We start from the raw sequence: 144179 nt of genomic DNA on the forward strand, positions 1-144179 counted from the left end.
TCATACTTGGTGCTATTATTAAGTTTCCCACATCTATAGTATTTTTACTCATATATTTACTCATATATTTTATAAGTAAAAGGCAATGCTTCATCTGTCCTATATTTTACTAATATTTTTCCCTGACTTACCATTCCCTTTTTAATTATGTTTATAGCCAAATATTTAAATCTTTTCATTCTTTGTTTCTTTTTTAAACAAATCCTTCACATTTCAAATTATTTTCATCTATATTACTTCATTTTATCTTTATGATAACTACAATCCCTACAAAAGGGACACTGTTATTACTCTTCTATAGCTTATTACAGTGACATCAAAAGGTTAATTTTTCAAAGTTTCACAGTTCATTAGTGGCATTGTTTAAACTAGAGTCTTAGGTTCTCTTATAAACAGATTTTACAGATCTGGCATGCAGGGAGCACACAGTCTAATAGGAAAAGCATAAATAAATGAAATTAATAAAGCTTCAGCGGTGGCCTTGGGGAAGTACAGCACTTAATACGTGAGGTGTGGTCAGGTCAGTACTAGGGGGACTCTAAGAGTATGCCTAGTAGTAGATGTAGTCCCTAGGTCACATGTTAATTTAGTTCCTGATTGAGGCAGAACTTATAAAAGTGCATTTCAAGACTTCCTTTCTGATTCATGTAATTTTCCCTACTAATTGAAGACTAAGAGATTACATCTTGTCTTATGACAACTACCAGATGGAGTAAGCTGACATTCTAAGTATAAATTCATATATTTCTTAAGTGGAAAATAAAAAGCTGCACTCAAAATAACTCAAATATAAAAGATATTATCATCATGGACAAACTTTTAAAAAGCTGGCATGTATCAAAATGTAATATACCAATAATGGTACCCATGCAACTCCCAGTAAAGATGACTGGTAAAATGTATGACTATATATTAAGAAATGCAGCTACTAATTACTTTCAGATTAAACCTTTAAGGAAATGACACATATTTTCCAACCCAGAAAATATTACTATTTATCAAAATACAGGAAATAGCAGAGTATTGTGTATCTAATTTCAGTAAACAGGGGTATATTTCCTTAAGCTAAACACAAATGCTGATCAATGGCCTCATTTAACTCTATTCCCAGAATGCCAGCCCAAGGCAAACCTGCCTTCTCTCACAACAAAACCTCAACGGTGACTCAAGAGCTAAACATTGACAGTAAATAAGACAGAGTTCACAATGATTTAATACAATATTCTCAGTCTTCTGAGGGAAATAGAACTAGCCTTATAAAATATCACAAATCATAATTTTTCAGAAGCATCTTCCTTGGATTTTTATTGGTCGCCCAAATTGCAGTTAAGTCCTCTAGAAAGAAAAGGCTCTCCATCTGAGACCCACTGGACCTGTTCATATATCAACAGAATTTAAACAACATGTAATTGAGTTGGTTTCAGAGATTTTAGTTTTGTTTAGGTAGAGAGAAAAGGTGTTTCTTTCAGCTTTTCATAAAAAATAAAATTTGGAGACACAAAATTTTATTTAACACATTGTATTTATTCAACTTGGTCCAAAGAAGAGAAGAATACAGGTAGGAAAGGAGAGGGGTAAAATGGGAGAACTGAAGATAAAAAGGTGCCTGTTCTCAATAATGCATTAAAAAAACTGTTTAACCTGAAAAGATTGATGAAGCTGAGAATGGAGCAAAAATGGGGGGCAAGGAAGGTGCTGGAAGAGAGAATATTTGCATGGATGTACCTCTCACAGGGAGGTACACATGGTAATTAGGTTGGAAGAGGATAAAGCAAAAGTCTAAAAAGTATAATTAAACAGAAGATCTGTGAATACATAGGAAAGAAATTAAGTGTTAACTATAAATAATATGGATGAGTTCACTAGATTCATGTCATATTAGCAGATCTAATTTCCTTCCATAACAGGCTTATTAAATAATTAGATCAAAGAAATATTTCCATTGTTCTGGGATATATCTGACCAACTCTTCCTACTACTTTTAAGAATTGAAAAAAAAAATGTAAGTTGGATATTGACCAAGGTAGATGGGTGGATATCTAGTTGAATAACCATATCCAAAGCATATTGCCTAACAGACTAATGTTAACTCATTAATTCATTCTCCAATTATAAACTCATTGAGCAACTACTATGTTAAGCTTTAAAGATACAAAGAAGACCAAGATGTGGTCTCACAATCTATGACAGGAGAAACAGTTCTATCACAAATAACTGCGATAAACTGTTCAGTAACTATGAGAGTAATCAACATTAGAGGAAAATCTTTAATGAGAAGACAGTTTTCTTTACAAGCCTTATCTTACTCAACATTTTTACCAATAATATATCTAATGCTAGAAAGAACGAGTTTATCACTTTAGCGGGTATCATAAAACTTAATGGGCATAGCTTTCATTGGTAGATAAAAATAAGAAGTTGAGCCCTGGCCAAGTGGCTCAGTTGATTGGAGCATCATCCCATACATTAAAAGGTTGCAGGTTCGATCCCCAGATCCCCAGTTGGGGTGCGAATGGGAGGTAACCAATCTCCCCAGTTGGGATGGGTATGGTGGCAACCAATCAATGTGTCTTTCTCTCTCTCATTCTCTCTCCCTCTCCACCTCCCTCCCTTTTCTCCTCTCTCTAAAATCAATAAACATATCCTTAGGTGAGGATTAAAAAAAAAGAAGTCAGATTGTAGTGGCTGGAATTATGGGCTAAAGCCAAGATGAATTAAATATAAACAAATTCAGTGATCTATTATACATTCAGGTTAAAAAATACAACCCCATAAATACAGGACCTGGAAGACCTAGCTTGACAGCATCTAATGTGAAAAAAACCCCACAAAGTTGACATGGCTTAGCTATAAAATGTAATAAATGAAAACACTTGTGTAATTTGAGATTATATTATCAAACAATATATCGAAGCCAAGAAATGTTATGATACTACATTCTGTGCTGGCAAAAATGATTCTTCAGTGTGACAAATTAGGAAAGATTCGGCAGGAGGCAACCAGGAGGGGTTTTTATATGAAACCCATCCATTTACATTTTTTAAAATGTAAAGAAATGGAACTCTATAGTCTACAGGAAAAACAGATGTAATGAGACATGTAACTGTTTTCCTTTAACAATGAATAGAATTGTTTTATGAAGTCCCAGAGGGAAAAATGGGAATAACTAACTTTTCTGTTGGGATTTATTCTTTGGAGAGGACTGTTTTATACATTATAATTTGGTTCTCATTATGGACCTGCAAGTCTGGCAATGCAGGCACAATCCATTACCACCATTTTACAGGTGGGGAAGAGGGTTCAGAAAGGCTGGGGCTTGCCTAAAGGGAAAACACTGGGACCCAAATTCCAGTTTTCTAACCCCAGACCTGTGCTTTTCACATAATACCATACCATCCTTCCACCTAGAAGCACCTTTCATCTGAGTCTAAGGAAAGGAAAGCCTTTCTAACCATAAGAGCCACAGATGAATGAAAGAGACTGCCTCACAAATTAATGATCTCCCTTTCCCAGAAAAAGGCAAACAAGGGCTGGAGGACTTTGTGACAAGGACATCTTGGAGGTGACTGCTACTCATAGAGGAGGCGATTCCCCAAATCCACTCCAATAAATGCTCACCATGGGGAAAAGAAGGAAGGAAGGAAGGAAGGAAGGAAGGGAAGAGGGAGGGAAGGATGGAGGAAGGGAGAGAGGAAGGAAGGGACGGAAGGAGGGAGGTTTTGAGAGGTCCAAGTCATCCATGGAATCCATTCATTTAGCAAAGGTTCACTGACCGTTCACTGTGTGATACTAGATCCTAATATGGTGATAAGCATACCAGACTTAAAAATAGAAACTTTGTTATTTAGTACTAGTTCACTCAGTTATCATCTGTGTGCCTTTTTGAGTATAAATTTTCCCTGCCAACAGAAGATTATAAAATCCACCTCAACAATTGAAAGGATTGGATGAAATAATATTTCTAAAGTACTAAGCATATCATAGGAGCTCAATAAATATTAGTTCCTTTATGCTCTTTAAGTATGACAGGTGCCTGAAGTTCTTTGGAGATGGTTTGTATGAACTGAAGATGACAATCAGACAGGACCTGAATATAGAGAAAGAGGGCAAGCAGAACATCTCTTGGTGTTCACATGATTTAGCTGGTCTGAGGGTGACAATTCTGCCTTAACTGTGTAAGAACAGGATAGTGTTTTAATTCATAAGCCTAAAGTACTACATGTCCTGAAACTTTATTTGAACTTGAATTCTCAATCTCAAATTTATCTTTTTTCATTGATGTTTGAACATTATTGAGCAAATTGTACTAGTTTCTTATTCTCAGACAGAATTGGAGAAAAAGACATATTTCTCTGTTAGATGCTTTTATGATAAAATGAACACAGGGAGCTTGCTTTATAATAATTTATGTATCCAAAACATTATCCATCTAACATGCTTATAATCAGAGAAAAAAAAATCATGCAACAAAAAATAAGGAGTTTTCCACTTAGTAGATTTATCAGTTACACATTTCTGTTTTCAAAATCAGGCTTCTTGGCCCTACCTAGAGTGGTTTTGAATGTAATGTTTTTCATAATTTTGCCAACTTCATGTTCTGGCCAGAAATAAGAATGCATCAGGAGACAATGGCTCAGCTGGTTATGAAAGATTGTGGGTTTCTACATAAGCTTACCCAGCTATGGAAACCAAGTGTGTAAACAAAATCTTGTTCAGCCCTGCTGAGAAGTTCTTCCAGAAAGAAGACTGGGTAAAGTCTTGTTTTGTTTTTTTCCTGCTTTGTTTTAATATATAAATTAAATATGTGCCCAGTTCTCATGTTAAAACATTAACAAAAACTGAATTCTTATTAAATACAGCCTGGTTTACCTACTTTCATCTGCTACTATGTATCCACAAGGGCAAAAGATACCAAAGAAATGTAAGTAAATCAATGCTTAGATGTTTTCCCATGTTAAGAATATATATTTAATACACATGATACTTCATATATATTAAATAGCAATATCAAATATATTTCATGTTTATAACAACAAACATGTACTATGTACCTAGAGCATTATGTAACATGGACGCTCATTTTTGCTTGAGAAACTTATAGTCTGGTGGAGGTGGGGGTGTCAGATATAGACAAACTTGTAGTTAACAGTAAAATGTAACACAGGTTTCACTAACACTTAGAGACTACAGGACTGTCAGCTGGTTATGGCAAGATAAAATTGTGTGCCTGTGTACACAAACACAGAGGTTTCCAGCTTTCAGAAAAAGCTGTCTTATTGAACCAAGCGATATCCTACCCAAGTAGCTTTAAAAATCACATAATGCAATGTTTAACAAGAAATGAAAAAGTAGGAATTAATTCACTTTCTAACATAGTAAGAACCAAAATAATAATTCTCAACTCTCAAATGTCTAGGACTTACCTGGGAACATGCTTCTTCAATCACAGGCTCCATAATCTTAAAACTCCTTGAGCAAAAAAATGTAAATTCCTTTAAAAATCTCTATGAAATGATTGTTTTTAAAAATCAAAATAATTAACCATGATCATTATCACATTGCCTTTCATTTTATTCACATGAGAACACTAACTGCAAAAGGAATGAATTAGAGTCATTTCTAAGGCAAACTTTCTGACAAAGAGAATATAATTTGGATGGTAGAATAAATTATATATTAGAAAAGAGAACCTTTTTTTCTGGTATAATTAGGCTATCATTACATGGTATCAAAACAACCATTTGAATTAAGTAAGGGGAGCATTACTTATTTCATTAAGCATTTTCTAAGGAGAACATAGTACGTGTGTAAGCCTATGGCAGACACTTGGTGACAGTGGGAGAGGTGATGGGGTGATTGCCTGAGTCAGGTCTAAGACATTGAGGAAACCAAAACATCGCCTCAGAGAAAATACAAGAACACATAAAATACACACAAAGGAGACAATGAATGTATGGTATAGACAGTAAGCATTGGGTTAGTTTGAAACTTAATGTGCTCTGGAATGATCTGGGAAAAGAGCAAGAGTTGGAGCATGGAGAGTAGACACAATTTGGGATATTAGAGGTAAGAGGAAAACAGTATTAGCAAAAGCACAGCACACTATTTTGTCTCCCAGGCTGCCAACCTGTGGTCAGCTTCAACTGAGCTGTTATTCTGGGGTCACCAAACCACAACAATGAAAACCAGTCAAGAAAGGATCATAGGGCAAAGAGAATAAGACATAGAAAAATAAAGGGGCAAATAAATTTCCATCTAGAATCTAGAAGGATCATTTCTACTGTTAGGGAGACAAAACATTTCCCCACTGAATACCCATGGGTTTATTTAAAGTAATAATCAGAAGAAAGTAGCAAACATTTACTGAGCACATACCACATATCAGACACTATCTTGTTCCAAGCACTACATGTATTGGTTCCTTTAATCCTCTAAGAACACTGTGATGTAGGAACTCTTTCCACCTATCATCAGGGTTCCTCACAGCCCACGACCCTCTAAAACTAGGAATTTTAAATCAAAGATTAATTTTATTCAGTCATTTTCAATAGATCCTGTTCTTCTGCATCAAAAAAGTTTGCTTGAAGAAAACAACCCCGAACGGGTGGTGGAGGCTGCGTGAAGAGTGGCAGGGCTGACTGAGCTGCCCGGTGCAGCTGTGTCCTAGAGGTGTGGGGATGTGAAACCCGGTGACTGTGCAGGTGGCAGCCAGGCCGAGAGGTGGCAGCAGGAACACTGGGATGGTTTCTAGCCCCGGATACGGGCACAGTGAAAGCCTTCCATGCCGTCATTCTTTAGGTGTTCCAGAGCGTCTCTGAAGCTAAGTTGGATGTTTCGAGCCGAGGGAGACACAGGGTATGATGATGATGACTTAGCTGAATTTCAGGATGTCACAGAAGATGCTGTTACTGAAGCTCCTCAGCAGCATGGAAGATTATGAAGACAAGACCACTAGGGAGTTGGGAGTGTAAGATGAAAACCAAGAAGGAGATTTTAAAGATAGAAGTACCCAGGAGGGAGATAGTGAGCCACACAATGATAAAGAATTTTAAGGTTATGAAGACAAATAGTTCTTCCAGATAAAGACCAAGGAACAATTGTTGATATTCCTGCACATTTTCAGAACAGCCGGGAGAGTTCTATTATCTAGAAATTTTGATGGTGACTGCTCTGCTTCCCTATATCATTGGAAAGAATAAAAATGGTTGCTTTGCTTGGGCCTGGTTTAACACTCAGAGCTTTTGGAGAGCAGCTTTACCTTGGCAGAAGCCACAAGCACAGGAGAGTTGGACCAGGGGAAGGAGCATATCTATAGCCTGGGGTATTCTGGTCAAGTGCACTGTGAGGGGATGCTTATCCAGCTCAGGTTCCTAGAGAAACAGAACTTACTGAGTCTCCTGGCCCAGATGTGAGGTCTGTGAGTGATCAAGTGCAAGTAAAAGTAACCGTAAATGATGAGGACATGGACACCTATGTGTTTGCTGCTGGTACTTGGAAAGCCATGGTGAGACTACAGAAAGAGATGCAGGAGTGAGTTTTATAGTGACAAACCTAAGTCTGGAGCAAAGTATGGACTGCCAGACCCCTTGGCCCTTCTGTCAGAGATGAGAGAAGTGATAGAAGGAACGATGGATATAAAGAAGGTTCACTTTCTTATATACTGTGCTGACAAGACTGACTCTGTTAATTTTTAGACCAGCTCTTGGGTCCAAAAATCATGCAAAAGGAAAGCCAGTCTTTAAAGCTACCTGACACTAAGAGGGCACTACTGTTACACTGAATATCCCTGGTCAGGTGACATTTACCCAAAGGATTTGGAGGCTTTGCTACCTCTGGTGAACATGGTGATTTATTCAATTGACAAAGCTTAAAAGTCTCTCAAAGGGAAAGAAAACAAAAAACAGGTAAGAACAGGGCCAAAGTCAAAAAGAATTTCTTGAAACTGATGCATGTACAAAGACAAGAAGTGGCAGAGTCTCAGCATGAGGAGAAAAAAGGGCAGCAAAGGAGTGAATCACAAATGAGGAAGATCCTGAGAAACAGCACACACAGGCTGGAGAAAGCTGCCTTGAGACATAAGCAAAAGAAATTGGAAAAGGAGCAAAGGAAAATGAAGCAAATCAAGGTGAAAGCCACAAAAAGTTATCCCAGAGATCTGAGTCCTGATGCCACCTGTAAGCTCTAAACTCACAGGAAACATGAAAAATATGCCACTTCTCATCCTAAAGTTCAGACACTTCCAGTGACTGAGAAATCCTTATTTCTTGTTTGGGGTATTATAGAGGTTATACAGAGATACACTGGTAGAACTGTGTTTGAGTAATTTTCTTCCAGATAAGCAAATTGTTTTGATTATTTTATGAAAGGAATGATATATTGAACTCTGTGTAGTTTTAAAGTGTTTTTAAAATTATAACATGAGTCACTAGTGCTTTTACTGTTGTGATATTTGAAGAAATATCATGAGTTTATAGATACATAATTGGATACTACTTTTTGTTTAAAAACAGGCAGTTAAAATAGCTATAAAAAATGACTCTAAACCAAGATTCCACAAATAACTCTTGGAACATCACAATAAAAATTGCTTAGTGTCTTTTTTTTTAAGAAAGAAAATAGCTCTTATTTTCCATGAACAGTATATTCAATCAGTTGAAATATAAATTTTCAGTGTTACCATTAGGAAATTTCCACTGAGTTTTCAATACAAACTTTACATATATATGCTTTATGTATACCTTTTAAAAATATTAGCATTGGTGAGAAACAAAGTGTATAAACTTAAATCTCAGTGTAAGAGAATGAAAAGTCAAGTAATGTGGAACAGAGGAAGCACAGAGAGCAGTGTCAGAAGAAAGCCACTCAAGAATTTAACAGGCAAGGCCAATCAAAGTAAACTAGTAACCTAATGCAAAAATGCATCTACTAGAATCTTGCATTTATGGTAACAGATTAGATACATCAGTAACAAGCCAAGTGGTTTTCGGAATTATAGCTTCTATTACTTAAACTTCCCAGCAGTTCAGAAAGTCAACATAATCTTTTTTTTTGGTGATTGGGTTTTTTCTGACTCTTTTGGATAATACTTACAATTGCAAACATCTCTGAATTCTCCTCAATTTAGTAAGCAAAAATTAAGGACTTAAGTGCAAATTCCACCCTTGTTTAGTAATTACAAGTTTCCCTCTAACATTACAAAGAATGTCTTCCTGTAAGATTGGTTTCCCCACAAGTTGTTTCTTCATTGACTGAATAGGTTCACACCACCAGCTGGCTTTAAAAAACAAAACTTCATTAAAAGGTCAGTAATATGTTAATCATAGTTGTAGAAGATTTAATTGTTATCTGTAAATAATACCTGTCTCTGTATGCTATAGCCTTTTGACATTGAGTGATGAGCTATGCATGTTTGATGTGTACACCTACACATACCATTCCCAATAAAAGCCATTTGGGAGAAGGGCTCAGGACATTCTCCACTAGAGGGAATCAACGCCTGCTTTCCCACTGGAACAACAAGATTGTGTCCGGGAGGACTTATTTACCACCTGTGGCAGATGGGAGGACTCTGCAGGCTGGAGTTCCTCCCACGGTTAATACCACCTGAAAGTAATGAATAACATTTTAGATTCTATACCATGCTTTGCCATGCCTTATCTTATCAGCACCTTATGACAAACCCAGCATTTCAGGCAAATCATCTGGCTTCGAATCCAGAACTTTTTCTACGCTAATAAGTAAGGGTTATGAGAAGTCAAAGAGAACAGTGGACTCTCAGTCATTAGTGGACAAATTTTCTAGTTTATATTAACTGGTCTTCTCTAGTCTGACTTTTGGAAGGTTCAGAGCAACCCATAATGTGGATGTACAAATTCCTCTGACATATTTGTCTAATGTGCCATAAAAACATGAAGAGATATTCTTCCAAATATAGAGATTAATGTTTAAAATAAGTAGTTATTGATTTCTGCTGATCTAATTTACTTTTAGGTATAAAGGAGAATTTCTTGACCATTTCCACTTTTTAAGTCATTGAGTGATTTTCATAAATTGCATTTTAAGTTGAAGGCTGTATTGCTGCTAGAATCTGCTCATTGTATTCTCTCCCTGGTTGTCATTCCTTTTACTTAATTACTCTGCAAATTGGGTTACAGAGAGTATACAGTTTTCCAATAAAGTAATGCAGTGAGTATTTGTTTATATTTCTAGTCTTTCCTGTTTTTTCTTTCCCATTCTGTATATATGCATACACAAAATGTCTGAAAAATCTGCTGGTTTTCCTTTAGCCCTACTACTTAGAGCAATAGTTGGTAGCAGCAACTATGAAATAGCAGCATTTCATACTGCACTTTTCCATTATTCCCCCACACAAACCTATACTCTATATTTCTGTTACACTGGTATCTTGGTCCATTCAGTGACTACCACCTATATCTATATGCATTTGCTTAAACAGATATGATGTGAAAGGTATAAAAGACATTTATTTATATTTTAATAATTGGAGGAAATCGCATTCTAAGTAGTTCTGAGCCAATTCTACTGGGACTGCTTTATAGTTTTTATTTTTTAAAAAAGCTTATATCATTTCAAAATATAACAGGTTTCTGAATAATCATTTTTCTTTAAGTCTTACAGGTAATTAACTTTTTTATGTCAAGGAAAGATATTTCATGAGTGTCAGATGGACCTTGAAAACAAAGTTACTACACCATAGGCACAATCAGCTATACTAAAGGCAAAAGAGGCAAGCATGTTTTACATAGAAGAGCATAAAAGACAAGAGGAAGAACAAAAGTGAAAAATAAAAGAATGTCTCAGAGAGCTAAGGGTAGGCCTAATGGAGTTTCTCTCTTCTGTGTTAAAGTGAATATGAAATTAAAAGAAGGTAATTTCTTTTAATTATAAGATAGTCAAGCCTCTCACCCTACACTGTTTTTATCACATCTGGAGTTTTATATTTTTTTCTAGGTTCAATATTTTAGGAGGATTCAAATGATCATAAAGTACACAAAGCAATAGTGTATTCGTTTGTTCATCCATTAATTCATCTATCCTTCAATAAATACTTCCTGAGAGCCTACTTTGTACTGTACCCATATTATATGTTAGAAAATAGATTCATTCTTTCATTCGCTCATTCACTCATTCACTTACGCATGTCCATCATGTTCTGGATACTGTGAACAAGTCAGTGAAGATTCCTGCAATCACACAGCACTCAGATATGTTTAAAAAACAAAAACAAAATAGAGTATAAAATCACTGCAGTGAAGAGTATATAAAACATTATAAAGCACAAAAGACAGAGGACAGGATAGAGCTGGAAGAGGACATGGTTTAAAGTGGGCCTTGACGAATGAGGAAATCAGATGTGGGCAAAGGGAGGGCGGGACTGCCGGCAGAAGAGCAGCATGTGCAGTCACTAAGGTGCAGACATACAATCAGGCTGCAGCAGAAATAAAGAGCAATCTGGTCATATGAGAAATTCTTAAAGAACTGGATTTTTCTTAACCTGGAGAATAAGAGACTCATGGCTAGAGTATTACTATTGTCTTCAAATATTTGGAGGAAGGTCATACGAAAAAGAGGAATTCCACTCCATAGAGCAACACTAGGTTCAGTTCATAGAAGTTACAGGGACACAAATGTATCTAGGGTCAATGTCAAGAAAAACTTGCAATGAGAGTTGTTTCATGCAGAATGAGATGCCTTTTGTGGAAGTAAGATCAAACTACAGACAACAGTCAGTCATGGCCCGAACAAATCAGAGGGCTACAGAGCCAACTCCCATGCTGGGTTGGGCACTGACCTTTCAAGTCAAGTGTAATTGTTTAGTTTCATTGAAAAGCTAAGATTGGGTTTCAGTATTCTAAGTGAGCATGGCAGAATTTGAGAGAATCCTGGAGAGTAACAAGACTTTAATTAACAATGAATCCAACGCTTTTACTTGACCAATAAGAAACTGAAGCCTTCAATAATAAATGGCTAAGATAAAAGAGCAAATCAGTGGCTATATTTGGACTAGAATCACCTCTTCAACTTCCTGTGTGGTAATCATTCCACCAAATCACACTGTTGCTCTGAAGTGAATCTAAATATCTGGAACCAAAACTCTCAGTGAATATACACACTTTTTAAATCTTCACCCAAAGATATCTTTGTTGATTTTAGAGAGGAATGTGAGAAAGGAAGGTGAGAGAGGGAGTGAAAGAGAGGGAGGAAGGAGGAGAAAGAGAAACATCGATGTGAGAAATAGCAATCAGTTGCCTCCTGTACACATCCTGACTGGGGATCAAACCTGCAACCTAGGTATGAGCCCTGACTGGGAATTGAACCCATAACTTTCTGGTGTACAGGACAATGCTCCAACCACTGAGCAACCCAGCCAACACAGTGAATATACACATTTAATAACCAAAACATAACCCATCATGTTAAGGTAAAGATGAAGAACAAGCCCAATTGCTAGAGAACTGGAAAGGGGATACATTTTTCCTGATTTTTCAAAAATAAAGGGGCTTCTGGAGACTTTTATCTCAACCCAGGAGAAATATATACCAGATCAATGAATAATAATAAAGAAATCATAATCATGAGGAACCAACACAGAACAACTCATTCCAAACTAAGCTTTACTTTGTAACAGGTAAGGAAATGTACTTGGTGTATGCCATCACTCATTTCTTCATTCTAATCAACAAGGATACATTTGAGTAGATGTTATGGGTCTCATGCTGAACTTAAGCACATCAGGAAGATAAAAGACTACATCTCTGGTTTCAAGGAGCTCAGAGTACAATGTGACATGATCAGTGCTATAAAGGTAAGAGAGGAGGTTGGAGTTTTGAAGGATAAGTGAAGAGGTGAGGGCTTTTAAGGTGGACAGTGCATGAAAAGGAAACGTGCATTTGGTAAATTGCAGGTAGTATAGAGCTGTACTGTTTTTATACTGTATCTGTATTTCAGCAGTTGACAAACTCTACATAGTAATCTTCATGCATAATGTAAACATGTTAGGTGGGTAAATTACAGAGTGGCTGATTGGCCCCTCCCTAAAAGAAGCAACCATTTGATGTAGATGGCAAGGGGCGGGGCGAGTTTAATCGGCTTTGTCCAATTTTATGAGGTTAAAATAAAGTGAATGTATAATTTGAGAAATAGCTTAACAATGACTAATACAAAGATTCATAGATATAAATCTTTAGTTAGCAACAAATTCTTTGAGGCCAAGTAAAGTAAGTCAAGGCTACTAATTAAAGATATTGTAGGAGATACAAGCGTAAAGTTTTTTTTTCACGTTGAGAATCTATAGTGGTCTGTACAACTCTAAATGCCTTACACAACGAGATGCCCGAGTGACCAGAAAAAGTACTAGACTAGAAAGCGAATTTCTGAATTCAGATCTAGAGAAGTTACTCACTTTCCATTCCATCTTAGGCAAATACCTGGGATCCAGTTTCCCTCTCCAAAGAGAGGTTTGGCCTAAATAGTTAACTGAACTCTTAATTTAAAAAATACAATTTAGCCTTCAAGAATTTGACACATATCTTTATATCCCAATTTCCTAAGCTGCAGTAGGGCCTCAATAAGTATTTCCTGAATGAATGAAGCAGTGTTACCTCTGTATAGTGAGCGCTCCACTGTACCCTATGAATGAACACCACAGGGAACTTAGGTGTGACAGGCAGGGAAAAAGGTCGGCAGCAGTGGGTCCAGATGAAAACTCCTATTTTAAGGTTGGTCCCTCTTCCTTCACCGAGAGGATGTGTATAATCAGCAAAGGAGAAAGTATGCTTCTTTATAAAATCTTTATTTACTTTTTTAAGTTACAAAAGTAATACTCATTGTATTACAGAAATAGAGAATGAAGTAAAAATTAAAACTCCTGGTAAATCTATCACAAAGAAGCTATTTTTCCCTTTTTGGTATATAGCCTTTCAGTCTTTTTCCTACACATTTACATATACACTGGAGTAACTATAATTGTACCATCTGCTGTCCCTTCCACCTTTGATAACACAGCATGAATTTTTCAAGGCAGTGTACTCCATTGTATCAATATATATACTATAGTTTAGAGCCAATTTCTGGTTATTTCCTTTTTTGCCTATCTATAAAGTACATTATGATAAGAATGTTTTGAAAATTTCTAATTTTTTAGGATAAATTACTAGCCATTGAATTACTGAGCAACAGGATATAAACATAATGAAGGCTTTTGAATATATCTTTCCAAATGCCTTCCAGAGAAGTGTCTGACAATTTATATTCCCTTCAGCAAAATATAAAAATTCCTGTTTCCTTGTACTCTTATTGGCAATGGGTATTACCAATTTTTAAAAATCTGTGCCAATTTGAGAGGCAAAAAGGTCATAATTATTTTAATATGCATTTCTTGCCTCTTTTTTTTTTTTACATTTGTTTTGTAACTTCAATAGATCAACATTTGAAAATAGGGCTGTACTGGAATGTTGGCCATCCAGTGGGAAAAAAGTACGTAAACTATAGGTATCTTACACAGGCAAAATCACTTAACAGATCTGTTAATCTTCATTTATTCACCTATTGAGTGCTTCCCCTATAGTTCTAAACTCTGGAGAAATAAAAGGCAAAAATAGTTCTGAACATTGCAGAAATAAAAAGCAAAATTTCGTAATCCCTGCTCTCAAGGTCAGAATTACACATTATAATATGGTGTTATGAACACTCTAATAAATAAAAGTATACACAAAATTGGCAATGCTCAAAGATAAGCAGAGAGGAAAGAAATGTTTCTTTAAAAACAATCAAATCCAGAATAAGGAGGCAAATCCTCAGTGCCTACAGTAGGCAGCAGAAATACAGGATATTACAGAGACAAAGAAAGGTGCTGTGTATGACTTTTGGACATAAGGGAGGAAGCTGAATAAATACAATCTTACATCATAAAGTTAAAGAACAAGCTCACTACCAATTCATACATTCTAGTTCAAAAAGAATCAGATCTTCCTTATTCAGCTGGTAGACTGTCAACCTTTTTTCAATTACTGTGTAACACAGACCATCAATGTAACCATCTTAGGACCAAATTTAAAACAATTACCAGTTATAGAAAAAAGTAACTCATTAGTAAGTAAAGATGTAAACAGTTAAAGCAAATGAAACATCCATCCTTCAGAAAGTTTTTTTTTTAAGCTTTTCTGCATGGTTAATCTTGCAGTTTGCCTTTTTAATAAATAAGAGAGCACCATTAGAAATGTCAGCTTGAAGAGCTCATGACTTCTTCACCTCTGACGTAACTTTAGTCTCACAGGAGTTTCCAACTAATCCAAAGTCTTTCTTCTGATCATGAGATTCAATGGCTTCATGAATTTACTTTTCTTCCCACCTGTAACACTTAAGTTTAGTGGCACATGTAGGAGCTGACATTTCAGTGGCTCCATTCTTCTCATTAGTCATTACCACTTACTCTTTGCCATTCAGAAAACATTTGGAACCCACTGCATTCAAAGCCTATCATTGGGTTTTACTCAGCACTTTACCAACACTTTTAAGTACAGAGTCAATACACATGTCAGTATTACCTTCGCTTCACAGAAGAGGAAAAGGCAGCTACAGTCATCTCAAGGCCACAGAGCCAGTAAGCAGCAAAACAGGGACTCAGAATACAAATCTCTGTACTCCAAGCCCAAGGATTTTTCTACATTGGGCCTTCTTTACCGGTCAGACTGTCTCCAGCCTCTTCCTCTGCTGCTAACTCATGTTCTTAAAATATCAAAGTACCCCTCTCCCCTCTACCTTCCTCAAGTCTCACCAGCTCTGAGAAGCCACCTTCACCATTCCAATCCACAGAGTATCATGTTGCTCATGTTATTTGACTGGCACCAACTCAGAAAATGCTTAGTGGGATCTCTGTCTCCAATTATGAAATAAATTTTTTATCTATTTAGAAGACACTGGTAGACTTTCCTAAAATCTCAAACAGGCAGCATCTGGCCTCAGCATGCCCTGTACCTCTTGCTAAGTGGCCCCACGCCCAGCACTAGCAGCAGCCAGCTTTAGTTTGCATCTTGGCCCCTCCTGGGCACCTTCAAGTCCAGCACAAGTAGCAGCAAACTGCAAATTGCTTTGCAGCTTATGCTGGTGGCCCTGGGGAGAACACAGATGGTGGCTGACCTTGGCCTGCACCTCATGGGAGGCCCTGAAGCCAGCACACCCAGTGGGCAGCTTCAGACCATGTCTAAGCACTACCCAACTACCTCCACAAGTGGAGCAGACTCAAAGAGCAGACTCAGCAAGCACCAGAGCCCCATGGAAGTAAGTCCTGCTCTGTGGTATGGGCCCCTGCACAGCTGATCCTCAACAGTGGTGGGAGGGCAGTTGTTGGTGGTCACAGCCAGTCCTCACAGCTGACTGGCCTAAGGGAAAATCCCTCCCATTGACATGCCAACAACAATCAAGGCTCAGATACAACAGAAGGGTGCACATAGCCCACACAGGGTCATACCTGGAGTGCCTAGCTCAGGTTATTGGGGAGGCTGTGCCACTGGACCCTACAGAAAACACTTACTATATTAGGCCATTCTACCAAGCCCCAGAGATATAGCAGCCCTACATAATATAGAGAAATGATGACAAGGAAGCTGCCAAAATAAGAAAACAAAGAAACATGTCCCGAATGAAAGAATGGAACAAAATTCCAAAAATGAATTAAGCAAAATGGACAAGTAATCTACCAGATGCAGAGTTCAAACTGGTTATAAGGATGTACGTTGATCTTAATGAGAACTTCTACAAAGAGACAGGAAACATAATAATGGAACTGGAAACGTAAAAAACAACCAGTAAGAAATGAAGAATACATTAACTGAAATGAAAAGTATATTACAGGAAATCAACAGTGGAGATGAGGGAGAGAATCAAATTAGAATTTGGAGGATAAGGAAGCAGAAAACACCCAATTACACAGCAAAAAAAGAAAAAGAATTCTAAAAAATGAGGATAGTGTAAGGGGACTCTGGGACAACTTCAAACGTACCAACATTCACATCATGGGGGAGCTAGGAGAAGAGAGTGAGCAAGAAAATGAAAACCTATTTGAAAAAATGATGACTAAAACTTCTCTAACTTGGTGAAGGAAGTAGACATACAAGTCCAGGAATCACAGAGTCCCAAACAACATGAACTCAGAGAGGCTGACACCAAGACAAATGATTAAAACACTGAAGGTTAATAGCAGAGACTCTTAAAAGCAGCAAAGAAAAAAAAACAGGTACCTAAAAGGGAGGTCCCATACAACTGTCAGCTGATTTCTCAACCAAAACTTTGCAGGCCAGAAGGGAGTGGCAAGAAATAGTCACAGTGATAAAAAGTAAGGACCCACAACCAAGGTTACTTTACCCAGCAAAGCTATCATTTAGAATCAAAGGACATAAAGAGCTTCCCAGACAAAAAAAATCTAAAGGAGCTTACCACCACCAAACCAGTATTATACGAAACTTTAAAGGGTCTTCTTTAAGAAGAAAAAAAATGGGGTCCTGGCTGGTGTGACTCAGTGGACTGAGTGCCAGCCTGTGAACCAAAGGGTTGCCGTTTCAATCCCCAGTCAGGGCACATGCCTGGTTTGCGGGCTGAGTCCCCAGTACAGGGCACTTGAGAGGCAACCAACACATTGATTTCTCTCCCTCTCTTTCTCCCTCCCTTCCCCTCCCTAAAAATAAGTAAATCTTTAAAAAAAGAAAAAAATGATAAAAAATATGAATGAAATGGCAATACATATACATCAACAATCAAATCTACAAAATAAATGAAAAAGTAGACTACTACAATAACCTGTTTCACATACTCACAATTGTAATGTACTTTTGCCCACCCCGAGTATCTCTGTATTGTGACTGTACCTAGTATTACATTTACTTTGGAACACTCCTTGGAATGTTTTCATTTGATGATCACCTATTGTTACAGAAATACAAGAATATGGTCTATCTAATCTCCATGGGTCTGTTGTTGATATTATCTTCTCCTCTATTCCATTATTGTAATTATTTAAAATTTTTAAAAATAGACACACTGTGCCAGGTTACGTGAGACTACTTTGGTACTACTGAAACTTAAGTTCCACAAACATTTTTGACAGCCTACTATGAGTCAGGCACTATGTTAAGACTGAAAACATGGTTTCTTCCTTCAAGAATCTTACTGTAGTGGGAATGTACACACAAGGGCGGGGGGGTGGCAAGCAGGTTTTCAGTTGGAAGGTAGAGGTTTTTGTATGGAAAACAATACAATTAAATAATAATGCAAGAGTAAACTCCTGTTTTATGTATTCACAACAGTAAAACTTCTTCCCCACCCTGTATATAAACTTTTGATGTACATATGTGTACATTTGTTTATTCATTTGTTGATTAATTAAGCAAGGAAACTCTTTAATTCACTGGCCACATGCTGGTCACTGGGCACTAAAAAGATAAATGGAACATGCTGTCTTTAAAGTAACTTACAGCTTAGGAGAGATGACGGACTTGTAAATATTTTCATTCAATGAACACCTGTTAAGCCCTTATTATGTGGTAGACACAGCAGGGAACAAATGACTGACATGATCCCTGCTCAAAGAGCTGTCTCCCCTTTGGGGATTATATTCCCTCAGAGGCAGAGAACTAGAAACTACTCTTTTTGATCCTATGTTATAAGAGGCTACGGTGAAGACTCCGTCCATAGACATTCAGCCATTCATTCTTCTATCTACTCCAAATCTCTTGGCAGTTCTTTATCACCCTTTTAGACCAATTCTAGATAATAAACCTAAAATAAAATTATCATAAACTTTATAGTTTTAGTATAAACACCTAGAATGATTCTTGAAATGTATCTTATTTCATCCTAAAATGTTGGCTGCTTTTTAAAAAAAGATTTTAATTTTAGAGAGAGGGGGAGGGAGAAATAGAGGGAGAGAAACATCAGTGTGTGGTTGCCTCTCTCACATCCCCTACTGGGAACCTGGCCCACCACTCAGGCATGTGCCCTGACTGGGAATCAAACCAGCAACCCTTCAGTTTGCAAGGTTGCACCCAATCCACTGAGCCACACCAGCCAAGGCTGCTATTTTGGAGTTCATACAGAGAATAAAACAGAAATTTCTGAAGAGATATAGAATTTTCTCTCTCTTTACTTGGTTCATGTTTAGCAGGCCAAGGTGCAAATTTGTAAGCAGTGTTTTTCAAAATATGCTAATCAGAGAGCTAGGGGTTTCTTTGAGGATTCTCAGAGTAACAGTAGCAGTGAGGGTTGTTGAGTAGGGAAGGCCTTAGAGCTTCCTACTTTAACCAGAGCATGTCAGTTATCTCTGCTTTAAATATTGCACTTCTAAGTAAAACACCTTTGGGTACTTAAACAATAACTTTAAGAGAACCAAACAATGTAATAAGACATTACATTATTTTGGCTTTATAATTTTTAATGTCTTTTTTTAAAACAACAGAATTCTTCCTATGAAGTCAAACTGATCCACTTTTAAAGACAACCGTATCAGCTAATGTTAGTGAGCAGTTATTACTTGGTGCAAGTGCACTCTAAATAGATCATCTCATTTAGTTATTACCCCTTTGAAGAACCATTTCACTATACTACCCCCTGTTAATGGAGCAAACAAGTCAGTTTATATCATTGATATTAGAGAATAGTTTCCTAAGAGATTTGCAATTCTAAATGCATTTGATTTAGTGAACCACTTTCTGCCATTTGTTTGATTTTACTATGTAAGAACACTTAGTGAACATAAGTCCACTCTACAAAGTCCAATTGATCTACTTTTCTAGAGAACAGTGTGGCTAATAATATTTACAGTATGCATGATTTGATTTCATCCCCAAATAATTTTATAAGGTGAGGACCATTATTCTCACTGAGGAACTGTCATGTAACAGTAAGGACTCTAAAAGGACTAGGGCAGCTGAATAACCATGTGTGGGAAAAGTTTCTGGGTGAAAAGTGAGAAAAAGGAGTGCCTGAATTCCAGAAAGCTTTTCACTTCAAACTTCTCCAAAGGATGTAAGTGACTGAAGAATGGTCCATCTTCCACATTTATCTTTCTCTTCCACTCCAGTGGCCATAAAAGGCTACACTACCCTCTCTGGATGCCAACAGGCTATTTCTACTAAGTGCTCTTGATTATAGGGGTAAAGACTATTAAAGACAGAGAATTATAATCATCTCCATAACCACTTTTAAATGATTTTAAACTTTTAAAATGTTTCCATGTTTGTTAACAGGAGATTCTTTGCAAAGATGTTTGCAAAGGCCCCAATTCCCTGTGTTCGTGTTTTTCTTTTTTGGTCATTTATTTATATTCTATAAACTACCCTAAGTACCAGGCATTGTGATGGGCACTTGGTGGCACCAAAGATAACTGAGGATTTCTATTACTGAAGGAACAAAAGACACTTAAACAGATACAGCACAAGATATTAAGTGCTATAGATGCTGCAATGACCAAACTTATTTGGCAGGAACTATATTTTACTCATCTTTGAAGCCCCCAATTCTTATTGCAATTGACAACTCAAAGTTAACAACTCTACACATTTCCTAAATAGATGTTTTCAAGTCCAGGGTTTCTTCTGATGGGCTTCAAATTCTCTCATGTGCATATCTTTGTATCAGATCTTAGTACAATTGTTATACTTCAGTTTCCCTGGACTTCATATACAAATATGTATCAACCACCAGTCCCAGATATACTAAAATCAATCAGTAGCCTTATTTTATGCTTTCCTAGCAACCAGAAAGTATAGTAAACTTGTCACTTGAAAAACAAGTACATTCATTAAATGGGATTAAATGTAGGTGCTACTTTGGACTATAAATCCATTTACTACTCTTGCTTCTAGAAGCAAGCCTGCCCTCTAGTGCTAAAACTGTCAAACTGAAACAGAATAGCAATTTCCAAGTACAGAAAGACATAGCTCTTCAGATATATTCTTAAAATGTAAAACTGTATTATCTCAAAAAAAAGGTATTCCCCCAATCAATGCTTCCATATTATAGAAAGCACTAATTTTTGTGCAATAGAAAATGTTAACATTGCACTTCTTGAAAAACCATATCAATCCTTAATTGATTCACCAATAATACATCTTTTAGTTCTAGTTCCTGACTTAAAATAGGTAACGAGTCCATCAATGACTTATTCACGCACACATATCCAGCTCAGACATCTCCCCTGAACTTCAGACTCAAATATCCAACTGCCTACTCTCCTTTGGTACACCTAATAGGCCTAGTAACTATAGTATGTTCAAAACTAAGCTCTTGGTCTGCCCCCTCAACCCCCACACACACACCAAACCTCCTCCATTGAGTCTTCCAAATCTTAGTTAATGTTGCCTCCCTCCTGGAGATGTCCAAACCAAAAATCTTGGATCATTCTGTTTCATACCCCACATCAATCCATCAGCACCTACTATAACTCTACCAAATGTTAATATGACCACCTATTTCCATTACCCTGTCTCATTCAAACCGTACCATTTCTCACCTGGACTACTACAAATATTACCCTACTCAACTACCCACTTTATAACCTTGTTTTAATCAGAACCCTAATAGGTTCCCACTTCATTGAAAATCTAAGGCTTTAGAAAGGCCTACAATGTCCTATACGATCACCTACAAGCAGGCGTGATAATTATTCCCAGTCTCTCTAACTTCATTTCTAATTCTGGCAATACTCTTCTTAATCATTATGGTCACAATGATCTCACTGTTTCTTGAAAACACCAAGCACACTATCAACTCGGGGCCTTAAAATGTACAAGTCCTTCTGCCTGGAAAGTTCTTCTCCCAGATATGCATATGGCTCAATTGCTCACTTCATCAGATCTCTGCTTGCTATTTAAAATATCAGTATCATATTCATATACCTCCCAGACCCCTTTTCAACTTTTTTCCCCTTAATAATCTGGTTACCATATGATAAAGTACATATTTTACATATCCGTTAAAATGAAAACCCCGTAAGGATCAGAAATAATCGTCTATTCTGCGCCTAAAACACTTCCTGGCATATAATACACGTTTGGGATTCATTGAAATACTTAGTCCAAGAGGAATATAACTCTGATTATAGAAATAAGTGGTAGAAAACAGGAAATACAAGAAATTTCAGTCTATACATAATAGAAAAATTTGTTGTAAATAGAGGACAATTTTAGAAAACAGGAAATACAAGAAATTTCAGTCTATACATAATAGAAAAATTTGTTGTAAATAGAGGACAATTTTAGCTAGTTGTATTTTATTCAAATATTAAGGTGTATTCAACATTTACTAAGTGTTGTGGATAAAATCCCTGGTTGAACTTCACAACAATGTGGTAGGTATTAACATCACTATTTTACAGAAGATGAAGTTGAAGATGAAAAAAGTCAAGTGACATGTCTAAGTCACATAACAAGGATATTGCAAAGAGGAAACTACCTCAGGTTTCTCTGGTATTACTTCTGTAACTCCCAATATTCAAGGTACTTTCAAGGAATGGTACAAATTCAAAAGAGGTAAAAATTCTGTATTTGCAGGTAAAAATACTGTGTATGAATCTGCTATAAGCCATTTCACTTGCATGATAGGATAATACATGTAAAGTACTAGGTAAACAAACTTCACTCAATTCAATATTTGCAAGAATTAATTTTCTAAGTTTACTGAGTTGATAATATTAAGTCTCAATTCTCAAGTTGTTCAAGTAGGTATCAGTCTTTCATCTACATGGAAAAATCATGGGAAACAGTAATACTCAATTTACACACACACGCACACAGTCTGGGGTAAATCTGGCTTTATACATATCCATTTGGCTTATTTTTGTTATTTTTAAAAAATAATTATAGGTATAGTTATTTGAATATATCAAAAAATCCACAATTTCATCTTAATACTTAAAACAATCCATGAACTAGTAGAACAATTTTCATTATACTTCAAAGCTGTAAAAGCCAAAATGCAGAATAAATCTTCAAGTGATATAATTTGGGAGAAAAATAAATTTTTAATCAAACTATTTAACTGATCCATTTATAGACCACATTTCCATAAAATAAGTACAACAAAGCTCCAATACTGGAGTTGTAAGACAAAATTCCATATTCATATTAATCTTATTAAATTTTAAACACTATTTAACACATGGTAAACTAGAACCCAAGCAAAAATGGCTTTACTATAAAAGGTTCTAATAAATTGCAAAGCACACACAAAAAATGGAGCATGTGCGCTCTCTGAGCATGTCCTCTATCTGAGCATGCGCATGCCCATTCCTCTCTCCTTCCCCCAGGTGTGCCTTGTCTGTCTTTCTCCTAAGCTCCCAGGGCCCTTCTTTTGCCTCTGTAGCTTGTTTCCTGAGGCCTCACAGCCCAGCTGGCTCACTTCTAGTGCTATAACTTTCTAAATAAACATTTGCTTGTATTTGAAAAAATAATTTTAAATATTTTTTTTATTTTTAGAGAGAGGGGAAGGGAGGGAAAAATAGAGGGGAAGAAACATCCATGTGTGGTTGCCTCTCATGCTCCCCCTACTGGGGACCTGGCCCACAACCCAGGCCTGGGCCCTAAGTGGGAATCAAACCAGCGACCCTCTGGTTTCCAGACCAGCACTCAATCCACTGAACCACACCAGCCAGAGCTGCATTTGAAATTTTAAAAAAAGACACAAAACACAAAACACTGGTCAAACCAATTTCAACTAGGAAAGGAACAAAGGAAGTGCTACTTACATAGTATACAAAACATTGTGAGGTGGGCAGAGCAAATTTATGGTTTGTTATTAAGATTGGTGTTCAGAAAAAGGCAAATAAATTATGCTTTAAAAGCCCTAAAGATATGTTCCAGTGAAGTAAAAGTTCACTAGAACAATCTGTACAATTCAAGAGTGAATTAATGATAATTCACCTAAGGCTTGGACAGAAATTCATCTTTCCACAATCTATAATCTATATAAATCTGCCATAAAGTTTAGGTAACTATGTCTTGTTAAACAAAGGCCAAGTCTTAAAAACAATCTTTTTTTTTGGGGGGGGGGGGGGTCTGGCTGTTACCTAATATTTATGAAAGTAATAAAACTACATTCATTAAACAAATTATATGATCCTGAATATTTAGTAATTCAGACTAGCCTTCCCTACTGAAAAATCAATGAGAGTTTGCTGTTATTTCATCTTTCTCCTGAAGAGAAAATGAACCGTTCTTGAAAATGTTCCCTTGTGATGATTTCCAGTATCACTCAAGAAGTAATACTTTCTCAAGGGGGAATTCCTCTTTAAGAATAAGATTATGAGATTATTTTGCCTTTCTCTTAGTCTAACAAATGAATTTAATTCATTAAATGTATTACAATGTTGCCAATTTATATGATGCTTTAGACATTTGGTAAGCACATGAGATGTGCTACAAAACTTGAGCCAATAGAAGCCTTAAAAGTCCAAACAAAATTTTATCCAAATATGAATTATCATCACAACAGTTTTAAGTACACTTCTACAAGAGCAGTAAAATGAAATCAACATTCTATGTGCTTCTCAAGCTGAGCACAAAATAAATTCCAATAAATCCTTTCAGAATTTTACCATTAACAATTAGGCAGGATGAATATATTCTGTTGAAGAAATACTTATTTCAAACTAAATCTTTCACTGTTAATGCACTTCATGTTCTGAATGTAAGCTATGTTACATAACTTGCATGCTTTAAAAACTCTAGTTATCTTAAAATTCTATTCTCTTTCTCTCCTCATCACAAAGTGATGACAAATATTATTAGATAAATTTTTCATTTTCTTGGTGAAAAGGCATTTGTACTTAAAAGAAATACTCCTGAGTCAACCTAATATCCCCATGGAAAGCCTTTGATTACAATTTAAGAAACATTAAGTCCACAGTACACTGCAGTAGAGTAAAACCCAAATCAACAAACCCTATACATTATACACAAAAATACTACCTGTCAAAACTGTATTGTCAAGAATTTTACTGGCAGCATTTAAAAAACAAGAAATCGTTAGACAATAAAAACAAACACTAACGCAGAAGACAGTTCAGCACATAACAATACACCATTTCTTTATGACTAAGATAACACTATGTTACCTGAATTCTTCCCAATGACCTAAGAATACCAGGCCTTGTTCAAACTACTAATTCTTAGAGGTTGGGGGGAAAGCTTCTCTATCCTTTCACACCTAAGAATCAACACCTGGCTCTACTTCCTTCAAGCAGTTTTACTGCATTTGTGTGCTACTCTGTAAGAAGCAGGTCATTTCCAATTATAAAACACCATTGAGTATTTTATCCTATACAAAAAAATCCTGAAAATTTTACAACAGAATTCCTGGAAAGGCACTTAAAGCTAACTAGTTAAACAAGATGGACAACATTTAGGAGACTTCTTTTTTATACCATAGGCTCCTTAATCCTGTACTCTTATATCATTTAATCTCTTGATTGTTAATTTCCCAATAAATTAAATGCTGTTCAAATATAAATTAAGAAAGTTATGACAAGAAGGGACAAGCCCACATCCTGACTGATAAATGAGGCAGAGTAATTCTGCCTCCAAAGTAAGTGAATGTTGTGACTCTAAGGAGGTTAAGAGAACAAGGAACAAGGGAGTAAAGTAAGCCCAGCCTGGATAGGATTACGCTCTTGACTTAAGGGAAAAAAGTTTCATTTTAGTTTTCAGATTCAAAGAGTCTTAAAGGTATCTTTGGATAAGTAAGCGAAGTAAATAGTTCCATGTATTTTTTTTTAGTGTCATCTATAAGTCTTAAGTGTTTTGTTTTGTTTTCTAACTCAAATAGTGAAGATGACAAAGACATTACAATTAGTTTAGGCAATAAAAGGACAACTTGTAAGGTTTCACTTAAATTATGTTTTGGAATTAAGCAAAAATGGGCAATATTCTTCAAGTTCAGCAGTTGTGCCTTAGAGAGAAGAGTCAAATTATAAAGACTCAAATGTCTAAAAATCAAAATACTTAAACTTGATATTAAATATCTTTATAATGTTAAATCATAACATTGTTGGTGTGCTCAGTTCTAATTCAGTGATTCTAATAGTTAAAAAGTTATTTCCCACTATTGCATCAGTGTTCTACAAAGTAATTTCATTAGGAAGGCAAGTAAAACAGCAATAATTTTCTCCCAGCTTATTAACCAAAAAGCAAACAAACCATAAAAATCTTTAAAATGCTATTCTCCCTTAAGTGATCAATACTGAAAATCACTCATTAAATAAATTCACCATCAAAAATCAACCTTCACCTTAAGTTCCAATACAAATGGCCTTATGGAAAAAATATTCTATTTACTTCTCTCCACTCATACAATGCAACTAGAAATGTTACTGAGGTTGTGACTGGACTATGAATGTGAACAGTTTTCACATAACTGGAATACTGGATGGTTTGAAAAGGAATGTACAACAACCCTGCTGCTAGTGCAAAAAAATGCTTTCTATGTGAAATAGAAAAGGCTGCCCTTTCCTCAAGATACTTTACTGCCAACAGTCAGAAAACTGTGATAATTAGCAGTACCGTGACTGCAAGACTATAAATGGCAACTGTGAGATGTGCATCATTATATCCAGAGTTCTCTGATAATTCCTTATTCTATTACCTTCTTTTCCTATATATATCTTAAATAAATCCAAAACATCAAGCTAAGATTCTCTTAATGGGGAAAAAAAAAAGCACTCAACACAGCTCCCTGTATCACAAAATGACAGTTAAATGGATACATAATAACAATGATGATGATACAACTTTATTCAATATTGATCTTCATTCTCTCATGCTCTCAGGCTGTCAGCTTGTCTGAGACCATTAATATATGAGCCTTGCTCTTTCAAGTATAAAAGGTAATTGTAAAATGACAGAATACAGAAAACTTAAAATTCACATTAAGAATATACATGGAATGCTGCTTCTTTATGCTTATTGATAGTACTAGTTAGCAGTTGGAAAAGAAAATGACTACACATCATCTTTCTAATTCTAAACTTTTCAGATAAAGTGGGTGCATCAAACCATGGCAGCTTTCACAGAAAACCAGAGCTGAAAGTTGGAGCACTTCCAATATCCAAAAATGTTCTAGCTGTACCAGAATATTATTATCCCAGAAGTCAATAAATATTCTTCCTAACTGAGCAGAGAGGAAGACATGAAGCCATGCCATCAGCAGAATATACTGCCAAATATTAATGTTATTTAAAATCTTTAAAATTCCACAAATTCATGGTGAATAGAACCTCTGAAATTCAAGAATTAAAATTTACAAAAATAAATACCACTCTGACACTCAAGGGACATCTTCACTTTAAGGCCTTTATCACAAATTGGAATCTTTATTGTTCTGAAATAAATGTAATAAACATAACTCAAAACAAAAACTGAATATTCAGTCTCAGAAGAAGTGTGGCACAAGACCCATCACATGTAACAAGAAAACTTCCTTAAAAAAAAATGGAGAAAAGAAAGTACTATGAGAAGTCTTTCATATGAATAAAAATGCACCCTTTGGATTTTTTTTTCTCATCTAACTTGTATACACATAGGAATCAAAAGGTTTGCATTTTCTTCACAATAGTTCTTGCTATGATGTTTGACGGACTTTTTGCCATTCAACAAATTCATCGAGAAGAACAGGCCCTAGAAATAAAGAAACAATTTCTGTTAGAATTCACTGAACTCACCTAACTTATTAGAAAAACTCCTCACGAGCTCTGTGAGGATAATAATAACTGACCTTTCCCTTATTCAGGTGTTTTGCTTCCAGCCTCCCTCTTCAGCACCTAATGGTGCTGTCTTAGCTTTTTCGTTTTTCCTTTGTTTTAAATATAGAGCTTTTACACAACAGGTATCTTTGGCAACTTCCTTCTCAAAGTTTAAGTGTTTCATGAACTCTCCAATAACTAAATCAATGTTAACCTTTCCCTTATTGCAACTGCACATAGAATTTGCCATTTTATTATTAAACAATGTGAAAAGTGTTAAACCTAGTAATTCTATGTTGCCTCACCTAGAAGTATGTGAGCTTGTTGAAGGGGTAACCATATTAGAGACTTATACAGTTCCAGTTAAATCTCAACACAAACCAAGTGACTAATAAATACATGACCTAAGAACTGAAGACATTTTTATAATTCAGGGGGTGCAAAGTCATTTACCTACAGAAGCCAGCCAGGTAGGTAATTTAAATGAGCTCACTGTTTACTTTTTTTTTTAATTTGTTTGATTTTATTTTTATTGTTGACACTATTACAGATGCCCTCCATTTCCCCACTCTTCACCCAGCACACCCTCCCAGGCTTCACCACATTGTTGTCTGTATCCATAGGCTATGGAATATGTTCTTTGGCTAATTTCTTCTAGTTCTGCCCCACCCCCTCCCCATGAGATCTGTCAGTCTGTTCCATGTATGCATGCCTCTGGTTTTATTTTGTTTGAAAACTCATTGCCACAAAGAAATATGGCTGCCCTATTTTTCTTAAAATGAACAACCTTGTGGTAGTCTCTATTTTTCTCTTGCTTTTGATAGACTGTAAAATAAATAGCAAACAAGCACAATAATAAGTGTCAATTGAAAAGCAACCTAGTTTTGGAATACCAGCAAACTGGAAAGCAAGTCCAACATAAGCCACTACTTGGCTCCAGCCACTAATTCCTATGAAAGGTATAATTTTGTCAGATTTTAGAAAAAGCTTTCATATTAATATAAGCTTTTTCTATTATAGCTGATGTTTTGCTTTCCTATTTTTTTTTAAATCATGAGTAGTCTTTTCTTCCATAGAAAAGTACCAGGAAAGGCAGACATGAGGTAGAATTTTAGCTTCTAGATACAGAGATTATAATTTAAATTAACCTTTATTATGCTGTTACTGAGAAACTAAAATTATTTCATTTATCAGCACAGATTTTGTAATATTGCTCAATCTAAACTCTGCCTACCTTACATACCTGCTTCCCCTACACTTCCTATAAATAAAAGCTACTGTTAAGCAATTTAAGTCCTTTATGGTAATGTTACACAAATGCATATTCTCATTTAATAGTTTAAAAAATTTTATTTTCATAGGAAAACATACTTACAAGCACCGTCTTCATCATAGTTACTAAGATCGGCATGGACTGTTCTGCTGAATTCTAATACATTGTACCACTGATCTTTGTTCATAACACGATACTTTGATTGCTGAGGAAAATAATATAAATATTTGGATTATAGAACAAGCATTATTTATTAGGGCCTGACTTCTCTAAATGTAGTTATATTTTGTAATCTGGTCATTCCTAAAACACTTATTCCTCTTTTAAATTATTTCTGTATCTAAGAGAATCCTCAGGGGCATTTACATTTTAATGTCACCAATTTATTTCTTCGTTTATTTTTCTTTCATTTTTGAAGAATAACAAGAGTATCAGGGTACTAATGAAAATTTTACCTATATATATTCTTGTGTAACCAAAAATGAGATCAAGATATACACTATTTCCTACATCCAGTTCCCTTCAGCTGCCTCCCGGTAATTCATTTCTTTGAATGAGATTTATTATTTAGACACATTTTGAAGTTGGCACCTTTGGAGGCAATGGAAAGACTATAGACATGGGTTCAAATTCCACTCTGCCACTTAAATGAGTAACTTTAGGAAAGTTACATAAAAGAACCCATCTCCTCATTTGCTAATGGAGAGTAAAATGCAATTCAAAATGGTGTTCTAAAGATTTTAAAAAATAGTATGTCAAGCACCCTCCACTGGATAACAAGTGTTTGAAAATATTTAGCCCTCTCAGTTCTTTTTGGAAGTATTTTTATATTCAGTTATATTGAATCTTGCCAAAACTACTAATAGGATGAAGACTGGTAACATCCATCATCGACATCTATTTTATTAGGCTGAAAGATTTAAGTGTGCACTAAATCCATTCACACAAGACCTTTCATACCACTGTCTCTTATCACGCAATTAAGCAAAATAGTCTGGAGAACTTGCTATGATAAACAATCAGCTTTATGAGAAATTATTTTCAAAGCCAAAAGCAGATCTATAATATAAAAAATGGTGAGACCTATATAAAAATAAAACACAAGAAACTTTTCAGGCACAAAAATGGATAGAAAACCAAAGGAAGCAATGGAAAAAAAGGAACAGTATCTTCTTAAAACCACTGCCTATAGTAGTAGATAAACCTTTTAAAAGAATACTTTCTTCATAAATTCAGCATATACTTTTAGTTAAGTACATTTAAGTACATTTAAGTACATACACCATTACAGCCATCCTCATATTTGTAGATATCAAATATGAAAAGCTTTAGATTTAGCCTAAGTGAAAGTTCTATTACTAAAACTGGTTCTTATGTGGATTTCAGCCTAAGACCCTGTGTAACAGAAAGAAATCTGATTTAGAAACTTCAGATTTGCGCACTATCATTAATGTTCTCCTGCCAAAAGCCCAAGAAAGTGCTTTTGTGTGAAGACTGTGCTAAAATTATTTCTTGAAGTTTCTTTTTTAATAGAGAGCAAGGAAGCATGCAGAACATAGAATTAAAATAACTATGTACAGAATATATTACTGAATATGAACTTGTATCTAAATATAACAAGCAGGTCATACATTTTAAAAGTAATTTTCTACTAAAGCAGATTTTTTAAAAAGCACAGTATTAAAAATCTATTTGCTTTTTCTCAAAGATTTATTGTCAATCAGATTAAATTTTAAAACAGTATTTTCAAAATCAAAGAAAAAGATCCATACCTCCAGGTACTGGTAAAATACTGAAAACAGTGGCCATGTCCTCCCAAGCAGAAGAGCTAACATAGATTTAGCAGTATCAATATCAAGGCTTCTCTGATCTTTATCCTATAAAATAAGTAAAAAAAAATTTCGTAAGTGTGGCCTCAAGATTAAAAATCTATTAGAATTACACAACATGAATATCCCACTTACCCTTGCAAAATCAAAGGCATATCTGTAGATATTCTTAAACGAAGAAATATCATTCAAATGTGAACGCAAAAAGTCAAATTTGTTCTGTAACTTTTCTGTGCAGTCACACCTTAAAGTTAAAAATCAAACAGATTATATAATCACGAAAATTAAATAAAAGCACCTTTAGAAAGTTTAAAGGAATTCATTATGAAAAAAAAGTGGGAGCAAAATAGTTATTTAGATTTAAAATACTGATTCAAAATTCAATACAACAAACCAACCTGTTGCCTTGTATCTACCAATGCAATAAAAGGAAAAAAAACCCTAGAAACCAATTAAAGTTCACTTCAATGACAATTACAAAAAAAACTCAATAAAAAACTCCAATAAAATTTAAAATGTCTCTTAAAAAAGAGAGGTATTAAAATGTGCTTTCGCCACATAGTTAGCAAATGACAGAACAAATGAAATCACTCAGGCCTCTGTCACATATTTCACTGGAGAGTTCTTAGGCACCAGCTTGGTGAGAGATTAGCCATGAGTAGTTTTCAAAGTTTAAGAATTGCACTGAGAAAATTAATATATATTAGCGGTTCAGTCAAAAATTCAGACTCTTACATTTCTAGTCAACAAAAAATTGAGGAAAATCAGTGGCAGCACCTGACTTCAAGTAAGGTACATATACATGCAAAAGAATGCAAACAAGTTATACATGTTACTTCTAAGACAAGACATTAAACTTAAGAAGCTAAATAAACGGAATGCTCAAATATCTTTACTGACTTTGACTTTCGCTGGGTTGATATATTCCACTACTTAGCAAGAAGCAAGGCAAACAAAGCTTTTCACAATTGGCCCAAATCTCCTATTACATCATCTGCCAGGTCCCAATGTCCTTACTATGCTGTATTTATATGTCACCATAACCAAATGCCACAAGGATGCTTTAGTACATATTATTTTACTGTACTTGAAATGCTGTTCCAACATTTTCACTAAATATTTTCATCAAAACTTCATTCTGCCATCTCTGAGACCACCTGACTCCCTTCAATCCAATTAGTTGTGCTATCTACTGTGATCCAGTTATTTCATTCAAAACTGAATTTTAGTACTCATCATGTAGTACAGACACCTAGCATCTGTTTTAACAAAGATTTTCACTATTCTAAATCAGTAACATGACATGTAGTAACTTACTATTTTATTAAGGTCTAAATATTTTGATTAAATTTCTATTGTTCCTTAATCTTGCATACCTAGAATAAGCCAAATTTGATGGTATTACCAGTTAACCCATTGCTAGATTTTTTTTTTGCTATGCTCCTGTGTGAGACTAGCTTATATATATTATTCTGTTACATCCTCCTTGCTAGTTTCAATAACAAACTTGTAACATAAGCCTCAGAAAAAATAAAATGAATACTAGTATTCTTTCTTTTGAAAAAGTTTACTGACCACTGGAAATAGCAGTTGTCTAAACTTTGGTGAAAAACCAACTGGGCCTTTTCACTGAGGGAGGAAAAGACTTTCAGTCACTAAGTCAGCCTTTTTAATGGTGATAGGCCCATTCAGATTTTCTAGTTCTTTTTCAGTCCTGCTTGATCTTATTTGTATACTTTTCAGATACTTTGTATACTTCACACAATTTTATTTAAATATATCAATTAAAATTATTTATAACTTCTAATATGCATTGTATTTTTAACTTTTATTTGATTTTCTTGACCATCTTGTCAGAATTTAATTCTCTCAATTTTAGCTTTGCTTTTAATTTTATTAATAAACATCTTTTCATCTCCTTTTGCCTTCTTTCTTTGGGTTGATCCTTTTTAAAACTTCTTAAATTAGATACTAGCTCATGCAGTTTCAGGCTTTTTTTTCTTTAAGTATAAATTTAGCTTCAGCCATGGCTTTGATTATCACCACTTTCATTATTCACTTGTAATTGATGCCTTGCCAAGTGATTTCAGAGGAGGGGTAGGGATAAAAGTCTTACTAAATTGGTATAAGAGGAGGAGGAGAGAGGAACTGGAGAAAATAAGTATAGATATATGGTTCCAAAGAATTTTGTCCTAAAAGACAGAGAAATGAGGAATTAACTAGAGTGGGATTGGGGTGAGGGGCACAGAAGGTTTAAAAAAAAAGATAACTTCTGCTTCCAGGAAGATGGAGTAAATGTACTTTTCCCTCTCTGGGTAATTCAACTAAAAGCCCTAGACATTATATATATATATATATATAACAAGCATAAAAAGTTGTTTGAGGGACAATAGTGAGTTCCTTGGGTTTCCTTTCTGCCTCATCTCTCCCAGCTAAAGGAATCAGCAAACCAGAAATGCCAATGGGGCGGACAAAAAAATAAAGAAAAACCCACCAAGAAAGCCCCATCTTTGCCAGCAAAGACTGAATGGAGACCTAAATTGTCCACCCTCACCATGTATAAGGATGCCCCACTCTCAACTCCTGCATTATCAATGGAAACCACATGGGGAACATGAACTTCTCCTCCCACCAGGTAGTAAGGAGTAGCCAATACTCCTCTGTCCTTGGGTAGTGTCAAAGAAGGACTTGTGAAGAGTCAGGGCTTTCACCCTAGTCGTGTGAGTGGAGACTTCGTGGGGAACAAGAAGGTGTATCAGTGGAAGCCTAGTGGGGATCTACAACTGCCATGCCTGCCAATACTAATGAGGACCTCCCTCCTCAGATGTCAATGGATAAAGAGTAAGAAACTTTAGTTTCTACCTGTAACTAAAAATAATGCCAAAGTCATGTTATAGGAAGCCAGTTAAAGCAATAGGTTTAGCTCTCATTGGTGTGGGTCAGTGGGTTGGGCACCATTCCACAAACCAAAAGGTTGCCAGTTCGAATTCCTGTCAGGCACATACCTGGGTTGTGGGCCAGGTCTCCTGGTTGGGGGTATGCAAGAGGCAACAACCAACTGATGTTTCTCTATCACATCAATGTTTCTCTCCCTCTCCCCCTCCCTCCCTTTCCCTCTCTCTAACAATAAATAAATATTTTTTTTAAAACAGGTTTAAGGCCCTGGCTGGTGTAGCTCAGTGGATTGAGCGCAGGCTGGGAACCAAAGTGTCCCAGGTTCAATTCCCAGCCAGGGTACATGCATGGGTTGCAGGCCATAACCCCCAGCAACCACACATTGATGTTTCTGTTTCTGTTTCTGTTTCTGTTTCTCTCTCTCTCTCTCTCTCTCTCTCTCCCTCTCCCTCTCTTCCCTCTCTAAAAATAAATAAATAAAATCTTAAAAAAAAACAACAGGTTTAAGTAAGATTCAAAATTTCATTAATATTCAAAATTTCCAGGTTATAATAAAAAATATCACTTGTCCTACTAAAAGCCAAGATATTAAAGAGAATGCAAAAATGACAATAGATGCAAACACAAAAGTGACATTTAGATTTGACACAGATTTCAAGTTATTATAAAAATGCTTCAATAATCAATTGTTAACGCAATAAAAAATGAAGACAGAAAGTGAAAAATTATAACATGTAAAAGAGAACCAAATGAAAATTTTTGGATTGTAAAATACTGGACAGAATTAAACCCTTCACATTAAATGCCAGTAGCCTAAAGATTACCATTAGAAGACAAAAATGGACATTTAAAAAAAAAAAAAAGACCCAACTATATGCAATCTAGAAAAAAGAAACTGATGTGAAGGCAGACTGAAAGTAAAATAATGGAAAGTTGACGTATTGCAGAAACAGTAAGAAACGAGGCTGACAATGTTAGTGTCAGCTAATGTAGAGTTCAAAGTAAAAAATCACAACAAAGAGGAATATTACATGTTGATAAAAGAAAAAAAAGTCAATCCATCAAGACATAACAATCCTAAATATGTACGCACCAAACAAGAACTGCAAAATATGAGAAGTACTTTTAGAACTGAAAGGAAAAATATAAACAAGTCAACAATTATAGAGATTTCAATAACCCCTTTCTCAGCAACTGATAGTACAACTAGACAGAACATCAGCAAACACAGAAGAATTTCGGCAACACCACCCACCAACAGGCTCTAATTGACAGTAATAGGTGACTTCATTTAATGACACAAAACACATATTCTTTCCCAGTGCCTTGGAACATAAGACAAGAGAGACCATATTCCTGAGCCATAAAACAAACATCAACAGATACAAAAAAAACTGAAATAGCACAAAATATGTTCTCCAACCACAATTAAACCAAACTAGAAACAGCATAAAGATGACAGCAAAATCTCCAAATACTGAGAAAATAAACAGCAATGTCCTAAATAATCCACAGATAAGGGCATGTCTCAATGAAACGCAAAATAAATGTTAAACTGAATGAAAATGAAAACATAACACATCAAATTTTGTGAGACAAAAAGCAGTGCTGAAAGGGGTAGTACTAAATGCAAACATTAGAAAAGAGAAAAAGTCTCAATCAACAATCAAAGCTCCCAACTTCAGAACCTAAATGAAGAATAGCAGCAAAATAAACCTAGAGCAAGCAGGAGAAAGCAAATAATTAAGAGCAGAAAATAATGAAATTAAGAACAAGAAAACAAGAGAGAAAAATCAATGAAACAAAGAATTGGTTTTTTTGGAAAAGATCAATGTAACTGACAAGTCTTTAGCAGGATAACAAAGAAAAAAACAGAAGACAAAAATTACCAACAGGAATAAAACAAAGAACAGTATTACAGGTGGACAACGGGCCCCTGGTTTGGAGAGTGAATCCTGCCCACAACTGCCCCTCGGGCTGGAACTGCAGAACAAGTGAACAGGTTTTTTTCCCCACGAACATTGCAGAAATCTCTCAGCCAGAGGAGCCTCAGGTTAGGACAGACTGTGATGGATTCAGGAATCCTGCTGAAATGAAAGGAGGAGCTAACCTGCCCCATCTGCCTGGAACTCCTGGAGCCCCTGAGCATGGACCATGGGCACAGCTTCTGCCAAGCCTGCATCAATGCAGACAACAAGGAATCCACAGTCAGCAAACAGGGAGAGAGCAGCTGCCCTGTGTGCCAGCCTGGTACGAGCCTGGGAACCTGCAGCCTAATCAGCGAGCATATGGCCAACATAGTAGAGACACTTAGGGAGGTCAAGTTGAGCCCAGAGGAGCAAAAGAGAGATCTCTGTGTGCACCATGGAGAGAAACTCCTGCTCTTCTGTAGGGAGGATGGGAAGCTCATTTGCTGGCTTTGTGAGAGGTCTCAAGAGCACTGAGCTTTCCTCATGGAGGAAGTTCCCCAGGAGCACAAGGAAAAGCTGCAGGTAGCTCTGGACAGGCTGAGGGCTAAACATCAAGAAGCTGAAAAGTTGGGAAGCTGACATCAAACCAGAGAGAACTTCTGGAAGAATGTGAAGGGCATCATGGAAAGGAGTAAGACCTTCCCTCTCAAGTCAAAAACTGTCTCCAAAAAACAAAGGACAGTGTTCCAAGCTCCTGACCTGAGTGGGATGGTGCAAGAACTGACTGATGTGCACCACTACTGGGTTCACATTACCCTGGACCTTCCCAAGGACAAAGAAAATGTTGCCATTTCTGCAGATCTGAGACAAGTGAAATATAAGAACCATCTAGATACAAATAAGAACACTTCTACTGTACTTGGTGCACTGGTTATTACATCAGGGAAGCATTACTGGGAGGTGGATGTGTCACAGAAACAGGCCTGGGCCTTGGGAGTATACGGTAAACAAGACTCTGTTACCTCTAGTTGTGAACCTAAAAAATGCTTGTGGTTTATACTATTAGAGAATCAGTTTGAATACAATGTTTTTGTGTTATCTTCCTCTTCTGATCCCATGAAATTAACCCTCAATCTGACTGCTCCTCCCCGTCATCTTGGGGTTTTCCTAGACTACGATGCTAGCACTATCTCATTTTATAACGTCACAAACCATGGGTTTCTCATCTGTAAATTCTTTTCATGTTCCTTTAATGGGAAAATGTATCCAATTTTCAGTCCTATGACATGTACTGTCGTCCCCATGACACCGTGTTCTCCAAGTTCTTAAATCTTACACTCTCACCCACTTCTTTGTAGTGCCTCTGGCCTTGGATGCGCCTAATGCACTGAGCTTATCTGCACCATTCTCACCAACTTTTTATTGCTGCCTCCTTTTTTTTTTATTTCAACACCTTTCATTCAACAATAGGGTTTACAATTTGCCTTGTGTCATGCATATTTTTCCCAATGTCCAGTTTGCATAGTAAAGAATCTTAATTCACTATTTTCTAAAATCCCAAGTAAAATGACTAAAGCATCATAAAAAAGCCATGTATGGAGGACAATCTATGACAAATGTTTACAATTTCATTTTCTGTGCCACTGAGAATTTTCAACAACTTCTTTTACATATTACTCAAAGTCTTGTACAGGAATCACTGACTACAAATGAGTCCTCAAGGGTGCATCAGTTCAGCCATCATGTTCCTTATTCATCAAGGAGTGAAGGAGACCATATCATAAATAATAGGTACTAAGTGGAAGGTCTGTCTTCAGAGTGTCTGAGTTTAAGTCCTTTCTCTCAAAATATGTGCAGTTTTAACTTTCAATAAGATACTTAAATCATGGCTTCATTTACTAAAAATTGTCCTGGTATTAAAAACACACCATAGTTAGGATCATAATGAGAAGAAAAACTTCATTAAGTATAAAATTGTGTCTCAACGTAATAAACATTTTCTCTACTAAAAAAAATAGTACTAAAGACTTACAGATATGAAAAGAATATAAATTTGACAATGTAGATGAAATGGAGCAATTCCTTAAAAAAACACAAACTACCACAACATACACAATGTGAAATAAATAAATCTCTCTCAGAAAATAAAATATATAAAAAAACTCCCCAATTCACTTTATAAATTCAGTATTACCTCAACACCAAAACCAGACAAAGACAGTATTTCAAAAAAAGAAAAGAAAGAAATCATCACAAGAAAAAAACTGTGTAACTATGTATGGTTATAGATGTTAACTAGACCTATTGTGATCATTTTGCAATATATACAAATATTGAATCATTATGGTATATACCTGAAACTAATGTAATGTTAGATGTCAATTATATCTAAATAAGTAAATAAATAGGAAAAAGAATATTACAGGCCAGTATCCTTCATGAATCCTTAACAAAATGCCAGCAAACAGAATTCAGCTTTATAATAATTATATGCCATGAAAAAGTGGGATTTATTCCAGGTATGCAAGAATGATTCAATATTCAAAAATCAATGCAATCACAATATTAACAAGATAGTAAAGAAAAACTACATACTTATATGATTTAATGCAAAAAAAGCATTTAAAATATTTAACATTCATTTATGTTAAAACTCACAGAAAAACAGAAATAGAAGATAACTTCCTGAACTTGATAAAGAGCATCTATAAACAACCTACAGATAACACACTTGATGGTGAAAGATTGAGTGTTTTCCCTCTAAACTGGGGAGCTGGTAAGGATACACACTCTTACCACATAATTGAACATAGTGGTATAAATTCTAGCCAATCCAATATATGAAGGAAACAAAATAAAAGGCATATAACCTAAAAATAAATAAATAAATAGCTCCCTATTTCCCTATTTTATGGCATAACTATATGACATGATTACACAAGTAGAAAATCTATGGAGTACACATACACACACACAAACCTTAGAAAAAGTAAGTTCAGCAACATCACAGGACACAACACAAATATACAAAAATCCATTATATTTCTATATATTAGTAATGAACATGTGAATGCTGAAATTAAAAATATTTATAATACTACTTCCAGTGGCTCAAAATACAAACAAAACATTTAGATATAATTCTAAGAAAACATATACAGGATTTGAATGCTCTCAACTACACAATACTGGTGAAAGAAATCAAACACCTAAAAAAATGGAAACGTGTCTTCCATGTTTTGGAAGACTCAAATAGCAAAGATGTCAATTCTCCCCAAATTCATATGCAGTTGAACCAAAATCTCAGTATTGTTTGTTGTTGTGTTTTTTTTTTGTAGATACAAAAGATCTGGTATAGCTACCACAATTTTGAAAAAGATAAAACACTTACCTGTGTCACCAAAATGGAGACACAGGTAAACACACTGTGCCTCCTCGCACAACCAAGATAGGGACAACAATTTAGAAACAGAATAACAACCAGAACTGACAGAAAATTGAACTGTATGGAAGTCGGACAACCAAGGAGTTAAAATAGACACATTCATCCAGACCAGTAGGAGGGGAGGAGTCGGGCAGCTGGGCGGAGAGGAGCCTCAACACAAAAAGCAGTGGCACCGGGTGCATAAGGCATCCCAGGGCACACAAGACCACAGCAAGTGGACCCTGGGTGCATAGGTGGTGGCTGGCAGACCCAGTGAGGCAGCGATTGTGAGGCAAGGCACTGTGCGTAACCCAGGGTCCCAGTGCCGTGAAATAGAGCCTTGGAGCACTGATTGAAAACCCCTGTGGGGGCTGAGGTTCTGGGAGAGACTCCCAGCCTCAGAGGAGAGTTGGTTGGAGAGACCCATGGGGTCCTAGAACATGCACAAGCCCACCCACATGGGAATCAGCACCAGAAGGGCTCCGTTTGCTTGGGGGAAGCAGTGGAAGGGACTGAAGTCCAACAGAGAGCAGAGCAAGCGCCACTGTTCCCTCTCGGACCCTGCCCCCACATACAGTGTCACAACCCAGCTACTGGGTTGCTCCACCCTGGTGAACACCTAAGGCTCCGCCCCTCACTACAAAACAGATGCGACAAGAAAAAAAAAGGCCCAAATGGAAGAACAGATCAAAGCTTCACAGCAAAAACAACTAAGCAACCAACCTATCAGACAGCCAATCTATCAGATGCACAGTTCAAAGCACTGGTGATCAGGATGCTCACAGAATTGGTTGAATTTGGTCACAAACTAGATGAAAAAATGAAGGCTATGCTAAGTGAAATGAAGGAAAAATGCACAGTGAACCAATAGTGATGGGAAGAAAACTGGGACTCAAATCAATGGACTGGACCAGAAGGAAGAAAGAAACAACCAAACAGAAAAGAATGAAGAAACAAGAATTCAAAAAAATGAGGAGAGACTTAGGAACGTTCAGGACATCTTTAAATGTTCCAACATCCAAATTATAGGGATACCAGAAGAGGAAGAGAAAGCAACAAGTGGAAAAGTCATTTGAACAAATGATAAAGGAGAACTTCCCCAATCTGGCAAAGGAAATAGACTTCCAGGAAGTCCAGGAAGCTCAGAGAGTCCCAAAGAAATTGGACCCAAGGAGGAACACACCAAGGCACATCACAATTATATTACCCAAGATTAAAATGAAGGAGAGAATACTAGAAACAGCAAGAGATAAAGAGACAGTTACCTACAAAGGAGTTCCCATCAGACTGTCAGCTGATTTCTCAAAAGAGACCTTGCAGGCAAGAAGGGGCTGGAAAGAAGTATTCCAAGTCATGAAAAGCAAGGACCTACATCCACAATTGCTCTATTCAGCAAAGCTTTCATTTAGAATGCAAGGGCAGATAATGTGCTTCTCAGATAAATAAGATCAAGCTAAAGCAGTTCATCATCACCAAACCCTTATTTTATGAAATGTTAAAGGGATTTATCCAAGAAAAAGAAGATAAAAAGAATGTACAGTAAAATGATAGCAAACTCACTATTATTAACAACCACATCGAAAACAAAAACAACAGCCAACTAAGCAAACAACTAGGACAGGAACAGAACCACAGAAATGGAGATCACATGGAGAGATAGCAACAGGGGAGTGGGAGGAGGAGAGAAAGGGAAAAGGTACGGAGAATAAATAGCATAGATGGTAGGCAGAAAATAGACATGGGGAAGGCAAGAATAGTGTAAGAAAAGTAGAAGCCAAAGAACTTATATGTATGACACATGGACATGAACTAAAGGGGGGAATGTGGGTGGGAGAGGGTGTGCAGGGTGGAGGGGAAAGAAGGGAGGGTAATGAGACAACTGTAATAACATAATCAATAAAATACATTAAAAAAACACAGCATTACTCTTCCTAGAAATACGAAGGTAATGGAAATAAATAAAACAACCATCTTTAATATTAGAAAAAGATAAATTAGTATAAACAGAATACAGAAGCATATACAATGGGGAAAAGGCAATCTCCTCAATGAAAACTGGACACGTGCAAAAAATTAAGTGAACTACTTTCTTACGTCATCTACAAAAATAAAATCAAAATGCATGAAAGATTTCAAAGAAAGACCTGAAAAACCATAAAACTCCTAGAAGCAAACATAAGCTGTAAATTCTTTGATATTAGTCTTGGCAATATATTTTTGGATGTCTCTCTGGGAAAGAGCAACAAGAGCAAAAATAAACTGAGATTACCTCTAACAAAAAAGTTTCTGCACAGCAAAGAAAATCAGCAACAAAACAAAAATACAACTACTGAATGGGAGAAGTATTCACAAATGATATATCAAATAAAGGGTTCATATCTGAAATATATAAAGAACTCAACTCATAGAACTCAACATTAAAAAAAAAAAAGTTAAAAAACAGGCAGAGAACCTGAAGAGACATTTTTCCAAAGACATATAGATAGTAAAAAGACATATGAAGAGATGTTCAGTGTCAACTAATTTTCAAGGAAATAAGTACCAAAACCACAATGAGAAATCATCTCATACCTACAGAATGGCTATTATAAAAATGTCAACATGGTCAGAGGACCTAAACAGATACTTCACCCAAGAAGAGACACAAATGGCCAACAGATAAATATATGAAAAGATGCTTAACTTCACTAGCTATGAGAAAAATGTAAATCAACACTATAAGGAGATACCACCTCACACCTGTTAGAATGGCTGTTATCAACAAAGCATTTATTAAGCGTTGGAGAAGTTGTGAAGAAAGAGGAACCCTCACTCACTGCTGATGGGCATGAATATAAACTAGTGCAGCCACCATGGAAAACACTACAGAGGTTCCTCCAAAAATTAAGAATAGAGTTACCATATGATCCAACAACCCTTCTGATAAACAAAAATTTGAAAACATTTATTCCAAAAGATATACGTATCCCCATGTTAATTGCAGCATCAGTCATGGTGGCCGAGACATGAGAACAACCTTAGTTTACTTCAATAGATGACTGGATAAAGTCATCTATGTATATGTGTGTGTGTGTATATATACACACACACACACACACACACACACACACACACACACACACAGTGGAATACTAATCACCCACAAAAAAGATGAAATATTGCCATTTGAGACACCATGAAATGGATCGCAAGAATACCATGTTAAGTGAAATATAAGAACCGTATGATTTCATGCATATAAATCTGAAAGCAACAAATGAACAAACAAACAAAATAAGACAGGCAACAGCATGGTGAGTACCAGAGGGAAAGAGAGTTGGGGTGGGGAGTGTGGGGAGTAGCAAACAAACAGTAAAGGGGGTAAATAGAAGGAGATCGACTTTGAGTGGTAAACACACAATGCAAGATACAGATGATATATCATATAATTGTACACCTGAAACCTATATAATCTTATTAACCAGCGGTTACTCTGATAAGTTTAATAAAAAAAATTTTAAGTTAACAAATAAATGTTGGTGATGATGTTGAGAAAAGAGATCCTTTGTACATTGTTGGTAGGATTGTAAACTAGCACAACCACTATGGAAAACATTATGTAGATTCCTTAAAATATTAAAAATAGAATTAGTATATGACCCAGCAATTCCACTTCTGGGTATTTATCCAAAGAAAATGAAAACACTAATTTGTTTAAAAGATATATGTACCCTCATGTTCACTGCAGTATTATTTTCAACAGCTAAGATATAAAAACCATCTTGGTGTCCACTGATAATGCAGTATTATTCAGCCATAAAAGGGAATGACGTCTTGCCATTTGCACCAACATGGATGGAGACAGAGGGTAGCATGCTAAGTGAGATAAGTTAGAGGGTGAAAGACAAATACTATATGACTTCCTTATATGTGGAATCTAAACACACAAAACAAAAGAACAAACAAAACAGAAATAGACTCATGAATACAGAGAACTGATGGTTGCCAGAGAGAAAGGGTAGGGAGATGGGTGAAAAAGTGAAGTAGGATAAGGACAAAATTCCAGTTATATAATGAATAAGTCATGGGGATGTAACACATACAGGGAATATGTATACATATATGGCACAGAATATAATCAATGATGTGGTAATAACTCTGTATAGTAACAGATGGTTACTAGACTTACTGTGCTAATCACACTGTGAGGTATATAAATGTTTAATCACTAAGTTGTACACCTGAAACTAATAAAACATTGCACACTAATTACATTTTAAAAACAAAAAGGATTTAGTATCTAGCTACAGCAAAGCAAACTGTGGTGTTGGCAACAGCTTAAGACATAGATTAACAGACCAGAATAGATGATCCAGAAACAGACCCAAACAAGTATGTCCAACTGATTTTTGGTAGAGATGCAAAAGCAATTCAGTGGAAGGACTTTTTCCACAAATGCTACTGGGGCAAGTGCATATCCATAAGCAAAGAAATAGACCAAAACTTGTCTCACACCTTTTTAAAAAATTAACTCAAAATGCATTACTAATTTAAATATAAAATGTAAAAATGTAAGTCTCCTATAAAAAAAAAAGACAGAAAATTCTCAGGGTCTAGGGAGAGGCAAAGAAATCTAACACTTGAAACCAAAATCACAATTCCATGAAAGAAAGAACTGATAAATTAAACTTCGCGAAAATTAAGACCTTTCGCTCTGCAAAGTCCTTGTAAGAGGTTCAAAACACAAGCTACCAGGTGGGAAAAATTATTTGCAAGCCACATATTCAATGAGGAACTTATATCTTGCATAGAGAGGAAACTTTCAAGAATCATCAATGAAAGAATCATCCACTGTCTCTCAGCCTCTCCTTCCTATTTTCCTCAGATACTGTAAGTCATTGATTCCTACTTCTCTACACCTCCTTTGTAGTTCATCCATTGAATTTTAAATCTTATATATTTTTCACTTTTAGAAATTTAATTTGATATCTGATCATCTGAGACTATTCCTCTTTTTAAACACATTAAATGTAGTTATTTTAACTGACACTGTGATCACTCAGGGGGATGTTAGGAGTTTCATTCTGAAGTTTAAGATGTTTCCCAATATGGTTAGTGATTTTTGTCTTAATTGTTAAATAATGATCACTGAGCCTTTTTCTGCAGACATTAAGGCTTCTGTTTAAAATACATTCTTATACAGAATTACTTCCATTACATGTAAGAGTACTACTTATCTGGGACAATTCTAAAATACATCTTTACTTGCATCATGCAAATAATGAATTTCATCTTTAAATCTGTGAGATAAAACCTTTTGACTCAGAATTCTCTCAAGTGTAAGCCTTTCACCTCCAAATGTATGCAGAACATAGCAAAAGCAATCAAGTCTCTATGAATTAGGTAGATTTTGCATTAATGACCTAATGTGGGAATTTTTGTTCTGATTCCAATCCAACTCAGAATGTATGTGCAATTTGTCTCCTGTTCCCAACATGCATGACAAAAAGTTCATAGCCAGACCCTGACTAGGAACAGATAGTATCCTCAGGTAAAATGCTAGTTCCATAGATCTCTATGAAATCACCAACTCTCATCATTTCTGGCCTGATTATTTGCCTTCATTTACAGTCAAGTCCAGGAATGCTTTTCAAAAGATGTTTTAATATTTTATCCAACATTTAAGTGTCTTACATGAGATGGGGTCTCTGCACATTAGTCTGCCATACTGCCAAAAATGGAAATCAAAATTTGGATAAGTTCACTTTTGTGTGGGGCCTAGTGCCTTACATATTAATCAATGTACAAAGTGTTTCATGGAGAAACAAAGATTATTCTCATTATTTACTAAAAATTCATTACTATTTCAACAAGTGGCTTTCAATAGAGCAAAAATTCATCATTAAGGGAAAAATAAAGCTTTAATGAAAGCTGAAATGCAGTTACCTTGTACCAAAAAGATATGCAAAAGAAATAAATTTTCAGGTTATATGCTACTGTAACACTGTTTGAAAATTTGCACACCAAGTCTTATAGATCTCCAGTTACCAGCTGAGAATAACATTTTAATGAACTAGTTACATGTACTCCCTTCCTTGTCATGATCCATCCTAAGTGGGAGGTATTTTTTTTTGTAGCTTTTGAAGCAGCGCTTTTTATATATTTTTAGTAATGTAGTTCATACTTTCACATAAAACCTCAAGCACAATCTTGTTAAACTTGAAATTCAGGTCTAAACAGGGCAAAACAGATAAAGGACATCTTTCCTACCACAACACAGGGTCTGGCATAAAGAGGCATTCAAAAAGTATTTGTTAAATAAAAATATGAATACCAAAAACCATAAAGTAGATAATATATTTATTTGACTATAAGAAGTTTCAAAATTCCTACCTGGGGAAAAGTCAGTGAATAACTGTAGTTCAAACAAAATTGTAAAGTACATAAATAGCAGTAGGTAAATCACTAAGGATATAAGAATCCAAGAAAGTACAATTTTTCCAAATATTTTACATTCCATAGGTATACAAAGAAACAGTGTTACTAAGGATGTGAACTTAAGAACCTTAAGACAGAGATAAAGTAAAAGAGTAAGTTTCAAGTCAAAAATATAGTGTTTAAAATTCTAACTTCTCCATCTGCAGCCATGTGGCTTTGATCAAGTTACTTAATCTTTTTCAGTCTCCATTTTCTCACTAAAAACAATACATTAATAGACAATGCATAAGATTAAATGAGCATACATATACAGTTCTGAGTGTTATATTTCCCTTTAAGGCAAATAACTTAAAAGTCACCTGTACATGATGGCTCTCTTCAAACTATTTCATACCATTCCTAATGGTCTATGTAAATCTTGAGCAGCGAAAGAATCTAACACAATAACTGACAAATTTTTTCACTCTACTTGAAGAGTAAAAAAAAAAAAAGTAAGAGCACAAACCCCCACATCTGTTACCAGCACCATTGAGACAGTGAACAGACCTAGCAAAACCTATGTGAACATATGCAAGCAGTCACTACAACAATTCTTAGATTTAATATAGCCCAAAATAGACTCAGAAGAATTAATGTCAATGCCTCATAACCTGGGAAGTTTAGAAAGAATTATTTCCCCTGAACTAAAAAGAAATAATGAATACTTAACTATTATGTCATGGAAAGCAAAACATAGTTTTTTGAGTAACAAAAAAAAACTCACAGATTTTCGGGAACACAGGCACAATATGTCACCACTCTCCAAGGCTACTGCACAGTTAGAATAAGTGAAAATGATTTTAAATTTGAACATTAGGATTTGGGAATTGACTTCCTGAGTATAGGTATCCCTGCTTTTTCTGAAGTTCTCATTATGTCACTTCGCTATTATGAAAGGGCTACACAGTACTATGTTTTCAATAACTGAATGAAATCTGAAGAGGATTTTTGCTTTTAAGAATCAGCTGGTATTTGTTTTGCAACAATCTTTTCTAGAGGTAGCATGCACCCCAAGCAGTGCCACCAAGCTCCTTCCCCAGAAACTACACTTGCTATCTCAGCATTAGGTTGCCATAGTTAAGGCTGTGTATGTTACCATTTGTGCTTTATCTTGACTTATTCTGTGCACCCGTTAGCAAGATATGTCCTAAAGTATAGGAAAAGTCTAAGAGAGTTCATAAGGGTGTTAATTTTTAGCATAAAACTCTACATAAATAAATGTACTTGGTATGATTTGGTACACTATTTAGGGGGACTGGGAATGCTCAAAAAATTTTTCATATAAATTAATGGTAACTGCTTCTTTGCTTTATGCCATTTCAGCTTCCAAAAGGTTTCACAGGAATGCTCTACTTCTGGATAGCAGAGTAAACCTGTATGATTAACAAGAGAGGCTTTCAAATTTCTGCTTCATTAGAGACCTTCAAAAGAAATTCTCACTTATGTATTAGATCTAAGTGAGGTTCTCTTTCTTCATCAGTAAGTCCCAGTAAGTATGTTCTGATAGAGTGATGTGTAGGTGTGTAACAGTAAAAATTTTATTCCCAAAGTCCTAGATTTAGAACTCTCTCTGAATCAGGTCTTTTGACCAAAACAATATATACCACCTCTGGGGGGTATTTGGAAATGTGGAAGGGGCAAATTTTAAAACTGTTATGATGATCCTGGGGGAGAGCAGAAAGAAAGGATACTAACTGCAATCAGTAGTTAGGCCCCAAACCCTCAACGAATGATAGTGACATACCACACATACCATAACATCCCACATTACTTCACCCTTCCACACCCACCAAAAGAAATCATATAAATGTTCCCCGTTCCTCACTCCCCTCAAGAAGGTCAAGCTAGATCATGACCTTTAATCTTCAATTTCCAGGGTTCAATATGGAGATGGTATACAGTTTGGAACCTGACAGGCAGCTTAGTTACTACCATTTTTGTCAGATGCTATCTTCTTGCCTTTTTTTATTATTATAGTATCAAGCACAGTCTTTTCAACATTCCATGCTCACAGTTTTCTCCACCACTGAAGCTAGCAGATATGAGCAAAGTTCTCCACTCTAAATTTGCAAGTACCCATGAAATACTGAATCCCTAAATGCAAGGAGAAGAAGATACATATGCAACATTTTGTGTATAACAGCACATGTGCAATTAATGGAAATAAAGTCCAGTTTTCATAAAGTTCTTAAAAGAATTTATGACCTTAAAACATTAAAACAACTGCTTTATTTAAAACTTTCCAAAAAATCTTGATGGTTCCTACGCTCAAAATCTTCTGATGGTTTCCCAGTATCTGTAACACACACTTTAAACTCTCAACATGTTAGCCAAAGCCCTCCATAATGTAGTCATTATCCCAACCATCTGAATTTTAACCTATTTTATCAATTTTCTTCATTTATCATTTGATTTTAAGAACCAGACTACTTCCTTCAAACATGCTTTCCTTTCTCAAAGTTCTGCTCACAATTTCCTCTTCAGAAACATTATTTTCCTATATTTTCAACCATCAAAATCCTAATCATCTTCAAGGTCCAGTTCAAATGCCACCTTTGAAAAGATCTTCCTGTCTATTCAGCTAAAATTAACCTTATGAGCAGATATGCTTCCATAGTATTTTGTGTTTTAACCTAGCATTTGTCACATTCTACCTGGATTTGTGGTTTTGATATTGTAATGCTTCCCTTGCTCTATTAGAATGTAACTAGAGAGCATGAGCCATATTTAAGCCTCAATGAAATCACCAGTAAGTAGTGCAGTACCTTGCATAATATAGGTGTTTAATATAAACATCTACTAAATCAAACTCAATCTGAAGAGAACTTTGAATATTATAAACAATGATGAAAACTACAAAGAGCAAAATACTTAGAAAGAATATGGCAATTACATCCCGTAGGCCCTTCTAGTCTAATTATATACCAATTAAACATAAATTCCTTCACACAAAAGAGAAAGACAACTTAGTTTTGAAAAGTCTGCATGAATAAACAGGCTTAAAGTAAATAAATGTAAAAAAAGTTATTCTAAAAGTTGTTAAGCATTATAAAATTAGATTTTAATTAATCATGATTAATCAAGTCCACTATCCTTGATCATGGTATATGCTTTAACTACCAGAATGTTTCTATTCTTTAGCAGAGCTCTAGTAAAGTTATCTAAGGGTTAAAATTAGTTAATTAAAATTTAATTAGTTAAAATTAATTAATTTGAAACAATGACAATTACAGTCAGATAATTTAGGAACCATCAAATAACTATGCCTAGGTTAAATTAAATACTAAAATTATGAAAAATCTATAAATGGAATCGAGTCTGTGAAGTTTTACATTTTATAATTACTATATAAAACCAAACATACTAGACATCTATAAATTTAAAACTTTAAACTTACATAGATTCCTTTGTCTCTCTTACTTTTAAATTTTAAACTACTTTATTCCTAGCAAGCTTCTTTTTTAAAAAAACAAGATTCAGAGCATAGTAAGATTTAGTCAATTGACTGATGAAAAATATGGACTTCAACTGTGCAGGTCCACTTAGATGTGTATTTTTTTCAAAAATATGTTGGAACCCTTTTTGGAGATTTACTTACTACTGTGAAGTAATTACACAGGTTATACTGGCTACCATAAAGCAATTAAAATGCTGCTTCTGTGTTATCAATGCATAAATTATTATACCTGTAAATATGAATTTCTTTTTCCCATTATCTTTTCATTTTTGATATCTAGTGTAATACATGCAACACCCACAGTGTTTTGTATCATATAAGACAATACTGATGTAGGTAGTGACAGACAATTAACCTTGTAAATCAATGACAAAGCATATGGTATAGAGTAATGTACAGTAAATGTATTTTCTCTTCCTTATAATTTTTATAACATTTTTATGTAGCTTACTTTATTGTAAAAATACAGTATGTAATAAGTAAAATTGACAAAATATGAATTGATCGACTGTTTATCAGAAAGGCTTCAGTCAAAAGTAGACTAATAAAGGTTTTGGGGAGTCGAAAGTTATTCAGATTTTTGACTACCTAACCCCTGGGTCGTTCCAAGGATCAACTATACTTTACATAGCAATCTAGATCATGGGGAAAATTTTTGCAGTCAAGTATGCCTGCCTAATTTGAATAACTTTAGGGTTATATGACAAAGAGTTCTATGCAGATGGAGAGGAAATAATAAATGAATGAAACAGAAACCTCTAACTCAATTTTAAATGCCATACAACTGTTTGTATTTTGTTAGCTTGTGAACTGCCTATAGGAAAGATGTGCTAATAAAAATATGTTCATGGGTTTGTCAATTTTTATCCTTGGACCCAAGGCCATATGCCATTAATTACCCAGGATAAATATTAGAAATAATTTATGTTCACACATTTCTGTTATACAAAGTTGATATATATTGTTATGCAAAAAACATAAATTAAAAACTATTTGTTTTAAAAATATACCAAGACTTGTTAGTTGGAATATTTTTAAATCTACAATAAAAGCAGTTAACGGTACTACAAAAAGCAGTTATAATGTTAATAAGCCGTATTAAAACTGATACATATTTCAATAGAACAGGCCTGAGCTATGTGAAAACTAGTTTATATTCTTTGCATATTCTTTTTTGTATATGTATTTTATCTTTCTCCATAAAGTAAATTAAAGGTGGGAAATAGGCCAAAAAATTTCAGAATCAACATTATTTTAATACAGTATTTTACGACACCTTGATAAATGACCAAATTCAGTCTTGGCTATAAATACTATGATTTAAAAAGTTAATAATGGCTTTCTGTTTTATAAAGAATGCTAACACCAATACAAATGAATGTACAAATGAAAGTACAGTATGGTAGACCGGTAATCATGCAACATGCAATTTAAATTCTAGGTCCCAGCTCTGCCATAAAGGAGCTATGTAAACTTCAGCAAATATTTTCTTTACCTCTCTGAATCTCAGATGCATTATCTCACCTATACATAATGAAAGTGAGAGGGCTGATTTTATATTCTGTTCTAAAAATTATTATTTGGTTACATGAGCAAGGTTTTTACCTAATTGGTATATTAATGCTGGTTAAAATTGGAGAATTACAAAACATTAGACACTAAAAACTCAAATGGGAAAATTTAAGTTTTATATGAACAAATATACTTGAAAATAATCAGGTACTTTGAAATTTAAAGACAAGCAAAAAGGAGTAAAGAATAGTTAAATGTGTTAAAAGCATACTCAGAACAGGAAACTATATGGCTAATAAATGCCCAGTTTGGGGCTCAAAAATATTATAAATTAATGATCCCTCTATTTTAGGATGTTGATAATTAGTAACATCCTGCATGAACACTGGAAGCACAATAAAAAGTTACATGTATTACTAACTGATTCTGAAACTAAGCCTACTTTAATCTGGAAAGCCAAAATCAAATTATTTTTATACAGAAGCAATTCTATTGCTTATGAAAGTATATAAGCATGCTAATACTACTGTAAAATGGCTATAAATTGCAGAGGAGCCATACAGCATTACTTTTGTTCTTTATGAGATTTATTGGGCCAAAAAGAATTAATGAAAGTGCCATACAACTGTATCTCCAAATTTCATTTTTAGATCAAGTATAAAATTTAAGAGGAGACAGAGGAAACCCCAAAGCTTAGCACTGCCCCCCAAAACTCTTTACATAGTAGAATTCTATATTCAAAGAAGAAAATCCTTTATTGCCCAAATGACCTGTGAGCAAAAAAAATGTTCATCATGGACCTCTAATTCATCCACCAAAAGAGTCAATAAATTTTAATAGGACTGTACTGAGATTCTTTCTTAAACAATATGAAAAATGGGGTAACTGTTCATTTTGTCAAACCAAAATATGAATTTTGTCAATTTGATATGAAATGAAACCTTACTCCTGAAAATTACAAAGCACAAAATATTAATTAAGATCTTCAAACAGCCCATCATATTTGTTTCTTAAAAAAATATCTTACTGTAATGAAGTCATTCCCTTTAACCATTCTTCCTTGGTAAAAAATCCCATGCTTTCAGCCTCCAATTTCCACGCTAAAACTAACATAATAATCTGGAAAGAACAGAACATAAAGGATAGGGGAAAAGTCAGCATAGAGATAATCATGTCTATATTTATCATGGAGAGCATTTTAATACAACTATTTATATCTTCCAAATAGTAAAGAAAACAACCTTTGGAATTATTAACTATAAAGAAATTTAGATGAATAAATTTCTTAAAAGTAAAAAGTTCTAACAGTTTCTGAAGATAGAATCACCGTCAACTCTATTACAAATGATACTTCTATCAAGAGAGCTCATGACCAATTTAAATTGATTGAAAGTATCCTAAATAAAAATCTACAATAACAGACGTGAAGACACAAAATCTTCATATAAAATTAAAGTGTCTCAATTTTTAGAAATTTATGAATGTGCTATACCCCACTTGTATCCCATTCTACTCAGAAATAAAACATACATTTTCAGGTTCAACACCAATGTCTTCACAAAATTTTTCCATTCCTTCTGGCCCTACAACTTCATCAGGACCTTCAAAGACAAAAATAATTTATATATTTTATTGCTGTAATTTAATATCAATATAAAACATAAGCCATTGTGCTAAAGGTATCTATGAATATACCATAACATTTCCATATATAACTAAATTTGAATTTTGACATATTTTTGATAATATTTGCTATAAAAATTAAAATTTAAAACTTTTGAAATGTTCTTTAAATACTTCATTATAAAATAAGATTAAGGAAATAAAAAATGAAGCAGCACTAATATCCATTGTAAAATATTTACTGAGAAAGCCTTCTCTAATGAAAATTTTTGTCAATGCATAAAGAAACCTAAGAAGGTTTGAACTTCTTACTCCACTGGAATATGCCAGTACAGATACACAATTTAAGATAATAATCAGAGAATATCATTTTAATTATTAAAACAGAAGGCCATCCATTACCCTTCTGAATATTACCAAATAAAAACTTTGATGAAAAGATATACATATTATAAAAATGATGCCTTAAGGAAATTACTACATTCTAATTCTAGAATGACATATTTTCCTTATCATCTTGGATCTCAAATAGACAGTAAAGCATTAATTATGTCACTTCAATGTAGAAACAAATGTTTAATCCTTGTCCATTTGGACAAATGACTATCATTTGTCCAAAAATTAACAATACCTGTTTCTTATTTTTCTCTCTCAGTAATACTAAATGTAAGTCAATGCACCAATTTTCATATATTTTGTTATCAGATATCCAAAAATACAGCAATTACATTATTGCTAGGTTCTTTTTGTGGCCAGGTAAGATTAAAACAAATTTGTGGCAACATAGATGGACCATGAGGGCATTATGCTAAGTGAAATAAGTCAGAGAGCAAAAGACAAATACCGTATGAATGATAAATTTATATGGAACTATACACTAAAAAAAAAAACAAAACAAAACCCCACAACCCCAAAAACTGAACTCATAAATACAGAGAATAGATTGGTGGTTGCCAGAGGTGGGAGTGCAGGGTAGACAAAATGGGTGACGGTAGTCAAAGGTCCAAGCTTCTGGTTATGTAAGTCCTGGGATATAATGTATAGCAAAGTCTCTATAGTTAATAATACTGTATTGAACTTGAAAGTCACTAAAAATGTAGATCTTAGAAGATCTCGTCATAAAAAAATGTTTTTGTAACTGTGTGAGGTGATAGATGTTAACTAGAATTATTTTGGTGATCAGTTTCCAATATATACATATATTGAATTAATGATTCAATATATGTTGTGATTCGATTATGATTCACATATGATTGAATTAAATGATTCCATTATGTTGTATAACTGAAACTATTAAAAAAGACTAAATCAGCATGAAATGTAATAGAAATATGTTTATCACACTTGGCTTTGAAAATACAGTTTTGAAATATTATTGTTAAATTAGCCAAGTCAAACTTGTTTTCCTCTCTCAAGGACTAAAACTACTCCAACTTTATAAATTATAGACTAAACCAAGGCTGCTCTGGTGGCATTTTATATTACTATCATTAGTTCACAAGTGCAACATGAAGTTAATGTCCTCAAGGTTTTTCTTAATAGAAGAAGGTAGCCAGCCAGTATGTGGCCAATATAATCTTACAGTTTCAAATGAGATCCGGGCTGCTAAGACAATGTGGTATGAACCAAAACCCATTTTAAATTTGTTGGCTTAAGTAAGCACTGCACTTATTTACACAAAGAAGCATTAAAAGGGGAAGGGGTGACAATTATAGAAAGCTTTCACTTCCCAATATACACCTGGAGGATTTTTTCTTTTTAAATGAGAATGTGTTAAGTAATTTAAAAAGCACACATGTATAATAATGCTGTTAAAATATATCTGAATATGTATCCTTAATGTTATATGTGGTTTGGATGAAATTGACATCAGATAAAAAAAATTAATAGAACAAAGGTTTTTTAAAGGCACAAAAGGAATATATTCTGAATTTTTCTACGCAATAAGTTGACTTGCCCTTGAAACTGCCATCATTAGTAATTAGAAGAGAAAGCTGGAAAGTATGTCCAGAAATACCAGTTACTGTTATAGCCTCTCTAGATACTGTGAGATTAGTGATCAAATTAGATCAAGTTAAAATATATACTAAAATATATAATATACTAAAACATATAACATATATAATATACATATAAGAACTCTCTGTAAATGTTAAGTGACTTTCCCAAAATAATGCAAATACTAACAGATCTAAATCTAAAACAAGGTTTTATACGAATGTTCTTTTCCTAGATTGCATGTTACTGGTTCTTCTTAAAACATACTCTTCCAATAAACTACTACCAGGGAGCTGAATTTAACTAACTTTTAGACAAAAACAAAACAAAACAAACAAACAAAAACAGGTTTCCAATCAATTGAAGAAGCTATGAAAATGATTTAGTTTACTCTACCAGCTGGATACTTTATTAGTACTGCAATTCTATCCCTATTTTTGATTCTTTACAAAACTTTCAAAGTACCTTTTCATTTTCCATGTTTTTGTTCAGTAATAGGCCCAGCATATTACCAAATCTTTGCTGATTTAAATATCAGTCAAGATGAAAGGTCTTGTTAAATGACAAAACCATTAGACTTATCACATATGACTTATTAATATTATATTAACAAGGTTACTGGTAAAATATTTTCAAACAAAAAAAATCAGAAAAGTGATTTTTAGTAACCATAAAGAAATGTTCTCAGCTATGACCATTGAGCCTAAAACCATGACAGCCATTGCAGATGATCAGGAAAAAAACAACTACATGAATGACACAGCATCTTCAACATGAGCTACATAGGAGCTACACTGGTAATTCTGAAACAGTATTGCAAACATATACAATCAGTAAATCTGATGATATGATATTGTTACTCTTTTAATAATAGCTAACAGTTACTGAGTTCTGATTATATACTAGGTACTGTGATACATGCTTTGCATGTGTTATCTTAAGCAAATTACTTAATCTAAACATCACTTTTCTCATCTACAGAACAGTGATAACACTGTCTACTTAACAGAATGGTCATTAGGAAAAAGTTATATAATTAACATAATTTTAAAATAAAGATAGCAATTATTATGCTGGCTACTACAAAAATGCTAGTACAGGAAACAATTGTTTAACTAATTATAATATTACGCTAACCAGGAAAGTCCCCTAGGAGAGGTAAAGCAAGTAAGCATAAATGGGGAAAAAAAAGACTAAATTTATGATATCTAGTGACCTTTATAAGTAAAATAACATAAGCCACCTTTTGATTCTACATCATGCATAACAATAAAATGGGCATTCTGAATAATGGGTCAACATTTTAAAGGGAGGTCAATAATAAAATGAATTCCCTTTATTTAATTTGGGTTAGTGGTTGTCTTGGGATGCCAGTAATAGCAGTTTTTCTGGTCTAGAAAAAATCTGTTGTTACTAAACAAATTTTAAATTATACTTTTGGAATCCCAACAGTGAAGTTATTGCCCCATCTCACTCCATAGCCTTATGGTTAGCCTAAACTTACATTTCAAGTTCAGAGTACACTTGAAGCCTTAACTTGATTACACTACATATAATACAATGACTGCATATACACTGTTTTATTTTAAACAAACACTTAGAATGATGATACAAGAGGGGGAAAAAGAGGTAAAAGAAAAGAAACAAGGTGAGAAAAAGGAGCTTTTAAAATCAGTGAGACCAAAAGCATTGCAATGGGAGAAAAATTTCATATATGCTTATGAAGACATTAGTAATAAATGGGAAACAAACATTCTTTTTCATATTATTTGCTTAACACTTCAGTTTCATCCCTGACTTTGATTTTCACCTCCACCCTAGGCCAAAAGCTTTACTTACATACACCACTTACAGGATTTAGTTTGTTAGCTTCTTCAAGAAGCTGTTCCTGATACTTTCAAGGCTGGGTTACATAGTTCTCCCAGGAAATTTCATAGTACATTGTCCTAATACATTATTTATCACACTGTATTAGTATCCATTTATTTTTTATTATCTCTCTCATAATAGTGCCTAAATAGCAATTATTAAAGATGTGTTATGCGATGATATGCCTGAGTTTTAAATCTTTTACAATGCCTCCCAAGTTTCAGAAAAAGTCAATTTCTGGTTCAAAAAATTTCAAAAGAATATTGAAAAGAAAAAAAAAGGACTATGTATAGTATAAAATGTTTTATCACATACTTTATGTTTTATAGAGTACCACCTCTACTTTAGCCAATGAATGTAAGTAAACCAAGAAGTGAATCTGTCTGTTTACAAATTGTATTAATAGTAAATGAGTTTCACCCCTCTCACTAAATATACACTGAATTATATATTTAAAGACCAAGCCTAAAATGGCACCAAATTCTTAGCCTACCCACAATCCTCAGTCTTGACCCTGATCCCAGTGCACAGCACTAACACACAGAAGGCTGAAATAAATAATCTGTTAAATAAATGAACCAAAAAAAAGTTTGAAAGCATGTGACTGATACCTTCTTATATTATTTTCATTACCTGCATACTCATAAAACCAAGCCAGGCACTTCTTGCTTGAAAAATGTTCCTCTCCACTTATTAGTCTAGCAGGGGGTTGGGATCTGCAATAGCTTAGAAAACACACAAATGCCTAAGAATTTATTGTCTCAACTTTTAGTGAAAAGCTAAGTTCAACATGAACTATGTCAATTCAAACTAAACCAAGTTTTTTTTTTTTAACAGCTTGTGTTATGGGGAAAATAGTGGAGTTAAATATTTGCAATTTAATACAGTAGTCTACACATAAAAACTTGTAGTTAACAAAACCCAAATTCTACTTTGCTCACTATCAAATTCCAAATATAGCAACAAAAATTATTTTCCCACATTTCAAAAGACCACACAGAAGTCTAACCTAATGGTTTCAGTGCAGAACTGGTAGTTGGGAAAATTATAAATCTTTAAAATGATTCTTCTGAATCCCATGTAATTTATACTTGTATACAATAGACATATGTTTGAAAACAAAATCTTGCAAAGTATATTTTAATAATCTGTCAATATCTCAAAGTAAAACTTCACATTTAGGGTTGTTTATCATCTACCAAAATTAAATAGCTATTTAATGGTAAAAGATGATTTAAGACCTAAGGGTATAATTAAATTCCACCAATTAAAAAACAACCCCCTAAAAGTAACAGTACAAATAATTGGGCCAAGGTCTTTAATCCAATTCTATTTATCTTTTCCATAAAGCGATTTAAAGCTGAAAAGTTCATAAATTGCCTTTAGGATATAATGAACTTCAGAGAATCTTTTCTCCAGGACCTGAAATAGTTGCACTATATCACAACATAGAAATGCTGTAACTTCTGCAATTGAGTAATGCAATGTAAAATAAGGGTACCACATTTAAAAGTTTAAGTTGATAGCAAAGAATCACCTGAGTTCTGACTGCTCAACTATTTTTAAAGTGTTTAATTTAAATAATTTTGATACATTATATGCTTAAGGTATCTAAAATAATACAAAACTTATCTGCATGTTTCACAATATTTTGAGATAGTGGAGTAACCTTACCAAATTCTAGAAATATATTTAGGCTGTTTTCCCAAACAGTATAATGAATGGGAAAAAAAAAAACCGGAATCAATTACAAACATGAAGATGCAGACTAAAGAAGTTACCTTCCTCACATTTTAAGCAGATCTTTAAGGCGAGTTCTAGCACTATCTCCCCTTTATAACGCTGGCTACAGTCTTTTAATTTATTAAGAAATAAATCTGAAGTTTTGGTATACCAAATCTGAAGTTGTCATACCAAGTGCCAACCACAGATACAATCGAAGACACTCTACAGAAGATTTCAAAAATCCACATCTTACACCTAAATTGCAATAATTTTTTGCAGCATACAGTGTTGCTGTAAGGCCTCAATGACATGCTACAATGGGATCGAAGAACTCTATCTAGAGCTCTGCTTTGTTTTCTTTTTCTCCAAGAGGACAGAGTACAAGAGCTCTCAATTATTAATATTTACGTTGAGAGCTAATAGTATGCTGAATACTAGAAAATTAAACGCATGGAGGGCCTTCCCAATTCGGCACATAGGGACATGGCGCAGGCTGGAGGCACTATACTTCCAGAAAATGGGCTCCTGCAATTTAAAACACTGGATCCTCCAGGTTAGACTACTAAGTCTGGGGCCAATTACAACATGCGAAGCTTTCCTTTCTATCATTCCCATGGCAGCTGTCAGGTCAAGATATCTCACGTCCTGCTCCTCTTCCACACTCTACGAAGAAATTTTAAAAGTGACCCCCTTCTGTGGCTCGGTTTGGAGAGAAGGCGGAGGAGGGATTAAGGGAATAGGGTAAGGGGAAAGCGCAATTTACGTACGCATTCCAGTTTCCCCATCCTCCAGACTCCAGGGCACGGAGACTCTAAGGCGAGGAGACGGCTCGTCCCGGCTCGTCCCTGTACAGGCGCACGCACAGGGCACACGCACTGAACACGAGGTGTAGTCCGACGCAGACACTCCTCGCGGTGTTCTTCGTCTACCATTTAGCTTTATTAGGGGTGTGGGGCAGTCACCCCAGCTCAAGCCTCTGAGACCCAGCCCACCTCATTCTCCTCTAACCACCCAGCAATAGAGGAAAGATCGAAGGGTGGGGGAAGGAGGTACCTGGAGATTTTACACTTTTTGAGGCCTCCGTCTTCTGCTACTGCTGATGCCACCCCAGAGGATTTTCTCTTCTTCTTCACCGGCATCTTCCGCCCTCCCCGGCAGGGCGGGCAGGGCAGCCGGGGAAGGGGGTTACTGTCCGCTGAAGACTCCTCAGTGCTGGCACCGGGTTCACAGAGACAGCAGCAAGCGTAGGAGCAAAGTCTCCAGCCCGTACCACAGCGGCCCAGCCCGGCGTCCGACGATCCTAGGTCTCCTCGTCTCTCTCTCTCCTGGGCAGGGTGGGTCACTTCTCGCCAGTGGACACTGCGGCTTGGTCACACAGGGAAGGGAGAAAGCGGACAGCGCGAAACCTCCACCACACTCGGTGAGCTACAGGCGCAGTCTGACCCGGATGCACCCAGCCAAGGGCCGGAAGTGACACAATGCAGAGTTGGTCGCAGGGAGGGGCGTGGCTCTGGTTGCAACCAACAAGCTGGCTCCCAGACAGGAGGATGCCTTGTACCTGCCAGGAATGGAGAAATCGGATTTTGTTGGCCATTTGACCGCGTTTGCTGGTAACTACTAGTAGTCTAAAGTTACTAATAGTCTAAAGTTCGCCTTAACAACTTGGTACAGTAAACCAAGTTAAACTTCTGAGCTTTTCCAGAAGCTAACGTGAGGTAGCCTCTGGAAAGGGGTCACCCACCCCTTAAAAATGCACATTTTCTTTATGCGCCAAGATCAGCCCTCCACCCTCACACCCATTCTTCGTTGTCCCTGAACTCTTTCCCTTATTACAACTTAGCTTTACCATCTCTGACCTCTCAGACAAGAGAGAGTAGGTGGTCACTGACCTAGTAAAAAGAAATGTTGGGAACGTTTCTAAGGGATCCTCCTTCAAGCTCTATTACCCAAAACATTTGTAATCACTCCTTCACTTCAGTGAAAGTATTTTTTTTAATAAATAAAGGTTGCTGCATGTAAAGATTATATAGTAGAGGGTTGCTTTAGTCAATGTTTAAGTTTGTATCTGTAAACCAAAGTGTGATTGTAGAGGACGAAAAGTTTCTTTAAATTCAGTAACAAATAGTTCATGTGGTTCTAGTTAGACGACCTCCACCTTGGCGCTATCATTTGTCCAATCAGAATTCCCTATTTCCTTAGTACCGTTAATTAGTTCACATGGACATGTGACCTAAACCAGGTGGATCAGTCAGTGCCAGTGACATGAAACTGAACCACCAGGAAGCAACTTATTTCCTATGGACTTGAACCTGAGAAATTCAAGAGAATGAAGCCAAAACAGATGAGACCAGAATCAAACAGAAAGGGAGAAAAAAACGATACATGATTTTATGATATAGGGCCTGAATCCACAATATGCCCTGAAAATATCATTGCATGAGCCATTAAACTCACTATTTTGCTTATGCAGTAATCACTACTACCAAAAGAATGTTGTTCCTGAATGCTGTAAAAGACAAACTCAAAAATACATGAGGCCAAAATGTAAAATCTGAATAAGATCAAGTCTTTAAAAAAAAAAAACCAACCATTGTAAATACAGACAAAGGAACATGTTAACATTCAATGTAATCAGCAAGATCTAGACTGTCAGAAAATCTTCAAGAAAAATGACCAGATTATGCAACAAATTAGAGTATTTTACCATGTACAATGTGCCCCCACCATATATAATACGTACCCACGGTTTTGGCCTTAACTTTCAGGAAAAAAGTCTTTAGTTTTAATTTTTTAATTCAATTTCTTATTTATTTACATTTAGATACTTGTTTTTTGTTTTATAAAACAACTCTGTAAATTTTTGTATTTTAAAAGAATTATAAAGGAGTTACATTTTTCATGCATAAGCATAAAAGAATGAAAAACATTCATATAGATATGGAATTAGCACACTCTTGTTTCCCTCAAAAATTTGGGCAAAAATGTGCACATTATACACAGCAAAATATGGTAGAAAGAGAAAAGTTTTCTAGCAGTCATTTTCCATATGTGATTCTTATTTGAATCTTGAGCCAAACAATCTGAACATTATGACATTGATATGACAATTGGAAATTTGAACACTAGCTGAATAGTTGATGAAATTCTAGGACAAAGTTATGTTTAGGACAGCATATCAGCAAGGGACTGCTTAGGGACTGGGATGGGGTGGTAATTGAGAGCGAAGACTCAAAGAGACACAGGGACTGTTTTGGATAAAAGACATATTCTATGTCTTGACTGAGGTGGTGTATATACTTGTCAAAGCTCATTGACCTGAACAACTATAATACATGCCCTTATTATACATTATTCCTCAGTAAAATTGATATAAAAAGTGCAAACCAAAATAAAACAAAAAATAATATGGCAGTATCAGAAATAACAAGGCTTATTTCTTCAAGAAATGAGCTATAAAAGCTAAATATCCCTTTTCACAAACAGAACAAAGAAATGGAATGAAATCTAAATGATGAAGACAAAGACCTCAAAGGACAATGTTCAAGGGATATCCTTCCAGAGAGCAGAATTAAGACTGAATCAAAGGGTAAGGATCCTTTATAATGCCTGTGTAGCACGATACCAGCATTGCTATGGCCCAACTGACTTTTGTGTACCTTCTAGTCTTTTCTAAATAGGAATAAATATTCCTATTTATCATGGTGGTTATCATGTCCCTTCTCTACTATCAATTATATAAAAGTGGAGATCAGATAATTAATTCTTTCTTAGTTCATAGGCCACCAGACCATAAGGAACCACTTCCAGAGATAAAAAAGATGACCCTACACACGCAAAGATTCTGGAGATTCAGCTGAATGCAGTAACTGAATGCAGTGACTGCAAGTAGGACAAGAGCCTACTTGCATGTATAAAATTCTCTGGAAAAAAGGTAAAAGGCTGGGTCTATTTATGGCATTCATCCCTTTAGTCTGTTATTCAAATAATATTTAATGATCACTTAAAATAAACCAGGGACTGTTTTTGTTTAGGGATACAAAAGGCAGGCTTGAAACCTGCATTCATGAAGTTCACAGTCTGGGGGGGGAAGTATATACAGCCCACTTGCATTTGAGAGAACTTTCTGAACAAAGAATAGGGTCAATCATCTATGCTTATTAACAATAATAAAGGGATGGTGATTTCCAGAGTCATGTAGATCATTTTCTTACTGCTTTCTCTGGTGAATACTTACTGCCACCACCATTCGCTAAAAATGGAGCATTCTATTATCCCAATTACTCTCACAGAAACATCACCTCCTGTGAGCAGTACAGAAATGTCTAGTTATATAGTGTTAATCTTATCTGCTGCTCATGAACACATTGAAAGCACATTATTTTCCACCAAGAGAACACCTATATTGGAGAAAAAAACTATGACAGTATTGCAGTTCCTTGTTGAAATGGAAAAAAAAGAAAAGTAATGAGAAGGAAAGGGAGAGATGAAGCATTTACCTTGTTCTGGTTTCAGATTCTCAATGATTTTAGGTAAGACACATAACTTCCTTTATCCTTCATCTTATCCTACTGTTACAGAGAAGGATGTAGAAAAAGTGATTAAATAATATCCATCTATAATGGCAGCAGGCATATATTTATGCCAAACAGGATAGAAGGCAGAAGGACTGAGACTGAGCCACAGTTTTGTCATCTATTTGACATGTTGGTTATGCATGTGTCCCTTAGCATTGGGGGCTACAGCATGAAGCTATGAAAAAGATCCCTTAAAATAGTAGTATCTGTATCAAAGCAGCCAAATATAGTGCCCTAAAGTGTGTTGATTGATATAGTCCATACATAGTTCATATTTTAACACCTCTTTAAAATAGGGCATTTCCACTTGCCAGAAAATCAAGGAACACAGAAATTCAGTGATTTATGATATGCCACATTCTTGTGGTCCTAAATTTATACAGATATGTCCCTGTCCATACATTAACATTGATTTTCAAAACAACCCTGTAGGTCAAAATTTTGTAAAATATTTCCATACATGTAAACCCTGAGAAAGACAACTCTTAGGAGAACAGTAAAAAAGGGATGTTAAAAATAAGACCTTCTGTTTCTGATCATTGAAACTCCTAGTGTTTTAGAGAGGCCCAAGAGTTCAGGACCATGTAACACATGCTATGTACCCCTTACATCCTAAGCAGTATGCTAGAGCACATCTATTGTAGCCTGACTGTGGCTCTGTTTCACTCTGGTACCCAGGCTGAGGGAGTGGCCACTCTCTGTAACATTACTTGTTACCATGATGAAGGGAAAGGAAAATATGGTGAGCCCTATGCTGGCTGTTAAAGGTTCTGTCCTGAAATGACAAAATATCACTTTTGTTTAAGTCATACACCCGAGTTCCTCAGGATAGGAATGTATAATTCTCCTGCAGAGAGAGAGGCACTAAAAAGATATGGGATTAGAATGCAATTTAATTCAAGATCCAGTGAATTCAGAGTAGTTTTAAAGGGGCAGTAGGGAAAACCAGAAGATTGATATCTGCTCACATTGACACATTGTTTTTCCAAAGATGGTTGCAATGATATCTCTCAACCCACTTGTTCTTCAAGAACCTTACCACTCCTACATAAATGGTGTAAATCATCATCTTCATAATCACCCTTTATCATCAATATTGGTTCATTAATTGTGAAGAATGTACCATGCTAATATAAGATGTTAATAATAGAGGAAGCTAGGCATGAAATACATGGGAACTTTCTGTATTATCACTGCAACTCTTCTGTAAAACTAAAATTCTTCTAAAATACAGTTTACTTTTAATAAGTCCAAGTGAACAGAAATAAAAATTTAAAAATAGTAGAGTGCAGGAAGAAATAGGCCAATAATTCAAGAAAGCTACCTTAGTATTCATAAAATTCTGGATGTGGGATCACTGGTAGAAAGCACTGTCTTGTCTATCAAGCGGTCAAAAGCAAAGCACTTTCAACTTGAAACTTCGCCAGAAATACTAAGAATTAATTTTCAGGGGGGAGTTAGTGCTGGACACCTGATTTGCTTTCCAGTATATGAATATGTACCCCAAATGAAGAAAAATAGTTCACCAAATCAAATTACTACAGGAAGAGAGTGCATTATGTTGATGAGCTGCTGCAGAGAACTCTCTTTTTGGATGAGTGGTAGAGAAGACCAAAAATGAGTACAGGCAGGTTGTGTTTAGGTATGTTCTTATAAACATTTTCATAGTTTTAAGCTTAGTTGGGTGGTGGTCCCACTTTCCAAAACAATACAGGGAAGATGGCATTGTGGAGTTAGTTTCTTAAAATGAGGACTATCACTGGACTGATGGATTTGCCTTTTTAAGTTTTGCAACCTTGAATAAAACACTTACCATGTGCCTCAGTTTTTTACCATCTGTATAGTAAAATATATGCCTTCTCTAGACATGGTAGCATGGCATTGTTGAAAAAATAAGAACAAATGTGACTGTGTTGTCAAAACTGCTAAGGGGCACATAATTACTTATCAGCTGGAGTCCTTGAGTTATACCCTACAAAAATAAAGTCCTTCTAGTCTAGAAAGGGGATTTGTTTAAGGCTATTCACAGAATCAAAGGATGGGATTGCAAAGGGGACATGTAATTGGTCCATTTCCACCCAAATTCTGCTAATGGGTCTTTCCCTTCAAGTCATCACCACCTTTATTGAATGTCAATGACCCTGTCTATATTTGTAGGGATCTTAACCAAGTTCTCAACCATTGAAAATAGGGTGGTCTACACAAGGCAGTCTGAATGGGACTCAGCAAATTCTTAGGCCATAGTTAAGCAACACTTCTTTAGAAAAATCCATAGGTGACATGTGGGCAGTTACTGAAGTCCCTCACTATTCAGCACAAAGCAGATCAGTTCACATGACTACAGCATAGGCAATGATTTCTAGAAATAGAGTAAATGATCTGCAAATAGTCTCATTCACTTGGCACCTACACTGCTGTGGTCACTGGCGATGGCAGTTTTTGTGTTTCTTAATGCTGAGTCTGCTCTTCTTCATGTGTTCCCTCGCAGATCTACTCCTTCCATCTATAGCTTCACAGGGATCTCTGCCAAGTTTGAGCCCTGTCCAATTCTTGAACCCCTTCCTAGCCAAGATGATCTTCAATTGTTATGGCATAAACTCTATCCTCTGCTTCTTTCAGGGCCTGTACTTTTAATTTGTAAGAATCTTCTTGTCTCTAAAGTAAATATGGCTCATGAGAATCAAAATTTTTGGCTTTCAATTCCATTTTTTTTAATATCATGGGGTTTCAAAGCATATTTTTAAAGTAAAAAAACTAAACATCAACTGTTTTTCATTTCTGATTTTACAGTCAATTCTTGAGGCAATGAAAATGATACTGGCTATTAAGGTCATGAGTAAAAATGTGCAGAGAAGAAAACCACACAAATTTTTTCAAAATGTTTTCTATCAGCTAAGCAACAAGACAATTCTCAATCTTCACTGAACTCTTCCACATTCTGTATGCAGCTAAAGCTTCCATCTGCACATCCTTCTGGTAAACTTACACCTAGGACAAGCTACATAATTTATGGGGCCCTGAGAAAAATGAAAATGCTGAGTCTTTGTTCAAAAATGATTTAATGATCTGTGAGAGCAGAAGACCATTAAACCCAGTGCAGGGCTCTTCTAAGCATGAAGACCTCCAGACTGCATTGTCATGAAGCCAGCCCCACACACACCTTAAAAACAAAATTTCATTGAATGAAGCTCCAGATTTCTGTGTCAGAGAGTGTTTATGTTCTAAAAGTCATTATTTCATATTTCAGAGACACAGATTCTCACCCCATCTTGCAATCAGGAATTGCCATAAAAAGGTCCTATGTAATCAATCAGCCAGATTCAGAATAACTCAGAAGAGAACCTTGTCATTCTAGAAAATAGTGGAGCCACAGAATAGAAGAGGTCTAGATCCCTAAATCGTCACATGGAAGATTGCCTGCCAAATACTATGCTGAACTGAAGGAAATGAAGGAAAGGAAAAATAAAATTCTGTCATGTAAAACCACTGAAATTTTGGGGTTGTTTATTGTTAACACTTGCCATACTGTGACTGTGTGTCAGAACTAGGCTATGTTAAAACAACTAATGACACCAAAATCTCAATATCTTACAACAAAAGTTTGCTGCTTATTATGGTATGCCATCCGGAAGACTATACCCATAGCTCCTCAGGGAACTAGACTTCATCATGACTTACGCTTCAGCTTCCATGATCATCACAGCAGTGGAATGCAACCATGATTACATATTGACTTTTATGGTGGCTGTGCATATGTGATACATCACTCCTACTTACATTTCAAAGATCGTAAGTCAAGTGGTCATGCTTATCTTTAAAAAGAGCAAAAAAGCACAATCCCATGTGCCAATAAAGAGGAAATTCAGACATATTTTGTAAATGACAGTAATGAGTACCACATGGATACAAACATTGGTTTTTGAAAGGAGAATGCTGTCATCCAGAACCTTAAAATATCTTCTATAAAGTAAGTAGTCAGGCAGCAACAAAAAACAAAAACAGAAAAACACATTAGCAGGCTGATTAGCTGGAGACCTCAATAAGATACTCAGTAAACCCATCCCCCGAGAAGTAGAAGGTAGACCATAACATAAGCCTGATGAGATTCTAACTCTCTTTGAAGTAGATGGAGGGTAACGGTGTGAAGGGACACAATTTTTTTGCAAAGATCAGATTAAGGGTTTTTACTTTACCATCCAAATCTACTGTTTCAGATAGCCTCAAGACAGCCACCACTAAGTGGAGAGGGGCATTTGTATGAGGAAGCAAAGAAATAAATCATTCTTAAGAATTATACGTAGGAAAAACTAGAATGTGAAATTTAGAATTTGAAACTAAAAGCAAATATATCAGAAAGCCTACTAAGTTTTTAAGGGAATTGTATCATTAACGAAACCGTGGGACTTTGAACAATCATCAAGCTCCCAGAGCTTCCCCAATAGAAAGCCCAGGTAACCTATCTTTGGTTTATAGGTTGTACCTTGGGGACCCACATTTGAACCTGATGGAAAGGTCTATGCATCACATAGAGATGACTCACTGATGTCATAGCCCCATTCCTGACAAGTGCACTAGACACGTGATAGGAATAACTTTCATTGGTTTCAGTGAATATGTTTCTTAATGGTGTAAATTTTCAAATATCGTATTTGTTAGATATCTTCAGGGATCAAAGAGGCCAAGGCAATGCATGAAAAATGGGAATTGTAACTTGGCCTCTTTTCCTTTAAATTTATCCTGAGCTACCCTGTTGAATATAGTGACACTGCCAATTTTTTGATATTCTATTCTAATGGCAACAGGCTGTGATATTGTAAAGTTATTTTATTATATAATTTATCCCAAAAAAAGATGCTAGGCTGTAAGCAGAAAGCTCTGATGTTATTCAACAACCATTTTACATAAATAGAAATAGAAATAGAAATAGAAATAGAAATAGAAAGACTCAAAATAAAAGTTTATGTGAACACTTTTATTAATAGTTGCCAAGGTATCAAAAAAGCTTTCTTTTAGTACTTGACATCAGTGGTTACGTATTTTTTTAAAAAAATACTATTAAAAAGCATTCAGTTACAAGACTCCTGCAAATAAAAGGTAAGCCAGAACAAGAACAGAGTAAAGAAAGCAGCATCAAAGCATCTAAAAGAATAATCTCCATCATGATAAAGGGAAACATTACCTACTAATATGTTTTGAAAAAACTTTATACTAAGAACCTAGTATACTTCATTACACTGAAAGGCATAATTAAAAGCATTGCATTAGACAAAGGATTATCACATAATTTGATGCAGGTGCAATGCATTAGGACAGCATTCTGTAAAGCATCTTTACAAACTCACATGCCTACGGGGTCTGGTAGGTTATGTAAATTAGTGAAATGGCCTGGATATAGGACAGTGCAGTGGGTGAGTACAAGTGCTATCTGTAGCAGTCTAGATGGGTTAGGTTAAGCCAGAGCAACACAGAAGCCAACAGTTCAATTGTTGAAGACAAAATCTGTTTAATTTGTTCGCACTACATGTGATCAAGGATCAGCTGGGAACTCTGTTCTGTCATTAGAGCAGCCACTATGTAGAACATTACTGGTTACTATGGCAGAGGAAAAGTACAGTTTACTTTGCTTAGTCCAAGTAGAATTTTTTTTCTTAATTTGAAAAATATAAGAAGATATGCTAGTCATTAAGACTGTTTTCAGATATTCTAGAGCTCTCTTTCCTTTTGTGCACAAGGTATTTACCTGCTCACTTGCAGTTATACTGACCATATGACTTACCAGGCCAGTAAAATGTGAATAGAACTGATGTGCAGAAACTAAGAGCCAGTCAAGTCCTTTGCCACATGGTTTCTTTTCCCTCAATACCAATAAGACATATTGGCAATTAAAAAAAATTATGACTACTCAACAGAACTCTTATATCAAGTAACTACAAGAACTTTCAATTTTACAAGAAGTATAAAACATCACAAAACTATACTTAGAAACATTCTTCCAAGACTGGTGTTCTCTTCATTTTAAGATAGAGCAGGTATAGAGTACTGTCTCTGTGATACTTCTTGCAATCCTCACCATTAGTACACTACGGTCAAGGAACAGAACATTTCTAGCACCCCAGAAGCTTATTCCCCATCCTAATACTACTTCTCCCACATTCCCCTTCCTAATCAAAACTTCCTCCCTCTTCCCAGAGGCAACTAGATGACTTTTATGGTAATCACTTCATCTTTTAAAAATACTTTTTATTGTTTAAATATATATCTCCAAACAATATAGCTTAGTTTTTACATATTTTTGAATTTTACATAAATAGAATGTGTTCTATGTCTGTTTTCTTCCAGCAACACATACTTTTAAAAATCATTCACAGTGTAGTACACTGGTTTTTGTTGCTGTATAGTATTCCGCTGTAGGAATATTTTACAATGTATTTCTCTATTCTACCTTTGATGGACATTTTGGTGTTCCCAGTTTGGGACTTTTAAAAACAATACTGTTATGAACATTCTTTTAGGTGCATCTTAGTTTATAAGTAAATGAAAAAGAGTGAAATTTCGGGATCACAGGATATATTTATTTATGTATTTATTTTAGTAGTTATTTTTAGGAAGAGGGAAAGAGAGGAAGAATGAGAGGGAGAGAAACATCAATGTGAAAGGGAAACATAGATCCACTACCTCTCATACGTATTCTGACTGGGTTTTGAACCGCAAACCAGGCATGTGCCCTGACTAGGAATTGAACCAGGGACCTTTCAGTTTATAGATGATACCCAACCAACTGAGTGACACCAGTTAGGGCAGTATATATTTATTTCTGACCTCACTTAATAATCTACACACTACCAATAGTATATGAGAGTTCCTATAGTTCCATAACCATGTATTATCTTCATAGCACTTACTGCTACCTGAACATTTGTTTACTTGTTTAATGTCCATCTTTCCCCAGGGTAGACTGTAACCTCCATATGAGCAGAGACTTTGCCCATCTTGTCCACTATTTTATCCCTCGCACCTAGCACAGTGACAAGAGCAGTGCTCTTGACAAGAGCTTGACACACAACAGGGGCTGACGAAATACTTGTTGAATTACTAAATGAATAAATGAAAATTCCAGCTCATTAGTAATTTCAGCCAGGGCTAAGCAGAAAGACAACTGGCATTGCTTGGTGACTCCAAAAATACTTAGTATGTTATGTGATTAAAAAAATGGATATATAATAACAGTTTGGAAAATTGTATATATTCCTAAAGAACAAAAGTAGAAGAAAACAATCCAAAACTTAGAAATATTTGTCTTAGAGGCACTAAAGAGTTTTATTCTCCCTTCTCCCCACTTTCACCTTTTATATATTTTCCAAAATATCTTCAATAAATTTCACTTCTGTGAGAAAAGTTAAACTTTAAACTATAAAATTGTAACGACAAAGAATGAACTACTGATATAAAGAATAACATGGATGAATCTCACACAAAAAAAGGTTGAGTAAAAGAGTATTATGCCATTTATCTGAAACTTAGGAACAGGCAGAACTAGTGTGTGGTGACAGAGATAAATCTAATGGTTACTCCTGTGGGGATACCTACCGGGAGAGAGCACGAGGGAGCTTTCCAGGGTGACGGAAATGTTCTGTATTCTGTCCAAGGGGATGGTTACCTAAGGGGGGATACATATGTAGAGAATTCATCAAGCTATAAATTTAAGATTTGTATACTCTATTGTACATGAAGTATACTTCAATTTTAAAACCTTGGGACAAACATATAAATGAAGAATGGATAGATAGGAACAAAAATTAAAATGAATTTTTTAAATTTCTAATGTTTTGCATACATGATTATTCCAATTAAAAATAAAAATAACAGAGGCCCAGAAAGCTTCTTAAGAGTGTTAGTCAAGAAAGCAGTACTAGATTTGTAAATCAAATTCCTCATACCATGTAGAAGCAAAACCTTCTTATGACAGTTTCTGGGTCTTTTAGCTCTCCTCTTCTTCAGAGTCCTTCATTTTGCAGCATGAGACATATTGTACATTTAGAATATGTTTGAAAATAAACTAACAGGTTAAATGTGTAGCAGAGCTTCTCTCATTCTAAACAAATTTGAATTTTCCAAAATTAGTGACAACAATACCGTTCTCGGTAACAGAAATGCTGAGAGGACTCACTTAGAAAAGGAAATATATGCCATGTGGCTAACATGTTAGAAAAAATTTCCCCTTTGCCTCAGTTTCTTTTAGGAATTGGATTTTCTATATTTAACACTGTGGCAGACATCAAATACAGTATTTACAAATAACTTAAGGCTTATTTTAGCAAATTCATTTGCCATTACGTGCTCCTGCTGCCAGATGAGAAAATTAATATCCTTCAGAGGTAAGCACCAATTGCTATATAAGAACTGGAAAACAAAAATTACTCAGATTAAATACATATGCCACTATTTACCATTATATAAGGGAGGTATGGAGGTGGAAGAAATAATATAAGTGTAGGGTGGTAACTAGCAGTAAGTACTCAAAAACTGCTGAGTGTACTAGAGTTAAGCCAATTTTCTCTCTTGATTCAGTTAGCATTTCCTCATTCATGTTTATCTCTGGAATTTGCACCAACAGAAAACTTCTTTCAAAAACTGAACAAAGAAATACCTCACATTTCTTAACCTGGCAGTGTTCCCCTGTTGGCTTCATTATAAAAAGCTGTGTATTATTAAGTTCTCAGAAAAAGTTTACTATCTAGGTACAAAGCTTACTATCTAGATAAAAAGGTACACATGAAGACTTTAAATAACAATAAAAGGCAGTATGTAGATAAATTCTAAAATGAGTTGTGCAGGAAATTTGTGCAGGCTCAAATTTATTCTATATGAACAAACACACCTTCCTTCTATTTCACCCCAAAGTGCCTCTGTAGCAATGCGCTACTTGGTTTTCAGAATACTGCATCCTCTAGGTCTTCTCTGATTTCTTTGCTGGTTCTTCCTCTTTCCCCAATCTTTTAGTGTTTTAGTGCCTCAGAGAGCAGACATGGATATCTTCCCTAAACATACTCACTATTTAGGTGGTGTCATCTGTCAAAAAATCCCACTGATTCTACTTTCAAAACATCATAAGTCTGACCACTTAGCACTAGGTGCAGTACTACTACCCTGGTCTAAGCCATTATCATCTCTCAATTGGACAACAGCCTCCTATCTGGTTTCCCTGTTTCCACCATAGCTTACTACAATCTATTCTCAGCATAGAAGTCAGAAAGATGCTTTTAAAATGTTAAATTAGAGGCAATCATTTCTTTGCTCAAACACCGCTAACGGTTCCCTAATTTTATTCAAGGTAAGAGCCAAAGTCCTTACAATGGCCCACAAAGCCCCCAAATCTGTCCCACTCCGCTCTCCCATTTACCTTTCTGACTTTGTCTCCTATTATTCTTCCTCCTTGCTCACTCTTGCTCTTCCCTCTTGCTTGCTTCTCTCTAGACATACTGACTTCCCTGCTATTCTTTGAACACACCAAACACAGTGCTGCCTCAGGACCTTTCATTCACTCTTTCCCCTCTCTGGATGACCCTCTTTATGATCACCCTCTTCACCCCATATCTACATGACTGAGCTTTCTAATCTCTGCTCAAGTAACAGTGAGGCCTTCCCTGACCGCTCTATTTAATATTGTAATCAACTTCCCCACTCCTCATCCCCCTTTCCTTGCTTTATTATTTCCGCAGCACTTATTGCCATCTAATATACTGTAAATTTTCTTATTTTATTTATTGTCTCTCTCTCTCTCCACACTAATATGTAAAGCTTATGAGAACAGCGATTTTTGTCTGTTTTCTTCATTGTGGTATTCTTACCACATAGAACAGTGTGTGACACACAACTGATTTTCAATAAGGATTTCCTGGAAGACTGACTGACTGACGAATGAATGAATGAATGAAAGAAAAGGAAAAAAAGAGAAAGAACAAAAAGAAAGAAGAAAGGGGGTCCTGGCTACGTTACTCAGTTGCCCCAATAAGCCAGGGTGGCAGGTTCGATCTCTGGTTAGGGTACATATAAGAAGCAACCAATGAATGCATAAATAAGGAACAACAAACCGATATCTCCCTCTCTCTCTCTCTGCCCCCCTCACTTCCTCTCTCTAAAAACCAAATAAATTTTAAAAAGAAAAGGAACACAAAGAAACTTGCCTAAGGCATTGTGACAATTAATATGGTAATATTTCAAAAACTTATATGGAACCAAATATGACTGCGAATAGCCTCAACAATCTTGAGAAAGACGAACAAAGTAGGAGGGATCAAAATACCTGATATCAAACTATACTTACAAGGCCGCTATAATCAAAACAGTCTAGCACTGGCATAAAAAACAGACACAAAGATCAATGGAACAGAACAGAGAGCCCAGAAATAAACTCATGTCTCTATGGTCAATTGATATTTGACAAAGGGGGCATGAGCAACCAATGGAGTAAAAATAGGCTCTTCAATAAATGGTGCTGGGAGATCTGGACAGGTACATGTAAAAAAATTAAACTAGACCAGCAACTTAGACCATACACCAAAATAAACTAAAGATGGATAAAAGATTTAATTGTAAGTCATAACACCATAAAAGTCATAGAGGAAAACACAGGCAATAAAATTTCAGATATCCCATGCAGCAATATTTTTACCAATACATGCTCTAAAGCAGGGGTGTCAAATTCATTTTCACGGTGGGGCCACATCAGCCTCAAGGTTGCCTTCAAAGGGCCAACTGTATTTTTAGGACTGTATAAATGTAACTACTCCTTAACTAGAGGCAAGGAGCTCAGCACTGCCACTGGGTAGAAACAAGGTGCTGGGCTGGATAAAACAAGGTGGAGGGCCGGATCCGGCCCACAAGCCTTGTGTTTGCCACCCGTGCTCTAGGGCAAGGGAAATAGAGGAAAGGAAAAAGAAATGGGACTACATCAAATTAAAAAACTTCTGCTCGGCTAAAGACAACATCATCGAAATGAAAAGGGATCCAACCATATGGGAAAACATATTTCCTAATGATACCTTGGACAAGGGTTTGATCTTTAAAATACATAAAGAATTCACACAACTCCACACCAGGAAGACAAACAATCCAATTAAAAAATGGGCAAAGGACCTGAACAGTCACTTCTCCAAGGAGGACATACAGAGCGCCCAGAGACATATGAAAGGATGCTCAGCATCACTAGCCATCAGAGCGATGCAAATTAAAACCACAATGAGATACCACTTCACGCTGGTGAGAATAGCCATCATAAACAAATCAAAAAACAAGTGTGGAGAGGATGTGGAAAAAAGGGAACCCTAGTGCACTGTTGGTGGGAATGCAGACTGGTGCAGCCACTGTGGAAAACAGTATGGAATTTCCTCAAAAAACTAAAACTGGAACTGCCTTTTGACGCAGCAATTCCACTGCTGGGATTACACCCTAAGAATCTTGAAACACTAATTCAAAAGAACCTATGCACCCCAATGTTCATAGCAGCACAATTTATAATAGCCAAGTGCTGGAAACAACTTAAGTGCCCATCAGTAAGAGTGGTTCAAAAAACTGTGGTATATTTTACACAATGGAATACTATGCAGCAGAAAGAAAGAAGGAACTCCTACTTCTTGACAGCATGGATGGAACTAGAGAATATTATACTAAGTGAAATAAGCCAGGCCACCAAAACAAATATCATGTGATCTCACCTATAAGAGGAACCTAATGATCAAAACAAACAAATGAGCAAAACAGAACCAGAGGCACGGAAACAAGAAACAGACTGGCAGTGACCAGAGGGGAGCAGGGAGGGAAGGAAAGAGTGGAAAGAAGGGGAAGGAACTAGTCAAGGAACATGTATGAATGACACATGGACATGGACATGGACATGGACAACAGGGTGGGGATTGACTGTGGGAGTGTGTGGGTGGGCTGGGAGAAGGATAGAACAGGGGAAAAATTGGGACAATTGTAATACAACAACAATAAAATATTTACTAAGAAAATACGGTGTAGCGAGATCTGCTTGGCATCAAAGGCCATACCATTCTGTTATAACATCAGTTAAGAAGCCTCTATTTAAAAAAATAATCTTAAGAATTTAAATAAGCTCAATAAACAGTAACATAAAAAAAAGAAAGAGGCAAGCCAACTATCTTTCCTGAACAATTAGAAAACAACTGAATCAAAACTATTTACTTAGAATTCGACTATAAATAACTTTTTTCAAAATCACAGATGTATATATAATTCCTTCTTTTAAAAGTAACTAAAATTAAAGATAAATTTAAAAGGATTGGAGAGTTCTGCTTTCAATCAAGATGGAGTAATAGGAACTAAATTTACCCTCCTGTTTGAAACAACACTCTACTTTCAATAAACAAAAACAGACAAAAATATATAAGATATGATTTATAAAACACTGAACATCAGGCAAAGCAGGAGAGTGATTCCTGAGAGACAGGAAATAAATGAGGTGTGACTAGTGAATGCATTGAGAAAGTATGGATGCCAAAACATAGTGAGAGGGAACTCAGACTGAGCCCAGCAACGTCCTTGAGCTGAAGAGACAGAGCTGAGTCTAGAAATAACAATGCAAATAGAAGCTACAAAACAGAGTATTGGAGAAGACAGATCTACTCACAGAGAGAACACTGAAGATCTGCAGACCATCCACCTTCATCATTCAGAAGCGTACTGATTTGTATGTGTGTGGGAAAACTATCCAAGGCCAAACAAATAACCATCTGAGCGGATTAGACAGAACAGTGCCGGGTACCAGGAACAGTGCCTGTTCCTACTGGCCAGGCTAGACAAAAACAAAACCTAGAGAGAATTCATTACGCATTGAGGAAAGTACTCCAAAGTGGGAAACAGTCAGACGTAGACTAAGCACTGTTCCAATCATAAAAGGAAGACCCAAATGGATCAAACTGTTTCCAAATAACTATACCCCACAACAAAGATCAAGATGAGCTGTAAAATACAAAATATATGGCAACCAAGAAGGGAAAATTGACAATGTCTGCCATCCAATGAAAGACTAGCAGGCATGGGGGTAAAAAACAAAACAGGAAAATATAACCAAAACTGAGAAGAAATATCAACCATTTAAAATTGATCCAGAAGTAAGAGAGATGCCAGATAGGAGACATGGAATTAAAAGTATTCTATATGTTCAAAGTGCTAACTAAAGACATAGAAGATTTTTTTAAAGGCCCTAGTCAAGTTTATACACTTGAAAATAAAAATGTCTGAGTTGAAAAATAAACTGAGTGAGATTAATGGTAAATTAAACATTGTAGAAGAAAAGATTAGTAAACTTCTGCTAAATATATAAGGTTTTTTAAAAATATTGAAATCTCTTTAAAACACAATTGACTTTTTAGACAAAAATAACAATGCTGTACTTTGTGTTTATAAAATAGGTATAAGAAAAATGTTTGACAAGAACATAAAGACCAGAAAGATAAAACAGAAGTATATTATTCTAAGGCTCTTATATTATATATGAAGTGCTAAACATTACTTGAAAGTAGACTATAAGTTAAAGACCTGTATATGGATATCCACTGCAACTCATGTGCGATAACCAAAAACTGAAACCAAGCCAAATGTCTATCAATACATCAATGGATAAACAAAGTAGGGTACATTCATATCACAGGATTTACTAATAACAAAAAAATGACATGTTAATACACACAAAAAAGTGGGTGAATCTTAAAATAATACTGAAAGAAACCAAAAAGCATATAGTGTATGATTACATTTACATAAAACTCTAGAAGACACAAACTAACTTACAGAGAAAGAAAACAGATCAATGATTGCCCAGTGGTGAGAAGGGACAAGACGGATTACAAAGGGCACAAGGGAACTTTTGAGAGTGATGGGTATCTTGATTGTGGTGATGGTTTCTTTTACATATGTAAAATTTATTGAATCTTACCCATTAAAATATGTGCAATTTTTTGCATGTAAACAATTCCTCAATGAAGCTGTTTAAAAATAATTCTAACTTCAATTTAGGTAAAAAAAAAATACTTAGACTACCTAGAGTGCTCTGGCTCACAGAGTAAAAATAAAATAGATGAAAGTTAGAACTAATAAAATATTTGTGATATATAAGTGTTGGGATGGATCAGAGAAACCAACTACTCAAGTACTTTCTTATTTGAGATAAAAGAGTTCAAGTCTCAGAAAAGTACAGTAACTTGGCCAAGGTCCTACAGCTAGAGTTAAGGGCTTACTACAGAGTTTAAGATCCACGATGGCAGGGACTCTGTTAATTCAGGTCACCACTGTATCCTTTATATATAGTACAACGCCTGGGACATAATAAGAGTTCAATAAATATTTGTTAAAAAGGTGGGTAAGAAGATAAAAGAAAATCTCCCTTAAAATATGACTGAAAGTTTCTCCCTACCTTCAATTCTTCAAACTCTTTACACACATGAGAAAATTAAGCAGTACCTTTAGTATCATAAAATATAAAAAATTATACTCCATATTTTTAGCTTACTGGATATTTTATTATATTCTAATGCTTCAAAATTTTTAATTCAGGCAACCAACTCTTAAACAGGCAGAAGAACAGAAAACACTCCAGTCATGAAGATTAATGACATTTTCAAATTTTAGAAACTTAAAGAAAAGTGCTTACCAAAAATTTCTCCATGTTTGACATCCTCACAAGGTACCACATGTTTTTGGTCTCCATTACCTATTGATAAAAATTCCATATTAGTCTGACAGGAAAGAATTTCAATTTACAACAACATTCTATTGAGTTACTTATTTTAAAACTACTAATAAAAGCATTGAAATTATGCATAATTTGAAATTGGCAAAGTTCACAAGACACAATATCCTGATGCTAACACTCTGGTAGAAAACCCAGAGCCTTGCTCTTTCAAGGGTGTCCATGGACCAGCAGCAGCGGCACTGCCCAGGTGCCTGTCAAGAGATGCAGGGTCTCAGTCTCCACCCCAGACCCGCTGACACAGAATTGACATGTAACAAAATCCCCAGCTGATTATTATGCACAGTCAAGTTTCAAAAATATTAATACAGGTAACAGGAATTTTGAAGATCAACTTTTTACCACCTCCTCACTAACTTTTTTAGCCTTGTTTACATGGTAGACTCTGATTAAGAAAAGGATAATAAAATATATAGCTCAGTTTATTTGGCCTGTAGCCTAGCTAATATGGCACAATGTGATTTTTTCCTACTATAATATTGTAACATAGAATTATTACTTTAAAACATTGTTCAAGAGCTTCTTTATAACTCCACTGCTACATACTTTTATTTAAATTAGTTTTTCTAAGTTCAGAAAGGAAGCCTGTCATTTTTATAAACTTGATTTTTCAAACTACGCTGAACCGAAAGGAAATGAATTTGTAAGATTCAAAAGGAGTGAATTTTAGATTACTTCTCTGTAATACTCTTACCATTTTATATGTGGCACATGCTACTAGCATCAGGTGGAGCTGCTGTGTGCTGAAGGGCTAACGTAAATCTGCCCTCACATGCAGGTGTAGAACTATTCCCTATCAGACCACGAAACTAAGAACTACCTTCATATTGGGTCTAAACAAGTCAAATGGTAAATCATTTAACTGATTATTTAGTCCAAATAAACAGAATTACCATGTGAAGCTTGGCAATTTTAATGTGAGTTTAGCTTATGGGTTCATCAGAGGCTTCTAAGAATGTGATTATTTTCTTTTGACTATCTGCTTTAGGAACTTTCTTTTAAAGAGCGTAACGGGAGAATTACTCTCATATAAATTTGACCGAAGAGATCCTCTATAATTTTAGAACTTCAGGAATTGTTTTGAGTGACACCCCACATTCTCTAATTTTTAGCTAATGGTAATGATCCCCACATCTTCCATTGCAAATTTCTATCAATAAAATGTTGTTTAGCCAAATACAGATATGTATATACGTACACATGTACATGTATATGTACATAAAAATAGGTACATGTATTTATGAATATATAAAGAGACAAATTACATACTTCTGCTATGGTATGAATATGTTATACACATTAAAGATGCACACAAGGAAATAAATCTAAAAAATAAACAATCAGCAGTTCTAACATTTTCTTAAACCCCAATGGTACTGTGCCCACAGTGGTACTAGTACTAGGTAGGTCTGTGAGGGGGAGAAAAAGGCCCTCATTTGTAAACCAACTTCTGTGGTATATATACTACAGAAGCATATATACTACCACCACCAATTTTGAGACACTAACATGATTTAATTAACTTGCAAATTTTCTGAAAATTTAAAAATCTGCTCAGCACCAAGTTGAGCCTTGGTTGCTGTTGGCAGGTCAATGGGAGGGATTTACCCAGACCAGTCAGCTGCAAGAACTGGCTGTAACCACCAACCACCAACCTCAGCCCTCCATGGAGAATCATCTGTGTGCAGGGGGCAGATTGGTGGTGCTCCAGAGTGGTTAGTAGCTGTCCACTGGGTATGCTGACCAGAGGGGTTCCGGAGTGGTGCAGGCCAAAGTCAGCCCCTACCTGTGTTTTGTCTGGGCCACCCTTCCTAAACTATAAAGCAATCTGAGAAGGCTGCTACTTATGCTGGGTTTGGAGATTTCCAGGAGAAGCCAAGCTGTGAAACTAATCTGGCTGCTGCTATTGCCTGGCTTGGGGCTCACTGAGGCCAGCTGTTGCTTGTTTGATAGGATTTAGAAAGCTGTGAAGCATTAGCCAAGCCCAGTTATTCATATGGAAAAGCAGCTTGGGGGATCTCTAAGGCAGCTCAAACAGCATTAGCCAGGTTGATGGAGTCTCCAATACAGTGCCAGCCTGCAGGCTCGGTGGCTCTATGGTGGAGGGCTAGGAACAAAGACAATGGCATTTCAAGGTGAATAACTAGGTAATCAGAAATCAACAATCATATACTTTTTTTCATGCAACCCAGAACCCCTAATTCAAGAACAATAGTAGATATTTGGTTAGGAAACATGCCATTCTGATTTAAATAAAATTTTCAAAGCCCTGGCTGGCGTAGCTCAGTGGATTGAGCGCAGACTGTGAACCAAAGCATCATAGGTTCAATTCCCAGTCAGGGCACATGCCTGTGATGCAGGCCGCGGCCCCCAGCGGCCCCCAGCAACTGCACATTGATGTTTCTCTCTCTCTCTCTTTCTTTCTTTCTTTCTTTCTCTCCCTCTCTCTCTCTCTCTCTTTCTCTCTCTCTCTCTCTTAAAAAAAAAAAAGAAGAAAAGTTGACAGGTAAAAAAATAAGTATATACTTGAGTCTCCTCCATATTCCTTAAGAGAGTAATGTAAATGTATTTTGAAGAAAATGTGTTGCCCTACAATTTTCTGGAGTGCATAGCACTAACCTATGCCCAACAAAAAACTGTAAAAACAAAATAGGTCGACCTACCTACTGTATTTTGCCATGTATGCTGCACTCCCGTGTGTAATGCACAACCACATTTTTGTGCACATTATACATGGGATTATTATGCCCATTATTATACTCATGTAAAATGTGCATCTTTATTTTTTCCCTTAAAAATCTGGACAAAAAAGTGTGCATTATACCCAGCAAAATATGGTACAAATAGAAAAAGAACTGGAGTTGAAAGAATTATGGTTTTTAAAATTGCAGTATGACTACTGTCATTAAGAAAATTTTTTATTATATGTAATATGAGGGGGACCCAAAAAAACCAGAATTATCTTCTAGACAGTAGGACCCCTGTAGTACAGGCTTCCCCCACTAAGTGAATATTCTAGGAACCCATCTGTATCAGCATACCAGCTGGCACTGTTGTGAGAGGCTGTGTTCAGCTTCAGTTAATTTTTAAAGACCCTTTCAATGCATCTGCCCATTTCATGAAGCACACCTGCCCACACCACACTGAGTGTTCAGCAGTTTCTGACCAAAAATGGCATGACCCTGTTGCCCCACCCTCACCCCAAGCAACTTTTTTTGTTTTCCCAAATGAAAAAAATCTTCAAATGGAAACATTTTGCCATGTGGAAGAGGTGAAACAAAAAACTGCAGAAGCATTAAAAGACATCAAAATTGATGAGTTCAAAAACTGTGTACTGCATCAAATAGTAATACTTTGAAGGTGACTGAGGTTTAAACGTAAGACTAAATACACAATTTTTTACAAATAAATTCAGGGTTTTCTGTATCCTCCCTTGTACACTGAGTATCATATTTAATGATAAAGAAAAAATCTGGATACTAAATACCAATTAAAGCAAGGCATTACCAAGAGGTATTGCCTCTTTTACATGCTTTTGGACCATGGCCTCAAATAATTAAAAAAGTGAAAAAAATATAAATTATCTAATTCCTTCCTCAATTTTATCTTGATTCACAGATATATGTACCACAAGTCTATGTATCTATACCATCATATTGATACCCCTTGTTTATGGCTGCTATAATATTAGGAAAAGATAAAAGACCAAAGAAAAAATGGAGCATGTGTTAGCATGCTTTTGCTTATAATAGTAGGAGTAACAAGAAGACCCCAAAAGTAATTATTCACACATGGCAATTTATTTCTTGCTCATGTAGCAAAACCGAATGGGTGAAAAGTTAGAAGGCGGCCCTCCTCCATGAAGGCACACAAAATATAAGGAGGCCTACTGCCTTTAATGGATAGCTTCCCTGGTTCCCCTGAACACTGTCTCCATTCCAGGCAGACAGAGGATAAAATCTCAGAGGATCCCTCATATGAGGTTTTTATGGCACAATTATTTGTTTACTCCGTTAGTTAGAACTCAGTCATGTAACCGTACCTAAATGCCAGAGGGGCCAAGAAAGAGTCCAACTGTAGGTGCAGGAAGAAAAGGAAACAGTGGATTTTGGGTGATCAGCTCTCTGACACACTCTTCCAGGTAATTTCTTAATAATGGGATTCTTTACCAAGTACTTCTCAGAAATATGATGATGATGACCTTCACAACTGCACAGCACTATTTAAAAAAATACTTTAACATATTTTAATAAAAGTTTTGTCATTTATTTCTCAACTTTGTAAAGCAAATGGAATAAGCAGTTGTCCCATGAGATGATGAAACTGAGTTTCAAAGACACTACATAATTTACAAAGGTTCTAAAGCCCAAGTGAATTAATTGGGAAATAACTGCAGGTATTCTAACTAAAGTTCAATTTTTTCATTATTTCAAAGAGTGTTTTATTCACACATTTACTGAGCACCTAGTGCATGCCTGGACCTATGCCCAGGATATAAAAATGAGATCTGATTCCTACCCTCAAAGAACTTTATAGGTTTGTGAGAACAAACAGAGCACATTATAGAAAACAGTTCTCATCAACCAAAGATCTGCATTTGGGGATTTCCCCAACGGTGTACAAAAGTCCCAACTTAGAAAAGAACTGTATTGCAATAGTTCATTTTGAAGTTAACTATGAACTTAAATTTCTGGGAACTTACTCTCTGCATCTCTTCTCTACTTAGTTCTGAACATAGTACCTAAGACGAAACCTGCATGGTAGTAACAGTCAAACAAGGGACTCTGTAAACTGAAGGATCCCTTTGTTGTTGTTTATCTAAATTATTCAACTCTCTAATTCCTAGTTATGAATGCATTTAAAATAACCTTCAGTGGATTCATTGGAAATAGGAAAATTAATATTCCTCTGTGAGGGTTCAAAAGGAAAGTTTCTTATACAACTTTGGAGGGTGTATTGAATAAGCTAGAAAAATTACTATCAAACTAAATCCCATGAAAAGTAGCAATATGGAATATTCTAACCACAGAAATAGGAAAATGTGAATTAAAAACAAAATACCTAATATGTCAATTATATCTCAGAAGACGCCATTTTCACTTACTATATTAATGAAGATTAAAAAATAAACACCCTTGTGAGCTACACTGATGTGACCACTTTTATATGTTGCTCCTAGGAATATAAACATGTTATCACTTTTCTAGGAGGTAATTTGACATCACTAAGAACCTTAAAAATCATTCATCCCATTTATCCTAAAAATTCTACTTCTGAGAAATTATTTCAAAGACATAATCTGAAATGATAAATATTTATGTATAAACATATCCAATAAAGTATTATTTATAACATTAAAAATAGAAACAGGGAAGTAAGTACATGAATTATGGTAATTTTATATTATGACTAATAATACAGTTATTAAAATGACTCCTTTTAATAATATAGAGAAATTCTTAGAATAAAATACTAAGTTAAAAATTAATACCAGTGCAGTCCCAACACAAGGAAAAATACTGGGAATAACTAGATATAAATATAATGGAATGTTATCAGTAGGTGCAAAAAATCATAAACTTTTTTGCATTATTAACTTTCTGTTCAATTTTACTTCAATGAGCATGAATACTTTTCTAGTAAGAAAAAAGAAAAATGAAATGGAATTATACTTATCAATATGCTAACTTCTCCATCTGTGAAATATTAGTCATTTTCATTTTCTTATTTTCTATATTCTTTGTAAAAGTGGATATAAGATTTAAATATTAGTTAAGCCTGTATACATAGAAATGTTTTCAATAATGTTAGGTAAAAAATGATACATATAAAAGTAACAGCTATGTAAATTACAAATGTGTATGTAAGATCAGGGGTTAAATATAAGAGCAGAAATCAAATAGTGGTAGCTGATGGATAAAAGGAATATTTTCACTTTTCAAAGTGTTAATTTAATGGTAATGTTACCTTTTGATAATTTTAGAAAAAAATTATTTCACTTCTCAGAAAAATAATAATCTCATACACATAAAGAAACTACACTTTCAAAAGTGACTTTGAGGAACTTTATAAGGAAGTCACATAATAAGAGCTATTCTTCTCGTAACCAGAAAGGATTAATGTGTGTTTGCTGTCTCAGGTAATATCTGCTTCCATGCTACTACTAACACACTACTTCTAAACTGTCCCTCTTGTTTTCATTTTAACACTCAAAGATTGTAAACAGGACTAGATACACATATTGGCAAATAAATTATTTGGTAGCAAGTTCTTCTGTTACACATAGTACAGCTGCTTTTTGAAATCTGGCCTACTTCACAGCACAAGATTAATACCAAGACTACTAAGAATAATCTTAAAATTTTAAAGCAAAATATAAAATTCAATTGTATTAAAAATAAGTTGTTTTTCAATAAATAATGCAATTAGAGTATAATATACTCTAAGCTTGCTTGATTCTACCCTTGCTACAAAAATGCAACTTTGATACTTTATTTGCAAAGCTTTAAAAATATTTACAATTTTAAGATAGTAGTTAAAGAGTTATGCCTAAATATAAGAGCCCCCAAATACACACAGAAAGCTTTTCAGTGAAAAAATCAATGTTCAGAATATCCTTGGTGTCACTATTGCATTCCATGTTCTCTTAAGAATAAGTAAATAGCCAGCACCTAGGTGCCATTTTAATAAGGCAATTTTCAGAACCTCTGTGAAATATCTTTAGGATTCCATGGACCACATGTTTATGTGTTCTTTAGCTAAGTAATAGAGAGGAATCATTTCAAAGAAAACTCAATTATCTGTCATAGAAAAGATCTGAAAATAACTAATGATAGTTATCACTGGGTGGTCAGTAGTAGGTAATTTGTTTCATTTATAGGTATTTTAAAATTTCTCAATAAACATGATAAATTTGATTTAAAGTATGTGACTTCCCCCCCCCACTGCAGACAACTGTAACTGAACAATAAAATGATTTTTTAAAAGTAAAAATAAAAATAAAAATATATGACTCTTTAATATAAAAATAACCTTCTCACTTGTTAAATTCCCTCCTAGGAATTTAACCTCAATTCTTCCTAAAAAAATTAAAAATGCAAAGAATTACATACACAATAATTATTCACTGCAGCACTGGCCAGTGTGGCTCAGTCGGTTGGAGCTGAGCCCTGTAAACCAAAAAGGCCACGGATTCGATTCCCAGTCAGGGCACACACCTAGGTTTTAGGTTTGGACACCAGTAGAAGTTGGAGGCAACCAATCGATGTTTCTCTCACATCAAAGTTTATGTTTCTATGTCTCTATGTCTGTCTGTCTGTCTGTCTGTCTGTCTCTCTCTCTCTCTCTCTCTCTCTGGAATCAATAGATATAACCTTGGGTGAGGATTAAAAAAGTTATTCACTGCAAATTATTTACTCTAAGTCAACATTATAAACCATATAATGTTCAATAATAAGGAAATTACTAAGTAAAATAAGATTCATCTGTAAGGTAGAACACTGTAACTATTAAAATGTTTTATAAAGTTACATATAATAAGCAAAATGCTCAGGCTAAATGTGAAAAAAGAGATGTAATTTATATAAGTGGAACTACCATGTGATCGCATCTATGGAAAAATGCATTAAAAAAGATGACTAGATTCATAAAGATGGCAGCCAAGTAACGGAAGCTGAGTCCACTTGCTCATGCCGCCAACTTGGATACCTGACTCACCTCCCAAAAAATAAACTGAGCATTCAACAGAATCTTAGCTGACATGAAGTTTGGAAACTAAGGAGTACAGAAGATGCTTCACAATGGGCAGTAAGGAGATTTTATAGGTTAAAGGGGAAATACTCCATGCACGGTGCCTGCAGCTGCAAAGAGCCTCCTCAGAAATCACAGCTTTGCAGCTCCCTCCCCTCCCAGAGGACACCTAGTCCCCAGCTAGGCCTGACTTAGATATACAAAGTTGGGGGATCCAGTCTACACACACACACACACACACAGCAATCAGTACACCCACAGCTGCAGCAGTAAATGACAACTGAGAGGGCTCCAAAGAAAGACAAGGATTCTATCTTCACCTGGGTCGGGCAGAGGAGGTAGACCATGGCCAGCCATGACTGTGACAGACTCTTGGCTTTTCAGAGAGGTGATGTGTATGGAAAGCCGGACAGTGACTCAGTGCTGCAGTGGGAGTGCCTGGAGAAACTTTTTAAAAGGGGAACTGAGGCTTGCTCAGCAGGGACCCTGCAGCATCTGCCTTGCCAGCAAGGGTAAAGGACTTAGGATGTGGTTTGCTCCCACTGAGTGCAGCTGGGCAGAGATCAGAAAGGTGGACAGCAAGGGGATTTCTAGGCCCCAGCCCAGCCCAACTGGCAGGGCAGAGGCTGCGCAGAATGGAGTTCAGGATGCTCTCAGTTTAATGGCGGATTAGTTTAACTAAGGCGGAAAATACAAAGCAGCCAAAATGGGAAGACAAAGAAGCAGACCCCCAATGAAAGAAAAAGTGTATTTTTCAGAGGAAGTAGATGAAATAAAAGCAAGCACTTTATCACATAAGAGAATTTAGAGTACTGATTAAGGATATTCAACAGCATGAAAAAAGACATAGAAACCAAAAAAAAGGACCAGTGAGAATTAAAAAAGTGAATACCTGAAACAAATAATTCACTGGAGGGAATAAACAGTAGTTTAGATGAAGATGAGACAGGATGAGTGTTTTGGAAAACAAGGTAGATGAAACCACCCAGGCAGAGCAGCAAAAGGAAAAAAGAATTTTAAAAACTGAGGAGAGCCTCAAAAACAGTCTGGACAACTTGAAGCAGAACAATATCCACATCATAGAAATACCACAAGGAGGAGAGAGTGAGCAAGGGTTGGGGAACCTATTTGAAGAAATAATGACCAAAAACTTCCCTAATCTAGTAAAGGAAAAAGTCATACAAGTCTTAGAAGTTCAGAGTCCCAAACAAGTTGGACCCAAAGAGTTCTACAATGAGACACATCATAATTAAAATGACAAGGTTTAAAGACAAAGAGAGAATCCTAAAAGCCACAAGAGAAAAGCAGGGAGTTACAGACAAGGGAGCACCAATTAGATTGGTATCTGATTACTCAACAAAAATTTCAGGGAGTGGTGTGAAATCCTCAAGGTGATGAAAAGCAAGGACCTACAATCAAGGCTACATTACCCAGCAAGGCTATCATTTAAAATTGAAGGAGAAATAAGGAGCTTCCCAGACAAGAAAAACCTAAAGGAGTTGTTAACACCAAACCAGTACTACAACAAATGTTAAAGGGCTTGCTTTAAGAAGAAAAAGTGAAAAAAAAACAAAGGATAAACAGTCTAACATTAAAATGGCACTACATACATATCTATCAATAATCACCTTAAATGTAAATGGCTTAAATGCTCCAAACAAAAGACAGAGGGTAGCTGAATGCATAAGGAAACAAGACCCATATATATGCTGCCACCAAGGGAGCCATCTCAGATCAAAAGATACACAGACTAAGCCCTGGCTGGCATAGCTCAGTGGATTGAGTGTGGGCTGTGAACCAAAGCATCGCAGGTTCGATTCCCAGTCAGGGCACATGCCTGGGGTGCAGGCCACGGCCCCCAGCAACTGCACATTGATGTTTCTCTCTCTCTCTCTCTCCCCCTCCCTTCCCTCTCTAAAAATAAATAAATAAAATCTTAAAAAAAAGATACACAGACTAAAAGTAAAGCAATGAAAAAAGATATTTCACACAATTGGAAAACAGAAAAAAACTGGGATATCACTACTTTTATCCGGCAAAGTACACTTTACAACCAAGGCTATATAGTAAGAGACAAATAAGGACACTATCAGGGGTATCCACTCATGGCCCACAGGCTGCACACAGCCCAGGATGTCTATGAATGTGGTCCAACACAAAATCGTAAATTTACTTAAAACATTTTTTTATTCATCAGTTTTCATTAGTGGTTGTATATTAATGTGTGGTCCAAGACAACTCTTCTTCTTCCATTGTGGCCCAGAGACGCCAAAAGGTTCAACACCACTGCACTACATAATGATAAAGGGAACAATCCAAGAGGAGATAACCCTAATAAACCTTATGCATCCAACATAGGAGCACCTAAGAGAGAGACTGACAGAAATACAGTCATAGTTGGGGATTTTAACACCCATTGACCTCACTGGATAGATCTTCCAGGCAGAAAATCAACAAGGAGACAGAAGCCTTAAACGACACACCACCTCAAATGGATTTAATTGATATTTTCAGAGCATTAAACCCCAAAACACCAGACTTCAAGTGCACATGGAACATCTTCTACGGTAGACCACATGTTAGGACACAAAACAAGTCTCAATAAATTTAAGAAGACTGAAAACATATCAAGCATCTTCTGTGACCACAATGCTATGAAAACACAAAGCAATCACAAGAACACTGAAAAACACACAAAGACATGGACGCTAAACAATATGTTATTAAACAATGAATGCGTTAACAATGAGATCAAGGAAGAAATCAAAAGATACCTTGAAAGAAATGAAAATGAGGACACAATTGCAAAATCTGTGGGACACTGGGACAGCAATCCTAATAGCGAAATTTATAGCATTACAGGCCTATCCAAAAAAAAAGCTCAAACAAACTAACTCCACACTTAAAGGAACTTGAAAAGTAACAACAAAGCCCATAAGTGAGTAGAATGAAGGAAATAATAAAGTTCAGGGAAGAATAAACAAAATAGAATCTAAAAAAATGATACAAAACATCAGTGAATCCAAGAGCTGGTTCTTTGAAAAGGTAAACAAGATTGACAAACCTTTAACCAAACTAGTCAAGAAAAAAAGAGAGAGGACCCAAATAAATAAAATCAGAAACGAAGAGAAATAACAACTGACACCAAAAAAAATTACAAAGAAAATACAATGAACAATTATATGTCAACAAACTGGACAACCTGGATGAAATGAATAAATTCCTTGAAACATACAACCTTCCAAAAATAAATCAGGAAGAATCAGAGAATCTCAACAGATTATACCTAATGAATTTGAAGCAGTAATCAAAAACTCCCAACAAAAGTCCTGGACCAGATGGCTTCACAGGAGAATTTTACCAAACATTCTGAGAAGAAGTAACACCTCTCCTTCTCAAACTATTTCATAAAATCCAAGAAAGGGTAAGACCCCCAAATTCATCTTATGAGGCCAGCATTATCCTAAATCCAAAACCAGACAAAGACATTACAAAGAAAGAAAATTATAGACCAATATCCCTGATGAACGTAGATGCTTAAATCCTCAAGAAAATATTACCAACCCAAATACAGCAACATGTCAAAAAGATCATACACCATGACCAAGTGGAATTTATTCTGGGAATGCAAGATTGGTACAACATTCACAAATCAATAAATGTGATCCACCACATAAACAAAATGCAGGATTAAAACTGCATGATAGTATCAATAGATGCAGAAAAAGCTTTTGATAAAATCCAGCACCCATTTATGATAAAAACTCTATGCAAAGTGGGAACAGAGGAAACATACCTAAACATAATGAAGGCCATGTATGACAAACCCACTGTCAGCATCGTACTTATGAGCAAAAACTACAAGCACTCTATAGGGAACCGATCCACCTGGCAATGGCAAATATAGCCAAGCCCTATTGGAAAACCAATAGGCGCGAGTCAGCACACAGGAAGCCAAACCCACAGATCAGCTTTCCCATGGGAAACCAGACCTACACTATACCTAGGATGCTTTGAGACTTGCTCTTGCTAAAACTCCTTCACCCTGAGTTGAAGCAGCAAATGCTTACTGCATATCTTTAAAGTAACTTCCTGAAGTCCATGCTAATTCTCCCAGGGACTGAGTGTAACCAGACCAATCATTCTTATCGTTCCTTTGCATTTGCAACAGTTTTTCCTTGTTAATCTGTAAGAAGTAATCAGTAACATCCTTTCCTTTGTTATCTGTAAAAAGTAATCACCTAAAGCAAACCTGAGCATAATGAATGAAAACCTTCTTTGATGTATGCTATTAGAAAGCAATAAAAGCCTGTCCAGGCAAGGGTTGAAGCACTCTCCCTCTCAGAGAGTGGCCATGCTGTCCCTTTTTCTCCACACTTCTGTAGTCCCTGTTCATTGCATCTACAACATACAGAGCCCACTGGACGGAGTCTGCATCAGCACTCCCCTTAAGACTGGAAACAAAGAAAGAATGTCCATTTTCATGCCTCTTATTCAACATAGTACTGGAAGTCCTAGCCACAGCAATCAGATAAGAAGAAATAAAAGGCATCCGAATTGGAAAGGAGGAAGTAAAACTGTCTTTATTTGCTGATGACAAAATACTGTACATAGAGAACTCCTAAGATTCCACAAAGAGACTACTAGAATTCATAAATTAATTCAGCAAAGTAACAGAATAAAAAATTAATATCCAGAAATCAGATGTATTTTAATATTTCAATAACAAAGTAATAGAAAAGGAAATTAAGAAAACAATCCCATTCACAATTGCTTCAAAATGAACAAAATACCTAGGATGTAAAAGACCCATGCTTGGGAAATTATAAGATAATGAAAGAAATTGAAGAAGACACAAATAAGTGGAAGAACATACTGTGTTTATGGACAGGTAGAATTAATATCATTAAAATGTCCATACTATCCAAAGCAATATATAGAATCAACTCAATTCCTATCAAGAATATTCCAATGATGCATTTTGCAGAACTAGAACAAATATTTCAAAAACTTATATGGAACCACAAAAGGTCCCAAACAGCAAAAGAGATCCTGAGAAAGAAGAACAAACTTGGAGGAATCACGCTACCGAACCTCAAACAATATTATAAGGCCATAGTAATCAAAATTGCCTCATACTGGCATAAGAACAAACACATAAATCAATGGAACAGAATAGAGAGACCAGAAATAAACCCACACCTTTGTAGTCAATTAATATTCGACAGAGGAAACAAGCACATACAATGGGCTAAAGATAGTTTATTCAATAGACAGTGTGGGGAAAATTGGACAGATATACGAAGAAAAATGAAACTAGACCACCTTCTTGTACCACACATGAAAATAAATTCAAAATAGATCAAAGACTTAAATATTAGATCAGAAACCATAAAAATCCTAGAAAAAAAATAAGCAGCAAAATACTGGACATCACTCACAGCAATTTTTTATCAAATAAATCTCCCCAGGCAAGGGAAACAAATGAAAAATAAATAAATGGGACTATAGTAAAATTTAAAAGTTTTTACACAGCAAAGGTAATCATCAACAAAATAAAAAGACAACTCACAGAATGGGAGAGCATACTCACTGATACATCTGTAAGGTTTGACATCCAAATTTTATAAAGTACTTACAAAACTCAACACCAAAAAAACAAACAACCCAATTAAAAAATAGGCAAAGGACCTGAACAGACACTTCTCCAAAGAGGCCATACAAATTGCAAATAGACATATGAAAAGAAGCTCAAAGTGACTAATCATCAGAGAAATGCAAATCAAAGCCACAATGAGATACCATCTCACGTCTGTCAGAAAGGCTATCATCAATAAATCAACAAGTGCTGGTGAGGATGTGGAGAAAGGGGAAACCCTTTTGCATTGTTGGTTAGTGCAGCCACTGTGGAAAGCGGTATGGAGATACCTCAAAAAATTAAAAATGGATCTGCCTTGACCCAGTGATGCCACTTCTTAGAATATATCCAAAGGAACACAAAACACTAATTAGAAAGAATACAAACACCCCTATGTTCACTGAAGCTTTATTTACAATAGCCAAGATACGGAAGAAGCCCAAGAGTCTATCCATAGATGAGTGGATAAAACAACTATGGAACATTTATACACTGGAATTTCACTCAGCCGTAAAGAAGAAAATTTTACCGTTTGCAACAGTATGAATGGATTTGGAGAACATCATGCTAAGTGAAATAAGCCAGTCAGAGAAAGACAAATACCATACAATTTCACTCATATGTGGAATATAATGAACAAACTGAACTAACACACAAAACAGAGACAGACTCATAAATGGAGACCAGATGACATCTTATGGGGTGGGGGAAGTTAGGGGGCAGAGGGATTGAGCAAAAAGGCAAAATGACTCATGGACATGGACAACAGTGTGGTGATTGCTGGGGAGAGGTGGGTATAAAGGGACTAAATGGTAATGGGAAAAAAATACAATAAAGATTAAATTAAAAATAAATAAAAATGAAAAAAGGGAGGAAAGAGAGTAAAATAGGTATGGAAAATAATGGCAATGAATAAGTACCTATCAATAATAACCTTAAACATAAATGGATTAAATGCCTCAATCAAAAGTCATATGGTAGATGAATGGATAAGAAAACATGACCTGCATATATCCTGTCTACAAAAGACCAACATCAGAACAAAAGATCTACAAAGGTTGAAAGTGAAGGGATGGAAAAAAATATTCCACACAAACAGACATGAAAAGAAAGCTGGGGTAGCAATGCTTATATCATACAAAACAAAAGCCATAAGAAGGGACAAAGAAGGTCACTACATAATACTTAAGGGAAGAGTCCAATAGGAGGATATAACCCTTGTAAACATATACACACCCAACATAGGAGCACCTAAATATATGAAGAAAATCTTAGAGGACTTCAAGAAAGATATAGACAACAACACAGTCATCATAGGGATTTTAACACCCCACTGTCAACAATGGATAGAGGTACCAAAGAATCAACAAGGATATTGTGGGACCCTTCATCAAATTGACTTCATTGATGTATAGAACCTTTCAGCCAAATATACATTCTTTTCAAATGTACATGGAACATTTTCAAAGATAGACCACATGGTAGGACACAAAACAAGCCTCAACAAATTCAAGAAAATTGAAATCATATAAAGCAGGTGCTCAGATCAAAACTGATTGAAACTAGAACTCAACCTCAAGGAATAACACTCAAAAACATTCAAATACATGGAGAGTGGCTAACTTGTTACTAAATAAGGAATGGGTCAACAATGAGATCAAGGAAGAAATAAAAAAGTATCTGGAAACAAATGAAAATCAACCTCCAACAACCCAAAACCTATGGGACACAGCAAAGGCAGTACTAAGAGGGAAGTTCACAGCAATACAAACCTACCCAAAGAAGATAGAAATATCTCAAACAACCTAACCCTACATCTACAAGACCTAGAGGAACAACAACAAACAAAGCCCAGAGCAAGTAGAAGGAAGGAAATAAAATCAGGGCAGAATTAAATGACATAGACTAAAAGAACAATCCAAAGGATCAATAAATCCAGGAGCTGGTTCTTAGAAAAGGTAAACAAAACCCGCAAACCTTTAACCAGACTCATCAAGAAAAAAAAAAGAGCCCTGACTGGTGTAGCTCAGTGGATTGAGCACCAACCTGGGAACCAAAGGGTCACTGGTTCGATTCCCAGTCAGGGCACATGCCTGGGTTGCAGGCTAGGTCCCCAGTGTGGGCATGCGAGAGGCAACCACACATTGCTGTTTCTCTCCCTCTCTTTCTCCTTCCCTTGCCCTCTCTCTCTAAAAAAAAAAAAGAGAGAGAGAGAGAGGACACAAATAAATAAAATCAGAAGTAAAAGAACAGAAGTAACAACTGATACCAATTAAATACAAAGGATGGTAAGAAATTACTATGAACAACTATATGCCAAAAAATTGGGCAACCTGAGTGAAATGGACAAGCTTCTAGAAACACACAATCTTCCAAAACTGAATCAAGAAGAAGCAGACTGCCTGAATAGAACGTAACAAGTTAAATTGAGGCAGTAATCAAAAAACTCCCAGCACACAAAAGCCCTGGACCAGATGGCTTCACAGGTGAATTTTACCAACCATCTAAGGAAGAACTAACTCTGGTTTCTCTCCCTCTCTTTCTCCCTTCCTTCCCCTCTTTCTAAAAGTCCATAAATGTGCTTGGGTGAAAATTTTAAAAATAAATTAAATAAAGTAAAATAATACTGGACACTTATAGCTAGCAAACTAGCAACCACTACTGCCTGAAATAGTTTAACAGTCTAAATACTATTATTCTTTTCCCATTATGCTAATTTTATAAAATTAGCTACTCTAATTCATAAACCACAAACCAATACTACAAAACTTTTATGAAGTATTATATTAAGAAGCTGGATTTCACCATCACCTGCCTTCCCTTTTGTGTGCAAAATTTACACAGAGGTCTAACATGAGAAAACAAAGTGTCAGTATGAGCCTTGCTTAAGCAGTGCTTAGATACTGTATGACCTAAATTAACTAATAAATAATAGCTAACTTAATTAAATCTTGCTACTAATACTGATAAGAGCTGATGAGAAAAAAAGTTATGAATTGATGGGTTTGGAATTCAACCACATAACAATATATAGTTCAATATAGTTCAGTTCTGTAGGAGCTCTCTGTAAAATGCAATTTGTTTGATTTTTGGGTATCATCCTGCAAGGCGACAGGTGGTCTGTCAGATTCCTGGTCAGAGCAGTGCCTGGGTTTCCACAGGCAGTAGATCAATGTTTCTCTCTCACATCAATGTTTCTCTCCCTCTCTTTCTCCCTCCCATCCCTTCTCTTTAAAAGTTAATTAAAAATCTAGGCCTGGCTGGCGTAGCTCAGTGGATTGAGCTCGGGCTGTGAACCAAAGTGTCACAGGTTCAATTCCCAGTCAGGGCACATGCCCGGGTTGCAGCCCACGGCCCCCAGCAACCCCACATCGATGTTTCTCTCTCCCTCTTTCTCCCTCCCTTCCCTCTCTAAAAATAAATAAATAAAATCTTTTAAAAAGTATAAAAAAGTTAATTAAAAAATCTAAGTAAGTAAAATTTTAAAAAATGCTAGGATCAGATTAAGTAATTTCATTACAGTCACATTATTTATCATTACAATCTAAATTGCTAACACAGAAATTTGTCGAGAGGAAAACCTGTGACCTTGGTCCTGATGCTAAAAAAGTATGTCTTATGTGAGTACTTCCAGATCAATACGGAGTGGAAAAGCGAGGATGACCCAATGACATGGACCCTTTCTTTTTGGAACTGGATTCCTTAACGAAAAACAAAGCGAAAACGAAGTTAAGCAAAACTTCTAGGAAAAAGACCTACAAAAATCACTCAAGTTTTCAAATGCTCTTCACCTTACACGGCCATTCTGAAAAATAAAAAGGTCCGAAGTTATTCCACGTTCAGAGACATCCACACTAATATGGGGAAAAAATGAAAAGGATGAAAACTGGAAACAAACTGAAAAAGGATGCAATTTCAGAACTACAATAAGGCAGAGCAGACAGAGTACGTCAAAAACACTTGATTTTATTCTAAAGAATGGTTTTGTTTCTACCGTTTTTCTAAAGTGTTTAATTTGCACGTCTAAAAGTAGAGAGCCTGAGGAGAGCAGCTTGAGGCAGTGGGAGAAAAGGGGGCGAAGGCGGGGGGGGGGGGGGGGGGGGAGTAGGAAAGAACACACTCATGAGAAAATATATGTGGTGCATTAGAATGTGCAATGGAGTGGGGGGCGCTGAAGTCACCGTCGGGAAGCAGTGGCGGGCTTTAAGAGTCGAGTGTAATCTGCTGCAGGTTAAGGAACACGTTATTCGCAGCCAGAAGACACAGCTGGTTAAGGGACAACCCAGGATAATAAAGACCAACCCACCAACCGTGCAAATGCAGAGACGGCCAATTTAACCAGTTCCATTGTCTAGAGTGTTAGTTGGAAATACCTCAGGAACCAGATCAAACTAGCCTGACACCAAATCAGAGACACCGTGGGGCAAAAGGAAGGTGAGAAGATGGGTAGTGGCCACCAGGGCATTATCAGCAACGGGGGTCCCCGCGGAGCCGTGGGGGTGCCGAGGTCACAAGGAACTGCAGGGTCTCCGGAGGCCGTGCGCGGGCTGTCCACACCGAAGGGCTGGCGACGTCTCTCACCGCGCAGCCCAGGAGCACAGAGACTTCCCCTCCCACCCTACTCCAGTCCAAAGCTGGAAGGACGCGAAACTTGGGCTCCCGAGCGGAGGCCAGAGACCAGATAACGTTAAGGGTGGAAGGCTCTGGACGAAATTCCGCGTGCCCAACGCAGAGGCGTAGGGAAGGCAAAGTCCCGGCTGGTCGGGCTTCCCAACGCACGACACTCGGGTCCAAGTGACCGGCCCCGAACCCCTCGGCGTTCACCGATCCCCTGCATCGCCTGGGTCCTCAGGTCCCAGGCCCTCTCGCGTCAGCTAGCGACCCGGCCTCTTGAGTCTCCTCAAGCTCCCGCTGCAGCCTCCCCTGTCGCTAAACACTTCCTCTCCTGAACCCTTGCCTCAGACGCTCCAGACGAGCCCTGGGCCACACCTCCGTCTTGGTGATCCGATGCCGCCCCAGCTTCACCGCCGCAAAGTTGCCTTGCCCAATGTGCCCTCCAGGTCGTGGAACCTCACCCGCACCCGCCAGCTCTGCAAGTGCCTCGGGTCATCCGCCAAGACCACGTTGAAACCCGCTGTTCAACTCCGCAGACTGGAGCTCCGGCCACTGCCGCTGGGCTGGCTCCTCCGCTCAGTCCCTCCAACCCCACTGGGCCCAGCCTGGCGCGCGCAGAAGCTGACGTATTCTGACGTCATGGTGCCGCGGGAGGGGGTGGGGCGGGACCGGGCCTAGATGGGTCACCCTGGCGACCGGAGCAGGAGGTCAGCAGCGGGAGAGTGGATAGAGGCCGAGAACTGACGGGACCTGGACGGCCTGTTCCGGGCTCTGGCTTTCTTGGCTCTACCTACCGCCGTGCGGCTGCCAGCGGCGAGGGTACGCCCCACCCAAGCCAGAGCAGTTCCCTGTCTTCCCAGCCTAAGACCAAGAGCGAGCCCTGGTGGGCGGAGCGAAGGGGGTTGCGTGGACCCTGACTCCGCCTGCGGTCTTCTTCCCTGAGGCTGGCGTTTCCTGCCCACGCCCGGACCTTCCAGCCAAAACCGCTCACCTGTGACCACAGGGTGTCCTAAATTTGGCAAGGGCAGAGAGGTGTGGCCGAGCAAAGCATGGCTCACAAGCTCCTTTCTTTGTATCCTTTTCCCATTTTGTTTCTGTATAAATCCCTCCACAGTTCGATGTCTGAGTAATCATTCTGACAGCAGCACGGTCGCTTATACATTAACAGAAGGTTAGCATTGAAGAGACCTTAGAGATCGCTTAACTCAAGGCTATTTAACCTCAGCTGGGCCTGGAAGCCTCAACCCCCCTAAAATTTACGAAAACTTTTACTTACTTGAGTTTGTCTCTGGGGATTTGGGTCTATAGTATTTAGAAGATTCCCAAACGTGTCGGTGATCCCGAAAAGGTTAAGAAATGCGTACTTATCTATTCCAATTTATTTTCCCATGAGGAACCAAGCCCCAGGGAATGAAGAGAATTGCTAAGGTCATTCAGGTAATGCTAGAGTTAGGACTGCACATCACAACAGTCTCCCAAGGAAACGGTTACAGTGTTATCTTAATATTTTGGTTATATTAACGTGCCTCCAGATCTCGGTTTCTAAATGCCATTCTCCACCAAACAGAATCAAATTATTTGGAGAAATGGATGATTCCAGGGAAGAGAGCGGGAAAATATTAAATATCCTTGAAATATTTATTGTCCGTGCAATAAAGCAAGATTTTTAAAGGATGAGGACATGTCAAAAGGAAATAAGACAGGTACAGCATAGGAAATACGACCAATAATATTGTAATTATATATGGTGCCAGTTGGGTACTGGAAATATCAGAGGGGATACTATGTAAAGTATATAATTGTCTAATTACTATGTTGTCCACCTAAAACTAACACAAAATAATATCAAATGTAAGTTAATTGAAAAAAATTACAAGCATAAACATATAACCCTAGGAAAAATACCAAAATTAGTAATAAACTAATTATTTCTGGGAATAAAAGGAAATAGGAACTAGCTTGAATGTAATTCCACTTACTAAATGTGGGACAATTTGAGCATCATGAATGAATAATGATAGGAATTAAGTATAACTATTTTAAAAGTATCTACTGTGCATAGTTATTCCTAAAATTTTAAATAAAAAGGGAGAATGACAATTCTTCTTGACTGGAATGTGAACTAACACACATAGAAGCAATTAGAAAACTCACCATTTTGCAATCATTATAGTAATAACTAGCTCAGGATTATCAATAGATGTTAAAGTCATTGGATGAACATTTGCTGGGGAACTAGATATTTATGCAGTCTCAAAGCATTCTCTGATTTTTTTATTCATTTCAAAAGGATAAACATAGTACTTTTATGATGGAGAAGTCTGACAGACATCACCCTAACAAAATGGTCAAAGTTAATGTCACCAGTTATGGGATAAAATGACATGATGCACTTTCTGATGTAAAATACTGAGGACACAATATCTCTTCTGTAGTATCCCTGTCAAAAATGCATACTGTGAATTTAATCACAAGGAACAATCAGAAAAATGCAAACTGAGAAACATTCTACCCAACCACTGGCCTGTACTCTTAAAACAATGTCAGTGTCATGAAAGACAAAGAAAGGCTGAGGAACTCTTCTAGATTTAAGGGATTAAGGAGACATACCACTAATGGCAATATGAGACCCTGCATTGGGAAAAACATGTTATAAATATTTTCAGGAGAATTTTTGACATTTACGTATGGCTTTTATACTAGACAATAGTATTATTTAAATGTTAAGCTTCTTAAATTTTAAATTGTGCTATGGTTATTAAGAGATACACAAGTATTTAAGGATGAAATGTTTCAATATATGTAACTTACTCTCAAATGGTTTAGCAAAGATAAGTGAGGCAAATGTCACAAAATGTTAAATTGATGAATCTAAGTAAAAGGCATACGATAGTTCATTGTATTAGTCTTGTAACTTTTCCATAGTTTTAACTTTTTAAATGAGATAATAGATGTATGCATTTTTATTTTTATTATTGTGTTTTATTTTATTTTTTTGTGTAATATCTATTGGCTCTTGAGCCCTCCATGCCCTTCACTGCCCCAAGCAATACCTTATTCTACTGTGAGTTATATTATTTGCAAAAGTGAGAAGGGAAGTGGGGGGTGGCTTTAAGACTGATGATATTTCTAGATTGATGATAGTATATTAGGGTTCATCTAACTAGACCAGGAAGAACTCACCTATATACCCCAGTTAAAAAAGTGTTCCTATATACATTTTGCCTGTTAGATTAATGTGTTTCAGTTGCTCTGGGGGTTCCTTTGAACTCTGAGGAAAACTACTTACTTAAGAACCAGAAAATGCACCTAGAGACCTACTAGACTTACCAAACCCCTTCTTTGAAGTATGTCTTTTGGACAGAAATTAAGACTCATATCTATCTGATTATTATCAGATAACCAGGCCAACTACCTACTTGCACAACCTGGGAGTAAGATTTGATTTGGGGCCAGAATAAAAGAATCACAGGGAAGACCAACATGTTTTGGCAAACCAGAGTTTATTATGAATGTGCTGAATGTCTAGAGGTTAGCAAAAGAAAAGCCAGAGACTGGGGAGAGGTAGTAGGGACTGTGCCATAAATGAACCTTGCCTACTTGGAAATGCAGTGGTTGTGCCACTGAGCATCACAGTAGGTTGTAAATGTAGACTGTTAAGATGTTGCAATCTTAGAATCCATGAATCAATCCAAAAGATCTACTTCTGCCTTTTTAATTTCAACCCTGGTATGTCTCTTGTGAGCTTTTGCTTTAGTTAAATGTTAGCTGAATACATTTTAACAGTTATTAATATTATCCAACTCCTCCTTTGCTCTTTCTCCCTGTTTTTCCTCTTCTTTTCCTCTTTCTCTCTCCCTAGACATAAACACACACACCACCACCACCACCACTACCCTCACTATCATACCTCGGGAAAAAATAAAAGATAAGAGGAGAAGGAGAAGAAAAGGGAGTCATACAGTCCCATCTTTTCTGTCTCTGGTTTTATTTAGTATCACTGAGGTAGAGTGCTGCAGTCACCAGATTTCCTATTGCTGGACTTTTAAAACACAACCGTCCCAGCCAAGGCTGTGAGTATAACCCTGTTTGCCACTGAGTTGATTAAAAAGATATTAAGGTAACACTTCAAAAGGCAAAAGGGTATACTCATAGAAATACTTAAGATTATAAGAGACTGAAATAAGAATTAATTTTATAGCATAGTTAGAATAAAATGAATTTAGAACAAAAACACGGAATGAGGAGAGGTAATGAAAGAACCATTTGAAACACGAGGAAAGAAAATGTCATGGCTCAGGTGCTATACGTACTTTACTGAAGCAGAAAGTCCATGAACTTAAAAAACAAGGTGTGCACCATATGTTTCCTTGAACATGAACAATTCGTACACTTTTACATTTTTATCATTTCAGGAGCAAATAAAAGTAAATATACAAGGTGGCTGAGACCTGGATTTAGATTTAGTTCAGACTAAATTCTGGTGAACTCTTTATTAGGTAACTTTGCTTAGAAAAAAAGCAGATTACAAAGCTAGAATGAATACTTTGCTTTTTATGTTACAAAGGGCTGAAAGTGCATGAGAAAATCCAAATCACTGACTCATGTCAATTACAAGTGCTCCTTCATATTACTAAATGCATGTACTCATCTATCAAGTTAATGATCACATGAGTGCCACTGTGTTGAAGATACTATTATGGAAATAAACTAAAGCACTGAGGTAATTTAAAGAAAACTTTTCTTTGTTCTTATAAGGAATGGGTAACTATGCTCTGTTTTTTTTTTTTTTTTACGTTTAGTTTTAGCTGTGATGGATCTTCTTTAAATGAAGAAAGTGTGATCCTCTCTAAAATTTGAAAATAATTATAAAATATTTTAATCTTCTCCAAGATGGCAGATTTTCTTAGGATCTTAAATTTGAGAGGGAGCTTAGCATTATATGAGTTCATTTTCCCACCTGGTACAGTAATCTCTAGACACTTGACAAATGGCATCAAACCTTGTTTCACTGCTCCATGCTTCATTACATGTCTCACAGGTAGTATATGTGAGACAGTTCATATCAGTAGAAAATGCTTCCTCACACTAATTTCACAATTGCTTCTTTTTTGACTCTTGTCCATAGTTTTAGTTATTTTCCCTGGTGAAAGACATTACAAATAATAGATACACACCTACTGTCATATTCTTTCTTCAGATCTCCAGGTACAACATTCCCAAATTCACTCTCAAGCTGATTATGCTTCTAATTCTTTATTTACCCTTTCTTCTTGTCCATCTATGGTCTTTGGTTTGTCAGTGTCTCTCTTAAAATATTGTTCCCCAAACTGAATGCAGTAGCCCAGATGTAGTATAAGCAGTGCTGCTTACTGCTTTCCTTGACAAGTCTCTCCTTTGATGCAGGCCAACTAAAACCCCTGAGTGTTTCAAAATAACAGTCATTGTTATCACTTTCTTAGATGATAAATGGAAATTCTGATAGTTAAAATGTCATTTTGCTGGTTTTGCTCATTATTCCAGATAATAGAATCATTTTGATTCTTCACTCTGCCATCTATCATATGAATGAATCTTTAGTTCTATAAGCCATCCACAAATTCCACCAGCACACCTTCTGCATCTTTATTGCAGTCATTATTTTTGTATCTCCTCTCCTAGTACAAGTGTGTGCCTCATATTAGGTTCATGACTAGATGTGTAAACTGGTAAATAAGGCAAAGTCAGGGCAAGATTTTAAAGCTTGCCATGAGACATCTTCCGGGTTGAGTTCCAATAATACATTGGTCAACATTCATTTAATTTGATTTGGTTTTTCATATAACTGTGAACTCCAGGAAGATCTAGTTTATGCTGCAGAGATAAGATTTTAAAATGGTTTTTAACATTCTAATACCAATGTTTCAGTATAAGCCACCTAACTCTTGGTTAGTTTCCTTTAGTTCATTACTGGAGAATTCCACTAACTTCCCCAGACCCACTAGGTCATGAACTTCTTTGGATCAAATCTTAGTCATTTTTGAAATTCCTAAATTTTTTACCTGAATTCAAAATGCAGTTTTGTTTGATATTTTTTGTATTCATGTGCTAGCTGCCATGGTAGCCACCAGGGATGCAAAAGTGATTAGGGCACAGGCCCTGTCCTTGAGAACTGAAGGTGTAGAGTGGGAACTCTGGAGTCTGACTGGCCAGGTGTGAGCTGTGGCTCTACCACTGTGTTAAGCACCAAGCTTGGCACTAGCGATATAGATGTGAATAAGACACACCCTAAATTCTAGCAAAGGAAAAAAAAAGACAAATGTGCAGCCAAATATTGTAGGTACTGTGTTAGAGATATGATGAATTCTGACTGATTCATTTTCTTTTTTTTTTTAAGATTTTATTTATTTATTTTTAGGGAGGGAAGGGAGGGAGAAAGAGAGAGAGAGAGAGAAACATCAATATGTGGTTGCTGGGGGTTATGGCCTGCAACCCAGGCATGTACCCTGACTGGGAATCGAACCTGCGACACTTTGGTTTGCAGCCCGCGCTCAATCCACTGATCTACGCTAGCCAGGGCTTGATTCATTTTCTTTTCTTTTTTCTTTTTTAAAATGAAATTGTTTTTGTAATTTCCTTCTTGGATTTTTTTAAGATTTTATTTATTTGTTTTTAGAGAGGGAAGGGAGGGAGATAGAAAGAGAGAGAAACATCAATGTGTGGTTGCTGGGGGTCATGGCCTGCAACCCAGGCATGTACCTTGACTGGGAATTGAACCTGTGACACTTTCATTCACAGCCCGAGCTCAATCCAGTGAGCTATGCCAGGGTTCATTTTCTTAAAAGCAGCCTTTTTGTTATAAAATCATATTTATTATGAAAAGTATAGAAAATTTAATATAATTTTAAAAATTACCCACAGTTTTATGGTCTAGAGTGATGCCAGTTAACATGTCATATGTATCCTTCCTTTTTCAAAAATTGGATTATTCTTTATTTCCTTTTTTAATCCTCATCTGAAAATATGTTTATTGATTTTGAGAAAGAGAGAGAGACAGAGAAAGGTGGGGTAGGGGAGAAACATCAATGTGAGAGAGAAACATCAATCGGTTGCCTCCTGTATGCTCCCCAACAGGGGTGGAGCCTGAAACCTAGATATGTGCCCTGACCAGGGATCAAACCTGCAGTCTTCTGGTATACGCGATGATGCTCCAACCAACTGAGCCACCTCGTCAGAGCTCAAGATATTTTTTATTTCTAGTTTCATATGATTGTGGCTATAAAACAGAGTTGGTGTGGTTTTAGTCTTCTTAAATTTGCTGAGACTTGCTTTGTGGCCTAACATATTTTCTGTCCTAGAAAATGTTCTCTTTATGCTTGAGAGGAATGACTGTTCTGCTCTTCTTGGATAGAATGTTCTATGCATATCTCTTAGTTCTCTGTGGTCTATAATGTTGTTCAAATCATCTGTTTACTTACTGATTTTCTGTCTAGATGATCTATCCATTGTTGAATGTTGGATATTAAAGTCCCCAATTATTACTCTATTGCTGTTTATAGTTCCTGTTCTGTTAGTGTTTGCTTTATATGTTTTGATGCTCTGATGTTGCATGCATGAATATTTACAATTCAAATATCTTCTTGATGGATTGATACCATTATCACTATATAATAATGACCTCCTTTGTCTCTTTTGGCCATTTTTAGTGTAAGCTCTACTTTTGTCTATTATAAGTACAGCTACCCCTGCTTTCTGCTGGTTACTATTTGCTTAGAATATCTTTCCCCACATCTTTACTCTCAATCTGTGTGTGTCTTTATAGCCAAAGTGAGACTCATGTTTGCAGCTTGTTGTTGAATTTTTTTATCTGCTCATCATCGATTCCATCTTTTGATTGGGGACTTTAATCTGTTTACATTCAAAGTAATTTGGGGTAGGTAAAGTCTTGCTGTTGCCACATTGTTGTGTTCTGACAGTTTTGTAGATGCTTTGTTCCTTGTTTTTTATCTTTCTGTCTTTGATTTGATGACTTTTTGTAACAATGTTGTTAGACTCATGTATAACAATATTTTGTGTAATTGCTGTAGGTTTTTTCTTATTGGTTACCATGAGGCTTACATAAAATATAACACCCTTTAAGCTACTAACTTCATTTTGATAACATATATAAACTGGACATTTTTGCCCCCATCCCCATATTTTAGGTTATTGATGTTTCAATTTACATAAATCTTATATTATCTATTCAATAGCAATGATCATATTTATGGTTCTTTTTAATATATTTGCTTCTTCATTTTTAAACTATTGTCATTAAATTATGTACCACCATTAAAATACTGGAGAATCTGACTTTGACTCTATATTTACCAATGCCAGTTAGTATTACACTTATATTCACATGTTTTCTTGATGTTAATTAACATCCTATTTCTGCTTGAAGAACTTACTTTTGTATTTCTTTTTAGGCAGGCATAGTGGTAGAGAACTCCCACTGCTTTTGTTTTTTGGGGGAAAGTCTTCACCTGTCATTTTTTCTGAGAAACAGCTTTGCCAGGTATAGTATTCTTAGCTGATAATTTGTTTTCCTTTCAATATTTTAAATATATCAACTTGTTCTCTACTGGCCTGCAAAGTTTCTACCAAAAGTCTTATTGCAGTTGGGTGGGTCTGATGTTTTGCTCTTCTGCTGCATTCTGTCTTTGGTTTTTGACAATGTCATTATAATGTGTCTCTGGGTAGCTCTTTTTAGGTTAAACCTGTTTGGAATCCTTTGAGCCTCATGATTCTGGATGTCCATTTCTCTCCCCAGGCTTGTAAAGTCTTCAGCCATTATTGCTTTAAAAATATTTTCTGTCCCTTTTCCTTTCTCTTGCTTCTAGCATTCTGATAATGCATTATTGTTCTTTTGATGGTGTACTATGAATCCCATTGGCTTTGTTCACTCTTTTTCATTCTTTATTTTCCTTTGAGCTTCCCTTTTTAGTCACTGTTTCTTTCTTCTGCTTGACTCAGTGTGATGTTTGAGTTCTCCCATGAATTCTTCAGTCCAGTCATTGTACTGTAGTTTTAAATGCTTTGACAGTCATATACCAAATGATGACACTTCAGTGAGCAATAGATATATATGCCTAGGTGTGTAGTAAGCTATACCTTTTAGATTTATTTAAGCACATGCTCTGATGTTTGCACAATGACAAAATCACCAAGTAACTTGTTTCTCTGAATGTATTGTTGTTAAATGCTATAGACTATATTGTGCCAGTTGATATAACTATGTAATTTTTCTTTTATAGCTTGCTTCAGTGGTGGATAACATTGATTGATATTCAAATATTAAATCACCTTTATATCCCTGGATAAACCTTCTTGGTCATAATATATAATTCCTTTTATATACTCCTGAATTATTCTTGCTAATTATACTGGAGTTTGGGGAATTTTATTATACTGTCTGTCTTCAGGGTACCACAATAATGCTGACTTCATGAAATTAGTTGGGAAGTATTTCCATGTATTCTGTATTCTGGGAGAAATTACTTTATAGATTTGATGTTAATTCTACTTTAAACTTTTTATTAATTTAATTTCCTTAATAGTTAACAGAACTGTTCAAATTTTATATTTTATCTTGAGTGAGTTGTGGTAGTGTGTGTTTTTTTGAGGAATTAGTGCATTTCATCTGTACTATCAAATTATTATGTGTAGAGTTGTATATAATATTCCCTTATCCTTTTGATGTCTTATTCCTGAAATTGGTAATTTGTATCTTCTCTCTTTTAGTCTTCATCAATCTAGCTCAAGATTTATCTATTTTATTGAACAGTCCAAAGTATAACATCTTTGTTTCATTGATTTTCTGTGCAGTTTTCTCTTTTCAGTTTCATAGGTTTCTGCTCATCATTTCCTTCTGCCTATATTGAGTTTAATTTATTGTTTTTTCTTTTAGTTTCCTTATTTATTTATATTTTTAAACATTTTTTATTTATTTATGTTTAGACAGAAGGGAAAGGAGGAAGAGTGGGAGAGAAACATCAATATGTGGTTGCCTCTTGCACGCCCCCTACTGGGGACCTGGCCTACAACCCAGGCATGTGCCCTGACCAGGAATCAAACCAGCAACACTTTGGTTGGCAGGTCAGCACTGAATCCCCTGAGCCAGACCAGCCAGGGCTGATACCTTTATTCTTTTCTAATGTAAGTGCTTAATGGTATGAATTTTTCTGTGTTGTTTTAGCTACATCACACACATTTTGATATGTTGTATTTTCATCTGTATTCAATTTAATGTATTTGTTAATTGTCCTTGAGACTTTCTCTGACTCATGGATTATTTAGAAGTGTGCTATTTGTTTTCCAAGTATGGACGTTTTTATCTCATCTTTTTTTGATTGATTTCTAGTTGGATTCTGTTGTGGTCAGAGAACATAGTCTGTATGATTTCAGTTCTTTTAAATTATTTGACGTTTGTTTTGTGGGTCAAGATATGGTCATTCTTAGCCTGGCCAGGTTGATCAGATGGTTGGAGTGTCATCCCATATACCAAAAGGTTGCAGATTTGATTTCTAGTCAGAGCACATACTTAGGTTGCAGATTTCATCCCCAATTGGGTTGCATATGGGAGGCAAGAGATTGATATTTCCCTCTTATATCAATGTTTGTCTCTCTCTCACTTTCTTTCTGTACCTCTCTACCTCCCTCCTTCCCTTTTTTCCCCTCTCTCTCGAACTAGTAAACATATCCTCAGGTAAGGATGAAAAAATATGGTCACTGGATGTATATTTTATGATCACTTGAAAATAATGTGTATTTTGTTGTTAGGTAGTGTTCTATAAATCTTGATTAGATTATGTTGGTTGATGGTGTCCTGCAAGTGTTCGAGGCCATGCAGGTTCACACAGGATTTAAGCAGACAGAAGGATATACACAGAGCCAACAGGATGTCTGACATGACTTTATTCAGGGGTGGGGCAATTCACACACTCCACAAGCCATAAGTTGCACTGCAGAAAGTCCTGACTCCTTTATATAATAAGTGCACATAAAGCTGGCAAGGTGGCAGTACTGACCTTCTAGTTATATAACAGAGCTTCATTCTACACATGCGGGCCCCTACTAAAGGTTATGTGAACACTGATTCGTTATGTTTGCCTGGACATCTGGGTGAAGGAGCCTGAACTTCATTTTCCCTACAATGGTGCTGCTGAGTTCTGTATCACTACTAACTTACTGTCTTCTTGTTCTATTAATTTTACAGAGAGAAAACTTCTGGCCATGAGAGAGGCATAGGTAAACACATTTCACCTCCATGTACAACTATAGCAAAATTTACAACCAGACTATAAAACAAATTTCACCCAGATTCGTCAGAAAATTGAGCTGAATGGCTGTCTGACAACCGAGGATTTAAGAAGCCACATTCATTCAAATGGGTAGGAGGGGTGGAGACATGGAGGCACGGAAAGGTGCAGAGAGGCAGCAAAATGGACAGTCTCACATTTGTATGAGATATAAAAACATTGGGAGGGATATTTTGGGGGCGAGCAATCCCAGCCCCAGACCAGACCATCCAGCCCAGGATTCCAGTGACAGGAAGATAAGTCCCCATAACTTCTGACTGCAAAAACTAATCCGGGTTGGGAGGTAGAAGCCTGTGGGATTCTCAAGAGACTTCACTTAAAGGGCCTGCAACAGACTTAGGACTCACACAGACCCACCCTCTCTGGGATTCATCACACCAGGGCAACAGCTGGGAGGGCACAAGTAGCATATGGGGAGAAGGGGAGACAGGGAAGTTGCTGACAAGCGGGTAGTGCTGGGGAGACATCTTCCTCTCGAGCAATCTCTGAAGGCCAGGCAGCAGCATTGCTCCCTCTCTGAGCCCTCCCCCACACAGAGCCACAGAGCAGTGAAACAGGTTGCTCCACCCTGGTGACTACCTAAGACTCTGCCCCACACAATTTACAGGTGCCTTTTTTACAACAGGCCATGTTACTAAGACAGGGAGTCAAAGCAGCTCTACCTAATACACAGAAACAAACACAGGGAGGCTGCCAAACTGGGGAGACAAAGAAATATGGCCCAAATGAAAGAACAGAACAAAACTAAAAAAAAAGAAGTAAATGAAATGGAGATAAACAAACTTTCAGATACAGAGTTCAAAACAATGGTTATCAGGATGCTCAAAGATATTATTGGGTACTTCAACAACATAAAAAAGACCCAGGCAGAAATGAAGGTTCCATTAAGTGAAATAAAGAAAAATTCACAGGGAACCAACAGTGTAGGAGATGAAGCCAAGATTCAAATCAATGATTTGGAACACGAGGAAGAAAAATAATTGAAACAGAACAGCAAGAAGAAAAGAGAATTCAAAAAATAAGAATAGAATGAGGAGCCTCTGGGACATCTCCAAACATACCAACATCTAAATCATAAGGGTGCCAGAGGGAGAAGAGGAAGAGCAAGAAATTGAAAACTTATTTGAAAAATAATGAAAGGAAACTCCCCTATTTTGGTGAAGGAAATAGACATGCAAGTCTAGGAAGCACAGAGAGTCCCAAAGAAGTTGGACCCAAAGAGGACCACATGAATACACATCATAATTAAAATGCCAAAGATTAAAGATAGAAAATCTTAAAAGTCACAAAAGAATAGCAGAGGGTTACCTACAAAGAAGTTTCCATAAGGCTGTCAGTTGATTTCTCAAAAGATACTTGGCCCAAAAGATACTTGCCAGGCTAGAAGGGACTGGCAAGAAGTATTCAAAGTGATGAAAAGCAAGAACCTACAAGATTACTCTATCCAGCAAAGCTATCATTTAGAATTGAAAAGCAGATAAAGTGCTTCCCCAACAAGGTAAAATTAAAGGAGTTCATCATCACCAAGCCATTATTATATGAAATGTTAAAGGGAACTATAAAATAAAAATATCAAAATTATGGACATTAAAATAGCAACAAATGCACAGCAATTGAATCTAAAAAACAAACTAAGCAAACAAGCAGAACAGGAACAGAATCATAAATATGAGATCATTTGGAGGGTTATCAGCTGGGTGGAGAAAGGGGGAGAGTGGGGGAAAATGTACAAGGGTTAAGAAGTATAAATTGGTAGGTACAAAATAAACAGGGTGATGTTAAGAAAAGTATAGGAATTGAAGTTGCCAAAGAACCTATATGCATGACCCATAGACATGAACTACTAAGGCAGGAGGATTGCTGGAGGGAATGTGGGTACCAGGTGGAGGTGGGCAAAAGGGGAAAAAATGGGACAACTACAATAGCATAATCAATAAAATATATTTTAAAAATTTTTAGAGAGGAAATAATGTTTTTAGCTGTAATAGTATATTTGTCTGTTTTTCAATTCTATTAGTTTTTGCTCCACATATGTTGCAGCTCTTTTATTTAGTACGTATACGTTTAGGTTTGCTTCTTGGTAGATTGATGTGATGTAACATTACTCTCTGTCTCTGATCATTTTCCTTGCTGAAATCTACTCAATGTTATATTAATATTGCCACACTTGTTTTCTTTTAATTAATGTTTTCAGTCTATCTTTTTCCATCCTTATACTTTTAACCTATTTATATCATTCCATTTAAAGTGAGTTGCTTGAGGGGATTCAAGTTGAGTCTTTATTTTTTAAATCTACTCTGCTAATCTCTGCTGTTCAGTTAGTGTATGTAGACCATTTTCACTTATTGATTTACATATATTGCAATTATTGATTTGTTAGTACTAAAGTCTGCTTTTTGGTTGTTTTCTGTTTAGTCTCTCTGTTTTTTATTTCTGTTTCTCCTTTTTCTGCTTTCCTGTGGGTTACATGAACCATTTTTAGAATTCCATTTTGATCCAACTATAGTGACTATGAATGTATCTTTTTGGATAGGCATTTTAGTAGTTGTTCTAGGTATTAAATCATTCATATAAATATATAATATGTGTGTATGTGTAACACATATTTTATGACAATACTAGTGTAAACATTTTACCAGTTTGAGTAAAGTATAGAAACTTTATGCTCTTTTACTTCCCTTTATTCTCCCTCATGTATACATTATATAGTTGTTTTAAATCATTTCTTTATATGCATTGATATGCACACAAGGCAGTACTATAATTTTTGCTTCAATCATCAAACATAATTTAGAAAAAGCAAGAAGAGATACAAATTCAGTTGTATTTAATTATGTTATTGATCTTACTCAATTTTTTCCTCCTTGTTATTGAAAGATTCTTTTTATCATTAAACTGATGACTAGAGAACCTTCTTATCCACCTGTTTAGAATTGGTGTTCTCATTAGAAATTCTCTTGTTTTTCCCTCATCTCATAATATCTTTATTTCACAAGTAAAGGATACTTGTGATGATTATAGAATTCTGGATTGGCAATTCTTATTTTTCAGCACTTGAAAAATATTATGTCACTTCCTTGTAGCCTCCATATTTTTTTAAATCATAAATTCACAGACATTGGAATGGATTTTCCCTTATGGATAAGGAGTTTCTCTCATACTGCTGGCAAGATGTTTTTGGGTGTTGTTAGTTTTTAAAAGTTTGACTTTAATGTTCCTTGGCATAGCTTTCTCTAGAGTTAATCTTGTTTGAGCTTCACTCAGATTCCTGAATCTGTTGGTTTATGTCTTTTGCCAAATTTTGGACATATTCAAGCATTATTTCTTCAATTACTTTTTTAGCCCTACCTTCTTTTTCTCTTCCTGTGGCACTTTGATGACATGGGTATTAGGAGGTTTTTTATAGTTTTACATGTTCTTCAAGTTGTTCACTTGTATTTCAATATGATTTTTCTATTTTCAGTCTGTTTTTTCACTTTGTCACACAATGTTTAAATTGTGTGGTTTTTCTTCAAGTTCAGTGATTCCTCCCCCTTTCATTGTATTTGGTTATTCTAAAATTTTCATTTGGTTCTTCTTTATATATTCTCTTTCTTTATTCAGATTTTCTATTTTTTCATTTGACTTATGTTTTTAATTGCTCATTGAAGAATTTCTATAATCATTTAAAAATTATTGGCAGATAATTCTAATATCTGTGTCATTTCAGCACTGGTATTCATTGATTGTTTTTTCTCATTAACTTTGATATATTCCTGGTTCTTGGATATATAGAATATTATGTTGTAAGACTCTAGAACTTAATTAAATTTTGCATTTTAGCAGGTCTTTTCTGACACTGTTAAATTAAGGTCACCACCTCATTAATTACAGGTTGGGGTGGAAGTCCAGATATTGTACTTTACCTATTTGACACCTACAATAAGAGGAGCTCCTTGTTACTGCTAGATAGAGCTGGGAGTGGAGGCTTCAGTCCCTATATCTTCTGATACCACTCTTACTGCTCCTCATGTGGCCACCACTTATGTTATGTGAGGGTGGTTTGTTGCTGCTGAGTGTGATAGTGAAATTCATGACTCTGCTCTAGGCCTTTGACTTGACCCCAGCAAGGAGAGGGAGGAATCCTGTATTAGTGCCAGCTAGGAGGAGAAGTGCAGGCTCCCCATGTGCCACATGGTCTTGACTAATGGTGAGGGGGAGGTGAATGATGGGCACTGTTATCACTCTGCAGAGATTAATGGCCTGGCCCTCACTCAGCCTTCTCTGACATCACTCCAGCAGGTGAATTGGAGGGGAGTTGAGGCATCTCATTACACCCTGGCAAGGTAGAATTCTTTTGCTGACTTGGGTGGATGTGCAAACGAAGTGTCTCAACCAATTCTATGGTTCTCTTGTAATCAAAGCCAGGTTCAGCTACCAGCAGCACTTATGAGGCAGATGCTGTTGAAAGAGTTTTATTCAAATTGCCAGCAATTCAAGAAGATGGTGGGCATATGTCCTTGGGGGGGGGACTTCTTAAAATTTCAGTGCAGATGGAGGTTTTTATAAAGATATAGAGGTAAAGCAGAACAAAGAAATCAAGGGGAGGGGACTGTGCTGCACCTCCTGAGAAGGGGGAGCATGGGAAAGGGAAGGGGGCTTCCTCCCCTCATTTCAGAGCACTCTCTCTTCAAACAGGAATTGGTACAGACACCTGTGGATTTTCACGCTGGCACCAAGCAGTCATTTCTCCCCTGCAGCAGACTTCTCTAAACTGTTAAAAAAAGGTTAGATAAGGGGTAAAAATACAGGGTTTTATTTATATAGTCTAAGGAAATAGAAGATTGGCCATAGCCTTGAGAAAATGTAGCTTAATTGAAATTTTAAATTATGCTTACATTCTGAGGTGGGCCATGGAGAGAAGGCACTACGTCACTGTAATAGATTGTTCTATTGCTAGACATGAGAAATAGACCAGTAGTAACACTCAATTTAGAACTACCTCAAGCCTCTCATTATCACTTTCTCTCTGTGACACCCACTCTCATTCTTAATATGTCTCTTCACTTACAGCTACTCAGAACAATGCTCACAAAGTTACTGCAGGTAACATATTTTTCCAATAATCCTGCCAATTACATCCTGTTATGCATGTATCACGCACACACAGACACTCCTATACAAGCAGACTGTTCTTATTATAGTGTATCCAGTGGAACTCACTGTATCCATGCTCCAAAATGTAGGAGGCATTAGCCACATGCTTTAGTTGAGGATTCTCCAGAGAAACAAACCAAGTGCAGGGATGGCTGACTGGCTGGCTGGCTGGCTGGCTGGCTGGCTGGCTGGCTGGCTGGCTGGATTGACTGATAGATTGATTTACTATAAGGAGTTTGCTTATGTGTTTATGGAGACTGAGAAGTCCCAAAATCTGCAGTCAGCAAACGGGAAAACCCAGGATAGCCAATAGTAAAGTTGTAGTTCGAGTCTTAGTTCAGAGTAGGAGAAACTGATGTCCCACTCAAAATCAGTCAGGCAGAGAGAAGGAATTCTTTCTTACTCTGCCTTTTGTTTTCTTCAGGCCTTCAGTGGATTAGGTGAGCCCCACTCACATTAGGGAGAGCAGTCTGCTTCACTCAATCTACTGGTTCAAATATTAATCTCATCCAGAAATCTCATCCTGTGAAATCTGCTTTGCTAAGAATGCCTTCAATTTTCTGATAAGCATCCAAACATAAATGAGTGTGTTTCCCAAAGTTTCATGGCCCTTTAGCTATCTGACCCTGACTCAGAATAAGCCCTCATAGTTCTTTGAATGTTATCTATTGTTTGATCATTACTGCCTGACAATGATTGATGAGCTTTTCCTGTATTCCTGTGCAAACTGAACCCAATAAAAGCCCATTGAGGAACAGACTCAAGGCCCTTCTCCTTTGAGAGACTGGCCATTTTTCCTCCCCAAGCAGATCATGTTTTGGTAGAATTATTCTCAACTGCAGTGGCTGGGGGTACTCTGCAGGCAGAGCCTCCACACACCCTGTGTCTCAGTAAGGTTGACACATAAACGTAATCATCATACTATATATGGCTACTGATCACTTCATTTTATTTAATTTTAAGTAATTTAAGTTTAAATAGCTGTACATGGCTTATGGCCACTGTACACAGCAGTAAATTGTCTTATTCCTAGAATGGAGCATCCACCATATTTGATTTAAAAAATAAGATTACATCAGTTACCTGAAGAGACACTTCAAGACTGCCTGCTCAATGAAGAGTGTTTACTCAAAAGCACAAACTGTCTTGACATAATCATGAATGTGATAAACTATGTGCAAGGTTCTGGTGGACTTTTCCCTGATGCTCAACCATCCACAACTGAAAAATACGTATTTTTCACAAAACTGAGGAAAATTAAGAAAATCAAAATACATTTTGCTATAATATTAAAACTAGTTCATGGAAAAAATAGCCACAATCATACCTGATTGATCTGCCAGGATCTGATCTGTCAAGTTATGGAGAAAAACATTCTTGACACATGGCTGCAAAGGGTCATGTTTTAGAATGGTTCGGCTTCACATTGCAGAGTCATATCATTATTTCACTGATCAAACCTGGTACTACTGTCTAGTCAAAAATGATTTCTTCCTGGTATCAACTATGAAAACACCTAGAACCACGCATAAATCAGTTATGGCTCTTAATAGGTTATTTGTCATAGGTGGACAGACTACAGGATCTCAGGACATTAAAAGTCTTTTAGATGTTGAATCTTACAACCCTCTTTCCAAAAAATGCATGTCTGTGAGCCCCTTACCCAGGGGCATATACTACCCCGAAGCAAGTGCATGCCAAAATGTAATTTATGTTCTTGGATCAGAGGTGGAGATTACAGATGCCTTTAACCCATCACTTGATTGCTTTTTTAAATACAACACTACAACTGATCAGTGGTCTGAATTAGTCCCAGAGTTTGGACAATTTTTTTCATGCAACACAAATTAAAGCTGTCCCAGTAAACTGCACACTCTATATATGTGATCTTTTCACTTATAGTTTTTGTCCAGATACTTGTGTCTGGAAGGGTGAAGGATCTTTTGAATGTGCAGGCTCCAATGCAGGTGCAGTTGGAATTGAAGATAAAATTTATATATTAGGTGGTGACTATGCACCAGATGAAATCACAGATGAAGCGCCAGGTCTAGTCTAAGTGGAGGAAGTCTCATCAATGCCAAGAGCCTTAACTGAATTTTACTACCATGTGATTCAGTTTAATAAATACAAGGACCCAGGATTTTCCATTCACTTCTAAAAGTAGTGTGTCCTTAGATATTGTAAAAACATTACAGTTCCAGAAACCCACAGTAAATTTGTTAACATTAATAGTTGGTAGAAAGGTCTTTACATCTTAATAAATTTAAATTGTATCTTCTATTAAAGAATTACTATGAATGTACACTATATAAGAATAAGCAGTTCCCAGAAACCTAAAATACAAAATACATTTAATGAAAAATTATACTGAATATAATCCAGAATACTTAGTATTTTCATATGTACATAAAACTTAGACTTCAATGTTTTAATTTTTAGAGTACTTTATCCATGAAAGACAAGTAAAAACAAACCAAAGTTCACAGATTAGTACTAAGGGGATTGGAGAAATCTCTTTAGGTAGTAATAATGAATTATGTACGCTCTATATTATATGAAGTGAAAAATTAGAAAGAAGTGAGAACCCTACCTTGTTAGTACAGATATATGAGTTCTAGAATTCCTATCTTTTCTGACCATGGTCAGCTTCTTTTAAATCCTACTTTTCTTTCACCATTGTTTTGTTCACAAATTTTCCTAATATACAACATGTTTCCCCAGTCTACTAAACTGCACACAAAACAGTTAACTTTTTTTATGATTCAACTTTTCATTAAGAGCGCAATGCACCATGTAATAATTTCATAATGTATCAGCAGTTACTGAAATACTTCCAACATGGCTGTTTTTATTAGTCCTTGTGGTTAGTTGACTTCAATTTCTAGCAGTATCATATCTCTCAGTTTCTGACTCAAGCTCAATAAATTAAAGTTCTTGATTTAATTATTAGTTTTACATTACACTGATCTGAATTTATGTTAACATGTAAACCATTTGGAATGAAGTTCTTGGATTCTCAGATGGAAATGCTAAAATACTTTTTCTGTATTATTGTCAGATTCCAAAGTAATTGAGGATGTAGAAAATATGACCTCTAGGTAAGTGGATAATTTTTGTTGCATTTCTTAAACTATCATATGTCCAAATTTGTGTGTCAATTAGTAAATTATTTGTAAATAATTACTAGCAAGTAATTAATAAATTATTCACAATGAATCTTTTCTAAATCTAAAACAAATGACTGGGCTTTTGGTATTAATAGTAGTATTTACAACCTACTTTTGTTTAGATGTTTAATCACTTTTAACCTAAACAATGTTCTTAGCTAAGATGATTCTGCTTTGCTAAAGGATGTATTTCTTTAATCAGTTTAAAAGATATAAGCATGTTAGGTTTTAAGACTCCCTATTTGTAGCTCAGGTAATGTGCAGATTGGATTTCTCTGGAATCAAATGTAGTTTCCCACACTCTGTAGTAATTGCTAATGTGTTGTAAATGTACATATTCTTTAGAAGTATGCTCCAAAGTGGAAATACACCTAAGTGAAAGTTCTTTTATTTTACTGTGTAAATGTATGCAATCATAAGTTTCAAATATATTTTTCAATATAGAACAGAATATTAGACTACATTATCATGCAATCACAAAATCAAGGACTGTCCTTAATCATGCATAAAAACAATTCTGTAGAATTGGTGGCCTTCTTCCCTGCTGACCTTAGTTGGTTCTCTCTCTCTCTATCTTTCTCTCACTCTCTCTCACTGTCTCTCTCTCTCTCTCTGTCTTTGAAAACAAACTGAGACCATAACAGTGGGTGACCTATACATATGTAGATTTACTGAACTATTAATTTAAGCATATACACATAAAGTATGTTTAAAATATTGTTTTAATCACTGACTCTAGGAATTATTCATCTCTTCCAGAAAGGAGAAACTAATACATGGGTCCTTGACACGCAAGCTTCAGTAATCTATTCTCAGTACCGGCAGAAGAAGCTATTTTTCCTGTCTGTAAGGTTAGGGAAGAGAAAATAAAATTCTTTTATCATTGGGCTCTTACTTAAGTTTTTTTTTCTTCTAAAGTCTGATTCCCTTTCATTATCACCCTTCAGCCACTGCTGCAGTGTAAGAGACAAAATGATTGTGCTCAGTATCCATATTGTTTTCAGTCCTGTGGAAAAATTCCCTTTAACATTTCTAATCCTTTGTCATTTGTCTTGCTCCACTACATTTGGACTATTGATGCAAAAAAATTTCTAATATTCTCATATCTTCTAAAATTGAAAGTAGGTATATGGCATTATTAAATATACAATAAAAAGTTTAAATTCAACATTTTTATGAAGTAAATTCAAAGTTAATGGGCATTCCTAGAGTGATCTTCAAATTTGATTTAAAATGTGGAGCACCTTTTGCTTACCTATTGCCTGCGAGACTGAGCATATGAAGAATATTTGAGTAATCAAAATGAACTGCATTCCCATAACATTCAGCTCTAGAGTAGGGATGGGCAGAGGTGTTTATCACAGATAAAGTGTGGCCACATCCGGCAGTATAATTCTATTTTTCCCAGACACCCAGAAGAGCAACCGAATGTATGTTCAGTGTACCAAGCTCTCTGATACCATCTGGGAATCAGAATCAAGTCTAGAGGAAGGCATTTTGTATTTTGATATTTGTAAGCAAAAATATGTAATGATTAAATATGTGGTTGAATATATGATGTTCCTTTTAGATCATCATTCTCAGTTTAATTGAATCCAGTGTTTGGGATATCTTTCCTTATATTTAGAATGGAATTTGTAAGGCTTAAATATGTCTTCCGGTAGGCAGCTCTAGAGGGCAAGCTAAAAACAAAGGCTGGAATTTGTAGGGAAGCAGATTTCTGTTCAACATAAGAAACAACTTTCCTCCACTTTATAAAGCCATATTTAGAGTAAGATAAAGTATCAAAAACTGGCATATGGCAGATGATTAGTCCAATAAATTCCTACACAGGAATGTACAACCAAAGATTTCTATATTCTATTTACACCTTTTTATCTTAATAGTTTTCTGTTGTAAGACTAATTTCTTCCTCCTCCAATTTATTCAACATTTGTGTAACTTGATTTCAGTGGTTCTGTGTACTCAAGATTTCAGTAGGGCTTGAGTCTTAAAACTACATCATTTCTGGAGCACTCTTATTGAAGGAAATTTGTTCTTTGTTTGTTTATTTGGTTGTTTTCATTACTCAGGAAAAAGTCTGTAAATGGTGCTGACATTTATGGTAAGCTGCTAATCAGGATTTTTCCTTTTGTCTACCATAGGTGCACATTTGTTTTACAGTAATCAAAAACTGAAAGACCAGTACCTAAAACTTTCTTCTAAATTGTTGTTCTTATAGCTGCAAATGTAGCTATATAACTAAATGTAGTGATTCCAGTTAAAGTTCATGTAATTTGAAAGAATATCTATCATAAAAATATAGATGCACTTAGAAATAAATTATATTTGATGCTTAATCAAATTTAATATCTAAATAGGGTATTTATCAGGGATGATACTATTAAACACATTAAAAATAACTCCTCTAAATCATATTGAAACTTGAAAATAAACTTGGAATCTAATGCAGCTTTCAACCTGGTATATATATCAAATTAAAGGATAAAATAGGATCAATTTCAATTCAAAATAACTTCTTTTATAATACTGTGAACAGATAGCTCATTAGAAAATTACAAGGGTACTTTTACTAATTTATTTTGAAGCTTTGTGACTAACATGATGCTTCATGATCCCTGCAAAGCCTCAATCTGCTTCTGAGATAATGCATACTTGTCCACAATGGCCACTGGTATGCACTTCGAGTTGTTGTTTTGGTTTTTTTTTCAGAATAGAATGCTCTAAGTACCTCTTAGAAATGTACAGTAGGCAAAATAAAATTTAGAAACCACAGCTTTAAAATTGTTGTATAAATCATTTATACATTATGATCATATCAGTAATATTTATTAAGAATCTACTAAATTCATGCACAGTCATATGCTAGACAATAGATAAATTTTTGCTAGAGCAAAAAACTTCTATAAAATAAATCAAATTTAACTTAAAATTTATTCAGCCACTTCTATAAACCAATATTCAGTTTTCAAAATAAACACAATGATTTATTTATAGGATCTATATATTAAAAATTATATCTGATTCAACTAACCACATACCTAACTTACTAAAATAGAAACAAAATGACAGAACTTTAAAAATGATCTTAAAAACTCACAACAGAGGCAGATCACACCACAATTTAAACACCAGAGGAAACCCATTTGCCCCCAGTACTGTAGTCTCCTTTGAACACATTGACACCATCAAGTCTCTGGACACATGAATTCTTAAGAACCAGACCCTATAGTAATAACAGCAAGTATCTTTCGAGTACTTTCTATGAGTCTGTACAACATCTCATTCAAATCTTAAATGGGTGGTAGTATTAATTTCAATTTATAATTGAGGAAACTGAGGTTTAAGGAGTGTAAAGAAAACTTACATAATTTCAAGCCAGTGAGTGGTGCTTCTAGAATTCAAACCTAGGCTTGAGACTCCAGAATCTAACTTGCTACAGCTACATGTTAACCTGACCAAAAAATTGCCACCTTGGTGAGGGAAACCCTGCTCAAAACTTTGTATTTTAGTTTCTATAATTTGAAATAAAAGCTAAATTGGTAATTCACATCACTTGGCTCTTGAGAACATACTTTATTTGTTGACTCAGTTTTCTCAGTAAACAGATTATTGGGAGCCAGTCTCAGAAGCCAGAAGAGGGCCAGGTCACTCATGGTGGTCACAGTGACTGTGGCTGGAGTGGTTCCACTGCACCAACTCTGACTTTGCCATCACTAGCCAGACCAGTTCATTACCTCCTCCAGCAACTTCTCTCTTTCTCAGTTTGTGCCTGCCTCTACAAGTACTCCTGGTGACTCTCTTCTTGGAGCTTCTTCTGCTCTTCCTTGAGCCCCTGCTTGATCTCCTCCATGGCTGCCTTCTTCTGATCTGCCTCGCACCATGGAAACCCGTCAGATACTTGCACCACTTTTCCTCCTGGGAGCTGAGCATGAGCTTCAGAGATCACCATCTCACTTCTTGATGCCGCCCCTAACTGGAGGCCTGCCTGGGTTCCCACTCAACCAAGATGAGGCATGCAAATGGATTTTTGTACACTGATTTTGTATCTTGCAACTCTAACAGTTTTTTGATGGGGTCTTTACAATTTCTATATAAAGAATCATATCATCTCCAAAAAGTGACAAGTGTACTATTTCATTCCCAGTTTGGATGCCTTTTGTTTCTGTCTCTTGCCTCATTGCTCTATCTAGAACTTCCAATAGTACTGTGTTGAATACTAGTGGTGAGAGTGGACATTCCTGTCTTGTCCCTGAGCTTAGAGGAAAAGCTTTTACCTTTTCACCATTGAGTAGGGTATTCGCTCAGGGTTTGTCATATATGGCCTTACTAGGTTGAGATGCTTTCATATATACCCATTTTTTGAAATTTTGAACAATTACTGGATATTATATCCTGTCAAGTGCTTTTTCTTCATCTATTAAAATAATCATATAATTTTTATCATTTATTTTATTAGTCAATGTGGTATATCATATAGAGTTATTTTCATATATGGAACCATACTTGTATCCCTAGAATGAACTCCACTTGATCAGTATTATATTGAATATTATCTTTTTAATATACTATTTTATTTGATTTGCTGGTATTTTGTTTAGGATTTTTGCATCTGTATTCATCAGAGATGCTGGTCTGTAGTTTTCTTTTCTATATGTTATCCTTGCCAGGTTTTGGCAGTAGAGTTATGTTGGCCTCATAAAATGTGTTAGGAAGTACTACCTCTTCTTCACATTTTTGGAAGAGTTTGAGAAGGGTAGGTATCCAGTCTTCTTTGAGTGCTGTAATTTACTAGTGAAGCCATCTGGTCCTGGACTTTTAACTTTTGGGGAAGTTTTTGATGGCTGTATCAATCTCCTACCATTGACTGGTCTATTTAGATTTTCCAGGTATTTGTGATTCAGTCTAGGAAGGTTAGATATTTCTAGGAACTGATTCATTTCTTCTAAGCTATTGAATTTGGTGTCGTATGGTCTTTAATAGTATCCTTGTGTGATCCATTGTATTTCTTGTGGTGTGTCTGGTAACTTCTCTTTCATTTCTGATTTTGTTTGAATCTTTTCTCTTTTTTTAGTGAGTATTGCCAGAGAGTTGTCAATTTTATTAATCTCTTCAAATAACCAGCTCTTTGTTGCCTTACTATTTTGTTTAGGTTTTTTTTGTTCTCTTACATTTAATTCTGCTCTAATTTTTTTTTTATTTTTTTCTAGTCCTCACTTCAGGATATGCCTATTGATTCTAGAGTGAAAGAAAAGGTGAGTGAGAGGGGGAAACATTGATGTGAGAGAGACATTGATTTGTTGCCTCCCTTACGTGCCCTGTCTGCAGATTGTACCTACAACCAAGGTGTGTACCCTGACAGGGGATCGAAACCATGACCTTTTGCTGTACAGGACAACAGTCCAAACTACCCAGCCAATCAGCCAGGGCTGCTCTACTTTTTATTATATTTCCTTTTTTCTGCTGACTTTGGGCTCCTTTTGTTCTTCTTTTTGTAGTTCTTTAAGATACAATATTAGGTTATTTACTTAGGATTTCTTGTTGCTTGATATAAGCCTATAATGATATAAACTTCTCTCTTACTACTACTTTTGCTGCATCTGCAAAGTTTTAATATGGTCTCATGTATAAGAGGAATCTAATGAACAAAATAAACTAATAAGCAATACAGAACCAGAGACATGGAAACAGAGGACAGACTGACAGCTGCCAGAGGAAAGGGGGAAGGGAAAGTGGTGGAGAGAAGCAGGAGGGAGTAGTCAAAGAACGTGTCTGAGTGACCTGTGGACACGGCCAACAGTGTGGGGATGACTGTGGGGGTAGGCAGGGGTCTGGAAGGAGGAGGGCAAAGGGGGAAACATTGGGACAACTGTAACAGAATAAATAGAATTTAAAAAAATACATGGACCCATTGTGACCAATTTCAAAAAAATTAAAAATTGAAAAGTTTTGGTATGATGTCTTGCCGCTCTTTTTTGTTTTTATATATATTTTGACCTTACCTTTTATGTCTTCTTTCACCCAGCTGGTTTTTAATAGCCTGTTGTTTATGCTCCACATATTTGTCTTTTTTTTCACTTCCTTTTGCAGTTGATTTCTAATTTGAAAGCATTATGTTTAGAGAATATGCTTGGTATCACTTAATATTTTTGAAGTTCTCATCATTTAAAACCTTCTCAAGATTTTATGTCAGTTTTCTGGTCAGATAATTTTAATATGTTAGCATATATTGTAGAGAAAAGTGCTGTTTCCATTATAGTTTAATTTTTTCAAAACTGCTCCTAGACAACCCACAAGGTGGCGTAATGGTGACGCTCATGGTCAGCTGGTTGCTGTTATCCAAGATGGTGTATACTCACACTTGCAAAGGGAAATTTTAGGTAAAGTCTTTGGCTGCATAACTATGAGCTATGAATTTTTTGTTTGCGTGGTCATTGCATAATATTTTCAAAATCAGTAAAAGTTTGTCATTTGGGATATTGGGGAAATGTGAGATGCTAGCTATTTAATATTTCTGTTTAGTTCAAGTGTCCCAGAGCCACCCTCTTTCATGTTCATCTTTCTCAGACATTCATGTATGTATATATAAAGTAAAAAGTTACTCATTTACCCATGTTCATAAAATTCCTGGTAAATATTTAGGAAAATCATATATACCTATTTATAGCAAAGTTGCAAATAAATTGACTTTTGATATATATTATAAATGATGGATACTTTTTATCATTTTTATATAACAGAAATAAGAATGAGGACTTGAAGTGCACCATTTGGGGTAACCTAATGTAAGGTAAACAGCCAGTATCCTGACTAATGTAGGTGTTTAGGTTTGGTGATGACAGAAGGGAAAAGTTACATTGAACTCATCTTGAAGATGTCATGACAGCATGTTTCAAATAAGAAAAATAAAAGATTAAGAGCTGCTTTACAGACCTCACTACCATTTAGTGGAGTCTTTCTTCTCACTGGGAGTCTAACATCTAGGATATTTACTTTTTGTTAATTTTTTTTATTAAAATAAATCCTACGTCAGGAAAGTGTATAGATCATATGTATATATCTTCAAGAATTTTCATAAGCAGAACACACCTGTGCATTTAGTGCCCAAAGAAACAGGATCTATAGCACCCTAGAAGTTTTCCTTAACCAAGAAATTGGCCCCATTGTCCACAGTAGTACTGGTTCTGGGACAAACTGCATTTGCTACAAGAACCCTAAGTAACTTTCCTGTATAGCACAAAATCTTTGTACCCACAACTAACATCATACTTAATACTAAGAGATTGAATTTCTCCCCAAATCAGGAATGTGAAAGTTTGCCACTTTTACCACTGCGATTCAACATTATATTGGAAGTTTTAGACACAGCAATTGAACAAGAAACAGAGATAAAAATTATTGAAATGGAAGGAAGATGTAAAATCATCTCTATTCATAGGTGACATAATTATATATATAATCACAGAGAATCTATAAGAAAGGTACTATAATAGAGCTAATAAATGAATTTAGTAAAGTTGCAACTTACAAAATCAACACATAAAATTCAGTTAAAAATAAAACTATCTCTACTCAGGTGACATTATCTTATTATTCAGAGAGTCCCAAGAATCCACAGGGTGGCTTATAAAGTTAATGAATAAATTCAGGAAAGTTGTAGGGTACAAGGTTAACAATCAAAAATGGATTTTATTTCTGTATATCAGCATTGAGCAATCCCAAAGGGAAATTAGTAGAGCAAATCCATTAACAAAAGCACCAACAAGAATTAAATACTTAGGAATAAATGTAACTAAGAAAGTAAAAGACTTATATGCTGAAAACTACAAAGCATTGCTAAAAGAAATTAAAGAAGACGTAAATAAATAGAAAGACATCCTGTGTGCATGGATAGGAAGCTAAATATTATCAAGATGTCAATACTACTCAAAATAATCTCCAGTTTTAATGTAATTTTTATAAAAATTCCAATTTTTTTCTAAGATATGGAAAAACCTATCCTCAAATTCATATTTAATTGCAAGGGACTCTGTATAACCAAAAGAATTTTGGTTAAAAAGAACAGAATTAGAGGATACACATTTCCTGATGTGGAAGCCTAACTAAAAAGCTACAATAGTTAAAACAGTATGGCACTAGTGTAGGACAGACACCAATAGAATAGAATAGAGAACTCAAACTAAATCCTCACATATATGGTCAATCAATTTTCAATAACATTGTTAAGACAATTCATTGGGAAAAGACAGCCTCTTCAACAAACGGTGCTGTAAATACTGGATATTTACATACAAAAAATGAGTTTGGATTCTCACCATACACAATCTTTAAAAATTAACTCAAAAGGGATCAAAGACTTAAGTAGTAAAATTCTTAGAAGAAAACATTAAAAATAATCTTTATGACATTGGGTTTGACAACAACTTGATGGAAATGACACCAAAAACACACACAACAAAAAATAAAAAAATTGACCTCATCAAACTTAACTATTTTTGTGGAAAGTGAAAGTGAATAGCCATCCTTTAAGATGGAGGAAAATATTTTCAAACCATATATCTGATAAGGAATTAATATCTGGGATACATAAAGAATTGCTAAAACACAACAATGACAAAGCCCCATGAAACCCAAAACACTAATTTGAAAGAACATAAGCTACCCCTCTGTTCACTGCAGTGTTATAGAGAATCACCAAGATATGGAAGCAGCCCAAGTGTCCATCAATAGATGAGTAGACAAAACTATTATGGGGCATTTATGCAATGGAATACTACTTGGCCATGAAAAATGAAATTTTACCTTTGTGACAGTATGGATGGAATTGGAGACCATTATGCTACATGAAATAAGCCAATCAGAGAAAGGCAAGTACCATATGATTTTACTCATATGTGGAATCTAATGCACAAACTGAACTAACAGGCAAAATAGAGACAGACTCATAGATGGAGAGCAGGATAACAGCTAAGGTGGGGGTGGCTAGGAAGTGGAGGGATTGAGCAAAAAGGAAAAAGGACTCATGGACATGGACAACAATGTGGTGATTGCTGGGGTGAGGGGGGCATAAGGGGAATAAATGGTCATGGAAATTATACAATAAAATTTTTTTTTTAAATACTGAATGAGCAAAAGACTTGAATAGACATTTCTTAAAAGAAGATATACAAATGGTCAACAAACATATGAAAAGATTTCACATGTCAAAGAGTTACATCATTAGATGTTACAATTCTCAGAAATGAATGGGATTCTGTACTAAGAACTTTTGGAAGTCTGTGCTTACTTGAAATTTCTGCACAGAACCTAATAAGATTTATTTACTAAGCAGATAAAAATTATGATATAGTAGAAAGAACCTGGAATTATTATACTAATTTTATTACTGGTTAGCTCTGCAAACTTAAATGATTAGCCTAATCTGCTTCTATTATCTCAATTATAAAGTGGGAAAAATAATATCTTAAAAATCCAGGCTCCTTTTAAAAGGAAGGGCTGATTCTACAACTGGGGCAGGAAATCAGATGGGCCTGCAGCATTTAGTAGTGCCAAAACAAATGAATGGAATAACAAACAACAAACAACAACCTGCACTGGTGTGGCCATATCAAAGGGATCTAGGAGCCAAATGAAAGAATTTCCAATGGCCAAAGCTGGAACAATTTGAACAATAAAATAAAAAAAGAAGTATTGGCTTATAACCAAAGTATAAAATAAATATCTTGACTGTCTCTACTTCGAATGGTTTATCTCCTCCATTCTCTCCATTTTCCCCTTGGAATAAAATTTTATGATCAGACCTTCCAATTCTGTGTTTCTTATTATTTCACTGCTTTATTTGAATAGTCTATTCCTTTGTATATGTGAGTTGGGAAAATATGTCAGATCTATTTCCATTTCTATATTTCTTTTTTCATCCATCTCTAACTGGTATAACTCTTTAAATGAATGTTGTTTTAATTTCTATATTTTCATTTTTAGTAGCCCTAGTAGATTCCTTTTATAATCTGTCTCATTAAAAATTTAGACATTTTTGATAGTGTATGATTCTTTGACTTTGTTTTTAATTCTATGCTTAGTTTTTAAATATTTAAAAGGTATTTATGATTCTGACCATTAGAGAACCTCAAGTGCTTGGACATCTAATGTGACAGAAGGACATAGGGGAAGTACAGCGTATTTGAACATCCATGCACCTTTATCCCGTCCAGGTATATGGGCCTTCCATTCAGTGAATTCCAAATCTCGTTTCCTTTTTTTATTACTGTTGCTGTACAAAATAGGGTTCATTGGACATGGACATTCTGTTAAAGTGTTTCTGAACTCATATTTGGACATGTTTCTATGGGAGGAAAAAACAAGCTAGTTATTTGCTCTTGATATCACAAGCAACTAAATTAACCACAAGTCTTAATAAACATGGTCATGTATTAGTACTTAACTTAGATGATCCCATTGCTGTTCTGAGATAAAATTAGGATCTTCTTTTTTTTAATTACTTTATTGTTGTTCAATAACACTTGTCTGCATTTTCTCCCCACCACTGTCCCCCACCCCAGCCAAACCTCCCTCCCTCCCTTGCTTCCACCCTCCCCCTTGGTTTTGTCCATGTGTCCTTTATAGTAGTTCCTGAAAACCCTTCTGCCTATTGTCCCCTCACCCCTCCCCTCTGGCTATTGTTAGATTGTTCTTAATTTCAATGTATCTGGTTATATTTTGTTTGCTTTTTTCTTTTGTTGATTAGGTTCCAGTTAAAGGTGAGATCATATGGTATTTGCCCCTCACCGCATGGCTTATTTCACTTAGCATAATGCTTTCCAGTTCCATCCATGCTGTTGCAAAGGGTAGCATGGATGGAACTGGAGTGGATCCATCAGCAAATGAGTGGATCAAAACACTATGGTACATTTACAAAATTACTATCTTCTTACTAAGGAAGAAGGGGAAATGGAGGAAGGGGAAAGCCATCGGTATAACCTCCTCCACAGCATTGTTGAGTTCTCATTTTCTGTATGTGTGTGGATTCCAGAAAAGGGCAGTACACATGCATCCAGTTTTCTCAATAAATGTGGATAAAATCATGGAGAATTAAAGTCTAACAGGTAGATAAAAGAGTTGACAATAAAAGCCAATGTAGTTTTTTTTAAATACCCTACGAGTTATGCTTTTTCTGTGCTTAGGAGATTACTTTGTCTATATCTAAGGATTCAGAGTGAGTGCTAGGCAGTGCTGCCCTGGGCAGGCCTGGCCATGAAGTTCAGTGACTGTGAATGTTAGGAGGCTCCTGCAGTGGTCTGGGGCTTTTTGGTGTCAATCACTGTAAAAGTCTCAATGCAATGGCTGCACTTGAGTATGGAGGTGTAGATTTGGATTTATGATAGATTACTCAGCTACTCTGTCTGCAACTATGAGCCAATGCTGAAATTTTCATAACATATTTAAAACTGTCTTTTCTTTTCTTTCTTTCTTTCCCTTCCCTTCCCTTTCCTTTCTTCTTTTCTCTTTCAACTTTTAATGGAAGTATTATGTATGTAAGGAAAAATTGTTGATATCATGATCAAAGAGCTCAATAAATTTTCACAAACTGTGTAAATCTCCTCTAGTTAAACAAAGACAAAAATCAAAATTACTGGAACCCATCTCTGTTGGTTCTAGACCCAGGATGATGCCCAGAGCAGTGAGAAGGTGCTCACCTACTACCTGCTGCCCCAGCAACCCCTCCCAGCCTATAGGGTCAGGCAGTCCAGCAGTCCTTCCAGAGCCAGGCCCTACTCTGCCCCATTAGCATCATCAAGATTGTGAAGATGCCCAGTAGGCTGCTGCCAAGAACCAAAAAGTGGGGACTGCAGTGTTGGACCACAACTCTCCCAGCAAGCTTAAGGGATCAAGAGAGGTGTGGAAAAGTATTGGATCAAAGCTTCCTGCAGGCATGACCCTGGGCCTCCCTTGCCCCAGGAGAAGAGTCTGAGCAGCTGAGCCTGGACTAAGCCAGGACTAGCACAGCCTCCCAGGATGATCTGAAGGGCCACCCACTGAGACACAGTGCCCAAGAAGCAGGAAGCAGCACCAGCTGTCCAGGAAGAGGTTAAAAAGGAGAACGACGAGGACCCCACAATGACATTCCCTGAGGACAGGCTGCTGCATCCTCCAAGAGAAGATGGCCTGAATGAGGAGGGGCCGCTGGAGGCCCCCTGACCACTGCTTGCAGGGAAGCAGGGGCTCAAACACAAGCACACACCCCCCTACTAGAAGCACTGTGAGCTCCCCAAGTGGCCCAGCTTGAGGCTGTGATGGCCCTGCTGCAGGGGACAAAGCCAGAGAGCAAGGGTCCAGCAGGGCTTGGAGGCTGGCACAACGCTACACTTACCCTGGACTTCTGGACTCAGGAGGAGGAATAGGCAGTGTCTGAGGGAAAGGGAGAGAAAGAGGAGGAGGCCATGGCCTCTGAGCCCTCTGCCAAGACCAATAACCTACAGATGAACCATTCTGGCACTGACGAAGAAGAGCTGACACTTACCATGGAATAGAAAGTGGGGTTGGAGGGAAGGGTGGGCATCGGGATCCCTGGCTGCAAGGGCTCTAAACACTTAAACAGGGACTGTGAGGGCACAGTCATCTCAGGTGTGTTAGGAGGGTCCCTGCAGGCTGGGCTGGAGTCCCAGTGGTCCAACTTCCAGGCCTTGCAGAATGTCAAGCACCGCCAGGTAGAAGCGGTGCTGCAGGGGCAGGCACTGAGCAGAAGCGGCAGTGGTGGGAGTCCAGAGAACATGGTACCATTAGGCCTGAGGCTCCAGGATGACTACAGCTTTGAGGAGCAGGAATTGGGTGGCTCTTCCCTGTCCCTGCCTCAGCTGGAGATCGGGAAGCACCTAAGGGTCCTCTGGGTGCGCCCTTCCCCTCAGAACCTTGGCAAGCACACATGTTCTTCACACCCATCCCCCACACCCCCAACTGGGAGTTCGGAGTGTATCCTAGCAACAGGTCCAACAGTCAGCTCTTGGCTTTCAACTGTGTTGTTGGCTACTGAAGGAGCTTGCTGAGATCCGGCTATTTGTTCGAGGACACACCTCACTGAACCGCCCAATGGGCACTTACCTGGGCAGACTCTGCCCCCATCCCCGACCCCGGGTACCGGGAAGCCAGCTTGGTGCCCACCTCACCCACCAGTTGGTCCCCCAGCGGCACCCAGTACCTCCACACTGCCCCAGGTATCTGCGGATTTGGCGGTCATGGCCTGTTGTAGCATTCCTGAGGCTTTGTTTGAGGATCCCCCAGGCCCTGTGCCTTCTCCTGGGGGTCCTTACCTCCTTCTGCAGGCGTTGCCATCAGAGGGCCTGTGGACAAAGGAGAGTGATGCCTGAGCAGGAAGAGGACCCCAGAGTCCTAGAGAGCGGGCCCCACCAGGAAAGGGGCCCAGAAGACAGATGCCACCGGAAACCCCAGGCCTCCGTGAGGAGCTCCTGCTACAAAAGGAACCCAATCACCAGTTCCTACAGCTCCACCCGAGGTTTCCCTCCAGTGGAGACGAGGAGGCAGCCCGCCACTTGCCAGGCCAGGCTGTCCCAGAGGCTCACAAAGACAGTGAGCCAGCAGGGCCCTCAGGCTCCCTCCTCCAGTTGCCCGTTATCTCAGAGGAAGAGTCAGCCTGACAGTGGCCCGGGCGACACCCTCGGTCAGAGACCACCTTCAAGGAACCGCTCACCTTCCTGTGACAGGCCCCGAAAGCGGAAGTTCCCTCTGCTGCCACGCAGGCGAGGGCCCCCTCTGAGGCTGCCACCACCGCCTGAGCTGGGTTACAGAGTCACACCTGAACACATCGATGCGGAGAAAAAGGCACTTTGGCAGCGCATCAGCAGGGCTCTGTGGGGTCACCCAGAGGCCACCTCGGGCTGCAGCGCTCCACAGCCCCTGCGGCCTTCCCCGAAGCCTGCCTCACGGACTGGTCCCAGGGATACTCCCAGCACCCCTTCATCCAGCAGCCTGCCAGTCACCTCCGCAGGCAGTGCTGGCCCCTCAGCCTGCACATCCACAGGCATGGCTCCCAAGACTGCTTCCGACACGGATGTCACCCCAATGGACACGACCCCAGTGGACACGACCACTATGGACACGACCCCTATGGACACGACCCCACCTACCTATGCTGTTTTCTCAGGGGCTCCCCCAGCCTCCAGAGGTGGAAAACAGGCAGCTGCAGCCCCTGCCCAGGCCCCAACCTCTACTCCAGGCCAGCCGACCCTAGGCAGCACCACACATGCCACCTTGGGCACACAGGCCAGCACACAGACCAGCATTGGGTCAGCCACTGCTGCTCTTGGTCCCTCTGGCACAGCCACTCAGCCCTTAGGGGGAAGCGTGAGCAGGCACTCCCGTAAGCGCTCTAGCGCACGCACCCTCATAGCGACCACAGGCCCCAACCCTCAGAACAACCCTGTGCTTGGGGGCACCACTGCCCCCATGCTAACTCCCATCCTAGGAGGTGCACCCACGCACAGCGCCCACCCTTCCAGCGCAGGGCTCAGCACCACCAGCAAAGCGGCTTCCAGTGGGGTGTCCCTCCCAGTCTCCACCCCAGGCCACCCTGCCACTGCTATGGGCACCTCGAGAGCTGGTAGGACTACCAGCCAACCAATCACCTGGGCAGTGGGTGCGGGCCCGTCAACGAGCAAGTCCTCAGGCTTGGCTCCCAATCCTGCCTCCAACACAGATGTGACCCCCATGGACACCACCCCACCTAAGTAACTTCCTCTGGGGGCTCCTCTCTGACTCTAGCAGAGAAACCTTGCAGTTGGGGCCCCACCATCGCTTTGGCAGAGAAACTTTGGGTCATCAACTGATTTTTTACTGAAGAACGAAGAATTCTGTTTGAGCTCCAATGCAGGGCTTTTTTCCTGTGAGGTATCCATCCGCAAAGAAAATCATGAGACCCAAGTCAGCGTCCCAGCACAGGCGTTGTTCCGTGGCCAGAGAATGGCAAAGAGGGAGCTGATACTAACTCTTAAATCTACTTCTTGTTTCACTGGGGTCCAAGAGGCTGTACTGTCTATAACAGGAGGTTGGAGATGAAGGGGTGGTCCAGGCAAATAAGAAGGGGGAATCTTTGTCGTCTTTCCAGATGGAAGGAAGCTGGCAACTGCAGAAACAAAGGGAGCGAGACAGAATTGGTAAGGATCTGGGGCAGTGGGATGGCCGACTTTCTCCTCTCACATTATGTAACAGAGCTGTGACTTGAAGAGACCAAACAGGACTGCCCAGTCTCACAGGTGCTGATGCCAAAGCTGCTGCCAGTGTTTGGCGGCTGGGCCAGGGCCCTGCTCCCCCGAGCTCCCCCTCAGCTGTCAGAACCCTCCCCTGGTTAGCGCAGCACAGGTACTCCTACCTGGGCTGCAGAGCCTCCCAGGGAAGCAGGGGCACAGTTACTTGTTTAGAATTGATATTTTATAAGAACTGAGAGTAGTTTATTAAGATTCAGTCATGTTTAAATCAATAGTGTGTTACTTTTAATTGTTTAGTTGTATTCCATTGTAAGGATATGTGCCACTTTGTTTATTCACATGCCATGAAAGACCTGATAATTTTCTAAATGGTTTTTATGCTAACTATTCTAATAGGTGAACATTGGTATTTCATTTGGGGCATTAATTTGTAGTGTCTGAATCATTAATGAGAATTTTCTCATATGCTTATTACCATCCATATATTTTCTTTGGGGCAGAATCTTCAGATCTCTATCTCACTTTAAAAATGCAGTTATTTGGGGGTTTTTAATTTAAAAGTTTTTCACATATTCTGGGCACATCAAAAGTATGAGTCCTCTGATTTGTCCTTTTTCATCTTTGCTTTGTCTATTTTTGGGCTCCTTGCAATTCCGTGTGAATTTGATGACCAGCTTTTCTATTTATATAAAAAGGCTGATGAAATTTGCATTGAAACTACATTGAATATGTACTCATTTAGACAGTATTGACATCTTAATCATTTGTCTTCTAATCGATGAACACAGGATGTTATTCTCATTATTTAGACATTTTCCATTTCTTTCATCCATTCTTTATAGTTGTCAATGTACAAGTCTTTCTTTCACATCCTGGTTTAAGTATTTAAGTATTAAGTATTTCTGAGTATTTAGTTCTTTTAGGTGCTATTAAGAATGGAATTGAGTTTTGTTTTAATTTTCCTCATGGATGGTCATTGCTGGTGTATAGAAACACAACTGTTTTTTTTATGTTGATCTTATGGCCTGCAAATTTGCTCAGTGTGTATGTTGTTACCACTAGCAAATTTATGGTGGATCCTGTGGGAGATTATAGGTATATGGCATCGTGCCACCTGTGATATAGTTTACTTCTTCCTTTCAGATTTAGATGCTTTTTAATTTCTTTTTCTTGTCTAATTGCTCTGGCTAGAAGTTTAGTATAATAATGAATAGCGGTGATGAAAATGGGTGTCCTTGTTTTGTTCCTGATCCCAGTGGGGAAGCTTTCAGTCTTTCAACATTGATCACATGCTTATCTGTGGGGTTTTCATTGGTCCCCTTTATTACATTGAGGAATTTCCTGTCTATTCATGTTTTTCTGTGTTTTCATCATTGAAAGGTGTTAGATTTTTTTAAATACCTTTTCTGTATTTATTGTGGTAATCAATAACTAAGTTCATTTTATTAATATCTATTATATAGAGTGATTTTCTTGTATTGATCTTTTGCATTCATGGTATAAATCCTATTTACTCATGGTATATAATCCTTTTTCTGTGCTTTAGATTGTGTTAGGATTTTGTTGAGAAGTTTTTCATCTATATTCATAAAGGATATTGGATATTATATTTTCCTGTGGTGTCTTCATCTGGGCTTGGTATAGGAGAAATGCCTGTCTCATCAAATGAGTAAGAAGTGTCCCCTTCTATTCTGTTTTGAAAGACTTTGAGAAATATTGGAGTTAATTCTTTTTTAGTGTTTGATAGACTCTTTTTCTTTCGTTTTTCATCCTCACTTGATGATATTTTTTACTGCCTTTTAGAGAGAGAGAGGAAGGTGGAGAGAAAGCAACATCATTTGGTGACATCCTATGTGTGCCATGTCCAGGGAATGAACTCACAGCCTAGGTATGTGCCCTGACCAGGAATCATCCCTTTCAGTTAAGGGATGACACTCAAACCAACTGAGCCACACCAGCCAGGGCTCATGTAAGTATTTACCACTGCATATTATTTTCAGCAGTGCTTTTCCTGTATCCCATAAGTTTGGTATGCTAGCCTGGCTGGTGTAACTCAGTGGATTGAGCTCGGGCTGCGAACCAAAGTGTTGTAGGTTCGATTCCCAGTCAGAGCACATGCCTGGGTTGCAGGCCATGGCCCCCAGCAACCACACATTGATGTTTCTCTCTCTCTGTCTTTCTCCCTCCCTTCCCTCTCTAAAAATAAATTAAATAAATAAAATCTTTTTTAAAAAGGGAACTCTTTCTCAGTTCCATTAAAAAAAAAGTTTGGTACACTGTGTTTTCAGTTCCTTGGTCTCTAAGCTCTTTCAGCATATTTAAGAGAGTTATTGGAAGTCTTTGACTATATTATCTGAACTTGCTCAGAACTGTTTCCCTCAGTATGTTTATTCCTATGAATGGGCCATATTTTCCTAATTTCTTTCTTAATTTGCTGATCCCTTGTAATGTTCTTCTTGAAAACAGAATGTACTTGTGGAAGTCAGATTTTCCCCTTCTGCAGAGTTTGACTTTTTCTGCGACTGTTGAAGGCTATAGTAGTCCATCTGTTTCATGAGCTTACTCAACTGTTTTAACAGAGGATGTATTTCTTGTTATGGTGGTCACTGAAGACTATTCCTTAACCTATGTTCAGGGAGTGTTTTGACAGAGATTTCCTTGAATACCAGGAGGCAGAAAAATAGAGAGCAAACCTTTTGAGGTCTTTGCAGACTGGCTGTGTTAGGACTCTCCCTCAGCATTTAGCCAGGCTTGCACTGTTCCTAGGGACTAGCCCGAAGTGAAAGCCTGTGTCTTCAAAAGCAATTTTTGGGCAAGCTCTTATCCTAGACACTTATGTAGCCTTCTAAATTCCCCAAATATATGGGTGATTTTGAGTGCTCTAATTTCTCAAGAAAGCTCTCTGCCCAACTCTTCCTCCCAGGCATTAGGCAATCTGTCCTATGCCTCAACAATAATCTCTTGCTCCAGGCAGCTGTGGTTTGTTAGCCAGCATAATGGTTTCAAGCAATGCCTGTAGCTTTTCCAGACTTCAGGTAGCTCTCAGGCAGATCTAGAACAGACATACACAAGAATTAGGGAGTGATGTCTGCTGTGTTCTCTCCAGATCTGATGACAAGGATCCCACATTGGAAGCTGGGAAATGCAGATTTCACGACTCTGGCCAAGCTGGGGAGGGGTAGCTATAATCACCACAAAGCTTTTCTACAATTTTTAAGTTGTCTTTTTTTGTACATTAAATGATTGCTTGATTGCAGTAAACTTTGACCATTTACAGAGTCCTAACAAAGTACTTCTGACAGTGCTTTTTGTAAAAAAGTTACTGTTTAATACAAATAATTTTCATTTTATACTATTCTTAGAGATCTTTTCATGGCAAGCTGCATAGCTGCTGTATTCTTTATTAAAATTTTTTAAATTTATTTTTCAACTACAGTTCACATACTATACTAGATTGGTTTCACATAGTACAATATAGTCATTAGACATTTATGTATCTCATGAAATGATCACCCTGATCCATCTAGTACCTACCTGACACCACATACAGCTATTACACTATGATTGACTGTATTCCCTGTGCTGCACCTTCCATCCTCATGTCTATTTTCATAACTGGCTCTCTCTACTTCCTCATCTCTTTCACCTTTTGCACCCATTCTTCTATTCCCACTTCTATCTGGTGACCTTCAATTTGTTCTGAGTTTGTTTCTGTTGGTGGGACTGTAAACTGGTGCAGCTATTATGGGAAACAGTATGGGGGTTTCTCAAAAAATTGAAAATACAACTACCATATAACAAAAGAATTCCACTTCTGGATATTGATCTGAAAAGATCCAAAAAAGATTTTGCACCCCTCTGTTCCTTGAAGCGTTATTTATAATAGCCAAGAAATGGGAGCAACCTAAGTGTCCATCAACACATGACTGATTAAAGAGGTGTGGGACACACACACACACGCAAGCACTACTCAGCTGTAAACAAGAATGAAATTTTGCCATTTGTGACAGCATGGGTAAACCTAAAAGATATTATGCCAAACTCAGACAGAGAAAGAAAAATGCATGATTTTTCTTACATGTGGAGTCCAAAAACGAATGAACTATTAAAACAGGAACAAACTCTTAGTTCTGCTTGTTTTTCCATGTTTCTGTCAGGGAAGAAGAGCTGCCATTTTGCTGATGCCACTTCTCTTTTTCAGGTTTGAGGAATTCTACGGGAAAGTGACTTTTATGTCAAGCCATGTCAGAATTAGAGCTGCTGAATTAAAACAACATTTTTCTCAAAGTTTATGTCAAAGTAGTTTCCTGGAACTTAGTTGTTTTTTCCTACATCAGGCCTTCCCATTGTATTGATGTGTCATTATGTAGCTTCTCCCAAGTCAGGTGGGTTTACAGCACAGCAGTAACTTATTGTAAGGATATTACTAAAGTAATGCTTTCTAAAGTAACTTACTTTAGAAAATTGTCCTCCTGTTATTGTTGGCACACTTAAACCCCTTGTGGATGATCAGATGGAGGTTCAGGAACAGGTGATTTTGTAAATCATCTTCAAAATGATATTTGAAATACTTGTATACAGTGTTCTTGGGAAGAGCTGAGTGTTTTATGTGTCATTGGTTTAATTCATAATTGTGAAAATATTTTTTGAAAAATGATGCAAAAACTTTCTCAGTAACTTAATCATTATAAACATTTAATTACCGAACACGTTGTAATTTTGATCTAATAAATAACCTGATAGCTTCTGTCTTTCTGGTGAAGTGCAGAGGTGGTCAAAACTGGGAATAGCAGTTATCACCAGTATGATACTATGATGGTGTGTGAGATAGTACATTAAATAAGATAGTAACTTAAATTAAATGTTTCAGTAATATTGGCCTTTTTACACATCAATACTCATTCTGTAGAAGCACTTTAACAGTTTTTTTAATTATTTGAAATCACAGAAACAGTAATAGCTTGATACTTTAGAATAAATTGGAATATTTTAAGTAAATTTGGTTAGCAGAGTAGTTATCATTTATTGCAATGTGTTTTGTTATTTTACTTTAAAATATAGTGAAGGCATTTCTCTCCTTTTGCTTTGTTCTTTTTAGATTGTGTTTAGGTATTGGACTTATAGAAATATTTAGTGACAGGTAACAAGGATAATGGAGACCTCTAGATCATGATTAATCTTTCAGATCCTTTTCCTCATTGTGCTGTCTTTAAGGATTTACATATCTCTCAGCAGAAAATTGACTACAGTAGAGGAGCTTTTTCACTTTTGGAGGTAATAATTATTCCATCATCTTCCTATTCCATGTTAGAAAAGACAGGCACTAGTACCTTTGCAAACCTCTAATGCTCTGAATGTGGAAAACTGAATAGTGGGTGTTTTTTTATTATGATGAACAGAGCCCTGACTGGTGTGGCTCAGTTGACTGGGAGTCATCCCACAAAGCAAATGGTTCCCAGTTCCATTCCAGCTCAGGACATGTGCCTGGGTTGCAGGTTTGGTTTCCAGCCAGGCCCAATACAAGAAGCAACCAATCAATGTTTCTCTCCCTCACAGATGTTTCTTTCCCTGTCTCCCTCAATTTCCCTCTGTCTAAAAACAAGTAAATAAAATCTTTTAAAAAAATTATGATTCAAGGATAACATGAGCTCAACCCTCTTAAATAAGAAACTGAGTCTTAATATAACTTCTTGCATTGCAGTGAAAGTATAAATATCAAAGTTTCTTGATAAACATTTGAATTTAAATATTGAGAGGTGATACAATGTATGTTTGAATTTCATATGCATAAGCTCCATTAATATCTCAAAATTACCATCTGATTCTTTGAGGGAAATTTCAATGTTTGAATTATAGATATTTAACACTTTAAAGAGTTTTTGATATTTTAGTTCTGATTTAATCTTTATGAATTTCAAAATTATGTTCAGGTATACTTTCCTTATAAATCTTATTATATTTAAAATTATACTCCATATTTTGCTGTGTATCAATATGAAAATATATGTATGTTAAACTCTAAAACTAGAGCTATAGTACTAAATAAGTAGAAATTTTAGCTTTTCTCTCTAGTTCAGTGTACTAAAACATTCTTAAAATCTAATGACGTATCATCAGGAAGTCTATTAATAGGGTTTAAATGAAAACATTGTAGGATTTGAAATGGAAGAAACCATTCACTTCTAACCTGTTTGACAGTGATAGTGAGAAAAGTCAGCATTTATCAAAGGAGCTTACTGATTTTTCTCAAGTTTTAGTTCATAGACCTAACCAATAAATGTCAAAAGCAATTCCGTTTTTAACTAATTTCTCTTTTAGGAAATTACCCATTTTCTCAGTAAGTGTTCTGATGCCCTTCTATTGAGAAGGCTTGAAGGACTGAAGGATCTTCAAAGACAACCCCAAGAACACAAAGATCCAAGGATGGAACTTATGAGAGCATCTCAGGGTACTTATTTCACTTTATTTTCTTTATTTATTTTTAAAATGTAGTTTTTTAAATTTTTTTAGAAAGAAGGGAAGGAATGGAGAGAGAGAGGGAGAGAAACATGTTGTGAAAGACAGAGATCAATGTGTTGCCCTTGCACATGCCCAGAACCTGGGACTGAACCTACAGCCTCTGCATCTGCCCTGACGGGGAATCAAACCTGCGACCTTCGGCTTTGGGGAACGATGCTTATTCAACTGAGCTCTACTGGTCAGAGCTCAGGGTACTAATTTTCATGAGGCAGATCATTTGTACCCACTCCTTTCCAAAAGAATCTTTTATAAATTCATGCTCTGGCCCTAATTGCCATGAACTTAGACTCTCATCATGTGCTTCAGACCCTCATCATTTCTCCTCTAACAACACGAGTCTTCCAAATAGTCTCCTCACCTTCTACCACTCCCACTCTATCCATCCTACACCTCTGCCAGAATTATTCTCCAAACCAAACATGATCATGTTATTCTACTGCTTTAAAGTGTTAACTTCCTGCTGCCTGAAAGGAACATGAATTCCTTAGAGCCAGGCACACAAGGTAATCTGTGTCTGCCTACTGCTCCAACTTCCTTCTTTCTTTTTTTCTTCTTTCCAACTTATTACAGAAAAGAAATTTGTCTCATTTTAAACATGATTTAAGTATGTGTGTTATGTGTATGTCCATATGTTCACATACACATATATGTATGCACGTTTCCAGCTTTGTTTAACCTAAGAAAACAAGTTATGTTCATTAGGGTTTGGGTTATTATGCTATTGTCCTTGGGGCAATCTCTTCCTAGCTCTGTGTTGATTTTCATCATCCTGTGTGCCCTTTAATTTCATATTTCTATCTTGCTCCTTTTATGCCAAGCACTTTTTAAGACTTATTTTGGTTTTCACCATCTGAATTCAGAGTTTCTAGTGCATCTGTTTTGAGATCTACATATATAAAAAATATGAAGCACTCTGTCTTTTACTCTCATTAGTTTGGGTATTTCATTGGTTGAGACCTGCCTTGTTTAATACAGCCACTAGCTGTTTGTAGCTACTTCAATGTGAATGAATGAAAACATAATAGAATGTAAAACTTGCTCTTTCCAGCATACTAGCACATGTCAAGTTCTCAGCACTAACAAACAGCTAAGTGGCTGTCTTTGGACAGTGCAGATTATAGAATATTTTCATCATTGCAGAAAATTCTATTCCCAGTGCTGGTCTAGACTGAATGCTAGAAGTTAAGAAAGAAAAGCATGATCTGAAGTTTTTTCTAGCTAAATGTTGAATGATTTTTGTGTTTCTGTTTGTAATTTTGCAAAGGTATTAACTTTTCTGTACAACCTAAGTTATTTTTCTATCTCCATCTGCTAAATGTTGCTGATTACTTTTATGTGATTTTATTATAGGCAATTTCAAGTACATTTCCTCCATCTTATTTTTTATGATTTTATTAAATCTATTGGGCTGTCATTGGTTAATAAAATTATATAGGTTTCAAGTGTACAATTCAATGACACATCATCTGTATATTGCCTTGTGTGCCCATTTCCTAAGTCCAGTCTTCTATCACTATATCCTTGGTCCCTTCTACCCTTAACTAACCATCCCCCCAATACCCTTTCCCTCTAGTAACTACCATACTGTTGTCAGTGTCTATGAGTTTTTGTTTATTTGTTTGTCTTGTTTATTTGTTGCTTTCAGTTTTACATCCCACATATAAGTGGGATAATATGGTTCTTGACATATTTTGTCTAACTTATTTCTCTTAGCATGATTATTCTTAAGATCCATCCCTGGCAGTATTTTATTTTATTCTTATGGCTGAATAGTATTCCATCAGATACCCCACTACTTCTAGAGTAAAAAACCCAGGCCTCTATGCGGGCTGGTTTGCAGGGACACCCAAGCACAGACAGGGCAGACTGTGGCAGCCTGGGCTGGGGCCTGACCTGGGTTTCAGGCTCACTCTGTGCCATGTGCTATGCATGGCTTCACTGTTTAGCCATCAGTGTTGAGTCTTGCTGGTGAGCAGCAATTCAGGCTTTCTCAGTGGAGTCTGGGCCTGTTGGAAATGATTCCTCTTGACTCTTTGTGACTGTGTGCAGTATGGATGTGTATGCCCTGAGAGAGGAGAGCCCCTGGGACAGCAGGGGTTCCCTGGACTCCCTAGGGAAGGCTTTGGTCAGCTTCTCCATGGAGGCCACCTCCTTCTCAGACCCGGCGAACCCATTGCTCAGGCAGGGCAGTCCAGGTCGCTGATGGTGATCACGGTGACTGTGTGGTTGGGGTGGTCACACTGCACTGACTCTGACTTTGCTGTCACTAGCCAGTCCAGGCCCTCCCCTCCTCAAACAGCTTCTCTCTCACGATGTAGGCTTCTGCAAAGTACTCCTGGTAGCCCTTCTCTCAGAGCTGCTTCTTTCTTGCTTGAGTCACTGCTTGATCTCCATGGCTGCCTTCTTTCACTCCCCCTCGCCCTGTGGAAGCTGGTCAGGTACACCACAGCACAGCTTTTCCTTGTGGAAGCTGAGCACAAGCCAAGGTGGTCCCCATCTTGCTTCTTCTTGTTGCTGGCCCTAACTAGGAGGCCTGCTGGGGTTCCCACTTATGCAAGATGAGGGATGCAATGGATTTTTGTCACTTAACTTGCCCCTTTACTATATTGTTTTATTGTTTCTAACAGTTTTTTGTTGGAGTGTCTACAGTTTCTACATAAAGAATCATATCATCTACAAAAAGTGAGAAGTATACTTTTTCATTCCCAATTTGGATGCCTTTTATTTCTGTCTCCTGCCTCATTGTTCTGGCTAGGACCTCCAGTAGTACTTGCATTGAATACTAGTGAGAGTGGACATCCTTGTCTTGTCCCTGAGATTAGAGGAAAAGCTTTTACCTTTTCACCATTGAGTAGGATATTCACTGAGGGTTTGTCATATAGGCTTTTATTAGGTTGTGGTGCTTTCCTTGTTACTCATTTTATTGAGTGTTATAATAATAAATGGATGTTGTATCCTGTCAGGTGCCTTTTCTACACCTATTGATATGATCATATAATTTTTTTTAAATTGTATTGTTGTTCAAGTACAGTTGTCTGCCTTTTCCTGCCTCCACTCCCCCCATCCCAGCCTTTCCAACCTCCCTCCCCTGATCCCACCCTGCCTTGGTTTTGTCCATGTGTCCTTTACAGTTGTTCCTGAAAACCCTTCACCCTTTCCCCCCATTATCCCCTCCTTCCTCCCCTCTGCTTATTGTGTGTTGGTTCTTAATTTCCATGTTTCTGGTTATATTTTGCTTGCTTGTTTGTGTTATTGATTAGGTTCCACTAAAGGTGAGATCATATGGTATTTGTCTTTTACCACCTGGCTTATTTCACTGAGCATAATTCTCTCCAGTTCCATCCATGCTGTTGCAAAGTGTAGGAGCTCCTTTTTTCTTTCTGCTGCATAGTATACCATTGTATAAATGTACCATAGTTTTTTGATCCACTCATTTACTGATGGGCACTTAGGTTGCTTCCAGCACTTGGCTGTTATAAATTATGCTTCTATGAACATTGGGGTGCATAGGTTCTTTTGGATTAGTGTTTCAGGGTTCTTAGGATACAATCCTCTCAGTGGAATTGCTGGGTCAAAAGGCAGATCCATTTTTAGTTTTCTGAGGAAATTCCATACTGTTTTCCATAGTGGTTGCACCAGTCTGCGATCCCACCAACGGTGCACTAGGGTTCTCTTTTCTCCACAACCTCTCCAACACTTGTTGTTTGTTGCTTTGTTTATGATGGCCATTCTGACCAGTGTGAAGTGATATCTCATTGTGGTTTTAATTTGCATCTCTCTGATGGCTAGTGATGCTGAGCATCTTTTCATATATCTCTAGACCCATTGTATGTCCTCCTTGGAAAAGTGTCTGTTCAAGTCTTTGCCCATTTTTTAACTGGGTTGTTTGTCTTCCTGGAGTGGAGTTGTGTGAGTTCTTTGTATATTTTGGAGATCAAACCCCTGTCCAAGGTATCATTGGAAAATATGTTTTCCCATATAGTTGGTTCTCTTTTCATTTTAGTGCTGTTTTCTTTAGCCATGCAGAAGCTTTTAATTTTGATGAGGTCCCATTTGTTTATTCTTTCCTTTATGTCCCTTGCTCTAAGGGACATATCAGTGAAAATATAGCTGCGTGGAATACCTGAAATTTTCCTGCCTATGGACTCCTATAGGACTTTTATGGTGTCATGACATATATTTAAGTCTTTTATCCACCTTGAGTTTATTTTTGTGTATGGTGTAAGTTGGTAATTGAGTTTCATTTTTTTTTGCATGTAGCTGTCCAGCTATCCCAAAACCATTGGTTGAAGAGGCTGTTTTTGCTCCATTTTATGCTGCTGCCCTCTTTGTCAAATATTAGTTGACCAGAGACTTGGGTTTATTTCTGGGCTCTCCATTATTTTTTTGTTTTTGTTTTTGTTTTTGTTTTTGTTTTATTTTTTATTTTAATCATTGTTCAAGTACAGTTTTCTCCCTTTTACTTCCATTCCAGCCCACCCACCCAACCCTCCCCCCTTTCCCCCATTACCCCCCACCCCTAGTTTTTGTCCATGTGTCCTCCAAATTTGTTCCTGTAATCCCTACCCCTTCCCCCCTGAAATTCCCTCTTCTCTCCCCTCTGGCCACTGTCAGACTATCCCCTATTTCAGTGTCTTTGGTTATATTTTGCTAGTTTTTTTTGTTTTGTTTTGTTGTTTAGATTCCTGTTAAAGGTGATATCATGTGGTATTTGTCTTTCACTGCCTGGCTTGTTTCACTTAGCATAATGCTTTCCAGCTCCATCCATGCTGTTGCAAAGGGTAGGAGCTCCTTCTTTCTTTCTGCTGCATAGAATTCCATTGTGTAAATGTACCATAGTTTTTTGATCTATTCATTTACTGATGGGCATCTAGGTTGCTTCCAGCACCTAGCTATTGTAAATTGTGCTGCTATGAACATCGGGGTGCAAAGGTTCTTTTGTATTGGTGTTTTAGTGTTCTTAGGATAGAGTCCCAGCAATGGAATTGCTGGGTCAAAAGGCAGATCCATTTTTGGTTTTCTGAGGAAGTTCCAAACTGCTTTCCATAGTGGTTGTACCAGTCTGCAGTCCCACCAACAGTGCACTAGGGACCCCCTTTCTCCACATCCTCTCCAACACTTGTTGTTTGTTGCTTTGTTTATGATGGCCATTCTGACTGGTGTGAAGTGGCATCTCATTGTGGTTTTAATCTGCATCTCTCTGATGGCTAGCGATATTGAGCATCACTTCATGTGTCTTTGGATTTTCTCTATGTCCTCCTTGGAGAAGTGTCTGTTCAAGTCCTTTGCCCATTTTTTAATTGGGTTACTTGTCTTCTTAGAGTGGAGTCGTGTAAGTTCTTTATATATTTTGGAGATTAAACCCTTGTCTGAGGTATCATTGGCAAATATGTTTTCCCATACAGTTGGTTCTCTTTTTATTTTGATACTGTTTTCCTTAGCTGTGCAAAAGCTTTTAATTTTGATGAGGTCCCATTTGTTTATTCTTTCCTTTATGTCCCTTGCTCTAGGAGACAAGTCAGTAAAAAAGTTTCTGCGTGAAATATCTGAGATTTTCCTACCTACATTCTCTTCTAGGACTTTAATGGTGTCACGCTTTATATTTAAGTCTTTTATCCACCTTGAATCTATTTTTGTATAAGGTGTAAGTTGGTGCTCCAGTTTCATTTTTTTGCACGTAGCTGTCCAGTTCCCCCAACACCATTTGTTGAAGAGGCTATTTTTATTCCATTTTATGTTGCTGCTTCCTTTGTCAAATATTAATTGACCGTAGAGGCTTGGGTTTATTTCTGAGCTCTCTGTCTGTTCCATTGATCTATGTGCCTGTTTTTATGCCAGTACCAGGCTGTTTTGATTACAGTGGCCTTGTAGTATAGTTTAGTGTCAGGTATTGTGATTCCTCCTACTTTACTCTTCTTTCTCAAAATTGCAGCAGCTATTCGGGGTCGTTTATGGTTCCATATAAATTGTTGAAGTGTTTGTTCTATGTCTGTGAAATATGCCATTGGTACTTTAATAGGTATTGCATTGAATGTGTAAATTGCTTTTGGTAGTATGGACATTTTAATGATATTAATTCTTCCAATCCATGAACACGGTATATGTTTCCATTTGTTTGTGTCTTCCTTGATTTCTCTCCTCAGTGTTATGTAGTTTTCTGAATACAGGTCTTTTACCTCTTTGGTTAGGTTTATTCCTAGGTATTTTATTTTTCTTTTTGCTATTTCAAATGGGATTTTTTTCTTGATTTCTGCTTCTGCTGTTTCATTGTTGCTGTACAGAAATGCCTTTGATTTCTGGATATTGACTTTGTATCCCGCTGTTTTGCCAAATTCATTTATTAGGTCAAGCAGTTTTTTGGTGGAGTCTATAGAATTTTCTATGTACACTATCATGTCATCTGCAAACAGTGACAGTTTTGTTTCCTCCTTTCCGATTTGGATTCCTTTTATTTCTTTTTCTTGTCTGATTGCTGTGGCTAGAACTTCCAGTACTATATTGAATAGAAGTGGTGAAAGTGGACATCCTTGTCTTGTTCCTGTTCTTAGTGGAAAAGATTTTAATTTTTGCCCATTGAGTATAATGTTGGCAGTAGGTTTCTCATATATGGCCTTTATTATGTTGAGGAATGCTCCCTCTATTCCCACTTTACTGAGTGTTTTTATCATAAATGGGTGCTGTACCTTATCAAATGCTTTTTCTGCATCTATTGATATGATCATGTGGTTTTTGTCTTTGTTTTTGTTTATGTGATGTATTACATTTACTGATTTGCGTATATTGTACCATCCTTGCATACCTGGAATGAATCCCACTTGGTCATGGTGTATGATCTTCTTAATGTACTGTTGGATGCAGTTTGCCAGTATCTTGTTGAGGATTTTAGCGTCAATGTTCATCAGCAATATTGGCCTGTAGTTTTCTTTCTTTGTTGTGTCTTTATCTGGTTTTGGAATTAAGATGATGTTGGCCTCATAAAAAGAGTTTGGGAGTCTTCCATCTTTTTGGATTTTTTGAAATAGTCTGTGAAGGATAGGTGTTAGTTCTTCCTTAAATGCTTTGTAGAATTCTCCCATGAAACCATCTGGTCCAGGACTTTTGTGTGTTGGGAGTTTTTTGATTACTGCTTCAATTTCTTTTGCTGTTATTGGTTTGTTCAGGCTTTCTGCTTCCATTTTATTGAGTTTTGGAAGGTTATATTTTTCTAGAAATTTGTCCATTTCATCTAGGTTTTCAAATTTCTTGGCATACAGCTCTTTGTAGTAATTTGTTACAATCCTTTGTATTTCTGTGGTATCTGTTGAAATCTCTCCTCTTTCATTTCTGATTGTGTTTATTTGGGTCCTCTCTCTTTTTTTCTTGATGAGTCTGCTTAAAGGCTTGTCGATTTTGTTTATCTTTTCAAAGAACCAACTCTTGGATTCATTGGTCTTTAGAATTGTGCTTTTAGTCTCTATGTCATTTAATTCTGCTCTGATCTTGGTTATTTCCTTCCTTCTGCTTGCTCTGGGCTGTCTTTGTTGTTGTTCCTCGACTTCTTGTAGACGTAGGGTTAGGTTGTTTGTTTGAAATGTTTCTAACTTTTTTAGGTGGGCCTGTATCGCTATGATCTTCCCTCTCAGGACTGCCTTGGCTGTGTCCCATAAGTTTTGGGTTGTTGTGAGTTCATTTTCATTTGTTTCCAAAAACCGTTTGATTTCTTCCCTAATATCATTCTTGACCCATTCATTGTTTAATAGCAT

The 144179-nt window shown here is 36.6% G+C and overlaps 1 protein-coding gene, 1 long non-coding RNA gene and 3 pseudogenes across 5 annotated transcripts; 4 read left to right on the forward strand and 1 right to left on the reverse strand.

Annotated features, from left to right (window-relative positions):
* The first annotated feature begins 4681 nt into the window (after nucleotides 1-4681).
* On the forward strand, nucleotides 4682-8393 carry LOC114498826 (annotated as a pseudogene).
* A 15669-nt stretch (nucleotides 8394-24062) lies between these two features.
* DCUN1D5 (defective in cullin neddylation 1 domain containing 5) lies at nucleotides 24063-95657 on the reverse strand. Of its 4 annotated transcripts, XM_028516570.2 has the most exons (10): nucleotides 95523-95657; nucleotides 76962-77021; nucleotides 58770-59274; nucleotides 56625-56716; nucleotides 52032-52102; nucleotides 51529-51620; nucleotides 30983-31091; nucleotides 30791-30895; nucleotides 29121-29223; nucleotides 24063-27680 (listed from the first exon to the last, which is right to left on the reverse strand). In XM_028516570.2, exons 3-10 carry the CDS (start codon nucleotides 58853-58855, stop codon nucleotides 27625-27627), a joined length of 714 nt encoding a protein of 237 aa, XP_028372371.1. In that variant the 5' UTR covers nucleotides 58856-59274; nucleotides 76962-77021; nucleotides 95523-95657; the 3' UTR covers nucleotides 24063-27624. The 4 variants fall into 4 exon arrangements, with proteins under 4 accessions (XP_028372371.1, XP_028372372.1, XP_035884564.1 ...); XM_028516571.2 differs by lacking the exon at nucleotides 56625-56716 and having other exon boundaries at nucleotides 95523-95656; XM_036028671.1 differs by lacking the exons at nucleotides 56625-56716; nucleotides 58770-59274 and having other exon boundaries at nucleotides 95523-95656.
* On the forward strand, nucleotides 35812-37113 carry LOC114500007 (annotated as a pseudogene).
* On the forward strand, nucleotides 63964-72437 carry LOC118501227. Its single transcript, XR_004903842.1, has 3 exons — nucleotides 63964-63974; nucleotides 69083-69090; nucleotides 72291-72437. It is a non-coding gene; the product is annotated as an uncharacterized LOC118501227 (long non-coding RNA).
* A 17119-nt stretch (nucleotides 95658-112776) lies between the features above and the next one.
* Nucleotides 112777-113615, forward strand: LOC114498827 (annotated as a pseudogene).
* The last annotated feature ends 30564 nt before the right edge of the window (nucleotides 113616-144179 follow it).

Source organism: Phyllostomus discolor, chromosome 6 (assembly GCF_004126475.2).
Source record: "Phyllostomus discolor isolate MPI-MPIP mPhyDis1 chromosome 6, mPhyDis1.pri.v3, whole genome shotgun sequence".
In the NCBI taxonomy this organism is placed as follows: Eukaryota; Metazoa; Chordata; class Mammalia; order Chiroptera; family Phyllostomidae; genus Phyllostomus; species Phyllostomus discolor.

Coding starts and splice junctions, on each gene's coding strand:
- DCUN1D5 (XM_028516570.2), bottom strand. CDS start 58,855: ATGCCGGTGAAGAAGAAGAGAAAATCCTCTGGGGTGGCATCAGCAGTA. Junction 31,092..51,528: donor AAGGGAATGACTTCATTACA/GTAAGATATTTT, acceptor TTTAACTTTAAG/GTGTGACTGCACAGAAAAGT. Junction 29,224..30,790: donor TATTTTACCAGTACCTGGAG/GTATGGATCTTT, acceptor TATTTTCCTCAG/CAATCAAAGTATCGTGTTAT.